Genomic DNA, 121,896 nt, shown 5'->3' with positions numbered 1-121,896 from the left:
AACCAAAGTGTCCGTGTGCCAACAACTCCGCCTGAAAACAGATGCCCACCATAGGTAGGCAAGTCACAGGTTTCTTCCTCGAGTGGTGTCATGTGACACCACCAGATTATGCTTTACTTAAATTGATGACAAACTTCTAAATAGAAGTAATGTCACTAATCCAGATATTTCTCCCCTTCAGCCGTGGGCTCGTCTTCCTGGGCCACTAACCAGCCACGAGGCTCCAGGCGTCCACAAGCACTCTGGGCCCCAAGAAGTAAGACTGCGAGCGTGAGTGAGGGTCCCTGCGGAGCCGCCCTGCTGTATCAGTGAAGCTCAATTTTAATGGAGCATTAAGATCCCCTTGTCTTTTGACTACATATAAACCACCTCTCAAAACGCCCAGGAGAAAGAGGCCTTGAAAGCGCTGCTGAATCTTCACTGGTCACCACCACGACCTTACTGCTGTTCTGACGTCCACCTCTGCAAGGGCCCTGTGGCAAAGAGCTCCTGTGTCAACACTTGTCACTCTGATGTCACCACAGATCCCATCACTAGGACAAGGTTCACGTCAGCTTTGCAAGTCTCACTGCTACTTACAGCGAGAGCCACAGCCATCAGAACTACCTGGAAGATTTGGCTCCCGGCATGAACAACTAAAACCGTGACCAGACTGCTTTTTCTGCAAACGCTGAAAGAGGAAGTAAAGTGCAGGGAGGGGAGGGCTGATGAGAAAAAGTACGAAACCAAAGTTCTTAAACACGCATTGTAGTGGTTTGTTAAACAGTTACCTTGTTCCACAAGTGTTCTGTTTACGAGGGCCGTGAAAGTGCTTTCTCGGAGGGAATGAAAGGGTTCATTTTAGTGCCATATTCACATAAGGCTGATTTGTAAAAGCTCAGTCCAGCTGAATATATTTACAGCCACCACTGGTCCACAAAACCTCAGTTGAGAAGCCTAATTGAGATTCTCCAGGGGAAGGCCCCGTCTTTCTCGTTGCAGGACGTCTCATTAGGACTCCGCGCCGCCCGCTTCTCTAGCACGCGGGGAGTCCGACTGCGCTTGGCCGGGGCTCACGCCTTGTGAATTGCCAGCAGACTCTCATCACCATCTCTGTAAGGTCGCTGATTTTGTCTCGCAGGCCCTTTGCTTTTTGTTTTGTTTTTTGTTTTGTTTCAGACTAAAGTTGCATTTAACAGGGCTCTATTAGTTATACTGGGATACTGCTAAAAACAAAAATAAAAACAGCAAGGTGCCCCGCCTCCAGGATTGTAACATACAGGCTGAACTTGGGACTCAAAACACCTTCTGTCTCAAACAAGAGCCTGCTTCCTGTAGGAGGGTTGTCAGAGCTGATGGCTGGAGTTCAGACACCAGAAAACTCAGTAAAATCTTACTTTCTACACATTTTCCACGTCTATAGACACGCAGTATTTGAGCGGTTGGCTTTTATTAGACCAGTGAGAGTGTGACGCCCATCTCACTATTTTTATTTCCTTTATTAAGTGACATGTTGTAGGCTTCGCTGTGTATTTTTTTTTTTAATGCCTGAAGATGTTGGAGAAATTAGTGTCGTGGGAAACTACATGTTTACTTTAAACATTTAATTAGAAGCTTCTCCCATGAGCTGGGAAAAAAATCTCCTGGCACAATTATGAAATAACTTTTTTCCTCTCCCTGCTATCTTAATAGCTGGTATTACAGGCTTACTTACAAAAGACCGTGGGATAAAATCAAAGTAGTAAGCAGGTCCCCGGGTATCTGCTATTATTGTTTTATTGATGAGTTTTCATTTGTATGTAAGCAGTGACACACACATTCACACACACACACGTGTGTGTACATGTACATAACACAACTGCAAGGCCCACAGTTTGGCTGAATTATTCCATTCATGCTTTTCACATAAGAAAAAAAAAACCCTACAGATTTGCCTCTAACTAAAAGGTAATACTGGGTTTTTTCTTTTCCAGAGATACTTCATAATTAACTTTTTCTACAGTAAAAGGTAAAATTTCTTACTGCTGTGAAATTTAAACAGTATTTTCCTTCCATTGGAATATAATAACATACTTGAATATATTTTTTTCTTTGAATTTCTAATGACTTTTTTTATGACATTCTGAAGGAAGGCCTATTTAGTAAATAAAATTCCACTGACAATTTATTTCAGCCTTTAATATATTTTCTACTAAAAACCAAGCTGTCAAGACAGGAAAATATGACTGGTTTTGTTATTACAAAACAACAAGTAAGAATGTGTAATTCACAAAGGATGGAAACACAAGACACTGATCTCACTGTACGCAAAGTATTACAGCAAGCTGATCAGCTGTGGACTAATAAAACGTTTAAGACTTCACATACACGTATGCATACTTTGAAACAAGAAATACAGGACAGTTTTCATCTTTGATACGTCCGTAACTACCAAGAGAAAGGACGTCACTGATGTGAGTCTAGCGTTTGCTGGCACACAACCGCTGCAGGGCCAGGTCCAAAGCACACTGTCACGTTGTCAAGGGCACCTTGAGGCAGACACAGACATTCTCGCTTGGGGGCTTTTTCCCCCTGCCCCAAACAATCTGCTTCCCCATAGCGGTCGAGTAGCTTGGTTTGTTATCAATTAGACAAGATCACAACAACAAACAATACTTTCACCACAAAACTCAGGTGAGAGGTTTTCATACAAAAAATATTTGTTCCCAAAGAAGGCAATCTGCAAATTATAAATGCAATCCTAAGAAAAAGAGTCTTGGTTACAAATCATTCATGTTCACAAATTGATGAAGAAATGAGAAGTGAAGGGGTGGGGAGGGGGGTGGGTGGAGGAGGTACTGGCTTGGCAGGGAGCAGAAATGCTATGAAATGAGGAAAACATATTTGCCACAGGAAATAATGGGTTCAGTTGATTTTTTTTTAAATGAGGTATTGTAATTGTGTGCCAGTAAATGCAAAAACAAAACAAAACTAAAAACCAAAATGCACATTCCCAATGGAAAAATCTCTAAACCTCTTATAGTTCTTTATTCAGATTAGACATTGCATATACAGCAGTTAACCTAGAAAAATACATTTTAAAAAATCTTCAGCAGACCATGCTCTCTGTAACAAAACCTTTCAAAACCCTGTTTTATTATACAAACCAATCTACATTAGTAATGTAAAAAGAAATTCCCAAATTTAGTAATGTCATCTTTCCATCTGACATCCATCTAATTTACATCTGGGTTTCCACTATTCATACTGCAGAGTTAGAATTCTGTAATAAATTTTTTCTAAGGTATTCTGTACATATTAAATAATCTAAAAGGCTCCTCTTGTAGTGCATTTGCCATTTAGCAAGTTTACTCAGTATTTTTCCAGTACCATTTGGATTACAGTGATTTGCCTGTAAATGTAATTAAAATCTAAAAGTGCACACAGTTAACTTTCTCAAATAACGGCCTATTTCTGGAGGAAACCTAATATTCACGGAGAAGATTACCGATACCGTGATTAGAAACGTAGGGTTAGAATGTTCTCTGAGACTATACAACACAGGTATGTACAAAAGCTGAGGACAGCAGTCTTCAGCCGGTATTTACATCGAACAATGTTTGTTTCCACAGGGTCATACCAAGAACGCAGCATGGTACTGGACAGTTAGGGTTGTTAGCTGCAAGTCAGTGTAGCCCAGACAGCCCCCAAGCCCCTGCCCAGGCGTGTGCTAAGCTAAACTCCAGTACGTCACAGTGTTGTAAGTACTATTAGTGTGCTGACCAAACAAGCACCCAGGACGCCCCACAAGGCTGCTGCGCTCCAGGGGAGCAGGCAGCGAGCCTCCGGCGGGGTGGGGGGGCCTGGGCTGTGAGATTCCAGCGCTTAGGGCCCAGGGCGCATGGGGACCCGGCGAGACAAACGCATGGGTGTCGGGACAGATATGCTCCATTTCGTCTGAAACGCCCAGGCGCGCTTCCAGTATAAGACAGTAGGTCTTGCTCTGTCGGGCGATGAACCTATCGAATCATGAGAAGAAATTCTACATTATCCAGTTTGAGGGGGAAAAATGTAGTATTCTCACCAAATTATCCAGTGTATATGACTGGTCAGAAATGCAAGTTTTGATTTTTGCTGAAATTCAGAGTAGGAAATGCAAACATTCGGGATAAAGTTATTTCAAAATCACACACAGCTCTCTCAACTTGCAACAAGGCAGCAAATGCGAGAGCCTAACACACATCCGGACGCTCCCCTTCCCTTCTGATCCCTCAAAAAAGTGCAAAATCAACGAGTCACTGCTTGGTCCAAAAATAAAACACATCAGGTATAAGGATCTGAAATCTGAAGCAATCTGGCTTCTGTTCCACAGGTCATCCTCAATAAGGATCAGCGTCCGAAGATGGAACCTACTTCCAGGAGAATGAGCTCTACGATCTGATTCTGGTAGACGGTGTGGACTGCGATGTTACCAGTCTCCTTCTCTGGCTTTAACAGAGTGGGGCCAAAAACAATCGCTATACTTTGATAGGTCATTCGGTTTTTTTCTCCGTTTTCTATAACCCTAAGGGGGAAAAAATTGTTAAAAGAGAAAATAAAAAATACAGAAAAATCCTTCAAACAGTGCTATAAAGCTTACATTTAGAAAAGAGAAATAATGCTCATTTTCCTAAGGTTCTCCTGAACCAAGGAGAACCAAGTGTGAGTGTCATGTGAAGCTGCCTTTGGATAAGCGCAGCTGAAAGGCATAATCATACAGAGTCTAACACACTTTGGATGTGCGATATTTCAGCTTCGTGTTTAAAATGAGATGTAGACTTGAATACGAGTTACAATTCAGGAAATAGTGACTCCTCCACTAGGCAGACGGGGAAAATCTCATGAGGGCACAGAGATGAAACTTTCAGTTTTACTCGTTTTATGCTTTTTTTAAAAAATCTCTCTTGCTGTGATCATTTACTTTAGCGTTCTTTCTGTCAGAGGCTTTTAGTGAATCTGTAGTAACTTACGCCAATCACGGCTTTACTTTAACTGAATATTCCTCACTTAGTAACCAACCGCATCTTCCTATAATTAACTTTAGGAACAATGTCTGAACACTCACTGTGCGCTAGGCAGTCTATAAACGTGCTTCACATGTAAAGTCTACTTGAATGTATTCTTCATACCAAACCATTTTCCCCACGAGGAACTGGGTGCACAGAGACGTTCTCTCTCACGTTACAGAGGCAAAGAGACTCGGGTCTGTGCGGCCCTGGCCCTGGGGGCCCACAGCACCTCTCATATCCGTGCAGTCCTGTCCCCCCCGCCCCCAACTATTCCCTCCTCTGTGGTGACTGACCTTTTGAGATGTCTGAACAGAACCTGCATCGTGTCCTGGTTTGGCTTTGGCAACTGTCTGATTAGGTCCTTCACAGCAGAGACGCGCTGTCTTGGTTCTTGTTCTGAAAAAAAGACAATAACTGGAGATTTTGCGTGGAACTGTCATTAGTTTGGAACCTGGCATTTGGTGATGCACAGTGACATCTGGTGGTCACATTTAAAATTTCTGGAGTAAAACAATCTGGAAAAAGCTTGTTTAAAGTATGTTCAAACAGAATTTGTAGCAGCTTAATCTGCACAGATTTCAACATCTAGGGGAAAAACTGAGTGGAATTACATACTTACTAATCGCATTAACAAAATCATTAAAATGATTAAATGTAAAGAGAGGTTCCGGTAATTCTCGGAAAAACATTTTGAGTGCTCCAGTGATGACGTGAATATCTTCCCATTTGCTATCCCTCAAGTCCAGCTTCTCATCTGGAAAACAGTAGGAACAGGACATTTTCTGAAGTTGTTTTAAATCAGTTCTAACAGGATGAGTGCTTCTTTTGCACGTAACTATGGGGAATGTGATCTCACCATGGTTGACGGCGAATCTCAGCTTCTGGATCACTGCCAGGTTGCCACTAACTCTGTAAATCCCGTCAACATCCAAACCTAGGCGACAAATAATAATTTTATGTTTAAAGTGCTTGCTGGGACCTATGGTGAAAAAGAACATGAAAATAACATGAGTATACGTATGTTCACGTGTGGCTGAAGCATTGTGCTGTAACCAGAAACTGACACAACGCTGTAAACTGACTGTACTTCCATAAAAATATACATATATAAAAAAAAAAGCATTCGTTGGCCTCTTCTAAAGAATATTTCCTGTTTTAGAATTTTTATTTATTAACATTAGCCTAAAGTCAAATGGCACTCTTTTCCCCTAAATGGCTTTTTATGGGCGCTTGGCAGGAAGAGATGGGTGGAGGCGCACCCTCAACTGTTTAATAAACAGCAACAAGCCTGCTGCGTTTACCAGGCACACCGGCGGCCATCTTGAGGAAACCGTCTTCAACTTGAAATACTAGCAACTTAAGATAAACTTTGGCAAACGCCTGGGGGTAAGTCAAAAAGGAAAGGAAAGGGGCGAGGGTAGAGCTGAGGGGCAGAGCGCGTGCCTAGCACGCACGAGGACCTGGGTTCAATCCCCAGTGCCTCCATTACAAAATAAATAAATAAACCTAACTGCCTCCCCTTGCCAAAACTACAACAACAATAACAAAGTAAAGGAACCAGTAGATAAAATCAGCCCCATTTCTTTGCACATCACTTGGTAATGTGAATGCACATATTAATGCACTCTGGAAAGTGTGTGTCCTATTAAGTGCTTGTAATAAACAAACCTAATACAAGCAGGCAACTAAAATAACGGTTCTATAAAAACTGATACTTTGATAGTTATTCATTTCTTTTATATATAGAAGAGACTCATCTGAAATTCACACAAAGAAGCCTAAAAAATTCAAATATTCATTAAATGATAGTGATGCACACACTTAACACTAGCTAATGTGCTGTTCACTTAACTTCCGAAAAAGGCAGGTAGCCTGGTGTCTCTGCGTCTTGCTGACAAGAGTCAGACAAGAGATCTGTGACTGGCAGGAATTAAATATGATGCAAATGTATTAATTACACAAGGCGTTCTTGATGATGTATTGATGTAAGATAATGTTATTACAGGCAAGATACTATTATATTATAAACATGTTTAAAGTTAACCAAAATAGAAATTAGTTCCAGACTTCTCTTATAGGAAATGACATTCAAAGGATTTGTCTATTTAGACACTTAATAGTTGGCTTCAAAATGTCACCTCCTTTTTACTATATACACAAGAAACTTTCTCTTAGTAAATAAATACTATCTCCTTACATCTTCTATTCTGCCCATCACTCCTCAATAAAGTCAGTTTCACAATCACCACCTTCTTCATTTTAAGCAAATGCCAACTCCAAACAGCTTCCAGAAATACCATACGTTGAATCAAACATAAGTACACTCAACAGATGCCTGCAGAGGTCTTAATTTGAAACTGTACAAAATGCAAGGCTTTTTTTTTTTCTTTTGCAAAAAAGATGCTTTTCTTAACAACTTACGACTATAAAGAACTTCCAGTTGCAACACACAAAATCATAAAAATCCTAGGGATTTTTGATGCCAAAACAATGGGTTGGTGTGCTGAACATTAAAAAAAAGTCATTTTCTTACCATATTCTTCAACATGTTCAATGCATAATTTCACAAATTTTGGCACGGTACCATTCTCCCTCTGACACAGATTAGCAAGATTGGCTCCAAATACCTGATCTGAAAGAGATTTTTAAAGATGAATCATCTGTTTAAAATTTAGTTCACAAAACAGCTAAACCATTCACAGTGCAACAGAAGGACACCCCTTCACGCAGCCACTGGTCACCATGACGCACGCCCGTGTGCCCTGCAGCCTGCTTACCCCTTCCAGCTCCATGTCGCACGAGTTCCTGCTGCACTGAGCTCCGTGACACCCCCACTCCAGCCTGACCCCCTTCTCACTTCCTACTCCTTGTGCAGAGATCAGTCTTCCATGGGGAAGCTCTGTCTCATCACTCCTGGTCTCGGCTAACATGTCCCCTCCTTAGAGAAGCCCTCTGACCGTCCTGCCTAAGGTAACCCAACCTCACTCACTCTCCATCTTATTATTACACCAGATTCTTCAGAGCAGTCATCCCTATTCTAGATTATCTGTCCATCTCTTATCTTTGGAGAAGGTTCACAGGGACAGGGACCTTGTAACTCCTGAATGCCACCGGGAATTCATGCCTACCACTTAGTAAGTACTGAAGAGTGAGTGAGTGAGTGAGTGAGTGAGTGAGTGAGTGTGTGTGAGTGTGTGTGTGTGTGTGTGTGTGTGTGTGTGTGTGTGTGTGTGTGTGTGTGTGTGTGTGTGTGTGTGTGTGTCGTGCTCTACCAGTGAGCTAAAATATTTTTTTAAGCTATTAAAGCATGCCCATCGTGTGCCAACATCTGATTTCACAAAATATATCAAAGTCTGTTCTAGTCATCTCTCAACTCAACAGTTTTGAAATTCCACATTAGTGCTAAATATTCAGGAAAACAAACAAAACACAGGATTGAAGTGGGTGACCACCACCAGAAAGTGACAACTCTATTTCTCACTGAAAAGGCCTGGTTGTTTGTCAGGCTTTTTTTTTTCTTAAGCTTCTAAGCTCAATATGCTAAATTCACACGGATTACCTGGGAGTACCTATTTATCCTTAACTCTTTAAGGCTGCTAATTTGAATCACTTAATTAGCTGAACTCTCCCTAGAAGTTTTAAATATCTTTTTAACGAAACTCATTTGTGTACTTTACTCAGATGCTCTGCGAGCAGGTGCCCGGCGGTGGTCTCTGTCAGATGCTCCACAACCAGAGACAGGTATGATACGTGGTGTGCCCTGTGCCACCTGCATCTTTATTTATTAACAAATGCCTCTGTTTTGAGTCACATATTGGAAATTTTATCTTTGAGATTAAACGTGCTTGTAAGAATTAAACGCAATATATACAAGTATATGTGATTCTAAAGAATTCTTTCCTATTAAGAAAAGATCCTGTTAGTGCGTATGTTTCTTATTCATGAAAAACAGATGTAAAAATTAATTAGGAAAAAAATCTCCTTCTAATTTTAAAATTACCTTAAATGAGCACTGAAGGCAAATGATCCAGAATAAAATTGTCCATGATTTTCCTTCTTTTTTCCTACTGTTAGTGATTATTTATTAAAAATTCCTTCTGACCTGTGCCTCTCAAAACTAAGAATCTTTACTGTCACGTCTTCCACAATTCTGCCGCACAGCCCACCCCATCTGTGCAGTCCCTCTGCTGCAGGGTTTCTAAAAACCTCATTTTGTGCTGATGTCTGTTCAATGCTTTAGTGAAAATACATTCTTCCTGCACATCAAAAAATCAATTTTAGGGGGGGAGGGTATAGCTCAAGCGGTAGAGTGCATGCCTAGCATGCACAAGGTCCTGGGTTCAATCCCCAGTACCTCCTCCAAAAATAAATAAACCTAATTATCTCCCTCCCCCCACCAAAAAAATTAAAATCAAATTAAAAGAAAAAAAATACTGGAAAGAAATCAGTTTTAATTACTCAAATGTATTTTAATCACTGAACCTGGTAACTTTATGCATAAAGAATGAGAACATTTTTATTGTTTAGAAATTTTTTCAGCTTTTAACTTAAAATGTCTTATTTCTGATTTTGGCCAAAGTTCATTATTATGAACACCACTTCTACCTACCTTTAATATAACCTTTTTCACGAACAGCTTGCAAAGTGGGGCGTCGCATAAGAAACTTCTTTAAGTTTTTCTTGGTTTTCTTCTGTTCTGAAGAATCTATGCTAGATACTTTTGTGGCTTAAGACAGACAGATATTAAGCACTTCATAAAATAAAATTTTTGATAAAAAGCTTTTCCACCTAGCTCTCAAAACATATTAATCTCATATATAAAAACCACAGTATGTAAATTCAGTTATTCTAACTTTAATACAGCTTAAGGGTAACACACGAAGAATCAAACTAACACAGACCCAATTTCCAAGTGATAAACCAGACACTTCATTTTTATCACTAAACACTGACCACAAACTGCGTCTTTGGTACATATGCCAAGACTTCTCTAAGTTGCTCTAATTTATATTCATTGTTTCATTAATGACATTACTTATAACCTTGGACCCTCCATCAGTTTTTAGAAGGTAAAATGATCAGGAAGAAGATAAACGCATAAACATAAACAAAACCCTACCCCTTCTCCATCTTTGCTGAACCAGGGGTCAGGGGACTTAAGTGCACACACCCCCATCCGCAGTATCTGTACTTGCAGCTAACCACACCCACCATCGTCACTCTACTCTGAGCTAAGGATGGGGTCCCCTGGAAAATGTTCTACATCGCCTGCACACACGAGGTTTTCTTTTTGTTATAATCACAAAAATCTGAAAAGTAAATTTCAACATACTGAAAAAAGCTGAGAGCACAATCTATTAGTAAAGAACTGAAATAATAAAAATTTCACGCGCTTGTACTGTTATATGGTGACAGTGTCGGTAACAGGCTAAACTTCTTTCGAATGTGGAAGAAGAAAAGGAGAACTGATTTTCTAATCATTCAGTTAATATGAAGACCAAAAATTCTTAGTTACATGTGGACTTGTCCAGATAGATTTAACAAAGTTCAGGGTCACAGCTAATGGCCCATTTAAACAATGTAATTCACAAGAGGCCTGTGTTAGCAAACGCTATCCTTAAAACTGCTGGTGCTCGCTCTGGTCCTGTGCGTGTCTGCGATCTGGAGATTACATGTGGGCAGCGACATCTCACAGACACATCCAGTCAGGGGCGGCGGCCTGGTGCCCAGTATGTAGCTACATATACGTCCCCTGACTTCTGAGCATGTGAGAGTCTATCCAGGGTCTTAAATAGTAATTATGTATTTTTCAATCAGTAAAGTTCAGCTTCCTAGAGACCTCAATAGAAGTACGTTCTGTTGTCTGCATTTTTTTCTGTTTTAAGTATCACAGTATCTTAGAGTTAATACGATGCCATGGGGGTGCACACGGTGAGGCTGACAGATGACAAGGAGGTAACGAGGAGAGAGAATGAAACACTGAGACCACACTGCTGCACCTTCCAAACCCCGCAGTGTGGAGACCCCACTCGGCTCCTGCACTTTAAATCTCTGAAGAGCTAAGGGACAAGCCCTCTCACATCACTAGCAAAACAGGAAAGAGAAACTTACAACGGGATTTTTTCAGATCCTTGTGGTCTTTTTCTTTATCGTGCTTTTCCACTCCCGGTGAATCTGGCGTCTCCTCTTCAAGGGTTTCATCGGGTTCTATTGTCTGTCGGTGAGAGATTTTCCAGGCACATTACTTTTGATACCACTTTGGATGCAGTTCTCAGAATGATCAGCAATCCACTCTTCCGAATGGTTTTAGGGAACCAATCAGTATGCAGGGTGCGTGATTAGATATCTGATACATCTTTAAAAATACCTCCCCCCTCCCCCAACATTAATTGTGAATTTCAATAAAGAAACAATTGCTGATAATTCACAGGATAATGGGCTTGTCCTGCGGATGAGGCTGTCCTGCCTCATTCTGACCGACTGCACTGAGTGACAGCATGTTATAACGGGTAAAAGGTCAGGCTATAATCTATGGTGACAGAACAGGACAATGTCACATTCTCGGTAACAGTACATGACAAAGCTAACTAGCAGCAGCACATTGACTGTTTCACACAGACAGTCTTTTAAAGTTGCGCTGGGTGTCAACAGTTACTCATTACTCACAGACCCACGGTGTCAGGAATGGAAAGAAATCCTAGAACTTACGTACAGCCTAACTGTAACAGTCACTTTTACAAGCTAAGAACATTGCTGTCTTTCACGCTGAGCACCTTACTCCACCCAGAGCTTATTTCTGTGTGCAGGGCAGGGAAGGCTCCAGTGTCGCCCTGGACATCTACTGGCCGCAGAGTGTCCACAGGTAAGTGGGTCTGTTTCCAGGCTCTTTTTTCTGCCACAGGCCTGTACGTCTACCCCAGTAAGGATACCACCTTGCAGGAGCTAACACGGCTTCATAAGGTCCCGACATCTGATTCAGCAAGTCTTATTCACAGGTGTCTTAGATGTTCTCAGTCCTCTGCATTTCCATATGAATTCTAGAAACTTGCCAGGTTCCACCAAAAGACCTACTGGGATTTTGAATGAGGTTCAAAACTCTCAGATCTACAAATTTATAACTCATTTGGAAGAATACTGTAACTTTACATAATTGAATCTTTTAATCCATGAACAGGGCATACTTCTCATGTAACTAAGTTTTCTTCAATGTCTCTCAGTAAAGTTTTGTAATTTTCCTGGAAGAAGTCTTGCCCATCTCTTGTCATACAGTGTACAATTTGAAATTTTTATAGTCAGTAATATGTTTCTCTCTTTTCAGTTGGCTTACTCCCTGATCCTTTAGGCCTTCATTTAAAAAACCACTTCCTCTGCAAGGCGTCCTTTGACCCCTATACTAGGTCAGCCCTACTTCATCAGCATATGTTAACAGTGTGCTGTACATCGCTGACCATCGAACCTCATCCCGCTTCATTATGCAGACCGTGCAGCGGTCCGTCCTCAGCCATCTTCTCTTCGACTGCAGGCTCCATGCACAAGGCGCGGTGCAGCTGTACCCCGGTGCCTGAGGTGCTCACACGTCTGTTAAGTGAATGTGGCATCCCTGCTCTCAAGGGCACTGAGATGCTGAAAGCCCATATTGGGTGGGGGAGAAGGTACATTTGTAAAGACACACTGGGTTCAGGCTGTTGAATTTTAATGGGAATCACATAAGGTTTCTGAGCAGGAGAGGATTATAAACGTGACACAAGGAAGTTTCATACAGCAGAGGCGTTAAGGATGGATTGGTGGGGGATGAGATGGAATGAGGAGAACTGTTTAGGAGGCTACTTTTACTGTAAACATCCAAAGGCCTGTCTGTGGATTCAGGAACAAATGGAAAGAAAGGGACAAGGTTCAGAAATGTCATAAGATACAACGTTACAAATGGTGAAGGAAGAATTCACATCTAGACTGGTGAACAGTCTGCTAGAAGAGGCAAAAGCTGGAGGCGGAAGAGGTGAAGAAAACTCAGATTCCAATCCGGATGCCTTGAACTGGGTGAATCGTAAAGCTTTGGCGCTTACAAGGCTCCGTGGAGACATTCCGGTCCAACCTCTCTGTGATGAGTAGAAAAGCTGAGGCCCACAGAGGGAGGACGCCTCGAGAAGACCTCAAGCCTTATTAACGATGAGGCACCACCCACAAAGTCCGTGAAAGACACCCCCTCCTGTCCTGAAGCCAGTGACCCCCCAGCTCTGTTTCTATCTCCGGCTGGTTTAGACTAGATCACGCCCTCCCATAAGCATTCGCTTCATCTCACTTCTGTCACTGACATGTGATGCTCAGACAGGAGCCGCGTCCCCACGTGGAGAGGGAGCGAGGACACACGCACCGTCTAAGGAGGCGCAGCCCCTACTTGCTGCTGCTTCAGAATACACACTTGGGCTTCTTTTTGGCTGTAATACACACAAGAAGAAACTTACCAGGAACATGAGGGCACTGTGAACAGAAAGGTCACGAGGAAAGAAAAGAGACGGCAGCTTCAGTCCTTTCAGCATTTTGCTCGGGACCTGTTTCTACCAAATAGTACTATTTCCAACTCATTCACGCCATGAACACCACGCCCGAGGCACAGTGTGACTGTCCCTGCCTCCTGAGCTACTTTCTTTTTGAACCAATGCCTCATGCGAAAACCCACGGGTGGCAAACACTCTATAAATGAGAATGTGAAATCACTCATTAGCCCCTGGGAATTGCTAAACGGACCACTGCTTTTCCCACCTCTGTCAAAATACGTATTTTTAGAAAGTGTTTTTTCACATATATTGCAAACTAGACACACGATAACCAGATAGAAAGCCAAAAAAGAAAACCAGGTCTGCAGTGAAAACAGTTACCTAAGGCGAACACACACCTGACTGCTGATGGTACCACTAAGAACTTTAAACCAGTCGTTAATAACACTGTCGTTATCAGACTGAATCAGCAGCTCTGTTCCTTGACGGGTTTTCAGCTTTAAAGACAAGAAGGGAGGGGAAAAGTATGGTTAGTGCTTTCAACCAAATAAATAAATACATTTAATTCAAAGCCTACAAAACCACCAGGAGACAATTAGATGCCATATATTACATGAATAGTGATGAAAGGCTACTGTACTACACAGCGATGAAGTATCTTTTGTTTTAGTATAAAGCAACACCAGCTGACTTATTTTACAAAACATGACTTTTTCTCACAACAGATTCTCAATGAAAGTCTAGTAAGTTAGGAACCCAAACTCTATGACACAAATGCTATAAAACTTGCTGAAATCTACTATACTTTATCATTAAAAAAATAAGTTCAGGGGAGGGTAGAGCTCAGTGGTAGAGCGCATGCCTAACACGCACAAGGTTCAGTCCCCAGCACCTCAATTAACAAAGAAATAACCCTAATTACCTACTCCCCGCCAAACAACAAAAAAACCCAATTTTTTTAAAAGTTCAAGTTTCCAAACATTACATTTTAAATTAGAATTGAAACATAATTTGTAAAGAAATAAAATCTGTGGTATTTTCACACAAATCTGAGAAATTTTTTTCTCTCTAGTTAAAAAAATAAATGTAGAAAGAAAATATATGAGTTAGACTTTCATCATTTCCACTTTAACAGGGAATTGTAATGAAGTGGTACAAAGATGTAATAAACATCATACCCACTTTGGACAGAAACATTACCAAACTGTTAAACAAGAATGAAGTCAAGTAAGGATACTGTGTGTGACTCCATCTGAAGGCAACAACCACTTCATGTGTAATCTCTCTGGCTCAAGCTCCCCACACCTGGCTGGGGAAGAACGCTGAGGCAGTCGTAGAAAGCACTGCTTCTCCTTTCTGGTTGGTAAATGTTTGATTTCTTTTTTCCCAGAGGAACATATGGCAATGTTTTCCAAACAACATTCTGAGACATATCCCTCAACTAGTTCCTGAAGTCATGTTTAAAACGTATTCCTCAAAAAAAAAAAAGAAAAAAGAAAAAAGAAAAACTCCACTAGGTGATATTAACTTGGGAAATACTGGACTGAAGAGAGTTAAACCAAATTCTGTCCTTCAAGACTTAAGAGTTTTGATACTCCAGGGTGCACTGTGACTTTCTAACAGAGGATTAAAATATACACTATTTCCCAAATTTATCTGACCACGGGAGGGATCCTTTTCATTCGGGAACGGAACAAGGCCGGCTCAGGAAACAGGGACCTCCTTTCCTGCGTGACTTTTCTAGGGAGTGGGCCAAGCCAATCAGCCAATGTTGACTATTCACTGCATGTCAGATATTCTGTTAGAGGTTCTTACTTAAATAAAAGGGAAAATGCAGTCTCTGCTTCAAAAAATCTTTTTGATCATCTAGTGGGGGGAATAATTTACAGAGGATGATAACTCAGGGTACACAGAAATAAATGCTGTTTTAAAAGCATAAAGCAGCAGCCTCAGTGTTGCAGTAATGTTTCTCGTGGGTCTTGGGAGATAGGAAACATCTGACGAGCAGAGACTAGCAGGTGATGCTTGAGGCAGATTAATCAAGAGTAAACACCATTGAGACAGGAAAACTTGGGTTCTACTCGGGAAACACCAACCGTTCCAGTCTGCCCAGACAACAAGCAGGAAAGGCCTGAGACAGGAGGCTACCAAGGAAGGTTGGGGTCTGGAAGATTATTTGCAAAGACTGTCTCAAAAAGCCCTCTGCACCCAGCACACCCCTCTACAGTGGGACTCGCTGCTCCTCCACCACCCTGCACCGCTGGCTGCCTCTGACTTGCTTTCGCCAGCAGAATACACTGCCCTCTGGCTCTTAAACCCAGGTCTCAAGAAGCCCTGCAGCTCTTACTCCGGCCCTTCTGGGACCCTGATGTGTGAAGCAGCCTGGGTGGCCCCCCGGGTGAGAAAAAGCCCAGCCAACAGCTGGCACCGAGCCTGGGACGTGGGGTCTGAGCACCCAGCCCCTCAAGACCCTGGTGCCTGGAGCCCCGGGGGGGAGCAGAAGAATCACGCAGCCCGGCACAGGCCGCGTCCAGCGAACAAAGTGGTTTTTCTCTTAAGCTACTAAGTTTTGGGGTGGCCTGTTATGCAGCAATAAGTAACTGATACAGAGTCACATATTGCTGTGCAGGGCTTTGAATGACAAGTGGAAAGGTTTTAATTTATTTTTTAATTTTAGATTTGGCAGGTAAAGGAAACCACACCCTTGTACTGTTGCTGGGGAAAGGCAAGACTCGTGGAACAAAGGCTTGTAACCGTAGTCTGAGATCCAGTGATTTGTGCAAATGAAGCCACATCTCTACATCAGCTTTTTTCCCTTAAATTATGATATAAAACTGACTTAATGACTAACTTTGCCCTAACTAGTCACACTGAAAGACTATTTCCCAAAATAGCTCAGAACATAAAATTACTATGGTTAAGAATGAGAATTATACTTAGAAAAAAAAGCATTACCTCAAATACATTCTTCTTACTGGATTTATCCTTTGAAGCCATCTCAATCGTCGCTCCCTTAAGGTCCACTGTGAACTCTGGTTTGGACTGGTTACTCCCAAACTTTGTTTTAGAAAAAAGGAAAAACCTTTATGTGATATTCATGTCCGTATGTGTATCCAAAAAGAATCAAGACCAATTTTATATTATTAACAATAAATCAAACAGATGATTACCTCAAATTCTTCTCTTTTTATATTATAAATCCTATTTTAAATTAAAATTGAAAACTGTCTATAAGACATGAATATATAGTTCATAGAAAAGGAAACAAAATGGCTCAACTACCATCATTATAAGAAAAATACAAAATAAAGCCACACTAAACTCCTTTTTCACCCATTAGTGTAACAACAACAGAAAAATTTGATGAAAAACTGCTGGCGAGGCTGTAGAGTGTTAGGCCCTTGTTTGCAAGTGGGGTGTAAACCGAACCACCAGGGAGGAGAAACTGGTGACACTGCATCTGCAAATTTATGAACACATGCAGACCTTGGCTTGGCAATTCTGTTTTTTGGAATTTATCCTAGACTACCCATGACTAACATAAAATGATGTGTTCAAAAGGCAATATTCTTCACGTGGCAGACAATCAAATTCTTCTCCACCTAATAAACATTCTCTAAACCTCATTTTGTGCTTTCAAGAGGTATTTCCTTATCGACTATGTATGTTGTCAATGACTAACAGTAACCTGTGAAAACAAAACTCTGAGCTGCATGTTCTTTCATTCAGTCTTTGTCAGAAAGGAAAACAAGAGCCAGACGGTCTAAAAGCCTCGGCAACTTCATGAGGAACCGCGAAAACAAGGGGAAGACAGCCGACAAGGGTGGTTTGAGAGGAAAAGCACTTAGCTACTACACTTTGTTAGCCAGATAAGGAAAAGATTAGCAAACGGCAGAAAATTTATGTTTAATACAGACTTACTCTATATCTTGCCATCACTAACTTAAATTTTTGTTTAATCTGTTAACTGAGACTAGAAAACAGCATTCCTGTGTCACTGTTAAGGTCTGGAGGTTTTAAAATCGCTAAAGGCTGGGGAGCTGTCACCTCTAAAGTCATGAAGACTTGTCACAGGAAATTTCACTTGCTAAAATACTTCAGGTCAAATTATGTCTGTCACTGGAAACGGATCTCCCCCACCAACCTGTGATAGCTCTCTCTCTATTCATAACGTCAGTGACTGCCTGCAGGTTCACACTGAGTAAGTGGTCCAACTTCACCTGTTCCCTTTCACTTCATCTTTTCAGCTAGCAGTGTGGACTTAAATACTATACTTAATAGAACTGAACAAAACTTAGGATATTATATGGAATTTATTAGTGGAACCAAAACAAAATTTAGGGTATTTCATGGAATTTAATTAGTGGAATCATAATAAAAATCACAACAAAAATTTTAACAATTCAGCAAAGCCTTTGCCTTCTTTACTACATTTGTCATTCAAAAAAAATAACAACATGTAATTAATCTTAAAGCTGTTATGGGAATAACTTTCTGAGCAAATCTGATATATCCCAAAAGTTATAAAACTTAACTGTATACATTTAACAAAATGATAGAAATCAATTTAATTTAACTTGTCATGACATGCTCTGTAGACAGATGGTTAGCTATAAGCTAAGGTATAAATAACCAACCCAATAAGATACGGTGACCAAACATAAATACAATGATGTGACTTGGAATTTTAGTTAAAATGCTTCAATACAGTTGGCCAAATTTTGTGTTCATTATCCATTATTTCTCAAAATCTAGTCCTGCTTTTCTCTACTGTAATTATTGCTCAAACATATCCACAGCAAAGAAAACAGAATTACTGTGGCAAGGGACATGCAACAAACACATACAGTGACAGCTGAGACGGGAGCAGACTTTACACATGCGACAGCAGGCCGGCGGCGGACAGAGTCTTTCCAGGAAGAAAGCAGCGAAAGCAAGAGCTCGGAGGCTGAGCCCTGGCGGCAGAGCGACTTGATGGGGAAGGGAGAGAATGATGGTGTCATTACGATGCACAATGGCAAGATGGCACACAGGACAAAACCACGGTGGAAACGACAGGACAAAATACCACTCCACAGGCAGACACAATAGAGTGAAGCTAGACTTCCAAAATGTTTTCGAAGGCCCTAGAATTCATCGTAGAATATTTCCTGACTTTGTTATTTTTAAGATGAATGTTTTATGCAACTTAAACAGACTTGTTTCCCTTATGCTCACAGCGGAGACCTGAGGGCTGGCGCAGAGAAGTCACAGGCCCCCCGCCCTCGGACCCAGCCCCTGCTCAGAATACCTGAGCTTCCTCCACGTGGCCGGCAGGGCTGTGTCCCCTGCCTGCCTGCGTCCTCTCTCGGGAAGGGCCCTACCATCCAGCTGGCCTTCCCCTTCCTCCAGGACAGCTCTCAACCAGAGGTGACTATGTCGCCCAGGGGACATCTGGCAATGTATGGACACGTTTGCAGTTGTCACAATGGGAGGTGGGGATGCTACTGTCATCTGAACAATCCACAATGCATAAGACAGCCCCACAACAAAGTATTACTTGGTCCAAAGAAGTGACTACTTTTAGAAATTTGAAAGCTTGTATAAATGAACCTGAACAAGTACCAGTATTTGTGGGGTGACTCTGACATACTCAGGGCACAGGATGACGGATCCTCGAGAGGGAGCACAGTGCTGTGTCGTACTGAGGCTGTGCCTGGCTGGTCCCCCGTTACAGCGTAAGCTCTAAGACAGGGGTTGCGTTATTTCCTCCTGAGGCCCCAAACTTAACACCAGGCCCAGAACACAGCAGGCTTTTATGTCTGCTGAACAAATGATGTGAAAGGAGGTAAGAAAAAGGCCAGTGTACTTTAAGTAACTGACAAGAAAACCCAGTGGAAACCACTATTTTCCCAAAAACAGGTGGCAAGTACCAATCCTGAAGGAGAAGGCAAGGCTCACTGGATTTCTGGATGACAGAGCTTCGATGTGATTTATCTCACGGTGGAGCTGGTGCAGCGTACGTACAATGAGCACTCAATCTTAACCATCCGTGAAACCCCAAATAAACACAAAGCATGGATGTTTTTTAAAACAGAGCTTCAAACAGCAGAGATGATTTTGCTCAGTGTCCCATCGGTAAACAGGTACCCTGGAGTAGGTGTAAGGTTTGAACTGGCCATTTCTTCCAGTGGGTCTCAGTACAGGTTCCTGCGCCAAGTGGGGAACGACTCCATCAAGAACCAGCCTTCTAAGCTGTAGCCCCTTAACATGACGTCCAAGCCAAACTGAAGGAAAAGCAATCTCTTCCAACATCAAAGGGAAAACTGCTCTGACTTCTGACAGCATCTTCCTGAGAGACACTCAGGGGAGTTTTCACTACAGCTGATTTTTGTCTTTTGGCTTAACTATTAGCCTCAGGTAAGATGGGATTTCACTGTATAAACAGGATACATTTTACCTACGATGGATCTAGTTGGTGACTTAGCAGAGAAAAAGTGAGGATTCTTTCAAATCCTTTCTGAACAATCCTAATTACAGAGTTACTTGGGGAGCATCTTGTATATTTCACCAATTTAAAATATTTATGAATGTTACATGTCAGAATATATTATACATACTCACACAATTTTATTTGAATAATCTTACTTGTTTTTACTTAGTCCACTTAAATTAGTTTTTATTCCCTTAATATGTATTACATGTGGGAAGAAAAAGGCAGCCTGAGAATTTTTAATTAGCTGTAAAATAAAAATTAAGACGACTATATAACCAAGTATCTTATCATCTGTTTAGTTTCCAAGATTATAAAACAGTGTGACTACATTTTATTTAATGACACCAATCTGAAGTGACTTATATTATTAATAATGCATTAATAAATTTTCATTTTAAGGCAAAAATTCGAACAGTGAATCCTTAAGTTAAAACTTCATTAAGAATTCTAGAATTTCAAAGTTGGCTAGCTCAGTGAATTTTAAACTATGCTTCTGCTATTACCACATGGAAACCCAGCAACACAATTTTAGCTGATGAACAAAAATACCTCACACCCTCTGTCAGCATTAGTTTTAATGATGAGTTCTGAAGTATGTAAGGTCTTCAAGAGGACTTCATAAAATGCCACCAGCCTGTACTAATGGTTCTGCGCCGGCATATTCACTTAACATCTTCAAATTTAAAAAGAAATGTTTGTTTTCTTTAAGTCACATACAAATCTGCCTACCTCAGTGATGCCTCACTGACCACAATGGTCTGTCTACCTGCCTTATCTGTATATATCACAACCTTCAATCTTTAAGGATCAATAATTACCAAATAAATGACCTATTATCCTGCTTTCTTCAGGAACTTTCTTACTTATTAGTCTCTAATTGCTTCTCCATTTCTTTTCTTTCATCCATTTCCTTTACTCAATTTCAAATAAAAGCTGAGCCACAAGCAGGCACAGTCTTTTAGTCTTCAGTCTTCTAAAAATGCATTATTACAAACCCAAAAAGTGCCCTGCTTTACCTTAGGAGAAAAAGGAGAAATAATTACCAATTTCCCTTAAGATTAAGTCAAAACAAAATTTCATTCTTTTAACACAGAAAGCACATCACGGGTCAGTTCCACTGCACTGGCTGTCCAGAGAACAAACCAAAGGATGAGTGCAGCTAAAGTGAAATGTTCCAGAACGTTCACACTCAAGCTCAATCCAGCAGATATGGGGGTCGCTGTATCAGCGTATCTGAGGACTAGTGTGCTCTGTGGCTCTCCTGGTTCAGAACAATGTTACACGGCTGCATTATAAATGAAGACACCGAAAATTTGCCTGAGTTTTATAAGTGAATTTCTCTTTCATCAAACGTAAGGTCAACACGTCCTGTTAATTTTAAAGCAACTCAGTAATGATAAGAAATACTGGTTTAAAGTAAGATATAAAGCAGAAATTAGATTAATTTCATTTTAAAATTTTATTTAAGTATCGACACTTTAAACTTAATTACCAAACCTATTTTGGAAACATCCAGAGCATGGACTCTGGAGCCAGAATGGTACCCAGATCTGCTGCTTAGCAGTTATAAGACCTTCAGGGAGTTATTTAACTGTTTTACACCTCATTTTCTCATCTCTGAGGGGGTGTGGGGGTGATGAACAGCTGATCTCCCAGAGGTAAGAGGATAATACATACACCATCCTCCACATTCAGAACAGTACCTAATACATTTTAAGCATTCAAAAAGTGTTAGCTATTATGATGTGTCACAAATCGTAATTTTTGGTATTTGTATTACAAATAACCAAGGAGCAATGATAGTAAACACTCAAAATCCCACAAGTAATGGTGACATTTCATTCTTCTAAAAGCTGGCTGACGTCCTATGGAGACATGGACACGCGACCAGTGTCCAAGGGGCAGATTCATGGGGCGTGCCACTTGGCTGTTTATTTTCTGACTAAATATCTGAAAGAGCAAAGTCACAAATACAGGAAAGCTTTCTCGTCCTGAAGATGAACCAAGGAACGCATTCGCTCTCTAACGCCAAGCAGTAAGGCCACCTTTCAGTTCAACGGAGAAAACAGATTTTAACAATACAATGAATCAGACTTTTCTTAAGTAGCCATCTTCTATCTCTTAAGAGTCAAAACACATCTTTGACTAAGAAACCTCCACTTACTCTTATTTGCACTTGAGCTGTAGCAAGAACTCTGGAACACTCTGCGAAGTTCTGCTACACCACCACCCACATGATCTGAATGCATGGAGCCTCCAAAGGAAAGAAATACTCACCCAGCTTGTGCTACTTCCTTGAGTTTTGGTAAAGAGCAAAGAGGAACCCTGCAACACGGCCCATGACGACAGCCAGTTCTTTCTGCAATTATAAAGATGCCCAATTAAAACTCTGCTATCCAGTTTTTCCAGCCAAATTTAAAAAATTAAAACCTCCTTAGCTACTCCCAATGTTGTCTACAACTTACAGTCATTACTGACACTCTAATTGCTGTTATTGGGGATATAATTCTAGTGGAAATCACAATCACTCTATGGTCCCAACTGACCATAAAGGCCCCAACACAAATGAAATTAATTACAGATATAAGTCATTGGAATAACACCTAATTGCTGAAAGTGCGTAAAAGTAACCCAGCACATCTGTGCTCAAGGGCACTAGTGTAAAGTCACGTGAACACTGCATTTGGGAAGAATTCTTATCCACAATTAAAAATTAGACGAACATGCGTATCTCGCCTAATTCTCTGCAGATACAGATTGTGTTACATTTCTCAGTCATCTCCCTTCCCCTAACAAGGCTGCGCTAGGGAAGCGGCAGACAGCAGGCACACTCTAATTGTACGATAAATTACACACTGATCACTGAGGTTACTACTACTAAAATGAGGCTTTTAAAAAAGTATTTTTTCCTAAATTACAAAACCAACACATACACTATCTCAAAACTCTGAACACAGAAATGTACAGAGGAAAAGGCCCCCACTTCTCCTCCTCACCCCACACTCCAGAGGTAACCAATGTTTACCTTACAAGGCCATTCTACTGCTGGCAGGCTAAAATGAACAGCTGAACATACGGCCAGTTTTGAGAAAACTCAAAGCAGCACATTTTCAGAATGTAGAATCTAACACCTATCATTTAGACTCACTTTATTATTTTACTACTTTTTACGTCTACTTGAAAAGTGGAGCAAAGTTTGCTGCTACTGAGTTTCTATCCGTTCTTCCTTTTACTTCCTGCGGTGTTGCTTATAGGGCCTTACTGCTGCTGACTCAATGAACGGCTGTCCCTGACGGCCTGACCCACGGGGCTTTATTGTTTTAAAGATGCTGAAGGCTTCTCCCCTGAATCGGACCTGTCTGCTCTGAAGATCCCTATTCCTGCTCTACTTTTTACACCTTTGATTTGCCTGTTTGTTTGTTTTCTTCTCTGAACCATTTTTCAGATGTCTCTACTAGATACAAGAGAGTTAGGTTTTGTTTTGTGTTTCAGTCTGAGCACCGTTTTTCTTTCAATAGATGAGTACCTATTGATGATACTGACTCATTGATATTGATATGATAGATGTATTTGGTACTTGTTCTGTCATCATTTTGTTGTATTTTCATTTTATTTTATTATTTTGTTTTGTGTGGATCTCCAGATATTTTGGAAGATTAATTTTTTATATGCAAACTTACTTTATATTCAATATTTTACTTCTTTAGATCTATTAAGTCTCTCCTCTGAAAAATACTAAAATATATTCTCACTTTAAATATATTTCGACTGGTAAATAAACTTTTTGAGTTTAATTTTCAAAATCAGAAAAACTGTAGAATATTTATATGAGAACAAATATTGAATATTTGAATACTGAACAAGTGACAGTTGCCTCAAGGACTGTGTGACTGAGTTAAAAGCAGAATTAGTCACTTTTTTTCATGGAACCCAATTTTTTTCCTGAAAAAACAACTGATGGATACACTATGGTTATTTAGATTTGAGTATCTGACAGGTAGACATTATCTCAAAAATAAATAAAGCAAGCCTGTCATTTCAAGGAAAATAAATGATAGCACTTGTTGACAATAACAAATTAAAGCTTTCAAACATAAAGCAGAATTTTGGAAAACTTGGCACATCTACCACTATGAGGCTGACAATTTCCCAATATGTAGTGAGTCTGATGATGATATTACTGATTTGTGATTCTATGATATTATAAAATAAAATGTGACAACATTTGAAAATTCAGCAAACTTAGTAAACCAGTATTTTCCAAATGACATACAAGATGCTACAAAGTTATATATGGGTAAAGAGTCATTCAAAGTGCAACACAGATCTCTGGATTTTAATGTAACTGAATATGAAAAGTTCAGTGACAGTTTTTCAGACCCGTCACTGCAACTAACATTTATGGAATTCTGGTGGAGCAGCAAAATATGCACAATGATCTGAGAAGGCTATTAAAATACTCTTCCCTTTTTCAACTTTATCTACGCAAAGAATTTTCTTCATATCCTTCAACCAAAATAGTATGTCACAAAAGACTGCAGAGATGAGAATCCAGCTGTACTCCATTAAGGCAAATAATAAAGGTTTCTGAAAACAAAACAATGCCACGCTTCTGCTGGAAATTTTTACACTAGAAAACACGGGGGTTTGTCTTCAAAAAAATGTTATTCATGTTAACATTTATTAGTTATTAGTTTTATTAGTTATTATTTTAAAAGAGTTAAGACTCTTAAAATGTCTCAATTTTAATTTCTTATAATAAATAATTAGATATAAACTATATAGACAAAAGTTCTTTGCAGTAATCAATAATTTTCAAGAGTTTAAAGGGGTCCTCAGAGTAAAATGTTTGATAACCACTAAAAATACAGGAAATTAAAACACCATTTTGCTCAACTCTATATAAATAAATCTAAAGATAATAAAGTGGATGATAGTCTTAGGAAAACATAAATCACCAAAAGTATTCCAAAGGAAGCAGAAAACCTAAAAGACTGAATTGTCACAGGAAAAATGAAAACAGAAAGTGGCCAAAGACCTATCCGCACTGCCTACGTCCAAAAGGGAGAAAGAGGAACATAAAGACCCAGCTCTCACGGCCTCCGCCGAGGACAGACGACCGCGGGGTCTGCAAAGCGACCTCAGAGCACTCGAGAGAACAGCTTCCTTGTGCCAGAGTCTGACACAGACAGTTCAGTAAAGCACCTCTGAAAACTCAACCACATGTAAATTTTAAACTCTTTCTTACACAACAGATTGATCTCATCTTGGCTATAAAACCACAGCATTTCAGCAGTTTTTAAAAGCTGAGAGAAATGCAACTTATTTTACAAAGAACTTATTTCTTTAACTCAGTAGGAAGTACTACTCATTAACCAAAAAACCAACAACCCAAGAGAAAAACTGAATTTAACAACAACAAAAAAGAAAAGCAAATGGCTTATGATACTCTCTCATTAAGAAGAAATTCAGATAAAAAATTCCATTTTTCCTCTAATGTCTATTAGCAAAGATCAACGAATTTGACAACATACTGAACGGGCAAAAGTGTGGAGAAACTGAGGCGACTGGACAGTGGAAGTGACTCAGCGTGTTGGGACACAGTCTGGAATTCTATCGAAATGACCACTGCAGGTGGCCCAGCAATCCCACTGCTGTAAAATTTACTCTACAGGCGGATCTACAACTCGCAAAATGTACTGTGCAAGACACTGACTGTGATACCGTTTGTAACAGCAAAAAAAATGTACACACCCTAAATGTCTACCGACAGACAGGCAGAGTGACATACTTGCAAGTAAGTAAGGTAAATAAACTGTGACACAGCCGTGCGACACATGACTGTGCAGCAGTTAGAAACAGTGCAGCTGCTCCACAGGCAATGGGACAGAACCACCTCCAAGACAAACTGTTAGAAGACTGTGTTAAAACAGTTAATCTATGTGCATACAAATATATGTATCTTCTATCTCTGGAGGAAACCAGTACATCTCACTAGACGTAACTGGTTGCCCCTGGGGAGGGAAACTGATGTACCTTTGTGTTTTGCCATGTGCATTCTTACTTACTAAAAAAAAATTTAATAAAGCTAATGCTTGCTCAGAATCCTCTGCCTTATCACCTTAAGAAATATGTCACAACAAAAAACTTTTCCTGCACTTCATGACAATTCTATATACATCACATTAGAAAATACATTATTTGAAATTCTTTGAACCTTTCAATCATTTCTACTAGAATTATAGTTTTTATTGATTTCAATCAGATGAAGCATGTAAGAACATTAATGATTTGTGGACTTACCGAACCTTTTTCCCATTTTCAGTAATTTTTGTTACATTTAATAATCCGTACTTCTCTTGACCCTATGGTATGGAACAGAGGCAATACTGTTTATACGTCATTCATATAGACAAGGAGGTCCAAATTCTTACATGTGACTGAACCAAACTGATGTGGTACTCTAAAAATCAGCTTCAAAGAAAAGATTGGTCAGTATATAATATGCTTAGTTCCAGGTACATTAAGAATATAATTTTCTAATACTTCTGTAAAGTTATTTTCAGTTATTTGATAATTAAACACTTGGTCTTCTCAAGTAATAGCAGCCATAAGGTTAAAAAAAATCAAATTAGATTTCCATATGAACACTGGAAAAATGATTTATGACTTCCTGTTCAAAGAAAGTGATACAAGGCTATAAAAATAAATACAGTGCTGTAACAATAAATATTACAAAAAAGGAATTATTTACTTTGCTGTTATTTTACAACAGTATAGTCTGAAATTAACTAGATGGAGCAAATGCAGTGACTGTATTTAATAAATTACTTAACAGTAGGCAGTACTCTGCATAGAACTGGCCTAAATGTGGCACAAAGAATCCAATATATGCTCCACTGGTCACATTATCAGACGGTGAACTGGGCTCTGGGCAAACCAGACAGATTAGTGAGCTGATGGGAAAACACTGACACAGCTTTATCATCAAATTCTGGGAAGGCAAAGCCACTGTGCTCAAGCTGAAGGTTATCTTAACACTTTTCCAGGTGGAGGTGAGGCAGGACCTTCTCACTGCTTTAGCTTCTTACATTCAAATGAATTTAATCAAAGTGAATGGGTGCCCAGAGCAACCATCAGCATTAGTGAGTGAGTACAGGACAGAGCAGTCAATTTCACTTCAACTACAACACACACGCACGATACACACATATACAGGAAAAAATATTCCCAGCTCAGAATTTATTCCTAGCTATCTAACTCACACCTCAGCTATTTTTCCCAATGTAATCCGACCAAATCTTTCTCGTATGGGAGATAACCATAATATTGAGTATTTTCTCAATAATGTCTAGAACATAATGTTTGAAGGTTTTGCCTGGTCTGATAAAAACTCACATCTACAGACAAAGTGGACAAACTGCTACGCTATTCGTTTTTGGAATACTGGGAGCCTGGGAAATAGCCATGTTACTGCAATTTTTTCAGAAAGCATAGGCTGGATCTCCTTAGACATGCAAGTCTGAGACTTTCTTAGAGTTCTCTGTTGTCTCTCGTGGCTGCAAGTGCGCACAGGAGGTTAAGTAAGAATACTCCCAATTTACTACCAGAAGTGGGGAGGGAAAAAAACCCCAGAGACTGAGGAACCAAGTAACACTCGTCTGAGGGATGGGCACTGGTTATGTGCGCACAGGAAGTGGAAGGGCAGAGGTGGGAACCTGCCTTTTGAAAACCGCTGCAGCTAGAAGTGTGCAGGGTGAAAAAGCAGAGATGGGAAGGGAATGCAAGCATCAAAGCAGGAAGGAAACTTAAGGGAGAGCAGAGATGAAAGATGGCCTGAGCCTCAGGGGAGAGACACCCTTGGCCAGGGATTCTCACCCAGGCCACGGAGGGACTGAAACCGTGCAAGACTGGGTGTGTACATGTGTCATTCAAGGAAACGGTCCAGAACGCTCCTGGAATCCTCACAGGGACCAGGACTCAAGTACTAACACTCTAAGTAGTAAGCACTCTAACTTGAACATAAAATAAGAACAAAACTGGCCACATCCAAAACACACAAATACAAAAACAACTACCACGCAACCTGATAAGTCTCAGGTACCTCCCCCACACACACACACACCCGGGAGGGAGCGGAGGGAGGAGGAGCAGGCTTCCCGGGGACAGGACCCAGGGGCGAGGAGCGAGGAACCGGTGTTGGCCAGGGAACAGCAGCAGATGAAAAGGACAGACAGTTGAAGGCGCAGAAGCTCACAGCGCATCACATCTAAGGCCCTTCCTGCTCCTTTAACCTACTGGGTGAGGCGGGGATACAGCAAGAAACCAGCAGAGGAGAGAATGAACCGGGGGAGGGTGAGGCAGGACCAACCTATTCCATCCAACCAGCACACTCTGACCCTAAGAGATGCTGAAGGCCTGATGTGATCGGTTCAGGAGCCAGAACTGATGGGGATGCCCCGTGAGGGTGGGAGGGAGGGCCTGGGGAGGCTCCCAAGCTTGCGTGACTGGGCACACGGGGGCATCTCGGCTGAGCTGACGCTCAAGAGAGGCCTTCCCTGGCCCCTCAGGTAGGAGTCCTCCGCCCTCCAGTGACTCACTAGGGCCCCCACTCTTTTTCCTTCATAGCACCTGATGCAGAGCGCGGTGCCGTATCATTCATTCACCGTCTACGCCATCAGGCTGTACGCGGTGCCCAGCCAGGTGTGGCGGCGCCCAGCACAGTGCCCAGCATGTAGCTGGTGCTCAATTCACATTGGCTGAGGTAATTAGCCAACAAAGTCGCTTTGCTATGACAGCAAAGAAACACAAGGAGAGAAGGTCAGTGAAGGACAAAACAAAGCTTCAACACTGCAGTTTCTGATTTTGACGCAAAAGTGATGAGCAGGCAGACAGGTTTGGCGATACAAGTGTGAGATCTGGGGGAAATTAGGACATATTATTATTTCATACCATTCGGTATACATTTGCTACTTAATATCATTCAAAAATCAACCAGTGTTTTTGTGCAGCTTACTAAAATAACCCCATAAAAATACCTTGTTAAGTCTTGTAAAAATTACCCATATTCACCAATGAATATTTCTTAATCTAAATACAGCTGATACTCCAAAGGACATAACATGTTGAAAAGGCAGGATATTTTAATAAGAACTAGCAAAACATAAAAAAAAAAAAAACTAGCAAAATATGGTTACATTTTAACCAGAGAGATTGTAGTAAGATTATCCTATTCTAGTAAGGTAAGAAAACAACGAAATGTCAGTTCTATTAAGTAACCTGGGAAAACTTCCATAGGCTCATCATCACTTTGAAGGGCCCAGATTTTTCATCGATTTTGCATTCATTTAGTAAAACAGACTTTCCCAATTTTGGCTAATAGTTATTACATGCCAAAATTAATACTGCCCATTAAAATCTTTACCTCCAGTTAATCATGTCATAACTATGTAATAAAAAGATTATTCTATACTGAGTAAATAACCTTGCACAATGATACAGTGCTGAGAGAGAACCAGGGAGATCAAATGCCCAGAGCAGGTAAATCTACACACACCCTTGAACTGTGGCTGCTCCGGGGGGCGGGGGAGGTGTGTGCAGCAGAGAGGTATGAGTCTCCTTTGAACGTAATGAAAACATCCTGAAACCAGGTAGAAGTGACCGCTGCACACACTGTAAATACACTAAATGCAACTGAATGATCTACCTTAAAATGGTTAATGGCTACTTTTATGTTATGAGAATTTTACCTCAAAAAAAAAAAAAGTTTAAAGAACCAGAGTTACAAAAAAAAATTTGTTTAAATCATGTTTTTTAAAAAGGCTTTAGAATAGACTATCCAATGGGGAAAAAAATCAGCCAATTTGTCCGCTAATACTTTTGTTAAAGAACGTGCTGAAATGTCTTTTTCTGCAAAATGAGTAATGCATTTGAATACCATAATTAGAAATATAAGGTCAAAAGCTCAGGTTTCCAAATTGTGTGTTTTAAAATTTTATTCAGGATTAGGTCATTGGGAACTTTCAAATGCATATTCTCATACGCACACTAGGACAAAAAGCGATTAGGTTCTTAGATCAGCCTACAAAATCCTTTTAATCCATACTGTAGTCATATTATAGAGAAATATATTACTGATTTTTTAAAAAATGTATACACAATATTTCAAAAAAGGACTTGAAGTGACTATAGAAAATAACAATGCATTTTAAAACTGGAAATGAAACAAGAAAAAAGGAAATGTTTAAAATTTATATTGAGATGAAATTTTAATCCGATTTGATTAGAAGAGATTGAATGAAAACATTATCTTAAGTGAACAAGCCTGTCAAAAAAGACCACATACTATATGATTCTATTCATATGAGATGTCCAGAATAGGGCAATCTAGTGAGACGAAATACATTACTGGCTGCTTAGGGCCTGATGGGAGGGGAGGCAGAGGAGGAGACAGCAAATCACTTATTTTCAGAGGTGATGAAAATATCCTTAAATGGCTGTAATGATGGTTGCATAGATCTGAATATACTAAACACCACTGAATGGTGCATTTTAAGTGCGTGAATTGTATAGGATGTTACATTTCAATACGGGTTTAATAAAAACAAAACAAAAAAGATGAGATGGAAGAGGTAGCTAGCAATTTGCAGAGATTTAAAGATGACATCAGGTAACTAACACTGATCACAATGTCATTTCCATTTCTACATCTGTAGTGTCCTTTTTCTTACCACTAAGACTTTATACCAATCAGATGTGAACTCACAAAGAACTAAAAATTACCTGTTTGTATTAAGTGGGTAAGAGTGGGAAAGACAGGCAAGACTCAGTGGGAACAGGGCAAGTGGGGAGGAGGCAGCAGAGGCTGAGGAGAAGTTCAGGGAGAGCAGCAGCCTCCGGAGGGGGGCCAGGCAGCAGGAGGGGAACAGACCGGCCTCCGGGAGGAAGAAACAGAGCTGCACCTCCAGAAAGAAGGAAAGAGGACGCTGGAGAGGCGGTTACCGGCGACCCTGACCGAGTCCAGCCTTGTCAGGTCACTGCCAAACTGCTGAGTCCTTTGTAACTCCACGTGGAACATTTATTAGTTCGTGTTTCTAGAATTACCCTTTTACCAAGAAGCAAATAATTTTAAAAGGTCTTCTTAGAAGTTAAATATTACCTATATTTTAAAGGAAGTTAAAAGGGGTTTCTGCTTTCTTCCAGGGTGGGCTGAAAGGTTAGGAGAGTTGCAGTAACAGCACCTTACAGTCATACAGGAATTCTCAGCAAAACCACTAAAATCATGCTCACTTTTATCTTTCTTTAATGCTTATGGACCCAGGTATGTGTTAAATTACGTGAAAGACAAAAAGCAGAAAGCAGTCCCTGTGGTGCTCATGCCCTCCGCAGGGAGCCAGGGCCACACGGGGGCCTGGGCCACCACCTGCGGAGTGGGTGACAGGGAGTTCAGGGAAGGCGGGACCAACGTCACGCTGTGGTCAGTCTGGCCGGGCCCCAAAGAGTCACCTCACAAGTCAGCACAGGATTTAACTAAGCGCAGAGAAGTGAGGATGGGCAGCCAGGGAAACAGCCTGAGTACCATCAGAAGGACCCACGGACAACGCAGGATGTGACTCGAAAGACAGATGGGATAGGGAAGAGCCAGACAGGGAAATGGCATCTGTGGAGTCTCTGTCCCTGAAAAGTCAGAGGAGCCCTAGTAAATACCCGTGTCCAGTCTCCTCCAGCTCCACAGAGACAGGAAGTATCAACAGTAGCCTGTCTTTTCAAAGCTTTAGAAGTTTGTCTCATTTTTTCCTTCGGCCAACATCTAGGGACCGGCTACGCTATGCACGCACAGGCTCCCTGACCAGCTGTAAGGCAACGTCGCTCTGTCAGGTGGGGAGATGTGACCAGAGGGTGGGAAGCTCCGAGGAAAAAACCAGAAATGAAGAGTTAGTCATTTTATGGAATCAAATACAATATAAGTAAACACTATGAAGAGCATCACAGGGAAACTGGACCAAACCCAGAGGACCGGACAGAACTCCGAGGGGGGAGTGAGGACGGAGCGCAGGGGATGAGGGGGCCAGAGCGGGCAGAGGCCGGGGGCACAGGTCTCAGTGGCCAGGGAACATGTCTCAGTGGCCGGGGGCATAGGTCTCAGAGGGTGGGGGACACAGGTCTCAGAGAGTGGGGGACACAGGTCTCAGTGGCCGGGGAGGGATACAGGTCTCAGTGGCCAGGGGCACACAAGGAGCCCCGACTGAGGAGCAGGCCCCTGGGGGAGGGGGACAACAAGGAGGGGCGAGGACACAAGAGGTGGGGGCAAGAGCCAAGAGTGCCCGGCCCACAGCCTCACTGCCCGTCCAGTCTTCACTCTTACGGCTGGGCAGGAGCACAGGCTGCAAATCACAGGGAAGCCTGGGAGGCCTGCAAGTACCGGGATGGAGTAAAATCCCTTCAAAGGTAAGACAGTGAAAGGTAAGGCAGCCCCCCAGTCCAGGCGAGCCTGACGCTGGGTCATGGATCTCCCGTACTCTCCGGCACAGGCCGGGCAACGCATTCTACAGCTTAGGGGAAAACGGCCTCTAAGCTCTAAGAAGGAGGGAAATGCTTCTTACCTTTGGACTGCTGGCCTGAAGGAAAAAAAGGTGAAGTGTAATCTGATCGTATACTCCAGAGATTTTTGCGTTTATTTTTAAAAAACAAAGATAAATTCATCACCTACAAATATGTATATAGCTTAATCAAGAAGATATCATATTTGCATAAAAGGGGAATTTTGAATCAACAAAATATAATTTTTAAAAAATTTAAACCTATTATCTGATTTTTAAAAGACCAATGAAATTGAATAGAAGCCCCAAAGAGATTTAAACATTGCACTTAGAGAAAATTAATTTACTGAAATTGATTGAAATAATTGGACTATATTATCTATATGTTGCTATCATACTAACTGTATCTTGGTGCTTTGGTGAAGAGGGAGAAGGCTCATTTTCAGGAGAGCAGGGTTTTGAGGCAGGTGGAGAGTCCTACAAGAAATAAGTAATGAAAAGCGTTACTCTATTTCATATGATTATATTCCTCCCTCCACTCACAGTGGGAGAGCTTAGGAAGGGAGGCTAAGAAAACTTTTTCCTAGTTATTTCCCTTCTCTGTTCAGCTCTGAAGCTAACATGGTACAGATGTGAAAACTCAGATGTCATAAAGTTTATAAAATACGGCATAATTTACACCAATTACAGGTAAATTTAAAATCTGCACATGGAATTACTGAAAAGAAATGATGCATGTTCCCTTAAAAGCACGATGCTGCATCAGTATGAACTAACCGTATCTAAAACAGGTGAAAACCAAACACTTGTCGATAAAAATGCAACAGTCAGCACGCTAACGTGCTCCTGGCACAGCGGGTATGAATACCAGGACTAGACGAGGAACAGCCACAGGAACTAACTGGCGACTGCCAGAAAGAGACTTTTATTTTAGTCAACCGCTATGTAAGAAATTAAACTATTAATATTTAATGTAACTTATACCTAACTTTTCAATTTCAGAAATAAGCAAGATTTTTTTAAACGCAAAGAAGAATTCTCAGATTTACACATTAATAATTCACCAGGAAAAAAAAAAGAACTACTTTAATGTCTAAGCGTAAAAGAATATAATGGGGCAAACCAATAATGTGCATTTTAAAGCAATTCTGCTTTGTCAGTATTAAAACACAGTGCGTGATTCCCACCACAGATGTTTGTGAGACTATTCATGGAGGATAAGACTGAGAAAAACATTTATTTGGTTAGCAACAGCCAAGTTCCATTTCACTTTTCTCCATTCTCTTAGATACTTTGAATAATTTCAGGAAAAGAAAATGAGAAAAACCATATGCTAATAACTGTTATTAATTTTCCTATAAAGTCAAGTAATTTCGTTGAAACTTCATCTTCACATCTGTATCATCTACTTCCCCACACGTATGGAACTGACACGGCACTGCTGACAAGCCTGAGAACTATGTTAAATCACAATACAAAAACCAGTACTCAATATCCATTTACTTAAAAAACAAGTCTTCAGGTTTGTACCTTGTACAATTTTAAATACAGAAACTAGGTAGCAGTGAAAGTTCACAGGGAAAATCCTTAAAGGCACTACCTTAAAATCAAACATCCAAGGCCAACACTATAAATGGAGAAAACATTAAAATCGTATCAAATATACCTTTATAAAAAGAAATTACACTTAACGTCCAAATCTCAGTTTAGCCTCATTTAAATATTTTTTTCTGATAGCATCAGATGTTTCACTTTTCAATTTTTGCCTTCTAAGGAGTGTCTAATATTGAAAGTCTGATAAAAAGAGGAAAGATTTGATGACACATATACTAGAAAATAAGTAGCTGAATAAAATGAATGGCAATTATGATTTATTTTTCATAGCACTATTGGACCTACAGAAATAAAACCCACAACAAATGGAGTAATAATGTAAATATAACAATTATGATTAGAAACAAATTTACATGTATATATTTATGTATATTTATAAATGTATATGCATATATAAATACATCTTAAATGTCTACAAGTAGCAGGAGTTAGTAAAAACCATACACAGGCAGAAACAGATGTACCCACACCCACACACAAACCCCTACACACACCTACCTCCTCCAAGGTCATCTGGCAATTGAATTAGAACCTGCGTCATCATGGCAACGTTTGCTACAACACATAGTATCAGGTTTCTGTGATTACGTTTCAGGGTATATATACGTGACCCCTTAATCTTAGTCAGCTGGTCTATTCTGGCAAAGACCCTCTTCTGTAACCTCCAGTCTTAAACATGTATATACTCAGTGATGATGGTAAACAGAGGAGTTTACTTGGTGAAGCAATCACCTGTGATTCATCATCTATGATTCCTTTTATAAAGGGTAGGGGGAAAAAGATATTCCTCCCCAAAGTAAGTAAATCTCTAGTCTCAAGAAAATCATGTTATCACAACTCTGAAACAATTAGATGAAAAAGGATATGTAACAGGAACGTCAAACAAGTTATTCTAACAATAGACTGAAAATGAATCTCAAGAAAGATTAAAAAGGAGTAAGAAATTCTGAGTCTACATCACCAAAATAGCCATCCTTTTGTTCTGGTACCAAGAGTCAGCGGAGCTGGTTCAGGAACGGCTTTTGCATTAGAGCATTCATTCCGTACGGTATAGGAGCCTCTGTAGACACTGAACTGTAATCTGGCTCTCGGAGTTAAATGAATTTTTTCTTTAAAATCTCTAGGACTGTTACCTACACAGGTTAATCTCAATGTTAATGCAGTCTCAGGGATTCTTCAACAGCAGTCTCCAGAATTTCTTTCCTTTAATATGCCCTCTCTATTCCACCATGTAACATCCTTACAAACAGAAATCAGAAGTACTTGTTTTGCTTATTGATCGAGATAATTTAGAAAGGAATTTAAGACTGAAAGTATCCAAACACAGAGAAATATGCGGCAGAAGAGTTCATCTTGTTTCATTAACATACCTAAGAATGCAGGAACCAATTAATTACACGAAAAGAGAAGCCTGATGGTAAAATAAAAAAAGAGACTCCAATGACCAGTATTTGAGTTTCAGGGTGTTACTGCCACCCTCCCATTTTAACATTAGTGTGTCTGTTGTTCAGTAAATTCGTCCTAATTTCCTAGTCTAACCACAAAATGAAGCCACAATGTAAAGATGTAACTCACAAGAAAAGTTAAAAACTTTATGGCTTTTCCAGTCTCATGTTTGCAACAAAATTCCTCCCGTTTGAAGCAGAGAACATTGCGTCTCAGGTAAAAGCAGCACTTTGTGCAGAGAGCACTTAGGGACTCAGAGGGAGCAGGAATCCACCCTGCCCTGCGAGGGGAGAAGGTAAAGACACGTCTACTGTTGAACCTCCCAGAGACTGGAGACCAACAGTAACAGGCGCGTGACTTTAAAATAAGACTATCAAATGCCCTGTGACCTACTAGGCCCAAATGTGTAACGTCAGACATCATCACGCCACACGTCAGTCAGCCCATTGTGCAAAAATCAAAAAACTTCAAAACCAAACCCCACGCAGGAGTAAAGTGACGCGACATACAACACTGGTCACCTAGGTATCAGATTCGACTAAGGAGAAAATGAAATGATAAAGGATAAAGAACGTGCAAGAACACTGCACAGATGCCCTCGGGAAGTCCTACCTTGTCGTTGGTGTCCAACACAATGGTGCTGTGTCTCCACTTTGTTAACACTATTGGTTCTTGCAGCCGCCTGTCCAGACTCCGACTTTTAATTATTTCTCTTTGCTGCTGAGATGAAGCATTATACTAAAGAAAACAAAAGTATACCTCGTAAATAATAGGAACAAAAGAGGAATCCAAACATGCTGGCTCCAAATGACACGTGGTGTTAGGCAAAGCTCACCACATGACACCAACTTAAGTGTTCTCATCTCTGACCAGCACTGTAGCTCAATCAAGATCACAGATTTATATGGTGGACAGGCCACATTAATGTCATCGTTTGGCAAAACACTTAATCTCCCAAAGTCTAAGTTTCATCAACTATAAAACAGATACAACAGAAATTTTACCTCATTCACAGTTATAGGATTGAACAGTGTAAGGATTGCCAAATGTTACCCTGATAGGTTCTCAATGACATTAATTATTACAATTTATAAAATGAGGTCACTGAACAAATTAATTTTCGAAGGTTCCTTCTACTTTGAAAATCCACAGGAATTCAATTTTTGGTTTAGGTTTTAAAGTGATGCTTTCATACACAACAGTATTCTCACATTTAAAGGAGTTTTTGTTTGTTTTTACTCTTTCACTTGCAGGCCAAACACACTATTATTTGTTTCTCACAACATAACCTGGTCAAAAGGGAGAGATGGTACTAGTGCCAAAGACCAACCCTGAATATTATCAGCTGTGTACAAAGGATGGGAAATGACTGCCAAGCGAAAATTACATATAAATAAGGTATCAAGTCCTGTGCTTGAAATGTCAAGTAGATCACCAAGCATAAGCATTGATAATGGTGAGGTTTTTAAGAGTTATGCTGTTCTATGCAGGCAATCTGAATAAATTATAAATAATAACTTACAATAAAATGACAAAATCCATCTACTTTTTAAGAGATCCATTCTTCTCCTAAAACCAAAGGATACCTAATATCTACTTCTCTAAAAAACCCCAGTAAATCTTAAATTTTAATGATTCATTGTAATTTCAGTAAAATTATATTATATACTATACTAATAAATTTCTTTTATTCCCCACAATACGCCATTTCTGCCCTTAGCAAAATGAGTCCATACAGGTCTCCCAAACTGTATCCCAAAGCTGTTACTTCATCTTCCACATTAAAATCTGCCAAAGCTAAGCCATCACATACAGATGTGTGCTTTTCATTCACTGTCGCTCAACAAACAGCAACCTTAAAATCTGTTGGAGAAGTTCACAAAGGGATCATTTCTAGAACAAAGAAAGATGGAGCTTAAAGGCTTCCCCCAAAAATTCTGTGCCATAAATCTCTAAGTGAAGAGAGACCAGCGATTAAGCAGAGCTACATTTTCCCTTCAATACAACCATCGTTAGCAACAATCAGAACGTGTGGTCGCTGTGTGTAAGCTCAGGTAGCTTCTGAGATTTATAATTACCACAGCTGTTTAGAAATCCTTTCCATGGGGCAGCAAAAACAATGTAAAATTAAACTGGGTAATAATCACAATTCTAAAGGTGCTGTGTTCATAACAATGTCCATAAATGCAAATAAAGCATAAATAAACTGCCCGATACAAAATCTAGTATAGACAGAAGGAAAAAATAAAGTGTCACATAGAGAAAAGTAAGAGGATACCACGCTTAACACACACAGTCTAGTTACACAAGATGGCTAAAACTTTTAACATTTTTAAAATCCTTTTTAAAAACACCTTTTCTCTTTTAAGAATTTTTAATTGCTTTTTCATTTCAATTATTTCAAACACACAATAAAACAGCAATTATAATGAAAACCCCCCATCGAACTTGAGCACATCTAACATAACACAGGCACCTTGTTTTCTTTTTAAGAAATGAAACGTCAGAGTCCTCTGAATACATCTTCCAGATTCTACCCTCCTCCCCAGTACCACCTAATTCAGTGTTCATCGTTCTCACGCGTCTCACACTTTAGGATATATGTATGCGTCCATAAATACTTACTACCTGTGGGGTGTTAAATTTTAAATAAATGGAATCATATCACATGCATCAATCTTCAACTTGCTTTTTCACTCAATATGTTTTTATTAAAAAAAAATAATGCCACTGTATTCATGTTGGTGAGTGTCCAGCCCTAACTCACATGCTTCACTTCTACATACCACCACATTATATGCAGGCACCACAACTTAGCCACTCTGTTGTACGTGAACATGTCCAAGGTGGTGGCACTAATCACACTCCTACGGCAGAACATAACGCTCTGCACTGTCCGACTTGATGCCACCGAATTTACATGCATTTGTGTATATAAAACAAACGTATGTACATACACACAAATTTTAAAAAACCTATCTGAAAAGTGAAATGCTAACTCACTGTTTTCATTTACATTTTCCTGATTATTTATAAATTTGAACACCTTATCAAATACTTAATGTAATTCCTCTCCTCTGTATCGCTTAATATTTCTGCCTATTTTCAACTAGGTTCTCTCTCTCCCCTGCTGGTCCGTACAGAGGAACCAGGAAGCTCTGTCTGTATTTTGGCTCCTAAGCCTTTGTTCGCTATGCGAGTTGAATGTATCTTTTCCCAACCGCAGCGGGCATCCTCCCCCCCTCGTCAAAGGTGTTCTGTTTAACTTCATGTACCCACATCTGTCGACCTTTCCTTTTATGCTTTTTCCTTATACAGCCTTGTTTAAGAAATCCTTCCCACTCTGCAGTCAAATACCCTTCTACAGCCTGTTAGGTTTTGCTCATTACACTTACAACTGTCACCTACCTGGAATTAACCATTAAGTGTGAAGTGAGGTCAAGTACTACTTTTATTTCATTTTTCTCATGTGAGTAACCAAGTCTTAGCAGCATTTACCACACAGTCCATGCTTCTCCCCGATCTGTGCGGCCACATCTGAGCCTCCACTCTGCCCTCCTGGTCTGCCTCTCCACACCTGGCCCTCGAGACCACAGCTCCATCACTGCAGCCGGAACCCCAGCCCTCACAGGCCCCCTCCCCACCTTCTCTCTACTCAGGGATGTTTCGGTTCTTCACAGACCTTTGTTTGTGAATAAAACTTAGCATCAGTCCTTCCCCTTGTGGGGAGGGGGACAGTAAATAGAAATGCAGTGAATTTATAGATCAATGTAGACACTGCTATAAAATTAAGCCTCTCAATCCAGAATCATAATGGTACACTGCACCCTTTCAGGTTATCCGTTATACCCCTACATTCTCACTTTTCTTCATTAAGATTTTACAAACCTTTAATAGGTGTATTCTTAGACTCCTCTTGGTTTTGCTGCTGCTGCTCATGTAAAAAGGATCTTTATTCCTATCTCATTTTCAAGCTGACTTTTCACTAGAGAAATGGGTAGTTTTTAGGTTGATTTTATGTCCAGCAACCTTGCTGAACTATCATCAGTTTTGAGTTTGCAGAGTCTCTTGATTTTCTAATAATCAAAAGAAAAAACTGTATCCCTTCCTTTTCAGTTCTATTTTTCTCTCTTTTCTTATTTTATAGCTGAGTAGAAGCAGTGACAGGAGAGCTACAGTCGAGGTCCTAACTATTGGGACAGCTTCTGTAACTGCACCACGAAGTACGGGATGTACTGCAGATGACTTGATAAACACCCTTCAGCACGCTGTGATGTATCATTACATCCGAAGTGATTCTTTTGTAGAAACATACAGTTGCGTCATGGTTTATCATGTCTGAAAATCTTTCAACAGCCGTGTTTAGACCATTTACATTTAATGTAATTATTTATATACTAAGACTTAAGTCTATTTTATTTCTTTTCTGTTCTGTTTATCATTCCTGTTTTCTCCTTTCCTGCCTTCTTGTGGACTACTTGACGAGATTTTACTATTATAGTTTGATTTGTCTACAGTTTTCTTGAGTCTATCTCTTGTTAAAGTTTTGTAGTGATTGCTCAAGGGATTACAATTTACATACTTGATTTCTCAGTCTACCAATATCAACATTTCACCATTTCAAGTGAAATGTGGAAACCTTACCAATAATTACATCACATTACTCTCCCCCTTTTATGATACAATTGTCTTAAATATAATCTCCACCTACAATGAGTACTTCTTCAGAAATGTAATTTTTGTTTTAAATGTCAAACATAATTTTAAAAACTCAGGACAAAAGTCTCCTCAGATATTCACCCTTTCCACTGTACTTTCTTCATTCTTAATGTTCCAAGTTTCATTTATCATTTCCCTTCTGTTGGAAGGACTTCCTATAGCAATTTTTTGGGAACAAGAGCTGCTGGTAATAAATCTCTTAGTTTAATTTCATCTGAAAATATCTTTATTTCACTTTCATTCCTGAAGGATATTTTTGCTGGATGTGCAATTATGGGTTGACAGTTTTTTCTTTCAGCATTTGAAAAATGCTACACCACCTCCTTCTGGCTTCATGGTTTCAGATACGACATCTGCTGCCATTCAAATCATTATTACCCTATAGGTACTGTGTTGTTTCACTGTGCTGCTTTCAAGATTTTCTTTGGAAGGAGAAAGCAAGAAAGTCTTAGTTTTGAGAAATTTGATTACAATGTGTCTGGATGTGGATTTCTTCAGGTCTGTCCTGTTTAGTGTTTACTCAGCTTCTTGAATCTGCTTTTTTGTGTTTTGCCAAATTTGTAATGTTTTCAAACATTGCTTCTGCAAATATTTCTCGGGCTCACACTTTTTCCATTCCTTCTGAAACTCTGAAGAAATGAATGTTAGATCTTCTGTTTTCCCACAGACCTCTCAGGCTCTGTTTACTTTCTTAACATGCATCTACTTTTCCTGGGACCAATGCACTAGCCTGGCCTGTTCTTGTCACAGCAGAGGTGGACGACCCAGACCTGGTACACAAGCCCATTTCGATACCATGTGACACGTGCTCACATCCCATCAGTGGAAGAAAGTCACACGACTGAACTGGATTCAGTACATCCCCACCTACAGCAGGAGGCTGTACACAGGTACACGGCAAAGAGCACTGATACAGGAGTGGGTAAGGAATAGGTTCAACGATGCAATCTGCCACTGTATGTAACCTGGGCTTTTTACCCTTTTATGGCTTTTAAGATTGTCTCCCTTTACTGAAGTTCTGCAAACAGTAAAATCTGTCAACATATGGATTTAGTTTTCTCTATTCTTATCAGTACTGAAGACATATTTTCCAATAAAACACTCATGCCTTCCTTCAGTTTTAGAAAATTCCCAGAAATTATATTTTCTTTTTTCTTTTTTTTTAATATCCCCAAAGTAGCATTTATTTACCCACTGAATTCCAAAACATTTAATTTAGAAGTCTGGCATTTCATAGTCACCCATCTTGATTGACATGGGCTAACGCATGTGGCACTGTCAGGTTACATGAGGACAACAGCCAAAGAGTTACAAAAAATAAATCCATGATTCTTAAACAATCGCAACCAAAAAAAAAAAAAAAAAAAAGTTACAGGTATCAAAACTTTAGATGCATTGCATTGAAAAGAAGGTTTGTGCACATCATAATTTAAAGAGGCAAAACAAGGCGCTACGGAAACCTCACATTAAATAGTTTATTATTAAGCCGATGGACAGGAGCAAGTGGTCTCTTTGTCTCAGCTTCCCTTGTATTCCATGAGCTGAGGGAAGAGGTGGGAAGGGTGGATTCATTTTCGCATGCACAAGATGAACTGCTTAACAAAACACTATCAGCTTGTTTAAATGGACCTTTTAAATACCGACTGTAGCCTGTGTTGGCTAATTCTCCTTTCTAACTTCCCCCAGTGCTTTCGCCTGCATTTCACCTATATCGGCAGACGGAGCAGAATGCCTCCTTCAGAATGCACCTGTCTGCACAATTCAAAAAGGGATAGTGGGGAGGAGGGGTGGGTGTTGGGTTCAAAGCAACCGTCAGTCCAGCAATGCCCATGAGTTTATCTGGAACTGCTTCCGGGGGCGGAGAACAGATCTGAGTAGCTGTGCTGCCGCCCGGGTGGGTTTAGCACTAGGTATCTGGTGACTGTGGCGCGGAGGGGCCGGTGTGACGGGGTGGGGGCGGGGCGGGCCGAGGCTGCTCAGTTGCCTTCTCCGGCCTCCTCGTCCTGCTGGTCGCTGGACCAGAGGGTGAGGTTGTCTCGCAGCAGCTGCATGATGAACGTGGAGTCCTTATAGGAATCCTCGTTTAGTGTGTCCAGCTCGGCTATGGCGTCGTCGAAGGCTTGTTTGGCCAAGAGGCAGGCCTGCTCAGGCGCGTTCTGGATCTCGTAGTTGAACACGGAGAAGCTGAGGGCCAGGCCCAGCCGGATGGGGTGCGTCGGCTGCATGTGCTCTTTGCTGATCTTGAAGGCTTCCCTGTAGGCAGCCTCCGAAGCTTCCACCACACTGTTCTCGCCGGAAGCCACCTCGGCCAGGTAGCGGTAGTAGTCGCCCTTCATCTTCAGGTAGAAGACCTTGCTCTTGTACTGGAAGTCGTTGCAGTTCTTGATGAGGAACTTGTCCAGCGGGGCCAGCATGTCGTTGCACACCGACTCCAGCTCCTTCTCGATCTTCTCCCGGTAAGCCTTAACCTTCTCCAGCTTCTTCTCGTTTCCATCGGCCATGGTCTTCCGCTCGAGGCTGCTGATGACCCGCCAGGATGACCGCCGGGCCCCGACCACGTTCTTGCAGGCCACGGACAGAAGGTTGAGGTATTTGTTGGAGAGAGGCTCGTTGAGCTCGGTCACCGCCTTCATGGCGGAGGCCATGTCGTCGTAGCGCTCCGCCTGCTCGGCCAGCCGCGCCCGCTGCAACAGCTGCTCGCGGTCCGCATGTCGCTGTAGCCCGGCCTCGCTTCGCGCCCCACTCGCTTGCTCGCCCGCCCGTCCGCTCCGGGTCGCCGTGGAGGCCGCCGCCCCGCGCACTGTGGCTCGCCCCGCGGACGCCACCAAGCCCAGAAATTATATTTTCAAATATTATTTCTCTACCCTTTCTTCCATTCTCTTCTTCTAGAATTCCTGCTATGTGAATATAGGAAACTTTCCACCCATCTTCCATTTCTCTTAACTATTATGCTTTAATATTTGTTATCTTCCTGTCCCTCTGTCTATAGGTTACACTATCCACTGCACTTTGTATTTCAATGATTTTTTTCTATACCCAAGAATCTTTAATACTAATAATATTTTCTTTAAATTGACTTACTTTGGGAAAAAGAAAAATTTCTTTTAGAACTAGTCTATCTGATAATTACCACTACAGATATGTCTGCTATTTACAGCTGTGATATAAAACATTAAAGTAATGTACCAATTAAAATTTAAATGTCTGCTCAGATATCATTTAAAATTATCTTAAGTGTATGACCTCTTTGAAACCTGCTGCCTTAGATAAACTTGGCCCTGGTGCACTTATCAGAAGAGAGATATCCCACAAGACCATAGAGGATCTTAACGCTCCACGCTACTAATGACTGACTCAATTACAACACATCAACATACAATGAATCTGAATATTGAATTGCTTTTCTTTCTTTAAAAAAATAAATATAAGACTAACTTCATGTAGAGAACTCAATACGTTCCAGACGACTACAGGCATTATTGGCACTGAAAGGGATCTTGTAAACCAGGAAAAATAAAAAAACAATTTCAAGTTAAACCAAAACAATTTTTGCATAGGGATTACTAGTATTACGCAGCAATAAGATAATGCACATCTTAGAAAAAGGATTCTCAATGAATTCTGAAGAAACTGGTCTTGCTGCTTTTTAAAAGTTGAATAAAAATTTAAAAATAAATCTGCTGAAACCATTTTCAGATATTAGCTCATCGACGACTTAAATAGGAATTCAGTGTTCAGGTTTATTACCTTTGGCAATTCCCATTCTGACCGAGATCCATCTGCACTGTAGTAATATTGTCTACCTTGATCGTCAACATGCTTGAGCCACTATAAAAACAAAACAAGTGTTTTTTTTTAATTTAAGTAAACTTGAGTTTAAGCCTATACAACCAGAGATACTAGATGATATTCTTATGAATTCTGTTCTACTTGCTCAAGAACATTGTAAAAAAAAAAAATAACAAATTTATACTAACAGACTTGCATTTTAAGTTTGGTAAAAATAAGTAAACTATAAACATTAAAATGTGAATCTATCTTTTATCCAATGCCAATGTCAAGCTAGTGATTCAAGCACCACTTAACAACATAACAAAAAATATACAACATAAAGATACACAGATGTATGTGCACTGGACACAGGTTGAGAAATTAACAAAAAAAATTTTTCAATCTTTAAGGATAAAATTACTAAACAATTTAACCCAAGCCATGCAAACCCTTAGGAACTCCCTCCTGTAGCCAACACATCTTACTCAATACAATTTAAATGACACCAACAACAAAACCTCATACAATACAGGGAATATGAGAAGACGACGAAGATACAAACATATGATCTTGACTGTGAAATGAATGAAAATCATTGTTTCCTTATGTTCTAGAGCCAAGTAAAGCAGGAATGAGGGGTAAAAACCTGTCTCTATTTATTCCCAAGGGTCTTAAATTCTTTATGTTAGCACAACCAACCAGTCACCTTCTCAGATGATAAACATGTAAAATTTCAGCATGCATTCCCAAACTAGGTCATTAATGATAAAAATACTCGATTCATGGTTTTTGTTTTACACAACTTGGTTATAAAAGAAAAGGGAGTACAGAAAGTGAGACAGGATATCATAATGCTGGCATGTTGAGAAAACCATTCCCAAAAAACTATTCCTCAAGAAAAATACAAAGAAATATGTTTGCTCAAGAAGTCTAAACAGAATGACACTCAAAAGGTCTGCTCTTAAACAGGTCTGTCTTAAATAGGTCGACACCACAAAAATCACTGCAATTACAAGCACTTTAAAACCATGAACCAGTAGTGACACTGAGTTTTCGTACTGTCAGTTGACATGATTACAGAATTACAGTAAGATATTTTCATGAGTTCTTAAAATACTACTAAAACTTTAGGACACACTATTTTACGTGCGGATTCTACCAAAAAAAAAAAAAAAACCAGATGAGAAAAAAAAGAATGTACCTTCTCCTTGGTAAAGTCACTGGTATATAAGGTATGCCCACGTTCATCCAACTCTTCTGACCAACCCCTTGGAGGAGAACCACACTGACTATCTGACTGGCTGTGACAACTGCTGTGGTAGTTCTCTTCTGATGAAAGAAGCTATAAATAGTCAGAAACATAAGGATTTTTCTTCTTTGAATACATATATATGCAGATATGCAGCAGTTGAAACTAAGCAATTGACGTTGGCTATAATGTACTAAGATCTTGAACATATTTAAATATTTTAATTTTCAAAACAAATTGTTTAGTCTTTTAAATGGTACATTGTAAGTGGTGAGGTTTAAATGGTACGTTGTAAGTGGTGAGGTGAAATTAATAATAGTTATTTTATCACATTAATGCAACCCTAGAAAAATTCACTATAATGAGACTGGAAACAATGTTTTCAGACTGGGAAAGGCTACCTTCTATTTAATGCTGCTTTTGAACTGAAACCAGGTTTAAAGTGGCAGGGGTGTGTATGTGTAAGCAAAGCGGGGAGGTGAGGGCCCTTCATCAGACTGAGATTGTTGAAAGTTCTCAGCTATTTATCACAAGTTCCCAACCAAAAGCCTGGCAAAGAGTGCTCAAATATATCTTCAACTATTTTTTTAAAGTGTGTGGGATGGAGAGAGGGGAGGGAAGACACTAGGTTTGTAACACTATATTTTATGTTCTAATTTAATGGCAAGTTGTCTTAATCCACTCAACCGAATGCTTATTTAAAACTATTAGAAACTGAACTTTGAAACAAGAAAAAATATTGAGAAAATTCAAACACGATACAGAAAGATGAAGAAATTCCGTACAGTTTAGGTGTGCTTTACTTTAAACTCCAAACATACAGGAAGACTGAGAACAGCTAACAATTTCTGTTTTCTTTAACTAGAGGCACCGTAATATGAGCAGCGGCAATCCGCTTACTGCACTTAAACTTTGTTCATTCAACAAATGTGCACCAGGCTAACTCTCGCGTGCAAATGACCCTTCCAGGGTCACTTTCAGGTAAAACAGATTTTGCAATTAAATCCTACTCAACTGGACTGTATTTTCTACCATAAGTTGGTCTGAAACACTAAGATGTGTAGATTCTCAATGTTATAGGAGTAACTTAGACATAAACATCCTAACATTAGTAATATGTTCACAAAAACTGACCTAGACTACTTTACAGAAGCCTTGCATAAAGTGAGCTGTATGTTTTGTAACTAATGCTTTTAAAAAATGGAAAATCTAACTCAAAAATCAAGATTCATTTTTATTTGAGACCACTTATAAAAATGTGTGCTCACATGGGAAAAGAAGTGCAATAAAACCTTTCAGAAACAGAATAAAAGAAGGCAATCTATACAGTGGAATATTATTCAGTCATTAAGAACGAACTTTTGCTATTTGTGACAACAGGGATGGATCTTGAGGGCACTATGTTAAGTGAAATAACTCACAGAAGAAAGACAAATATGATCTCACTTATATGTGGGATCATAAAAAACAAAACACACAAAACCAAGCTCACAGATACAGAGAACAGACTGGTGGTTGCCAGGGAGGTAGGCAGTGGGTGAAAAGTCAAAGGGCACAGAATTCCAGTTATAAAATAAGTCACTCAAGAGGACGTAAGGTGCAGCACGGTTACATAGTTAATAATACTGTATCGCACATTTGAGAGATACCTAAAGAGCAGATCTTTAAAGTCTTCAGAAAAACTATTCTGTTAACTACGTATGGTGACAGATGTTACCTATACCTACTACGGTGATCATTTTGCAATATATACAAATATCAAACCATCATGTTGTACACCTAAAATTAATATAATGCTATATGTCAATTATATCTCAATAAGATTTTTTTATAAAGAAGGCAATCTAATTAGTAAAAATTAAGAAAAAAAATCACTAAATCAGTTTTTGTCATAAACATGACTTTTTAGTTGCCACAATGCTCACATAATTTCCAAATTTTTGTGCAGTCAGCTGTTCCCTTCTGCCATGAAAAGTAACCTCCATTATCTCAACATGTTTTATTACATTATAAAACCAGGAGTTGCTTTATGATTTTGAAAATTATTGCCAGAAAAGAGCTGTTTAATGAAAATTAAATAAAAGGTAGCCTAGAAGAAACACAGGGGGCTCTACACATGTTCCATTTCTAGGAGAGTGACAGGCAGCCACCCAACTAGTCACCTGGATGAAAACAGTGTAAAACAGTACATAACTTTTTCTTTTCTTTTTAATTACCAAGGAGCAAGAGGAATACTCAGGAACAAAAACTAACTGGAAGCAAGAATCCAGAAAAGTCAGTAGAATAAAAAGGCAGCTTTCTCCTCGAAGGCATCTGCCAAACCCTGACCAAAACATCAGTTTTCAAGGCCACGTACAAGTGTTGAGGAACAGGACTCAGGACAACCTAAGGCAAGGAGCCTAAGAGGATGCCCCATAATAAGGAATGGGCACTCCAAAGAATTAAACCTGCAGATTATGGGGTGAACCAGAAACAAATCTTGTCCCTTTATTCCACACTAGGAAAAACATAGGGATCTTCCCAGATAATTGGGGGAACCTGGGGGAGTCCCCAGCCACAAGCGAGCCTTCACGCAATCCAAATTACTACTAGTCGGGTGGCCTATAAACACGAAAGCTGAAAATTTAGTTTCAAATGCTCACAGGATACTAGCTTCCCCAGGCACCTGACAGAAACAAAAGCAAACCCTCTGAAGGAACAAATTTTCAATCCCAGCATTAAAGACTTGCTATATGTATGAATTTCCAAAAACTATAAGCTCACATCAAAACACACACAAGACACGAAACAAAACACTATGAGTGAGAGTCAGCAGAAAAACGTAATCAGACTCTCAAAGACTATATACTGGAACTATCAAAAACAAAGTAAAAAATAAGACTTAAGAAAGCTATGACAAATACATGTGATGTATGATCCTTCACTGCAAGAAAAAAAAAAACTATAAGGAATATAAGTTGCCAAGTGAGAAACATAGATATTAACTAGATATTAAATAATAATACCAATATTAAATTTTGGGGGTGCGATAAATGTATTTTTCACCAAAAAAAAATATTTTTTTTGCTGGAAAATGTCCTTATACTCAGAGAATAAATTATTATGTTATCTGGTCCAAATGATTCAGAAAAAAAATCACTGGAGAGCAGAGGAGGAAAGCAAACACAGTGAGGCTCCGTGAGGACCCGGCTTACAGACGCTCACTGTACTATTCTTTCCACTTTCCTGCAGGTTTCAAACTTTTCATAGTAGTAAGAGGGGGAAGCTCCCCCAACAAATTAAAAAAAAAACACATTTTTTAAATTCAAAGGTAGGTTTAATATCAAATAAAGATGCAGATAAGGAGAAAAAGGGCAGACAGGAGCTTGACCTGGAAGTGACCGCAAAGGAAGCACAGAGACACAGCAAAAAAACACCCAAGCGGAGAGGAAACCAAGAGACCACGATGAGCGGAGTAAGCAGAGTAAACGTTCACGTAACCAGAGCTCCAGAACAAGAGGGAACAGAAAATGGGGTAGGAGCTATGCATACATGACGACTAACACTTCCCAGAACTGATCAAAGACAGGACTCCCCAAATTCAAGATTCCAACAAAGCCCCAGCAGGAAATAAAAAAGACACCTTCACCTGATCACATCACAGTGAAATTACAGATATGAGATCTTAAAAGCTGCCCGCAGGAGGAGAGCGGCAAGTTGAATTCCCAACATGGACAAAGGAAGCCCGAGGACATGAGAATAAAGCCTTCAATGGACAAGGGAAAAACAAAAACCAAACAGTCTGCTTAGAACTGTGTACCAGGTAAGGGTAGTCTTCAAAAATAAGGACAAAAAAGAAAATTTCCAGACAAACAACACTAAAATGTTATCACTAACAGACGCTCACTAAGGAAATAAAAACGTATGTACTTAAGACAGTAGAAGTTATCCAAGATAACCTAATTTGCATAAAGAAATGTGAGAAAACACAACGGGAAATGTGAGGATTAAATTTAAGTATCACATGGACAATGACAGTTAGGGGAGGGTAAAAATAAAAACAAAACATCAGACAACAGCAGCACAACAGCATGGACAGTTCCTGCGCGGTTCTGAAGGAGCAAGAAGACACCGACGAGCCGCGGGCCACGCTGAGTGCACGCGCTCTGGTGTCTGGGGCGCGTTTGTCAACAGCAGCTAGATGTTCAACAGCATCTCTGGCCTCTACCCCCGAAATGCCAGCAGCCCTCCCTGAGACGTAACAACCCGAAACATCCCCAGACACTGTCTAATGTCCCCCAGGAGGCAAAATTGTCCCCAGTTGAGAACCACCGTTCTAGGGCAACTACTAAAATAAGCTTCTGACTGAGGATGAAAGACAACACTTGTTCCCCGTCAAGCCCCACTAAAATAAAAGTACTGAAATAAGCTTGAAAAAAACCTGGCCCCCAAGAACAGAGGGGGAACACAAGAAGACACGTCAGCCACAAAACTCTGCAAGCTGAGAAGCAGATGAACAAAAATCTCAATTATCCACAAAGACAGCAGAATCTAAACCAGTGGGGGCAGGGGTGGTGCTGGGAAGGGAAGATGAAATCCAACAAATTCTTCAAAAGGCTCCAGGACTAAGATGAGGACTGAAATCACCAGAGTCCCCTTCCTCAGGCCTGGCCACTAGCTGTGCACCCTCTGCTCCAGCAGAAGGATGGATTCACTCCCTGGTTGGGGGGAGGGGGGGTGACACCAACATTCCGAGTTGGAAGACAACAGGCACTATCAGGACCCAGGTACCAAACCAAAGAGGGGAGGCTGAGGGGGATAGGCTCAGTGGTAGAGCATGAGGCCCTGGGTTCAGCCCCCAACACCTCCATTAAAAAAAAAAGTATTTAATTAAAAAAAGAAAAAGAGGGGAGACCAAGGGACTGGATGCAAACTGGATGCAAACGCCAGCACCAAGACCCTGGCAGCTCTTACCTTCCAGGTTTTAAGATGTCTGCAGACACTGCTTAGTCTAAAAGGAAAGACCTAAAGTTCTAACACTGGAGACGCCAACAAGCAGCTGACCCAGATGAAGTGAAGTTCGATGCCTGGCAATTGTGAGGGAGAGTGATTTCCAACCAAGAATACTATACTCGGGCAAACTATCAATTAAATACAAAGGCAGAACATAGACATTTTCACGCACACAGTCTCAATTTTACCTCCCAGATACAGTCTTTCTCAAGAAATTACTGGAAGGTGTGCTCCAGCCACATTGGAAATACCTATTTCTGTCTAATATGTGCAGTAGCAGTGTGAGCTGAGGCTCTGATGTACAAATCACTCTCATCTATCCACTGAAACAGGAAGCTGAGAAATGTTAAAAAGTTCCTGTGTGTACTTTAAATTCCTTTAAATTATTCTATCATTTAGCCCTTTCCCTAATTCTTCCAAATTATAAGATTTGACTTTATTATTGACACACAGGACAACTTATTTTCAAATGTTCCTATTTTTTAAATTTTTTCCTGTGTGGGGGGAGGGTAACTAGGTTTACTTATTTATTTGGTTTTTCAGTGGAGGTGCTGGGGATTGAACCCAGGACCTTGTGCGTGCTAAGGACCCGCTCAACCACTGAGCTATAAACCCTCTCCCCTTAAATCTTTCTAAATACACAATTCAAATCACTTCTGAACACTCCCTACTGCAGTAACACGTGATCGACTTCTCTCACTATTCTCCATCTCATTCTTGAAACTCAAAGCACAAGTCACCACCAGACCAGAGCTATAAATAACCAACTGAAAAATAGGACAAGAAGAAGGGTTATCAACTATAAAAAGCTTTTAGACTCTGCTAAACACAGGATGCGTTCCCTGACTCTCCAGCCTCTACCCACCTAGGGTTCTGTTTTTATCGTACAAGCCAGCTGCCTTCTCTAAGAGCAGGGTGTCCCGGGCAGGTGCCGGGGCCGCAGTCATCCACACTCCAGGACTTAACTCCATTCTGCCAATCCTACCCTTAGCTTCTCCTGCGTATTTCAACAGCCCCGAGGAATCTCTCCAGACCTCGGAGATGAGTATTTCTCAAAACATTGTTGGCCAGTTCACGGCACCACCCTGAGAGGTGTGGGGAAGGTGAAACCAAGGCGGGGTGGGGATACAGTACGGGCACTTATTAGAGAAAACAATGATTTTAGAGTAAATTGTCAGACTTAGAGGACAGTCCATTTGTAGCAAAGGAATTATATTTACTTCCCCTGCATATAAATAAAAAGTGATCTTGTATCTCTGACTGACAAAAACTGAGAAGTATCTTGCTATTGTTAGCCCTACCAAAACACAGTGAAAATTATCAGTCAAATAATTTTGTTCTTATTTGTTTGACTAAATCATCTATTTTCTTTCCTTCTTTTTCTAAAAAATGTCTCTGCTTGGGCAATGGCAATGATTGAATTAGTACCTCCTAGCACGTGAGGGGAACCACTGGCACTAGGCAACATTAATCCAGCTAACTCTGGAACTAGTAAGCATGCTACAAGGTTAGCTACTGTCTACTAGTTAGAGATTAGGAAGAAGCAAGCATTAATATAACAGAATGTGGAAAGAACATTTAGTGCCTTAGAGATTTCAAGGGTTCTACCATTTCAGTGCCTAGAAACAAATCTACTGACGTCTTTCGTCTCTGAATAACAAGAAGGAAGTCTGGTAACTCACGGTGATTTTCTACTGCTCATACCTCCTGCTCTCCTGGACTCTGGGAATCTCCTTTGCTTGTGTTTGTATCTCGAGTCCAGCGAGGGGGCTTCCACGTTCTTTCCTGTGTCCCTCTGTTATAGTAGTAACAACGCCCCGAACTATCCTTGTGAGTTTCCCATTCTCCATTGATCTGAATGGCGGGGCTTCCGGGGAGCGGCGGGAGCGCGGACTGGGATATTTTCAGTTCCTGCAGGTTAGCGTACACAGGAGAGTCTGGCCGTCCTTGATTTGGGGGTGTTGTCGCCTGTGAAAAACGTGAAATAGCCGTGTTTAAGCTGGCGTAACACTTATAAATTAAAATTAAATGAAACACGAGATTTATAAACATAAATACTAATTCACTTAAAAATGTATGTATAGGGGTACAAATTCTTTCTAAGGAAATAACAATTGAACAGTTTTAATATTCACAGTTTGGAAAATACACAAAAGCTTCAACTAGAATTCAAAGTTTGCTTAACAACTGCCCCTCACCCTGAAAGAACACTTGCCAAGAAGTCAGGAGCTGGGGGTCCTCGTTCAAGACCTGGCCTAACAAGAGGCTTGACACTGGAATAGACCACTTCATCTCTCTGAAACTGAATTTTTTAAATCTCTATAAATGAAGGAATTTGGATTAAACCACCTAGGTCTCCATTAGCTCTAAAAGTTTATGATTTTAGGCAAGTTTTAAAATATAAAGTCTTATACATGGGTAGGTCAGCATTTATTCAGAAAACTGTCGAAAGAAGGATTTTATATTCTAAGCTCTAATGTTAAATCAGGACTCCAAGTGAAAGAAAAAGGAGATGTAGTACTTCAGCTCAGAATTTATTACATCCTATTCCTTCTTAGTGATAATTTCTCAACAGCCATAAACAAACCTTTAATTTCTTCCTAATTTCTGTATCTGTGATTTTCCTAAGAGTGGAAAAGACAAGAATTAGCAATGGCTCTATGATTTACATGCTTAACCTCAACCTTCAGTTTACTTTTTATTTTTAAACGTCACTAGATGTCAGTCAAGAGCAGAACGCCCTTCCTACGCTTTGCCTAAGGACACTGTCCACTGTGTTAAGTTAGAATTCTAGATGCTGAAAGAATACTTTTTTATATTGTGTTTGTATTTGTGTAAACACCTCTCCTTTTACAACAGGGCTTCTCAACCTTGACACGACTAACATTTAGGAACAGATTATTCTCTGTGGTGGGGGCCACCCTGCTCACTGTGAACTGTTCAGTAGCATTTCTGGCCTCGACCCACTAGATGAGGGCGGTACCCCTCACCATGACAACTAAAGAGAAAGAGTCTCTGGGCATTGCCCAATGTCCCCTGGGGACAAAACTGCCCCTGGTCGACAACCACTGCTGCACCATGTTAACCGTAGAATTATTCAGATGTGTGATTACTTTTATAATGTACCCATAGTTTAATGAATGTTTAAAAACACTGAATTACAAAAAAGAGAAATGTGGATGGATACATTAAATCAGTTTATTAAAAATTAAAGTACTTTAAATTCTAAAATATGATTTGCCTACAAAATAATCATAATGAATCTAAATCACAGAATAAGTTTTAAAAAAGAAAACAGCAAAAATAACCCAAAACATGAATATATTTGTAAACTAGTTACCTTTGGTATTTATGCAAATACTGTACTCAGTCATACAAATTAGACCATTTTCCTATAAATGTTAGCTTTGAATTTAGACTACCACCAAACTTCATCTTTCTAAGAAAATCTATCCATGAAGACAGATTTCCATGTATTTCTCTTCTAGGCTAATTCCATATTCTGGGGAATCAGCCAAGACAACAATGCTCCTCTGACTAAAATGTACTCTGCTAATTAACAAACAATTCTATACAGTAAATCATCTCCCAGGACCTTATCTAGAGAGCATTTATTCAGCAAGTGTTGCAGAAGTTCTCAGTCTGCTCCTGATACTTAACTCATCTTGGGGAAATAAAGATGCCAACAAACAGCCACTGTCTCAACGATTTTATGGACGCATGTCACCACAGCTTTAAGAAATAGCTCATTCCTGTTGCTTAAACAGTTCAAATTTAAACAGGTTTTCAATTTAAAAAAACTGAAATGCTTTAACACAGTTTATAAGACTAGCATAATTCCGAAACAAATGTACAGAAAAATTAAATGGAAGAAAATTACAAACCAATCTCACTTATAAATTTAAATGAAAATATATTAAATAAAACATTAGCAATCAAATCCAGGGCTCCATTAAATAAGTCAGGGAAAAGCAGAAATGCTGAGAGTCTACCTTCAGGAAATCCTTTACTGCAATACTTTACATTAACAGATTAACATAATCACCTCCACAAACACCAACAAAGCACATGATAAAATTCAACATGGATTCAGGATAAAAAGTGAGGAAAAGGTGATGCCTCCTTAATTTGACACTTTTAAATTATTATTTAAAATAAACATCATACCAAACAAGACACTGATAAGAAGCATTTTCATTAAAGTCAAGAGTAATTCCAGGATGCCATGGATCACTGCTTTTATTCAACATGGTACTGGAGAGCCTAAACAATGTACTAAGGTAAGAAAAATGGGCATAAATACCCAGGAGGGAGAAAACTCTTGATATTTGTCACTGACATAACCAGTATCTGAAAACCTCAGCCCATGAAAACTACTAAGAAGTTCAAATAAGTTGGCCCATCTAAACAGTCTCCAATACATGAGTAATGACAAACTGGAAAATGTAGCAGAATTTTTAAAATCTCATTTACACTATGAAAAGAACTGTTAAGACACTTATAAATAAGTTTCAAAAGAAACCAAATGAAGAATACTTATATATAGAATAGACAGACAAGTTTATATTGTACAACATAGGGAAATATATACAAGGTCTTGTAGTAGCTCACTGTGAAAAAGAATATGAAAATGGATATTTGTATATTCATGTATGACTGAAAAAATGTGTTATACACCAGAAATTGACACAACATTGTAAACTGACTATAACTCAATAAAAAATTAAAAAATACCTATAAAAATTTCCTCAGATTCCTAAAATTATACCTGAATAGATAAACCTTTGTTCCTAAATGGAAAAGTATAATTTTGTAAACACGTTACTTCTCCAAAAACTAATCTATAAATTCTACAAATTCAATGCAATCTTTGGCATGCAGCTGAGTTAGCTCACTGCCTAGCATACAGTGGCACTTAAGGAAATTTGCTGAGTGAATGAACAAACAGAAGACTGCAAACACACAGAGCCAAGTAAAAGCAAAACTGAAGGACTGAGAACTGGTCACACGTGATAAAGGAAACTCAGAAACATCCACATTCCTAGTTTGGGGACAAGGATGGACAACTGTGTCACCACAGAAGAAACTGAGATAAATAGAAACTGATAGAAACTGAGCACCGAGCACTTAGCTAGGTGCTGAGGTTACACATGTAAATTTTAAAATTTAAAATTCTAGGACCTTGTAATACAGAAGAAAGAGAAACAAAGATCATTTAAATGCATAATAAACACAACACTAGAGCCACACGTGGGCCAGTGTGGGCACAAAAAGGAAAAGACCTGGAATCAACAGAATAAGCCTCAGAAACAGGTAAAAAACGACAACAAACTAGTGAATGTAACAGAAAAGAAACAGACTCACAGATGCAGAGAAGGAACCAGTGGTCACCAGTGGGAAGAGGAAAGGGGAGGGGCAAGATGGAGGTGGAGGATGAAGAGGCAGAAACTATTAGGTATAAAACAAGCTACAAGGATGTACAACACAGGGAATATAGCCGGTATTTTATAATAACTATAAATGGAGTATAACCTTTAAAAATTGTGAATTACTATATTGTATAGCTATAACATATAATATTGTATATTAACTATACTTCAATCAAAAAGTATGACATTGTAAAATAAATATACAAATAAAGTTTAAAAACATATATATAAAGACCAAAAAAAAAAAAAAAAAAAGAAATGAGTAAGAAAGGACCAGCCAGGTCAACGCTGAGGATACAGGAGCAACAAGAACAAATGTCTGGGAAACCCGTGGTGCAGCCCAGGAAGGATGCTGACTCAGGGAGCAGGGAGAGGAGCAGCCACGGAAAGGTCTACGGAGCAGCAGGGGCAAAACAGGGGAGTTGTGCGTCATGTCAGAAAGCAGGCGTCATCCAGCAGCACTGAGGGGACCGCTGGAGAAGACAGGCCAGGAAGCCCCTTCTGACTCACGATTCAGAAACACTGCAGATTCTACATGGACACAGCTAGAGGCAGATCAGTGGGGAGGCTGTGCAGACAGAACACAGAGCTGCAACAGGACAAGGAGGGCCGGAGCAGCAGGACCGGAATCAAGACATAAGTAGAAAGTTCAATTAACACTTGGATGGTATGTTTGTCTGGGTGAAGCATATTTTGGGAGAGGAGGGTTGTTTAAGCACAGACTAAATAATGTCAAGATAAAGACTAGGATAAAGAGAGGAACAAAGAGGAGTGCCATTTCAATCGTATGAGGCTGATACATCTTCTGGAAATCCAGGTGGAAAGGCTCAGACTGTTAGATGTACACACTGGGAGCTCAGTACAGAAATCAGAGCTAAAAATATAAAAGTCATCAGCACACAGGTGGGGCCAGTAACTTCAGACAGTACATAGAGGGAGAGAAGGGGGAACGCAGACCCCTGGAGAATACTGAGCAGTTGCTTTATGAACTAAAATGAGAATACAAGCACAAAGTTAGCACAGGGCATGGCATGGTGCCCGCTGGCAGTGGCATTATACTTATTGTTGCAACTGACATAATTAAGGTACCAGGCAAAGTGAGAGGATCCAGTAAAGAAAACAGAAAGTCAGAAGCAGACAGTCTAACAGGAAAGGGTAGTATTTAAAAGTAACAAGGAAAATTTTGAAAGGGGAACTTGGTTTAATCTGAAGACTTCAAAATGTAAGGGCCCTGAAATAATCACTAGATTCAGCAATTAAAATTAGATTCATTAAAAGACTCCAGTTTCCTGCCATTAAGGATCTGAAATTACGTTCCTGCCATAAACTAGAAAAGTAAATACAATTTAAGGAATGAGTATTTTCAGGCCTTGTACAACAAAACAAATAGCTCAGAACTATGATCCCTGGAGAAGAAACAAAAGGCAGGCCACCCACCACCTCCCTGCCTGGAACCAGCTTCCAGAAATCAGCAGTGCGAGGGGGACCAGAGTCTGCGACCTTGGTGAGTGAACACCAGAGACATGACTTACAGCAACCAAGGAAATAATATAAGAAATGAAAACAAATATATATAAATATCAAACACTGGGAAGAGGTGAAAAGGAGAAAGGAATGGCTCCTGATTTTTATTTAAATTAGGGAACCTTCAAAACTGAAAAAAAGGAGAAATAGAGGCTGAAATGCCTGAAATCAAAGGAGACAACAGTGATTCTAAGCAGAACGTCTATTTAGAGCAGATTTACTGCCAACAGACGAATGGTAAAGCTTCAGTATTTCACACTCTGACTTAACACTAAATCCTCTGACAGAAGTTCATTTGAAATGTTGCTCATTTGCTGTTACAAATAGTTTCCAGTAGAAATAAGAACCTTGTTTCCTCAATGAATTAACTCCAAACTTAAGATCAGCTTAAAACTTTCAATTTCCAAAGTGTGTGGAAAGAGAACAGAAGGCGACTCAGTATTTTTAATATTCTGATCTCTGGTGAAAAGACACTGTCCATGTTTCATATCAACTGCTCAAACCACTGAGAAAAAGTCAAGGGAATTGTCACTGACTGACCACTAACAACCTTCCTCAAGAACTCTTGAAAATACAAATTCTTGGTGAAAAAATATTAAGTATAAAATAGCAAACTAACTTTTACATATACACAATACTAACTACAACAAAGGATAGTGAGTAATTACATACCATTTTGCCTATTGAACCAAAAATGCAGGTTTTTTAAATGAACACAATGCTAGTTAAGATGAAATGTAACAACTCTAGTTTACTGTTGGTAAGTTTAATTAACTGAACCTTTTCGGAAAACAGTTCAGTAGCACGTTTCAAAAGCTTTGAAAAATATTCTTAGGGGGAAAATTCTATAGATTAAAAAAAATCCCACAAATACGTGCATTCCAATGTTACTTATCAGAAATAAATTAAATACAAGCTAAACATCCAACAACAGAAGAATGGCTAAGTAAATAATGATCCAACATAAGAGGAAATACAAGCAATGAAAATGTTAATCATTTCTTAACATGATAAAAAAATTTTACGAGCTTAATAAGAAAAGCAAGATATAAAAATGCTTCTAGCTCCCAACTTAAAAATTTTTAAGTATGAAGATAAATCAGCTAAACCATGATCAGTACCCAGCAAGGCTTTCACTCAGGTCTGATGGAGACCAAAATTTTTACACATAAGCAAAAGCTAAGAGTTCAGCACCACCAGACCAGCTTTACAAGAAATGTTAAAGGCACCTCTCTAAGCGAAAAAGAAGAGACCACAACCAGAAACATGAAAACCACAAAAGGAAAAATCTCATTTTTTCGCAAATATACATACAGTAAAGGTAGTAAGCCAACCACATGTGAAAAGCTAGCGGGAAGGTTAAAAGACAAAGGAGTAAAATTATCTACATCCTACAGTAAGTAGTTAAAGGATACATAAAACAAAAATATGAACGATGTCAAAAACAGTAAACGTGGGGGGAGCAGAACAAAAACGCAGGGCTGTTAAAATGTGTTTGAGCTTAAGAGATCAGTAACAAAATAATCGTGTGTGTATATACACACACATAGCTATATATAAAGCTCATGGTAACCACAAACCAAAAACCTACAACAGATGCACAAGAAAGAGAAAGGAATCCAAACACAGTAGTAAAGACAGTCATGAAGTCACAGGGAAGAGACAACTATCGAGTCACTAAGCTGTGTAACAGGAACTAATGCAGTACTGTAGGTCAGTTACATACACTGCGAAACAGACAAACTCATAGGAAAAAAGATCAGATTTGAGGTTGCCAGAGGCAGGGGGAATTGGATAAAGGTGGTCAAAAGAAACATCCAGTTATAAGATAAACAAGTACTAGCAATGGAAGGTACACCATGATAAATGTAATTAGCACTGCTGTATGCTACGTATGAAAGCTGAGAGAGTAAATCCTAAGAGTTCACATCACAAAATTTTTTTTCTATGTAAAAATATTCTATCTATATGAGAAGGATGTTTACTAAATTTATTGTGATAATCACTTCCTGATGTACGTAAGTCAAATCCTATGCATACACCATAAACTTACACAGTGCTATAGGTCAATTACATCTCAGTAAAACTGGAAGAAGAAAAATTAAAGAATAAAAATTAAATTTTTTAAAAATCAGTTTTCTCTGGATAATGGGATTAGATTTTTTTTTCTATGTGCTTTATTTCCCAATTTTATTACAATGAGAATTATGACCTTTAGCATTTGATTAGGACAAGAATCCGGGGCCCTTGCCCTGTCCATTGGATTCGTAGCAATGACAGCCACAGTACTGATGCTGTACAAGCTAGTGTTTCTAAGGGATGGCCATCATCTATAACAAATCCATCGAGGGGCGCTGATCAAAGTTCTTGTTACTGGGAGTGAAGAGTAACGTCGGGGTGGGGTGGGGGTAGTAATCGATAATCTGCATGTTTAAGCGCCCTGTGTGACTTTTCTGTACACTATTGTTCAGGTGATACTGATGAAATGCAATCTTCCTGAATGCACTTAGGGCAAGCTGGTTCCCCAGTCCAATACATTTGTATTATTATAAAAAACACAAAAAACTCAAAAAGACAATTATGAAGTCCCTACCACCAGTTGCTTCTTTCTCTGCAGATAAGTCAAAGGAAGAAGACTAAAAATAAAATAATAAGCAACAAGAAGTACTTCTAATATATGGATCAAATAAAAATTGGTATTCAAATATTTGTAAGACTTAAGTACTGGGCATTCAAACTGAACAAACAGCCTTGTTCATGAAGAGTCACCAACAAAAATAAGTGGATTTTTCATACCAAAAAAAAAGAAAGTCTTTAAAAGGAGAACAAAGAAACAAAGCTAATTTTATGGGTCATATGTGTCATTAATTAACAACTAAATTGGGACCAGTGCCTCTGCCCATGACCCAGTTTTATATTTAAAAAAAGACTTGGCCTGTTCCACTTTTACCTTTACATAGACTAAAATAATCCTCCCACTGTCCACAGACAGGAAAAACTGGGGAGCCATACAGAAAGAAAGTAACTTTAAACTCAGATTGTACCTGAATCCTTACTTTAATATCAAAAATATTGGTACCTGTCCCTTCTACTTTTGACATTAGTTCAATAATTGTTCCTAAAATAAACTTAAGAGAACGACAGAAGACACATTAGCTACATCTCGTTTCTTAATCAGCATACATTGCCAGTACTAACACTTAAGTACCTCCCTTACACAAATGGAAAATTGTATTTCTGTTACCGAATAATCAGTTTAAGTCCCTGCAGCCTACAGTCATATCTTTGATTTAGATTTATGGGGAAAAAAATTACCAAAGGATCAGACTCCAAAACAGAATTTTAATTGCTTCTTGGATTCCAGTTTGGGTGGGGAGGATGTAGCTCAGGGGCGAGGTCCTGGTTCAATCCCCAGAACCTCCACTAAAAAATAAAATAAACAAATAACCCTAATCACCTCCCCCCAAAAGTAAAAAATAATAATAATAATAAAATTTAAAAATTTTCTAAATTCTATTTTAATTCATGAGGGAAAAGGACATTTACATGCTTTCGGTAATTCACCTGCTTAAACTCTGCTTTACCTCAATTGCTAATTATAATTACATTGGGCTAGTTAGCAGAATGAGGACAAAAAAGAAAAGAACTGTCAACAAGCCAATACTCAGTTAAAATGGGAGTGAAATGTGTTTTAGTTTCACAACTAAGAATTGCACATCAATTTTAAACTGGAAAATGTAACTTTCCAAAAGACAATCTTCTCACTTAAAGTCAAATTTCAGTGGGGGCGGGGGGGAGAATATAGATTATCCTTTGTCTAATAATTAATAAATACAAAAACTACAAGCTCCAGTGTTCCTATTATAAAGCGTGACTGCACTGAGATCTCCAGCTAACTTAACAATTAGCTAAGAACTAACTGCGAGCCAGGAGGGAGGTGAACATAAGACAATCCCTGATCTGCAGGGCCAGCAGCCTAGTAACTAGGAAGAGGCAGGTAAAACGCGACTCCAGGGGCAGAAGCCCCGCGCTGCAGGGAGAGGCAGCACTGAATAGAGAGGAGGGTGGGATGTGGTGGGGAGAGGGCTCCCAGCAGAGGTTTAACTGCCCCTTTCAGGAAAGCACGAGGAAGCCGAGGGGGTCAGAGAAGTGGTGAGGGACACTCCAGTCACCCCCAGCCGACATGGCACAAGCAGATGGCAAGCACTCTTTCAATAATGAAACATCCCTGGTAGCTAAGTGAGCTCAGAACTTAAAATAACAGACTATTAAAAATATTATTAAGAATAGATAAACTTTATGATAAATAAACTTTTTCTTACTGGTTTTCTGGTTACTGCAGCTCCTGTAGGGCTTGATGTCTTATATTCTTTCGTGCCCCACCTCGCACCTGGTTTCTGACCTCTCCCTGCTCTGACCACCTTGGCCAACAACCCAAACGACCCCTTCACACCATCACAGGTCAAGCGCCATTTCTGCCCCCTTCCCCTCCCCGATGCAGACACAAACAAAGCTGGTCCCAGGGAGGGAAGCAGGGAGGCCGCACAGATGCTCATTTCTGGGAACCGGACACAAATATCCTGAGGACGTCATTCCTGGGCCACCAACCTGCAGCACCAGCTGCCAGCTGACAAAGAGCAATCGGGCCAGGCTGTCAACCCAAATCACTGGGGGTAACGGCTCTGTACCTGCAGGGCGGGGAGACAGGAGCTGACGGACACCACAGCGAAGAGCCCTGGGCCCCAGGGGCCAGCACATGTGCAGTCATGAGGGTGTGTGTGCACAGTCAGGGGTGTATCATAAGTAAAAGACTCGCCAAAAAGGAACAAATGACAAAACTTCCCTTCCAGATCAAGCCCACACCTCTCCACTGTCACTGTCTGCTGTCCTCACATGCATCCTTCCTCCAGCCTCCCTGCTCTATGGCTTATCACGGAACTTGCAACACTGCACTGTCACCCTAGATTTAGCGCCCGCCTTCCCTCCAGAGCCTGATCACCTCCAAGGCAGAAATGCCTGCCCCATCTCTCCCCGCATCTCTGGGGCCCTGAGAAGCACCTTTGGTGTGCGCCTGAATGCAAGTGACTTCCAGATAACTAACGAAGCTGTGATGAAACCCACACACTAAAATTAATTCCCTACTCCTGGCTTTACAGTCTCCTTGGGAATCTTAACTGATTTCATTGCTTCAATAAAATCAAATTCTCTCTAACATCCACCTCCCTCCCCTGAACGACAAGCATGTTGTGAAAGACCTACCTGCAAGGACCCTCCACAGGGTCCGCAGACTCATCCCCTCCTCGGCCTCAGCCTCCTCCCACAGCACACTCTCCTGGCACAGCCACCGGTTCAGATAGCAGCACAGCGAGCTCCCCAGTCGGAAATCACCAAGTCACCCTGTGTCTCTTCGCTTCACCCCAGTGAGGTTCTACGAACTCTTCTATTCCATCTTGAATTCCTTCCTCTCCAATCCCAAGATAATCTCCTTAGCCCAGGTCCTCTTCATCTTTCTTCTGAATGATTACAAGCCCCACCTCTGCACCTTGTCCAGCTGACCCTCCACAGTCCCAAGAGTTATTCTCTGAAAACAAATCTGATCTCATTACTCACCTGCTTTAAAAACATCAGTGACTATTTCGTTGACTGTAGAAGTTCAAATATCACAGCAGAGATTTAAGGCTTCTGAAAATGTCAGTCCCAGACAGTCTTTTCTGCCTTTTACTGTCATACTTTTTACATTCTTTGCTCCAAAACCCCCATGCTACTCATAATTCTACAATTAATGTCATGCTATTTCTCCTTTTTTACCTTCAAATCATTTACCCCTCTATCTGGGATATACTGTCCCCAGTCACCTGCTTGTAAGCCACATATAAACCATAAAGAGCTGGTTCCAGGGTCACTTTCCCTCTGAGATGCCCCTCCATTCCTCAACGGCAGAAGTCATAGATTTCCTGCACATCTGGAGCAGCGCTAACACTAATATAACATGAGCCAGATAATTTAAATTTTTCTAAAAGCCATATCTAAAAAGGCAAAAATAAAGAGGTGAAATGAATTCCAATAATACATCCATTTAACCCAATATTCAAAATACTAGCATTTTACTATATATAACCAATAACAAAATTATTGAGGTTTCTTTTTTGAATTAAGTCTTCAAAACCCAGTATTTTTTTTTTTAATGGAGGTACCTGGGATTGAACCTGGGACCTCTTGCATGCTAAGCACACACTCTACCACTGAGCTGTACCACCCACAGCATGTATTTTACAAGTCTCAATTCAGATCCTAAATTTTCATAAAAAATACTTGATCCTTATTTAGGTTTCATAAAATTTACAGTTGAAAAGTAGATTCAGAAAAAGAAGAGATATATCTGTAACTGAATCATTTTGCTGTACACCTGAAACATTATAAATCAACTATACTTCAATTAAAAAAAAAAAAAAGAAGGTAGGGGAGGGTACAGCTCGGTGCTAGAGTGAATGCCTAGCATGCACAAGGTCCTGGGTTCAATCCCCAGTGCATCCATCAAATAAATAAACGAATAAATGAATAAATAAGCCTAATTTCCTCCCCCCACAAAAAAAGAAAGAAGAAAGAAAGAAAGAAAGAAAGAAAGAAAGAAAGAAAGAGAGAAAGGAAGGAAGAAAGAAAGAGACAAAGGAAGGAAGGAAGAAAGAAAACAGATTCACATACTCGAATTATTCCAGTCTTAAAAGTTTTCCAACAAGTGAGTCAAATACTAGTTTTAAATTTTAACTTGTAATAACTGAAATAAAATAAAATAAATTCAGTTTGTCGGTCTCACGGGCCACATTCGAAGTGTTCAGTAACCACACTTGTCTGGTGGCTGCTGTACTGAACTGCGCCAACCTACAGCACTCTGCATTCACCCATACTGACCACCCCATCACACCAGAAACGAATATCTATTGATGAGCCCTCATTATTAATCCGTGTTAAAAGTGTTTAACCAGAGATGCTCGTCCTTGGTCAGTTAAGCAAACAAAATTCCTCCACAGGACGTTATGCTGAGACAACAAGACTCAGCTACTCTTTTATGCTGAAGAAGCAACGGTGCAATGGTCTGGTCCACTGCCATTCACTTCTGCAAATCTCCCTCCCAGGCCCTGAATGGTAACTCTATGATCAGCAGCAGGGGATGACAAAGAATACTCTGTTGCTGAAATTTCTAGAGGGTAAAAGTTTATGGCACAATTACAAAGGGAAAAATGCATCTGTGTTTAGTTGTTGAAAGCATATCCTAAATGTAAAAATCCAAGCTTAGAAGCTGAGGCTTCTCACAATAGCAAATAATAAGAATAACAATTTCAAAAAGATATAAAATTAATCCATAGTTACAGGGTACACATTTAAAGGGTTACTATCCTTTCTCTCATTTTCTGATAAATGACTATTCCTTTTTGCTTTTTCAAAAATAAGATTCTGAAAAAAAATCTGAAACCAAATATTTTGAAAAAATTTCATTATTTAAGGGAAGAATTTATAAGTTGTTACTTCAAATAAACACAACTAAATAAATAGGTTTCTAATATAGCACATGTCCCAATTCATTAACAAGTCATGATACAGCTGCTTGGATAATCCATTATATTAACTTCAAACTGAGGGTGTAGACATAAGTTTTAAAGCATTACTTCCTTAAAGTTATATTGAAAGCCTTATACATGTACAAACTGAATAAAAAGTAGATGATTTTCCACCACTTTGAACAGCAAAAAATATCTAAGTCTTGAATTCCTTAAAAGATACTCAAAATAGGTAATTTAAATATAGTATAAATCTATAAATATAAAAACATATGCATGCATTTACACACATACATGTATGCATGAAAAAGATCAAAAGAGTACATAAGCGTTTGCAATTTATTTCACGGCATTATGACTTGTTTTGTTTTGGTTTTTTGCATATCTGTATTTTCTAACTTACATAATCTTGAAATTTGTAATCTTCAAGGAGTACGTTTATTTTGAAATAAGATTACAAATTTGTGGAAGGAAACAGGCCTTTAGTTTTAAACCCACATCACAATTCTCGAACGACCTCCAGGAAGTTCTACAGCCTAAGCTACAAAGGCAAGAAACTCCTGAGATCCATGGAGGTCAGCGCTCCAAACTTCAGGTTCACCCAGAGAATTCAGAGCAGACGAGGAGGAAGGGCTTGTTCGTGGTCACTGATACACACGCTGCGTTCATTCTAAGCCAGAAATGTAGTCACTGAGCTTAAAATTATAGTCCTCATAATAAGTCACTGTGAGAATACAGCTCCATTAGCAAGTTCTCCAAGCAACCACTGGACAAAGCAGGGTGGGTCAGGCAAGGAGGAAGGTGGGGTACAGTGGGACTGTTCTACAATGACCCCCTCTCTGAGCCGTTCATCCTGAGGTTTCACAAGCTGAAGACTCTGGACATTAGGTCATCATTCCCAGCCTTTCTCTCTTTGCAACCATCACAACCAACCATCTCCAGAACTTTTTTAACCGTGCAAAACTGAAACTCTGTACTCATTACACAAAAGCTCTCCCCTCTCCCCCAGCCCCCAGCAACCAGCATTCCATTTTCTATTTCTATGAATCTGACAACTTTAGTGCCTCATACAAGTGGAATCATACAGTATTTCTCCTTTTGTGACTGGCTTATTTCATTTAACGTAACAGTCTAAAGATTCACCCATGTTGTAGCAAGTGTCAGAATTTACTTCTTTTTAAGGCTGAATAAACATCCTGTTGTACATGCCACATTTTGTTTATCTATTCATCTGTTGATGGAACTTGGGTTGCTTCCACCTTTTGGCTACCATGAATAATGCTGCTATGAATGTGGACATACAAGTTCCATGAATAATGCTGCTATGAATGTGGACATACAAGTTATCTCTGGGATTCCCTGCTTTCAATTCTTCTGGGTATTGTGATGATTAACTTCATGTATCAACTTGACTGGGCTAAGGGGGTGCCCAGATGGTAAGACATCTTCTGGGTGTCCGTGAGGCTGTCTCCAGAAGAGACGAGCCTCTGAATCAGCAGACTGTGTAAAGACTGTCCTCCCTAGTTGGGGCTGAGCATCACCAAGAGGTCCTCGACAGAACAGAAAGGCAGAGGAAGAGCAAATTCACTCTCAGCTGGAGCTGAGACACCCGTCTCCCACCCCAGGGCGATAGCTCTCCTGGTTCTTGGGCTTTATACCATCAGACTCCCCAGTTCTCAGGCCTCTGACCTGGACTGAACCACGCTATCGGCTTTCCTGGTGTCCAGCTTGCAGAAGGCAGATCGTGGGACAGCTCAGCCTCCGGGACTACAGGGGCCAGTTCCTACAGCAAACCTCCTCTGACAGAAATCCACATGTATACTATGGGTTCTGCTTCTTTGGAGAACCCTACCTGGTGGAGATTTATACCCAGAGCCCTTTTCTCTTCAAGCTCCTTAAATAAGACTTACTGTTGCCTTTAGAGGTCACACTGATGCTTCACCTGCTCTCCACTTCCCAACACCTTGCACACTCACTGAAGACCACTGATCCAAAAATGCGGGGGGGGGGGGGTTGTATTAATCCGCTTGCCAAATTTAAAAGCAATTTCTTTTTGCTCCTCTTGACCTCCTCATATATCCCCATTCCCAGGGAGAAAAATATAAAACATTCTATTTATATTTCAAGTGCAGGAAACAAGATCCATCTAGTAACTATCCTGTAGTTCTACAGAGAGTTGATGCTGGTCAAAACCGCAGTTTGTTTTCCAAGATCCTTGGTTCACAATTTTTAGAAAAGATTCTTAAATACAAAAGAACTGTTTCCCATAAGCCAGACTAACCCCAATCCCCATCCAAAGACTCACAATCCCTCTACCCTGCTCCAAGGCTCACTTGACACACAGCAGGTCGCCTTGTTCCAAATCCATGATTTATATGCCTGTTCCTTTTCATTATGTGTCTGGACATTCACAGGAGAAATAAAGGTTTTCATTCAGGGTTCAGAAGTCTCTACGCATAAAACCCGACAAGTGAGAAAATCTGCGGCAGAGGTCTGAATTCTGGTAAGACTTATGAACTGCTGGCCCAGTGTGTCCTTTTGGGATACCACTGCTCCCCAGAATGAGACATACTGAAAGTGGCATGAAGACGCCTGGTTCCTTTTCACAGAAGAAAAGACCAGACAGAGGAAGAAACAAGTCCGGTTATCAGAGATTTCAGGCTTCGTACTCTATTTTGGTGAATGCACTAACAGAATCTATGACACAGACGGCTCAGAGTGAGGAACTATCATGAGGCTATCCATACCATTCTTCTAATTACAGGGCACTGAGTTATTACAGGGACACTGAAATTCATTAATTCCCTTTTAACTCTTTGAAGCTGTAGCTGAAAAGTTAAAAAGATCACATTCCTCCCCCATTTGATTACATCAAGTGTTCTTTAACAGCTGGCTATTAAGTTATTGTAACTGATGAATAAACAGATTGTTTTTCTCCATAAACACATTTAGATTATAGTCACAAAACTGTGGATGAAAAAAATTACTTCAACTGAAATATGAAATAGATGGTTTTTCTATAAAAACAAAGTTTTAAATCTGTACATACATTACATTACCTATTTAGCAATGCCACCACATGACGTGGGTCCTTCACAATGATCTGCTATAGTAAACATAGTAAATCAAGTAAAGGAAAATCTGACATACTCAAGGGAGATATTTAGCAGATAACTGACAAAGTTTTAAAACAACACTTTGCTGGCTAGGGAGGTGATACATTAATAAGCTGCATAAAATGTTAGATTTTAATTATAAAATAGATACAAAAGGCAAAAAAGAAATCTATCTTCCTTTAAAAAAAATAAAAATAGAAAATAGAATTAAAAAGAAAAAAAAAAAAAAGACTCCAGAAATCTACTCCTCAAGTATAACCTACTGATGTCCTGATGATGTCGTGATGAAGCCATAATCTTAAGTGCAGGTTGTGACCCTTTTCTTAGTTATCTTTCAAACATCTTGCACTTCTGTAATTTCATAATGAAATTCCTAAGCTTCATTTAATACATAAAATCTGAACTGTCTTATACCAGCTGGTGAACTTTTTTGAGCAATCAAATAATGACAACAGTTTCGTGTCAGAAGCTTCAGATGTTATCCATACAGCAATGCTTCTGCCATTTTGTATTTGAGTAATTTATTGTATTTTATGCTTTTTAAAATGAGATAAGAATATGAAAATTGGAAAAAAAAATACTGCAGCATTTCCCTATTTCCTTATAGTATGGGGATGCGCAAACATGGTCCACATCCAGTGTGTTGTCTGCTTTTGTAAATGAAGTTTTACTGAAACACATCCTTTGTGTTTGTCTCCATACTCAGTATGACTGCTTTATGCCACAAGGGCAGAGTTCAGTACTTGTGACGGAGAACGTACAGCTCACAAAACCTAAAATATTTGCTATCTGGTTCTTTACAGAAACAGTTTGCCAACTCTTGTGATAATGCCCTCCCCACTTTAAGCTAGATTTTATTAAAACCAAGTACACAAAAATTAAGTCAATATGCATTGTACTGCATTCTGCCAAAGTAACTACTTCAAATAATTACAAAATTTAGATTCCTTCAACATTGACATTCCTCCTTCCATAAACACCTCTGAAGGGATGAACAGAAAATGCAACCTTCACCTATGTGACAGTGTCACTTTTATGTTAAGTGAGTTTCAACTGATTTTCTTAATTTGCATGTTAGTTTTAATACTTATTTCAAAGACAAGAATATTTCTCTTGCTTAACTACAGAAATATACAGTTATCACAAAGAACTTTAGTAGTTTCCTTTGAAAAAGGAAAATTTTATTTAAAAAATATAACTTTATTTGAAAAAGAAAAATACCGTATGATACCGCTTATATGTGGAATCTAAAAAAAAGACACGCATGAACTTATTTACAAAACAGAAACAGACTCACAGACATAGAAAACAAACTTACGGTTACCAGGGGGTGAAGGAGGTGTGAAGAGATAAATTACAAGTTTGAGATTTGCAGATACTAACTACTATATATAAAATAAACAACAAGTTTCTACTGGATAGCACAGGGAACTATATTCAATACCTTGCAGTAACCTATAATGGAAAAAAATACGAAAATGAATATATATGTATATGTATGACTGAAGCATTATGCTGTACACCAGAAATTAACTGAACATTGTAAACTGACTATATTTCAGTTAAAAAAAATAGAACTTTGAAAAAATAACTTTACTGGAACCTAGCCTAAGTCAAATAGTCACAAAAATTAAATGCAGACTCTCTAGCTTTCCTATTTACTGATTAACTTATTTAACTTATTCATCCCCATGTATTTTCCCCTCTGACCTTATATCTTACATTATTACCCTATTTATTGCCTCATCCTACTGATTGCCTGCATCCCAACAAATCACCTAGCATGCTCACACTGGCTCTCGTTTTAAAAAAAAAGTCAATGTAGACTAACAAGCTGACACTAGGCCGGCAGCTTTTACATCAAATAAATCCCGTAACTAAAATCATCCCCGCCTACACTACGCTGCCACATTAGAGTCTCCTATAGAGTTTAGTGACAGTACGCCCCTACACACCTCGACAAGGTTCCTGGCAACTCTGTGCAGGTACTTTTAACAACCCCCGGAGGTTAGGGAACGTCCAATTAAAATTCCTCTTATGGGAGATAATAGGGAAGCAACAGAAATAATCCACCGTGCCACAGAGGTATCTAGCATCCATTCATGAAATGCAGCTCTGTTATAAAACTTGCTCCCCGGAACCTTGCACAATACAAGACACACAGCTGGTGCTCAACGAATAGCTAATACATGCATGAATGATTTAATTATTCCAATGAATCTAAAGTCATGATTTTTGTTTTATTCTGTTCCATCGGTGTTTTCCTTTCCAAATAAAAAATGATTACAATATTTAACAAATAGGTATGAAAAAATCTAATAGTTCCATTAAAACCTACAGTTCACAGTGGGTATTAAAAAACTACTGTTTACAGGAAGAGAAAGAAAAATACCATATAATATCACTCATATGTGGAATCTAACAACAAAAAAAAGAGGACACTAATGAACTCATTTACAAAACAGAAACAGACTTGCAGACATAGTAAACAATCTTATAGTTACCTGGAGAAAGGGGATGGGAAGGGATAAATTTGGGAGTTTGAGATCTATAAATGTTAACCACTGTTATAAAAATAGATAAAAAACAAACTTCTTCTATATAGCACAGGGAACTATATTCAACATCTTGTAATAACCTTTAGTGAACAAATATGAAAATGACTGTGTGTATATATATATACATATATATATAGATGCATGACTGGGACATTATGCTGTATATCAAAAATTGACACATTATAACTGACTATACTTCAATAAAAAACAAACAAAAAAAAACTACTGTTTAGTGGTGATCATTTTGTAACACATAGAAATGTCAAACCACTAAGTTGTGCACCAGGAACCAACATAGTGTTGCAGGTCTATTATCCTTCAAAAAACAAACAAACCCACAGGAAAAGAGATCAGACCTGTGGTTACCAAAGTGGGAAGGGGGGGTCTGGGAGGAGAAGGAATTGGATGGAGGTGGTCAAAGGTACAAACTTCCAGGTATATTGTAAGTAAGTACTGAGGATGTAATGTACAACATGATTAACATAATTAATGCTGCTGTGTCACATGCAAAACTAAGAGCGTGAATCCTAAGAGTTCTTATCCCAACTCTTGTGTTTTCTTTTGTATCTACATGATGATGGTTGTTCACTAACCTTACCACGGTCATCGTTTCATTATGCACGTGAGTCCAGTCACTACGCTGCACACAAACTTCTACGGAGCTGTATGTCAATTATATCTCAACATAACTGAAAGAGTTTGAAAAAAAGCTGTTTTTTAATTTGATGTGTTCAAACTTCTCTGAACTTTGATGTGTTCAGACTTCTTACAGGGAGGATGCTGCAGATGCCATTTTCAAATACCTGTCTTTTCATGGTCTCAGAAAAGTGCTTATCTAGAAAACATGGCCTTAGATCACTTCACGGAAAATAACCAAATGTAGATACATACATACAAGTATCTACATTAAATTACCCCCAGTAAGTTCCATCTTTGATATTTCTATCAGATAGATAATTGTATTTCTATGACTTTTATATTCATACTCACTTAAGTAAATTTTATTTCCTATGTAATTAAAACGGGCTTTTGCTATTTTCCTTTCTTCTATTTTTAATTAAAACGTCAAAAATACAGTAGTTCTATCTGTATGTTTAAGATCCAAGTAAAGAGTGTATCTATGCAAAGTGAAAGAAAGCACTTACACAGCGTAGTTTGTGGACCAGGCACTATTCTAAGAACTTATTTAAAGTCATCTGATCTTCATAAAAACCCCATGACATAGGTACTACTATCATACCCATTTTACAGATGGGGAAAAAAATTTGGGTACGTGTCGAGGTTCAGACAATCGGAAGTGATGGAGCTGCACTCCGAGCCCAGGCAGGCTGACTCTCGGCCTCCCTTACACTAAGCTGCCACTATACTTTACTAATGAGTGAAGTTTTTATTAAAGTTATAAATGTAATGTCGAATTTTTAGAAAGGGTTAACAGTTATATAAGGTATAAAAAGTAAACCATACCAAAATTCAAGTCTTCTTTGGAAGGACATTACAGACTAAATTGGAAAAACAAGAAAAGGACTTGTGCCAGTGAATAAAGTAAGGTCTCTGTTTGACGATGCATATGCTAATCAGGGAACAGAAGATATGCGAAGTCATACTGTTCAGCATCTTCTGACTTAACGAGAGCCTTTTCTGCTCTCCTTCATTCACTTATTCCTTCAAGATCCGTTCAATACATCCTGACTGACGGAACAGAAAAATGTAACAGACAGATCTCTGTCAATGAAAAGCCAGACTCACAGCAGTAAAGTGCATTTCTCAGACTTTACATCATAAGCTCTCCCCTCAAAACTCTATCATATCAGTTTTCCATAAGAATATTAAAATTGACAAAGGGTTACCAAATATAATATAAATGTGGTGAGCAATGTCATATTTAAAAAAATTAAAAACTTGCCTAGGGAAGTAACATTATCCCTACAGACTGTGAAATAGTAATAAATGCATGTGCTGGGGCCCCAGACACATCCCAGGAGGCCCTACACAACATACGAAATGCACCGAGTACACACCCCAGCACAGATTGTACACCAACACACCAACTGTGCGTTTGTAAAGAACTTTTGTTTGCCTCCTCAGAAGTTGGAAAATCTCTTTTGACGGGTCTCAAACAGAAATCTAGAGTTTAGAACTGTCGGTTTTTCAGTAACATTTTTCTTCAGCAATAACAAAAGCGAATGAATATTTACTGAGCACACACTGTTCGAGGCACTTGACTGACTCATGGAGTTTCATTATTCCTCCTCATGAGGAAGTTGCTGAACCAAAATGCAAAATCAGGTCTACTGATTTCAAAGTCCAGGCTATTACTCACCACCCGCACTGTCTCCACCAAGTAGATGCAGGAACAATCACTTCTCAGAGCTGTGTTTAATGAATACTTTTGTTACCACAGTGAAAAATATTTTCAAATTTAAGAACTGGCACATTCTCTCTCCCTAACATTACGAACAGAAAAACACTAATGAAATATTAAGTGCTAAGTTACTCCACTTCAATTTCATTTTGCCTATCTTTTAGTAAAAGACTTGAGAACATTGCTCTATACTTTCTAAAACATGCCTGGCACAGCAAAAGTAGCCATTAAGTATTCTGGCTCATAAAATAATGCCCTCCTCTCTCCGAGCACGGCAACCACACAGCTCAGTGCAGATTTCAAGTATTCCTCCCACTGTCTCCAGAAGTACATTCTCACTTCTCAGACTCATCAGAACAGATGTTCTGATTTGGGGTTTGGAAAGTACGGCTGCCACACCATGACACCACCAAAAATCCAACCTCAACATGTTGGTAACTCTCCAGCCAATCTCACTATGCAAAATAAAAACAGGATGATTAACAGTGGGAAAGAGTGTTCCACTAGGAAACTGGTTACTTGATTCAACACTGCAAATCACTGAGTGCCTGTAAGTAGGGGGCACTAGGTAATTTTAAGCAAAGAAGAAATTCTCAAGATTAATTTTCATGGTTCTTCACAATTTCGAAGTAATAAAAAAAAATTACTTGGAAATTACAAAATAACTGCCAAGACACATCCAACCAAGTTCTTTTTAAAATGAGCTTCAAATACATTTCTGACTACAGCAGTATACCTGTCTACTCTCCCAAAGCGACGGATGGGACACCCTCCCACTCAATGAGTTTCTCAAGGAGACAGAACAACTTCCACTAAGAACCTACAGCTGAATTATGTGCTAAGGTACTCAAGTAACATCACTATGGTCTTCATCTGTGGAGAAGCTACTCCATAGACAAGGCCAGATGCCTGGGGTTCTAATTAAGAGGCCAAGAATGGTAAGTAAAATTCAGAGTCACCAAAATAAGATTAAGTCCACATCTATAGGATTTTAAATTAATGTCACAATAAACAACACAGAAATAAAGAGCTCACAGAGTAGGAGAAACAAATCTTTCGGTTTAGATGTATTTTTAATATGACAAAGAGAAAAGTGAGCATCTACAAAAAAAAAAATTATAGTCAGAACCTATCTAACCAAAACTGTTACCTGGGATTTTTCCACATTTTCACTTTAGCAGAATTAGACAGATGACACTTGATAGCACAATTTTTTTTTCCTCCAAAGGTAACACTGACTATGCCTCGGAGAAACTACAAACAAACAAATACACTAATACAAAGACAAGTAAAAGTCATAATGATGACAACTACGGAAGTCTGACTCCTTAAAGATTCAACAATCCTTCACATGCTACTTCTGCTATCGCTGGAGACTGGACTAAAAGGCACAGAACTGTGAGTTCCTCAGGGGCAGAGACCAGACTAGACTTGGCATCAGCTCCAGCACAAGGAAAGCCTTTAATGGGCGGTGAATTCAACACAGACATTGGATACTCAATTAGGCAGAAATGTCTGCCCCCCAGAAAAACTGATTGATGCTTCACTGCATTAAGAAGTACATATTTATTTATTCCCTAAGATTTATATCAACTATCTCCTTGCCTGAACTTGCTTCAAATTTTAGTTCGACAAGCTAAACAGAGAAGAGAATGGCGCTGATTCATCTTCCAGGGAAGTACTGAGAACAGCGCCAGCGCTAACTGAGGGGACGCTCCCACTGCGGACCGAGCCCAGGGAAGACCCCAGGGAAGACAGATACAGAGGGGCAGCGCGCCCCTCGCACCTTCGGCAAGCTTTGCATTTTCTAACTTCAGCTTTGCATTTTCTAACTATTTTAAATGGTCTGAATACAGGAAATCCTTCCTTCCTCTTTTCCATCCTTACTGGAGACACAAGTCTTTCACTTCTTGTCATTTCTATTTCTGCAGAATCAAGGTTTTCAGATCTTGAAACTGACTGTTTTCACACTGTGCCCTCCTTGTGGGGATGTGACTTTATAATAATTTTTATATAAGTATGAACTATTTCTAAAGCAAGAAATTTTCAACATTTTAATATTACTATAGTTCTTAAAATTGCGTATGTTTACAACAAAAAGATTCAATTTAATTCACTGTATTGTTTAAAGACCACTGACAATATGCTTACCAAACTAAATGGTAATAGATTTTAACAAAGAATTCATCTCTCTAACTGAAAAAGAGTTTAGACAAAATGCATTTAGCCAAATTTTAAAACATATTATCAAAAAATTTTATCATCATCAAACCCTAAACCACTAACATCCATCCTGTACCTAGACATAAAGGCATCGGATTCTAAGGAGAAAAATTTTGCAAGGCCTCAAACACCACTTTCTCTTAGCCAAATGCAGATTATTTCACCAAATTCTCAAATTGTTTTTATCTCAGAGCCCCTTTACACACTTAAAAATTACTTGGAATACCAAAGAACTTTTGCTCATGTACGTGATATATACTGATATTTAGTATTAGAAATTAAAACTAGGAAATTTTTACATTGTTTGCTAAATTCATTTAAAAATAATAAATCTTACATAGCAACATAAATATATATTTAGAAAAAAAATGATAGTCTCTCAAAAAACATTAGTGAGGAAAATGGCACTGTATTATATTTACAAATCTCTTCATTATCTGGATTCTCATAACTGCTTCTACATTAAATCTGTTGCAATATGTTGTTTTGGTTGAAATACATAACGAAAAAATGACCTTATTCAGATATATAGATGAGTAAGGCTTTCTATTTTATTTGTATTTTATTTTAGTAGGCTTTTCAGATAATTGTGGACATTCTCTGACATTCCTCCAAAACTCAACGAGTAGTAGTTTCTTCAAGATTAGTTACAATGTGGAATCTAAAGTCACATTAATTAACTATTTTGCACTTTGTCACATTAAAATCCATTGGTCTATCTTGCCTTTGAATGACTCTTGTATACACCATGCATTGCTCATTTGAAAAACATTAATTCACTGAGTATGCTTATTTTCCACATGCTGAAACATTTCATTTTACAGTATCAAAACAAACACAAAATCTTTAATATCACCACTGCTTTCATCAAGAAAAATCTTGAGACTGAAGCTATAAGCTATCATGGCAGATACAAGTCTTCAAGATTCTAATCTTCACTTGAAAGCTTGAATTTTATCATTTGCAACAAAAAACAATTATTTTTTTTAAAGTGATGGGCTTACTTTGTTCATTTCTGAGAAAATGTCTAACAAATGCCCTACTGTGAATAACCAGTCTGTCCGTCATTCTTTCAAGCAGAATTGGTGCTCCAATTTTTAAAAAGTGACTGGTTAAACTTACACCTCAATCAAACAAGGTCAAAATTCTGATATAATTATTTTTAAGTATCTTAAGGTACATATACTGCCTTGACTTCATCACACACTGAGAACATGCAATTGCTTCTTCAATGTAAAAAGAAAGTTACCCAGGGGAAGGGTATAGCTCAAGTGGTAGAGCGCATGCTCAGCACCCAAGAGGTCAGGGGTTCAAACCCCAGTACCTCCACCAAGCGGAAATCAATTCCTCCCCCTAATAAAACAAACAACACAAGAAAGTTATCCCTGCCCACCTTACAAAGCAGCTGTAAAGCAACCACATGTGGAAGCACCTATCCCAGGGCTTGACACAGTACAGATGCTCAACAGGCAGTGGTGGGTTCCTTCCACCATCCTCTCACTGTAATATTGGTTATTCTCATGAATCCTCTCTAGTTTTTATTTTTCTGTTTCTCATTTAAAACCAAGTAGTCACCTGCCTACTTTCCAACTACTTACAAGTTACTGAATTCCACTCTGTAAGACAGAAAAACAGACAAGTAGTATTCAACCACAGGTTTCAAAAAGAGGGCTTCAGAAGTCAAGCATCCTGTAGGAAGGCTGCAAGAAATAAATTTCTCTGGCTGAGAAGCCTATTCCTGCTCCTCTTCCTTTGATGTACCAAGTTACATTCATGATTTTCCAGAAATTTGAGCTCAAGTGTAACCACAACACACTTCAAAATAACTGTTGTGATAAAACTGTTTGAGTCGTCATTCTGAGTTTAAACCATTTGTCTGGCATTTACTGAAGCAATTGCTAAAGATATTCTATGCATACAGATGAGATTTTTCTCAAGAAAAATGCAAAAATGTCTCCACATCTGTTGTTTTTGTTGATATGTCACCTAGATTAGCAAATTCTTTCCTACAAAGAAAACAGGGTGAAAACACAGAACATTTTAAATATACACATTTTTTAATGACTCTATTAAAATTATGTCATCTTTCAACCATCTTTTTCTGTTACTCTACTACAATCAGACTAAAATTATACGTGTGTACAACATACATACATATATATATATCGAAAGAGACAGAAAAATGCCCAATATCGCAAGTCAACTGACACTGTGACTTTAATCTTTAAACATAATGTCTAAGAGCTTAAAATCACGGACTGGAAAACTCAGGCATTAAAGTCTATCAGAATTGGTCTACAGACATGAAGAATTTTATATCCAATTGACTTTACACAGTATCCAAGAACTCTACAACACGAGGCACACATCCATTCCATATTCCAAAGGACAGGTACAGCCCAATGCACAGCAGATACTCGTGCCACATCAGCACCAGTTCTGACTGCCTCCCATGCCCCTTTCCAGGTGCCAGCACCACTACTGTGCCTTTCTCTGGTTACCATCCTCTAAATGATGCGATTCTGATGGGATTGCCAATCACGCTCCCCTGCACACCTCACACCTTCTTTATGAAGGGACTGGCAGTAAGCGCAGTTCTGACGAAGCAGAGTGCTCAATCTACCTGCTGGAGACGAGCAGCAGACTTCATTCAGCTAGGATGAGCTGTCCCTGCAAAGGCTTTTACATGGGAACTTCCTGGCCTTTCTTTTGGCTCTAATTGTGATGATAAAAGCCTGGAGCAGTCAGTAGCTATAACCTGTGTTCTGGGTTCTCCAGGGAAACAGATATAAGATGTATAAATAAAGAGATTTATTTCAAGGAACTGACTCATGCAATTGTGAAGGCTTGGCCAGTCCAAAATCTGCAGGGCAGACTAGCTGGCTGGAGACCAAGAGAAAAACAGCAGTCTGCTGGCAGAATTCCTTCTTACTGAGGGGAGATTCTAGTCTCTGTCCCAGCAAGGCCTTCCACTGATCGGACGAGGCCCACCACATAAGGGAGGGTAATCTGCTTTATTCAATTTACATGTTAATCTCATCCAAAAAACACCCTCACAGAAGCATGCAGAATAATGTCTGGCCAAATATCTGGGCACCATGGTCAAACCAAGTTGACACATAAAACTAACCATCAAAAGTTCACATCAACTGTAGACGTATCATATAAAGTTTTTTTTTCCTAATCAGTATTGCCTTTACTATACAGATTATTCACTACATTATTTGTTGTCAAAAGTTTGCTGGAAGAAATAGACAGGATACAATCCTTGGCTTTAAAGACTGCAATCTGAAGAGAGTAGGAAATGCCAAAGGAAATTTTGTTTTGCTATTCCTATTTTATAACACGCAGAACTCCTTTCTACTTGAAGTCTAATCTTCAGAACTTCCTACACTGAATTAGCATCAGTCTGGGAACTCCATCCCGGCCAGCCCTCCCCGTCTTTCAGGGCAGTTGGTGTCAAGGACTGACCTGGCACAGAGTGGGTGTGATTTGTGACCACCCAGAGACTCTGTCTCAGAAGAAAAGGGTATGTCAGACAGCTATTATCTGTCTGCCTGGCACCTCTCCCTTATTCTGGGAGCAGCATATCTTTTGAGGAACTGTTTCTCCTCAGATTCCAACCATAAAGTTTGGGTATGGTCCAACCATGGCCCTGGCCATAAATACAAGCATATCTGAAGCCAAGGCAATTCCTTCTCCAAGATTTTCTGCATTAGAACTAGGGAAGAAAAAGAGATACACTAATAGAAAAACTAAGGATGTGACCCTAGCACTTGTCAGCAACTTGTCCACAGCCAGGTGGAAGAATTCTGTCTAGAAGAATGACAGAATCCAGGAGAGAGAATCAGACATGACAGACAGAGAGGATAAAAGGAATCCAGACAGGAAGAAGACCCTAGTTCCAATCACCCCAATGCCCAGGTGAATAAACCCTTCCTGCAGTTTGGTTACACGAGCCAATGAATTCCCTTTGGCCTAAACTAGTCACAGTTGGGTTCCTACCATTTACAACTAAGTTCTGACTAATACATAGGAATCAAAGCAGCAAAGGTAAATAAAGCCAAATTCATCTAGGAGTAATGAGGGAGAAGGGCAGGTGAATTTAGAAGAAAGGTAAAAAAGAGACTAACTTGCCTTAGAAAAGGAAAAGGTGAGAAAAGGGTCAGGAAAAGAGGTGAAAGGGAAGGAGCCTTCCGCAGTCTGTGGCCCAAGGGCACCGTCCGCACGAATACACATGCAGGCACTTTTTGGAAAGACGGTTTACGGCTTTCACTAGATCCTCAGACAGGTAACAACCAGACAAAGAGGAAAGGGCCTGATAAACAGATCGATGCTAAAGTAAAGCAGGCCCTATGTTCCAGAAGGAAGCTAGGGATAGGTAATGAAGCATTTCCTTTCTATTATCAGCAGTTTCTGAGAAAAGACCCCTGGCAGTTAGAACCAGGAGTTCTTTTCCTGGGAGAAGGCATGGTCAAAGGAAGTAAGAGCTGTCATCCGAGAAATCTCAGTTAATTTTGCCTTCACGTTTGACCCAAATGTAACTCCAAGCTTACCTAGCTCCTCTCCCAAATTTCCATCTAATTAGACATTTATGCCTAAATTTCCTTAAAGAAGATTTATCAGTTTTCACTTTATAATTACTTTGCCCAAAACTTTCACTTTAAGAATCTGGGCTTGAAGGACACCTTGAAATGAGAGCAAAATCTGGTCACTCTAGTCTCCAGGACTGGCCATACCTACGTCAGCAAGACGGGAGAGAGCTGAGACCATGTGAGGGGGCTCTCTGGCGCCAGGTACACACAGCAATTTCACACAGAGGATTTCATTTAACTATAACAACAATTCTTAGTTCTATTTTTAGAGGTGAGAAAATCATGGCTCAGAGATTAAGGGACTGGCCCATGTACCTACAACTAAGCAGCAGCAGATTTCAAATCTCAAAGACACACTGGTCCTGACTCAAGTTCAGACACCGCACTGCCCTAAGCGGAAAAAAAAGAAAAAAAAGAGAGAGAGAGAGAAACTGCTACTGCTTCCTAAGTAAGATGCCAAACTTGACCCACATTTTACTGAAGAAAATTTTATGTTACAAATACTGAGGATTAGTTTTACAGAGAAATTCACCAAAACACATTCAAGCCATTATACAGCAGAAATCATCAGCCCCCAAATCTCCCAAGAGTCCTAATTTTGGAACTGCTCTAGCAATAAAGGAACCAAATAGGAAGTTTGTGGTGAATCTGAGCAGGTGACAAAGCAGAGCTTCAGAGAATTTAAGGAAGCTCAGTAATGGCCCCACTGGTTCCAGCAGCACGGCGGGGTGGGGTGGGGCGTGGGGGCTACTTAACAAAAAGATCCATCAACAGCGAGCATGGATTTGGATGAGAGGGGACGTTGTTAGCTGTTGCTGCACAAAGCTAAATCATATCTGCTTTTAGATTCGGCACCATCTTTGTGGAAACAGACTTGGGAAAATCTCTAACAAATCTCTAACAAACACAAACCTTTTATACCTAATCCTGAATTAACCAGAAAATCCAATTAGCCTGAAAAATTATGTCTCTTGCCATTCTCCTTTGTATAATAAATACTGCTTGTATAATAGATTATTCTTTTAAATATTCAGAATCATACTGTGTGAATTGCACACACAGTATGATTCTTACTTTATAAAACTACAGATAAATATATGCATGTATAATTAAAATCGATACTTAATTTTTTTAAATCTGTATTTTTAAATACAATAAACATCTTGTATTAACAGTCCACATAATTTGGGAACAAAGACTAAAAGGAAATATTTAAATACCTTTCAATCAGAAACAAAGCTTAAAACTACAATTAGAGAATTGATTTTGTGAACTCAGTATAACCCAATATAACACCTCAAAATGTTGATGAATTGTTCCATATAAAAAATTTTCCAGATTAATTTCAGATCAGATGTCAAATGCCAGAAACACATTAGTCCAGCACTGTCAATGAAGAAATTCTTTCTATAAACACATCTGCCAACATAGAAGGCTAATAGAAAACATAATTTAAACATTTCTAGATTTATAGTCATCATAAATATTCACACTGTATTTAATAAAATGACTCTGAGCCTTACAGAACTTTGGCCTTCTTCTCAAAGCCATCTCTTCTCCTCGCACCTTGTCAGCCTCAGAGACAAAGGTCTACCATTTCAACTCCCGGGTTTTAGACCATACTTTCTAACAATGGGAAACTTGATACCCAAGGCTGGTAAGACACATATATTAAAGGAATATTCATGAGATCATTAGAGAAAAACAGGGTTATCAGGAGCAAAGTGTACAGTTTTGAAGGCTGTTCTAAGGTTTGGAGCTCCAAACCAACACTGATTTTCAAAGTTTCATCTTCAAATCAACTATTAGTATGACCTTTGAAAAGATCTAAAAATTTGCCCTGAGGAAGATACTGCATATGATGTGTCCATTTTACTGGGGAAGGTGGGGGGGTGCAAATTGAATTTTATGGTTTTTGACTCAAATTTTGGAATCTCTCTATTGCATTACAACTTTTTACCCCCAACTCCATCTCTCTGGTAACTTTATTCATAAAGCCTATGCTGTGTCAAGGTCACAGCACTTCCAGATGACTGTATTTAAACAGAAACACATATCTTTGATGGGACATTAATCTAGGTTTCCCCTTCCCTCCCATGTATCTGTGGCTAAACACTGGTGGTCGTTACAGAAGCACTGGGCATACCTACGATGTACCAGGGTCCTATATACTAGGCATCTGACACACAGAAATAAACAAGATATGGTTAACAACTTGGCCTGGAGAGCGCAGACTGACAAGTGAGAAGAAAGAAAACCATCATGAATGTGATGAGGACAACAAAGGAACAGCACAGGGCGCAATGGAAGCTTCTGATGAGAGGACACCCCCCACCCCTAGAAGTAGAGCTGACGAGACCGTTAAGAGGTCAAGACAATGAATACCTAAAAACTACCATTAAAAACTTACCAATCACATCCAACTCTGGGAAAAGGGAGTAAACGTACTTTATCTTATTCCTCACACTAGGTATAAACAAAAACACTGGACATAATACATGAAATAAACAGAAGACAGCTCTGAAAGGCAGAGAGAAGGGAAACCAACTGTGACCTCAGGACCCAATGAGCAACATGCTGGTGAGTTTCTGTGTTTGCTTTTTGTTTGTTTTGATTTTTTTTTTTTTTTTTAGTATTTGTTTTGTTTTGTTTTTCTGCCCTGGGTTTACTTTTGGCTTCATACATCCCAGATTTAAAGAAGGAAGTCAGCAACCCAGAAACACCAACAGGCACAGACCAAAAAACCCCAACAAATCCCTGCCCGAAAGCCAGCAGAAGGGCCAGAAAAGGAGAAGACTAGCAAGACTGAAACGGTCAGACATTACCGCTCTACTGCAGCCAAACACCACAGAACACACCCACAGCCCCACCCGCAGGCCACCAGCAGGGGCCAGCAGGGCTGCAACACAGCACCCAACCCCTGCCAGGGTGGAATCAGAGGAAGCAGGGGAAGGAAGCAGGGTGACCACTGCGGTCGGGAACAAGAGCCCACACACACAGAAGAGGCTGAGTGGAGTCAGACTCACCACTGCCAGGGCAATGGGTCATCCTCTGACCCCGGACATCAGTGCAGGCTGTCAGGGCCAAGCAGAGAGGCACTTCGACCCCTCCCAGCCAGGAAGTAGCAGGGAGACTGACTGCGGAGCCAGACACTAATGAGGAAATTCTTCAGACACAGATCCTTGAGGAATTTAAAGCCTCTGGTACCTACAACTACAGCAGACACTAAACACAGTCCAATTTCTAGCCAGATTAACGGAACACTGCACATGAGAGGCCTGTTTACTTCCATCCCTACCAACCAATAAAACTTGTCTAACTCTCACCAGAAATTACAAGGCATGGCTAAAGGGAAGAAGGAATCACGTAAAGAGATAACGTGAGCATCTGAGTCAAACTCAGACACGGCACAGATATTGGCATTATCAGACAGGGAATTTAAATAACTTCTAGTGGTATCTTAAGGACTATAAGGGGAAAAGACAACACACAACAACAAATGAGCAATGCCAGCAGAGAGATGGCAAAATCTAACAAGAGAATCAAAAAGAAATGCCACCAGTTAAAACACTGTTTAACAGAAAGAGAAAATGCCTTTGATGTAATGATCAGCAGACTGGACATGGCTGGAAAAAGAATCAATGAGCTTAAAGATGTCAACATAAATTTCCCAGTCTCAAAGCAGGACAAATACCAGAGATCCACGAATACCAAAATGTAAACAACAATACAACAATGAAAAAAACATACACATATAGCATACGTCCCACCAGAAACCATGTAAACAAAAAGAGAGTGGGTAAAATATTTAAAGTGTTGAAAGAAAAAAAAACCACCAACAAGAACTCTACACAGCTAAAGAAATTACACATCAACATGAAGCAGAAATAAGTACTTTCTTGAACAAACAAAACAGGGAATTCAGCACCACCAGACCGGCTCTGCAGGAAATGCTAATACTGTTACCACGGCATCACTCCCCACATCAATCCACAGACTTAAGACAATCCCTATTAGAATCCCAGCTGGTTTCTTTGCAGAAATTGATGAGCTGATTAAAAACTTCACATGGAACTGCAAAGGAGCCAGAATAGACCAAACACTCTTGAAAAAGTACAATGAAGCAGGAGTAACACATTCCGATTTCAAAACTTACTACAATGTAACAGTAACCAAGTGCAGGCTGAAGGACAGAGGGACAGACCAATGGAACAGACTGAGGATCCAGAAATAAACTCACATGTCTATGGTCAACTGATCTTCAACACTACTTTGGTGTACATCTAGCAAAACTGTACAGGACTTAACACTAAAAACTACAAAATGCTGTTGAAAAAAATTAAAAAAGATCTAAACAAATGGGGAAATGTACAATATACGTGGACTGGAAGACTCAACATAGTAAGATGTCCATTTCCTCTGAAATGACACACAGGTTAATGCAATTCCTACCAAAATTCCAGTAAAATGTTTCACAGATACGATTTAAATCATGAGGCAATTTAAAACTTCAATTCCTCTAAAATGTATAAGAAGAAGGAAAGGAACTAGAGGAGCTGTGTTAGTTCCCTGTGGCTGCGGTAACAACTTAGTGCCAACAGAGGCTTAAAGCAACAAACCCTTATACCCTCACAGCTCTGGAAGCCAGAGGTCCAGACACAGCACCCCAGGACTGAAATCAAGGTGCTGGCAGGGCTGCACTCCCTCCAGCGGCTCGAGAGAGTCCTCTGCCTGCAGCCGCATCCTTCCTGACATCAGTGCCACCACCCTCACATCTCCCTTCACTCCAGCTTCACGTGGCTGCCTTCTCTGTGTGCGGTGCCCCTCTGCCTCTCTGCCGACTAAAGAGCTCTCCAAACTCAACAGTACAAAAGCAAAGTGACCAATCAGAGAATGGGCCGAAGTCGTCAAGAGACATTTCAATGAAAAGGATCTACTGATGGCAAATGAGCACGTGAAAGATGTTCAACATCACTAGCTATCAGGGAAATGCAAATTAAAATCAGGAGATACTATTACACACCTATCAGAATGGCTAAAATAAAAACAGTGACGATACCAGATGCTGGTGAGCACGCAGAGACCCTGGATCACAAGCGCTGCTGGTATAAATGTAAATGAACAGCTAGTCTGGAAAAACGGGTTGGCAGTTTCTTGAAAAATTAAACATGCAACTACCATATCATATAATTAGCAATTATACTCGTGGGCATTTAGGCCAGAGAAATAAAAAGGTGTGTTCACACAAAATCCTGGGCAGAAATGTTTAAATGCAACAGCCCCTGGAAACCCAGATGTTCTGCACTAGCACAGCCCATCCAAACCACAGAACACGAGTCAGCGACAAAGGGGGCCTGGATCAGTCTCTGGAGAACTGTGCCGAATGAAAACAGCCAATCCCAAAAGGTTCAAGAGCCTATGAGACCACTTATATGACATTCTTGAAACAACAAAATTATAAAAGTGGAGAACAGATTAGTGGTGGCCGGGGCTAAGGAGGGATGGGGTTGGGGGGGTGGCTACAAACAGGCCACACGAAGGACCCTTGTGTTGACAGAAATGCTCAGCATCTCGACTGTATGATGCCCACGTGCTGACTGGGACACCACAGTAGCTCTGCAAGACGTCAGCACTAGAGGTCACCTGACAGGGGCACGGGGGCTCTCTCTACATGATTTCTTTTGTTGTTGTTTTTTGGGGGTTTTTTGGTCTCCACATGATTTCTTACAACTGCTTATGAAACTACAATTATCTCAAAACGTTTAATTAAAGAAGACTGATCACAGAGTTTGAAACGTGGCAGACGACGCGGACCAGCAACAAACCATCAACACCGCAGAAGAGCCCCTGGTCCTCATCAGGTTCAGCCTGGATGAGCAGATCCATGTGACAATGGGAAGTGACGCAACGCTTTGAGGCAGGCTGCAGGGTATGACCTACATCTAAACATGACGCTGGGAGATGTGGAAGGAACTGTTAACAACTACAGAAACTGATGAAGAAACGTACAAAGAGATACATCAATCAACAAAACGGATTATTTCAATGCTCTTTGTCCGGGGAGATGGTGGTGTGCTAGCTGGCCTGCCGTTAAGAGTTGGCTGAAACAAAGGATTTACCCTGTGAGGAAAATAGGAGACTTTGTATGACTGACTCTTCAGATGCAAAAGACACTCAAAAGAGAAACCTGCATAATTTTGATATTAAGAAATGACCAAGACTTCTTCCACTACTGAAATAAGTTGATTTGCAGACAACTCACAAATCCTTCCGCTCAATGGCATTTTACTGTTTCTATAACCTTTTCAGTAAATGTGATCACCAAGATGCAGAACTCTTTTTTTCAGCGGCTGATTTGCTCCATTGTTTTTTCAGACAATTCTGGGTTTTTTCCGTTAAATTAAATTTTTATTCCTTTTTTTGACTTAAAAAAGAGAAGACTGATGAATGGTAATACGTCAGAAAAATGAAAATCTCCCAGCAGAGACAAGGGGGGAGGGTGTGAGTGCTGACTGGGAAGGGGCTCACAGCTGTACGTAAGCACTAAGCCATACGCTTAAGATTAGTACAATTTACACATATGAATATATGCTATGCCTCAATGAAAAATTATTTTAAATTGACATTTGATTATTAATCTTGCTCACTGTAATAATGGTAACGTATAAAAATATTTTTAATTGTCTGGAAATTTATCCACAATGAAAGGTACCTTGCAGCAGAAGCTGTTTAGGGGAGCGCGGAGGTCCCACTATGACAGGCTAGGGAAGGAGTGGGAAGTGAGCACGTATGTGCAGCTCCTTCCAAAGCCGCCAGTAGGGAGTGGTGAGGCGGCACTCGGAGGGGACAGTGCTGTGGAAGAGCTTTACTAACACAGGAAAACACGAGCAAATTCACATGCTGAAGGAAAACACCTGGTAAATACCGAGTCTAAAGCCATGAGCGCAACACTACACAATCTTTAGCAAAGGTCTGTGGAAAGGAGGGCAAAGCAAACATGAAGAGCCTGTCCCCGTAGGAGAGGCAGCCCCGCACTGCCGGAACCAGGGAGGATGCCTGCTCCATTCCTAGGTCTGATGGTGGAAATGACAGTAGCAGACATGCCAGCAACACGACATCTGAACGGTACTGATGTGCTCTGTGACAGCCAGCCCCCACGGTGGCCCCCACGGCCCCTATCCTGATACCCACACCTGTGCTGGCTCCCCCGACACAGAGAAGGGCTGAACTGCACCATCAGGAAGGTGTGACAGTGTGCCACTGCCAGCTCCCACCCTGTCCTCTCAGGACGGCTCCTTTCGGGGGAAAGCTGCTCACGACATTCAAGTATCTGAAAAGAGGCCAACCACACCACGTGAGCGAGCCACCAAGAGGCAGCCGCCTGGCCCTGGCCAAGCCTTCATAAGATGGCAACATAATGAGAGACCTGAAGCCTTTAAAACCTCTAACCAAGCTGCTTCTTAATGACTGACCCGCAGAAACTGTGATGTAATGGATGTCTGTCTGCTGTGTTAAACCACCAGAACTGGGAGTCATTTATTCAGCAGCAGCAGGTACCCAGCCAGGTAAGCATATGAGATACACAACAGCCCACTGCATCCTCAGCAACTCTGACCCCCACGTTAGGAGGACGAAACTGAGACACACCAAAGTCAAGTCATTTGCCCCAATTACCTGACAACTGGTGTGATTTGGAGCCAGATTCAAATCTAAAGCCTGCATGATGAACTGCCAGGCAGGACATCCTCCCCAAAGCAGATGCAGACTCCCTCCCGTGGCTTTTACTTCAGCATGAAACAGAAGGGGAGAACTGAAGGACACAGAAAAGGTCTGAAACCAATAATCATGACGAGGTCTGGCGAGAGAAATCTAACAAGATTTCCCAGCAGCCCAGGAGAGGTTAGGAGCCACGAGTGTCCCAGTGTGAACTGAAGATGACCACGACGAAGAGGACACAGGCTGCCGGTGTCCCCACACGGAACACGGAAGGAACTTCAAGTGCGGAACAGCAGTGAGGGCCAGACAGCAAAGGAAACACACGTCTCCCAAGTCCAGTAAGTCCAACAGGGAGCCACCAACAGAAAAATTCCAGACACACTATATGTTCTTCGTCAAAGTATCGCAAAGACTAAAGACTAAGACAAGAGATGACTAACAGACAGTGCTCTTCACCCTAACTGCCTTCATCTCAAGCATCAGAAGTTTTTCTAGAGAACCTTCCCCTTTTCCTATATTCGTTCAAAACGTCTCAAGAAAAACTGAAACTCGCGAAAGGAAAAGAACAAACTAGTTCCATTACAATCCGACCACAAGTAAGGGCAGCTTCACACCTACTGACTCATTTATATTGATGACTCAATCTTACAACATAGCTTTAGGCCAAAAGTTTATCAACTTACAAATTCACCTAAAATGAAACTTTTCTAATACACTCAAGTTTCAATTTCATTAGTGTGCTTTTGTCACTTTACTTGAAAAACTGGCACAAACGAATCCCAAAATAAAGTTAGGTAAGAAGGGGGAAAAAGAATCAAACTACAGATACAAAATTTTATTCAGGCTAATGTTCAATGCAAGACACTTAAAACACAAAAGTGCATGAAAAGAACTAAAGGTTGGTGAGCTCTCTTTATATATATATATAAATATATATATTTAACATGCAAAGTTCATGAAAAAGTTTCAAAGAACAAGAGTTAGTCATTAACATTCCTGTGACATCTTTCCTCATATATCCATTATTACCTGAAGACTTAGTGGAAACAAGTCAAAGTGAGTGCAGCTGGAAAACAAACTTTTTCTAGTAAAAGAAGTATCATCATTGGGTACACTACACAAATCCTTTGTACTTTATGCATAATCAATAGAAAGAAAAAAAAAAAGAAACTTGTCCACACTTCAAGTGGCTCTAGTCCTGCCAAGGAACAAGACTTAAGAAAACCTGAAAGGGAGCCTCCATCAATCCTACAAGGTTTTTCATATATTCTCTCTCTTTAACTTTGGATAAAACCCATGTATTCTGAAAACATAAGGCAGAACAACCAGTTCTTAAGTCTGACAAATATTTTAATTACAATCTATAATTCAGCTTTTCTGAAGGTGGCCCAAGTGTCTCCTCGTCCACTTTCGATCTTACCCTGATCTGCTCCGTGGAGCTGCTGCTGAGCTCGTCGCCGGACTCGGAGTCCTGGCGTAGCCTTTCTGAGCCTTCTCCGGTCGAGTCCCAGGACTGCTCCTGGGAGAAGCTCGCTTTCTCTGCGTCCAGGAACTCGGGACCGGGAAAGTGACCAAAGAAGCGCGTCCTATTCTGGCCAGAAACTTTCGGAGAATGTGAGTCACTGGTGAACTTCCCGTTATTATGGGTCAGGTCCAGGCTGAGAGTCTGACCTGGGCTGTAACTGGGTCCAAAATTCTGATTGGCATCACGAAGCAGACCTGATCCTTGAACAGATGACGATGGCTTTCCGAAACTTGAGAGCTCAGGCGGCTTGCTCACATTTTCTGCCGCTCTCTGGAGGTGGAGGCTCTGCACGGCTTTCACAGAATTATTTGGCAGCCCCCCTGCCTGTTTCACGGGCGGCATCAGAGCTTTGCGGCCGACCTCCTTCACGTACTGGGCGGGCACGTAGAACGCTTTGGAGTTCTCGTCTGGCTTGACCTGCCACCAGTCGTCATTGGTCTTCTTCACCAAGAGGTACCGCTCCCCTTGCTTTATGACAATCTTTCTGTCCTTGGCCTCATATTCGTAGTCATACTCCACCTCAATGTACACCTGTCCTGGGACAATCTTCCCTCCTCTGTCAGCCATTTTCACCAGTAACATTCACCTCTCAAAAAGGACGCTTTGCCACATTATGGCTCCGTGGTTTCTGGGATTAATACAGCTATTTTTATTTAAATGCAGGAAGAGAATGGAGGAAAAAAGTTAACAGTTTGGATTTTTAATAGTCATTCACAAGCACCATATAATAAAGAACATTACCTTCAAACCTCAAACCCGGAAAGTAAACATGTGTCTACTACTGTACGTACTGTCCTGCTTTAAACACACTCTCATCCTAACTGTAATCCACATTTTTCAATCATTTATGACCAAAACCAAACCAGTGACTGGAACAGTAAACATGCTGACCAGCCAGACACACAACTATCAAAAATAAGAGAGAAGAACTTCCCTTCTTTTCACGACTACCTCAAACCTCCTTCACATTCTTAGAAAGACTCCCTAATAGTAACTGACACACTCACCAAGGGCCAGGCATGGAGCTAGGTTCACTGTTTGCATTCCTAAAACCGTCTTTGAAGTTAAAGCTGAATTTCAATGACTCTGAATTTCATTCAACGACCTTGTAGTTCTTTACTTTCTAAAATGATCAAGTGCATTAATGAGTTTTTTTAAAGAAGAAAGATATCCAAATATAGGTTTCATGTTCTAATACAAATGGATTAAAAAAGCACTGGTATTTTTAGGCAAAATACACACACAGATACAGCAAAGAAACTGCTGGTTTACTTTTGTTTCCTCTTATATCCACCCCAAGAGGACCACAGTCCTGTTAAGCTGAATCCCACAAATGCCAACAAATAACAGTCTCTTTACTTGTAAATGTTAAAAATGCACACACACATACTGTATGTACACATATTGTACGTAAGACACAAAGTCTACTAGAAATACCCCTAAATTGGCTTGAGAAATTTAGGGGTCAGTTTTTCTTCTATACCAATTTCAAACACTTTAGTACCTCATAAAACACAGCATTCAAGCTTCAAAATGATCCAGCATCTTGATTTTGCTACAATTCAAGTCACACCCCAACCACTGAGGGATGAATTATGTTCCCCAAAAAGGTATGTCTAAGTGCTAACACCAGGACTTGTGAATATGACCTTATTTAGAAACAGGGTCTTAGCAAATAGAATCAATTTGAGAGTAGTTCACCCTTGACTAGAGTGGGCCTGAAATCCAATGACTGGTGTCTTTATAAGGAGAGGGGGATTTGGAGACAAGGAGGGGAGACACACTGGGAAGACCACTGAAGACAGAGGCAGAAACTGGCAGTGAAGCAGCGACAAGCCAAGGAGCTGGAGCCCTGCCAGCAACCAGCAGGCGCCGGAATGGGGCGGGCAAGGCAGGACTGTCCCCTGGAGCCCTGGAGGGAAGCACAGAGGACGTCTGGTGCCAGAACAGTGAGAGAATGAGTTTCTGCAGTTTTAAGTCACTCCGTTTGCAGCACCATGCCACACACTCAACCTAACACTCCAGGAGCCTCAGGCAGACCCAAGGAACTCAGGATGCTGCGACGCACCAGAAATGTGCATGCAGGGTCCCGAATCCACCTACCAGCACCCGGGTACCGCGTGTGATGTTATTCACACTGCACGTGCAGTAAGCCCCACACCCCTCCCGACAGCATCCTCTGGGACAGATAAAGCCCAGGGGATAACTAGTTAGTCATACAATTTCAGCAACTAAAGTTTACTTTCTAGACAAACTACCTGAATAAGTTTAACATAGTAGTGTTGTTTCAAAAAATAATAAAAATTAAAAACTTACCTTAGAAGGAGAACTAACCATCCAGTATCACATTTAAACCTATAAAAAAAAAATGAAGTTCATTAACTTTGACCAAGATAATTTACAGAAGGCTAGGCACCTAGCGTTGCTCATGGTTTCAGAACGGCCACAAGGAGCACAGTGCAGCTTGACGCATCACGCCTGTGCCCAGCACCACCCTCCAAACACGCACAAACACACAGTGCGCTGGGCCCCTGCCCCTCCTGCTTCATTTCTACCTTGCTTCAAGATCATTTCCGCCCTTATTTTCTGTTCTGACACAAACATCTTTTTAAACTTCTAGGAGAAATATCTTTTGTAAAGTCGTTAAAATGACAGAGCTGTTTCCCAAGTTTATGATACTGAGGAGGTTCAAGAGAATGAAAACAAATGTTAAAAGCTGTTGGGAGTCACTGCGTCATTCCCTGCAGATCATTCACAAGCAAGTACACCTTTGCAGCAATACACCTGGGGGTCATCAGCCTAAGCCAGTGCTCAAACTCAGAACCACCAAGAGCGGGCGACCAGATCAGATTCGGTGAGACACACAATGCCACCTGTTGTGCTCTCGCCAAAAACATGTTTAAGCTTAAGCTAATTATCAAGAAACAAACCCAGAATGTGAGACATTTGGTTAGAAACAGACTTGAACTCTTCAAAAAAAAAAAAAATCAATTTCACACTGAATGAAAAATGGAGGGAGAGTCTTCTAGATTCAAAGGAGACTGACACACGACACCCAAATCCACCTGGTGATCTAACAGGTACCTAAGACTCAACCACATCCAAAATCTACTTCCTCTCTCTACCCCACCCCCGCCCTGCAAAACCTGCCTGGTCTTTCCTGACACAGTAAATAGAAATTCTAATCTTCCAAGTGTGCAGCCTTTATTTTCGTGCATTACCAGGACATTAGTCACCAGGAGTTTTAATCCGTTTACCTACATAAAAGTTTTTCACGACAACTTTTCAAAATTCCACACTGAAATACTTATCCTGGGGTGATGTGGTTTTTTTCCTTTTACTTTCCAGGAAGTAATAAAATCAGAAACATCCCTGAAGAAACTGAAACGGGTGAAGGAATATGCGGAAGGTCACAGGGGCTCAAGCATCCCCTAACTGGTCAAACATTGACCCGCAGGCATGGAAAAAAGGGAAACACAGAGGAGAACGAGTAACCTTCACGGTTTCATGGGGGCAGCAGAGGGGCTGTGGGCTGGAGACCACCACCGCTGGGGGCAGCCTCGCACTGCCAGGCTTCACGACTGCGCCTTCCCCACCGACTACAGAGGTGGGGAGGAGTTAGGGAGAAAGGTAAGCCAGTTTCACTATGTTCAACACCCAAACTACAGTTTTAGTTAAAGGAAATGAGAACTGGGGGAGCACTGAAGATGGAGAAGTAGTCAGAAGACGTCTAGCTGGAACAGGCGGTCAGACACAAGGCAGGGGACAGGAGCAAGGGCTAGCACATGGAGACAAAGGGACTGGGACAGATTTCTAGTTACCACAGGGATGGAGGGGTGAAAGAGGGGACTCCCCTACAGAGAGATGATTAACATAATAAACTTCTAGCAAGTCGTGGAGCAGAAATTATGGATTACAAGCCAAGGTCTAGGAAAAGTTGGATAAAATAAATATGAAGAGAAAAGCCCCACTGTAAACTATAGATTCAAATACAATTAAAATAATTGTGGGGTAGCTCTAAAAACTTAGACCCAAGCGAAATTGACCTGCAAACGTGTGAGCAACCTATGGGGCCTATTTTCATTTAAAAACATAAGCTGTATTTAGGGCAGTGGGTACGTCTCACTGGTAGAGCACGTACTTAGCACCCATGAGGTCCTGGGTTCAATCACCGGTACCTCCATTAAAAAATAATAATAAGCAGCTGTATTTTTTTTAAATGTTTGTGGTTTTAATTTTGGTTTGTTTCTTCCTCTAGTCCCCAGTTCTTCTCTTTAGATTACATTGAGCACTCTTTACCCTGGTATCTTAAACCCCTCAAGAGTTTCAATTAGAATCTCTCTGAATCTCACTCATTCAACTACGACACCCTCTGAGCGCAACACCTAACTGAACCGCATGCTCCACTCACCGTCCACTCAGCCTTACTCACCACACACACAACTAAGGACCCAGCCTCCAGTACAGAGTGTGCCTGTCTACTGCCCAGTAACAACCACTGCTTTTCTCTGCAGTTTCAAGAACATCCACGTGGGCTCTTCATGCCTCCTACCAGTGGTCTTCTTCCTCACGGTTCACCACGACAACATCCACACATCCCCACACACACACACCCCTGCGCACATCCTTTACTTCTTTCCCCCCACCAGTCAGATTCACCTCCACCACGCTACTTTGAAACTAATGATCTCTTCCTTTCAGTCTGCCAATTTTCCTCATTTTCTTTCTGCACAAAGTACGCAGCTCAGCAACTGTGATCTTCCTTCCCCAGGACATCTGTTTTAATCAACTACTTCTCTCAGCGTGATATCCTTACAAGGTATATCAAAGAAGTCAACAAGGAAAAAAAAATCCTAAGAGAAATATGGTAGACATATCCAAAATTGATGAGCTTACAATTTATAATGATACATATATGTACAAAGTACTGAGGAATTCTAATACCATGAATGACAAAAATGTTAATAGAGCCTCACACACATATTAACCCACTTAAAAACACCACAATTGCAGGACTGATTCTTGACAGGAAGTCCTCCAGTAGCTTTTACAAGTGCTTGTTGGAAATTAACACTCCCTAAACAGACCTCTACTAAAGAAATCAATTAAATTTAAAGAGCACAACAAAAAAGTTAAAAATAATTCCAGCGTAAGTTCCAGAATAAGAAACTATTCTACCAAATAATTTTGCAGACTGTGACTTAACAAGAAATCAAAGGCCATAACAGGGCACTTAAGGTGTTTTCTCAATGCACAGTCCCTGTTTCTTAAGAGTAAAAATAATAGAGAATGTATGACATTTCTCTAGGCCTGAAGAAGAGAAGGAAAATATAGTGATTACTATTACAAACTATTTTGGCCATAAAGAAATAGCAAAAACAGGAACAGCAGAAAGGATATAGGAATAAACCAGGTAACTGGAAAGCACCAGAAAACACAGTCAAGCATAAACTGGTAAAAGAAATTCAAAATCATATTTAAATATGCAACAAAAATGAGGAAACAAAAGAAATGCTTGGGAAAGTATGTATATTTTAATAAAAATGCCATTTGCATGGGGTATTTCAGAAAGGTTTGTGCCACGAAGTGTTTCTTAGAAATGAAGTGGACATAACTTTTTCTTGGATTGTTACAAGAGGGAGAAAATATTCCAATTTAAAAAGGAAGAAATATGACCTTGGGTTTGGCAAAGAGTTTTAGATATATCACCAAATGCAAAATCCATAAAAGAAATAAAATAATAGGGCTTTATTAAAATTAAAAACTTGTGGAAGATACTGATGAGAGAATGAAAACACAAACTACAGACAAGAAAATATTTGTAAAATACATATCAGATGAGATGATTTTTGTATCAAAAATACACAAAAAACTCTTAAAACTCAACAAAAAGAATCAAAATTTTTAATGGAAAAAGGATCTGAAAAAGACACATCATAAAAAAACATGCAGATGGCAAATAAGCACATAAAAAATGCTCAACATCGCATCATTAGAGAATTGCAAATTAAAACGAGAGACCATTGTACATCTATTAGAATAGCTAAAATCCAAACAATCTGACACCACCAAAAGCTGATGAGGACGTAAAGCAACACAAACTCTCGTTCACCGCTATTGGGACTGTAAAATGGTATAGCCACTTTGGAAGACAGTGTAATAGTTTCTCACAAAGCTAAACATGGTCTTACCACACAATCTAGCCATCACACTCCTAGGTATTTATCCAAATGAGTTGAAACTTTATTTCTACAAAAAATCCTGTATACAAATGTTCATAGCGGCTTTATTTATAACAACTACCCAAAACTGGAAGCAACCAAAATGCCCTTCAATAGGAGAAAGGATAAACTGAAACAGCCATACAACAGAATATTATTCAGTGATAAAAGCTATGAAAAGTTGTAAACGAATCCTAGATATGTTTTGCTAAGGGAAAGAGGTCAGTCTCAAAAAGCCACATACTGAATGATTTAACTCATATAACATTCTGAAAACAGAAACAGACTCACAGACATAGAATACAGACTTGTGGTTGCCAGGCGGGAGTGGGGTGGGAAGAGATAAACTGGGAGTTCGACATCTGCAGATACTGACTGGTATATATAACATAGATAAACATGTTTATACTGTACAGCACATGGAGTATATTCAATATCTTACAGTAGCTTACAGTGAACAAGAACATGAAAATGAATATATGTACATCCATGTATGACTGAAGCATTGTGCTGTACACCAGAAATTGACACAGCATTGTAAACTGACCATACCTCAATAAAAACAAAACAGAACAAAACAAAACTCATACGACATTCTGGAAAAGTCAAAACAACAGAGACAGTGATTGCTAAGGGCAGAACAAAGGGGTGGAGGGTTCCATAGGTGAAGCACAGGAGATTCGTTTAGGTCAATAAAACTATTTTGTGTGATACTGCAATGGTCGATATATGATATTCTGCATATGTCAAAACCCATCAGTCTTTACAACGTAAGTGAGAACCTCAATGTATGCAAATTCTAGAAAGTCATTTAAGAGTTCAGGGGAATCCCAGGATGGATAGCAGATGTGACAAGACAATCTAACAGTATTACAAACACACAGAATGACCTCACTGAGTGGAGAGGGGATGAAGGGAGATGCAGACCCCACTTATGTTGTATGTAAGTGAGGTTTATAAGGATATAGGCAAAGGAACTGCCTACTGTATTTTTTTAATGTTTTTTTTGTTTGTTTGCTTGTTTGGGGGGGAGGTAATTAGGTTTATTTATTTATTTGTTTATTTAATGGAGGTACTGGGGATGGAACCCAGGACCTCGTGCATGCTAAGCACGCGCTCTACCACTGAGCTATACCCTCCCCGTAAGTGCTGTATTCTGAGAGCTACAGACGTTTCCAATAGGGGTATGAGTTAAAAATTCTGATACTGCTATACATGTATGCACCCTAGAACTGATAATTAAGTAAACGGCATCTAGACGGTGGGCACCACCTATCCCAATGTTGACCTGGGAATTTATAGACATGCAAGGGAGAAGGCTAGAATGATACTGTGATACAGATTTGACTTGGAGACATCAGTATGAACTCACTTTTAGCTCACCACGGATCACAGACAATTACAAAAAGAATTATTACAGATGTATGTCTACAGGCTGCTTCCACATATTTCCTCGCTGTCAGTAAAAATGACCCCTGGCAGCAACAAGTACTCCAAGCACCCAGACTTGGTTTCTAATACCATTCTCCAAATAAAGGAATCAAGGCTCTTTGGAGAAATGGCTGATTCAAGCCCTCAGACAGGAAATACACAGGACAAGCCTACAGCTTCCTGTAGTGCCATACTGACACACTCTCCCATCTTGTTTTCAAGCACTTGATTTAAATGCTGCCTATCACTAGACAACTGTCTTCTTAAACTGACACTCAAATTAAAAGTGGTATCAAGCATATTTGATATTCACATTAACATATCTTAGGGATTTCCAGTCAAGATGGCAGAGTGGCAGGACCACAAGCTCAACTCTCCCCATGACTAACAAATCCACAACTGAATGCTAAACAACCATTGAACAAAAAGCCCAGAACCTAGCAAAAAAGATCTTCTGCAACTAGAAATATAAAGAGGGAACCACAGCAGGACGGTAGGAAGAACGAGCTTGCATTATAATTGAGCCCCATTCCCCCTGGGTGGGTGACCCACAAGCTGAAGATCTGTGAAGTCGCAGAGACCCTCCCAAAGGAGTGACAGCTCTGAGCCCCACGTCAGGTTCCCCAGCCCAGAATCCGGCACTGAGAAGAGAAGGAGACCCCAGGACATCTTGTTTTGAAGGCCAGAGGAGCTTGGTGCTGGGAGCCCCACGGGACTGGGGGAAACGGAGACTCCATTTGCTTGGGAAGCGTACATGGAATCTCGTGTGAGCCAGGTCCAAGGGCAGAGGCAGTGATTTCATAGGAACCTGGGCCAGACCTGCCTGCTGGTTTTGGAGGGTCTCCTGGGAAGGGAGGGGACGGCTGCGGTTCACTTAGGGGACATAAAAGTTGGTGGTGACATTCCGGGAGTGTTCATCTACATGAGCTTTCCTGGAGGCTGACATCTTGATTGCATCATTAGCACCAAGACCTAGCCCCACCCAACAGCCTGTAGGGAAGCCTCAGGCCAAAAAACATACAGGGTGCGAACACAGCCCCACTCATCTGCAGACTTCCTAAGCCACAAAGGCCTCTGGACGCAGCCCTACCCACTAGAGATCCAGGACCAAGCTGCACCCAGCAGTGGGCAGGCACCGGCTCCTCCTGCCAGGAACCCTGCATAAGCCTCTAGTCCAGCCTCACCCACCAGGGGCAGATACTAGAAACAAGAAAACAATAATCCTAAAGCCTGTGGAAGGAATCCACAAACACATAGAGAGATAGATGATATGAGGCAACAAAGGATGATCTCCCAGGCCAAGGCACAAGATAAAATCCCAGAAGAAGAAGTAGGTGATGAGGAGATAAGCAATTTATCTGAGAAAGAGTTTAGAGTAATGATGGTGAAGATGTTCAGGGAACTCAAGAGGAATATAGATGCAAAGACCGAAGTCTTTAGCAAAGAGTCAGAAAATATAAAGAATACCCAAACAGAACTGAAGAAATCACTGAAATGAGTAACACACTAGAAGGAATCAAGAATAGACTAAATGAGGCAGAAGAACAGATCAGTGAGCTAGAAGACAGATTAGTGGAAATCACTACTTCAGAACAGAAAACAGAAAAATGAATAAAAAGGGATGAGGATAGTTTAAGAGATCTCGGGGACAACATGAAGCACTCTAACGTTCGCATTATAGGGGTCCCAGGAAGAGAAGAGACAGAGAAAGCACCTGAGAAAATTTTTGGAGAGATGATCACTGAAAACTTCCCCACCTTGGGAAAGGAAACAGTCACCCAAGTCCTGCGAGCGCAGAGTACCACACAGGATCAACCCAAAGAGGAACACACAGTCATCAAACTGCCAACAATTAAGGATAAGGAGAAAATATTAAAATTAGCAAGAGAAAAGCAACAAATAACATACAAAGGAACTCCCCTAAGGTTATCAGCTGATTTTTCAGCAGAAACTCTACAGGCCAGAGGGGAGTGGCATGATATATTTGAAGTGATGCAAGGGGGAAACTTACAAGCAGGAATACTCTGTCCAGCAAGGCTCTCTCTCGTTCAGACCTGATGGAGAAATCGAAAGCTTCAGAGATAAACAAAAGCTAAAAGATTTCAGCACCACCAAACCAGCTTTACAACAAATGTTAAAGGACCTTCTCTAGTCATGAAACCATAAGAAAAGAGAACAAAAAGAAGAAAGAGAAAAACAAAGACCTACAAAAGATTGCTTTGGCTATTCGGGGTCTTTCGTGGTTCCTTATAAATTTTGGAATTGCTTTATTCTACTTCTGTAAGGAATGTCGTGAGTATTTTCATGGAGGATGTGCTGGATCTGTGGATTGCTTTGGGTAGTGTGGCCATTTTGATAGTGTTGATTCTTCCAGTCCAAGAGCACAAGAAATCTCTCCATTTCTTTGTGTCATTTCAGCTTTCAGAGGACAGGTAAAACCTCTTTGGTTAAGTTTACTTCTAGGTATTTTGCTGTTTTTGATGTAATGGAAATGTGTCTTCCAGTTATAAAATTCTGGTTTTTGAAATGGAAAAAAAAAACTGAATGAAAGGCCTCAAATGGCAAAATATCTTCCATTTTATGGTTGGGTTTTATTTCATTTTATATATATATATATATATATATATATATACTGCATCTCCATTATCTGTTCAACTATTGATGTGCACTTAGGATGCTTCCATGTCTTGGCAATTATAAATAATGTTGCTGTTAATAGCAGGGTGTATGTACCTTTTTGAGTTAATTCCTATTTTGTGGTTGGTTTTATTCCTTTGGTAACTGTCAGTTTAAAAAGCTAAAGCTCTAAACGTTCTTAGAAACAATGAACAATACATACATGTAAATTTAAAAATACATGTGCAGTGAAAAAAAATGAGCTATCAAGCCATTTTGACATGGAAGAAACTTAAAAGACATATTACTAAATGAAAGAAGCCAGTCTGAAAAGGCTACAAGCTGCACAATTCCAACCAAATGACATTCTAGAAAAGGCACAGCTACAGAAACAATAAAAAGATCATGGTTTCCAGGGATTTGGGGAGAGGAAGGGAAGGAGGGATGGATAGATGGAGCACAAGGGATTTTTAGGGCAATGAAATTATTCTGTATGGTACTATAGTGATGGCTACATGTCGTTATGCATTTGTCAAAACCCATAGAATGTACAACATCAAGAGTAAACCCTAATGTGAACTATGGACTTTGGTTGCTAATAATGTGCCCATTATTTGATTGTACCAAATATGCCACACTGATGAGGGATGTTGAGGGTAGGGGAGTATATACGTGTGGGTGGGGAGGGCTATGTGGGAACTCTGTATTTTCTGCTCAATTCTGCTGTAAACCTGAAATTGCTCTAAAAAAATAAGGTCTATTAAAATATTAAAAAAAGCAACAAAAAAAAATCTTACATTACAAATAATGAAATACCCTTCAAATAATTTAAATAAACTTACATTTCTTTTGTACTTTACATTTATACACTGCATTTATGGAGAATCACAGTGCCTGTCTCATCAAAATACAAATCACATTTATTTAACAGGTAACAGGGCTCTCCACTATCAGTGGATGTTATAGCTTCAAAATCATTCTAAAATGATTTCTTACACAAGGAGATGTAAATACTGACCCAACTAATAATACGACAGAGCGGAAAGTGAGGAGTCCACTGTATTCCAGAAAATTTTGTAAAACTCAGTACTTTCATAAACAGGTCTGATCAAGCCCTTTCTGACCAAAAAACATTAAACTGGGTTTTAATCCCTTGGGAATCACTTGCACACACTAAGAGTTTTACGGTGATGCTGGATACCAGGAAGAGTCTAAAGGTAAAAAACTCCTAATTAGTAAAAAGTCTAAGGAACAAAAAGAATTTTTTCTTGAGCCAATAGATTAACTTCTTATTCCTTCAAATTCTATTTCATCAAAAGCTGCCTGTATCAATAATAGCTCCCCATCAACCTTTACAATCACCCTATGAAAATCTTTCTACTTCTACATTTTTCAGATCTTTACTCCTTTCTCTGTGCACTCGAATCAGTGGATTCTTCTTTCTGTACCACCCTCAACACCTGAGTCCCACGTTTTAATTTCTTACTAAGAACTTTCTAAAATAATCAGTTAAAAACACACACACAAGGAGAAAGAACTTGACATTTTTACAGTTCCCACAATTTTCATCTTGCCTCTGTGGCATCTCACACACCCTGCTTGGAGTAACACCACCTTGATTTTCCCTTGGAGAAGCAGCCATGCCCATGGTCTTAGTCCAAAAAAATAAGATATAGCCCACAAAGCAAAGATACATTCATCTACAAATATATATAGTGATGATTAAGGTCTGGCCATTGCAAAGTTCTAGTCAGACATCAGTAACTTAAAAAAAGAAAAAATACTCATTATAATGCTTAAATTATGCTAATCTACTTCAAATTAACATTCTGATAAGAAGAGTCAAGGTGGGCAAAGGACTTGAATAGACATTTTTTCAAAGAACATATACAAATGGCCAATAAGCAAATCAAATGCAAATCACAACCACAATGAGATACCACTGCATACCCATTAGGATGGCTACTGTAAAAACAACACCACAGAAAAAGCAAGTGCTGGTGAGGATGTGGAGAAACTGGAATTCCTGTCCATTGCTGGTGGGAATGTAAAATGGTGCAGCCAGCAGAGAAAACAGTATGGTGGTTTTTCAAAACATTAAAAATAAAATTACCACATGATCCAGCAATCCTATTTCTGGGTATACATCCAAAAGAATTGAAAAAAGGGACTCAAACAGATATATGTACACCCATGTTCATAGCAGCATTATTCACAGTAGCCAAGAGGCAGAAGCAAACCAAATGTCCATAGATGGACGGATGAACAGCTAAACAAAATGTGGTATACACATATAATGAAACATTATATTGCATATATCACCACAATAAAGAGTCACTGGAGAATAAAATCCTCACACAGCTTTTACAGATCCTCCGTGATTCTTCATTTTTATTCAAATTTAAATTTTTTTACAAAACATTAAAAATCCAATAATGCGAATTAAAACCAAAATAAGATATCACTACACACCAACTCCAATAAATGTATTTTTTAAAAACAAAGACAATGTAAAGTGCTGACAAGGATTACCAACAACTGGACACAGTACAGTGCTAGTGGGGATGCTAAATGGCATAGCCAGTTCAATAGTTTCCTAAACATACATTCTCTGTAGACTATATTCTGGGCCATAAAATTAATAAAAATAAATCTAAAAGGACTGAAATAATACAAATAATGTTCTCTGACAATTGAATTAAATTATAAATTAATAAAAAGATATCTTAAAACCCACAAATTTGTTGTTGGAATCTGAACAATGTATTTCTAAATCACCCAGTAGTCAAAGAAGAAATCAAACAAGAAATCTGAACTGGATGAAAATGAAAACATGACATCTCAAAATTTGTGGGGTGCAGCGTAAGTAGTGCTTACAGATAATTTATATACTAAATGCCCATAATTAGAAAAAAAAAAAAGGTCTAAAATCAATGATGTAAGTTTATGCCCTAAGAAACTAGAAGAAAAACAAATTAAACCCAAAGTAAGAAGAAAGAACTTGATCAAGATCAGAACAGAAGTCAGTAAAAGAGAAAACAGAAAAATGTTATGAGAAATCAATGAAACCAGAAGCTGGTTCTCTGAGAAAATCAGTAATACTAATAAACTGCTAGCCAAACTGACCAAGAACTAAAGAGAAAACATGAAATATCAGTATCAGGAATGAGACAAGAGACATAACTGCAGATCCTAAAAACAATAAAAAGAAGGTAAGAGAATATTATGAACAACTTTATGCTGATAAATTCAACAACTTAGACAAACTGGACAAGTTTTCTGTAAGATACATTACCAAAACTTGTTTAAGAAGAAACAGATAACTTAAATAGTCCTGTATCTATTAAATAAATTAAATCAGTCTTTTAAAATCTTCCCCCAGAGAAAATTCCTGGCCAATATGGCTCCACAGGTGAGTTGTACCAAAATGTAAGGAAGGCAATACCAATTCTACACAAGTCTCTTAGAGAAAACTGAAATGGAGGGAAAACACCCTGGCTCATTCTATCAGGTCAGTATTATTCTCATACCAAAACCAGACAAAAACGTTATAAAAAAGGAAAACTACAGATCAATATCCCTCATGAACATAGACACAAATGTCTCAGACACAAACTTATCTCCAACAGAGAACTCATATCTGGAATATACAAAAACTGTACAAGTCAGTAAGAAGACAATAACCCAATAAAAAAAAGGACAAGAGATACGAACAGACAAGTGTTCATATCCAAGGAAGATCGACAGACAGTGAACAAGCCCATGAAAGGATGCCCAACATCTTTAGCCGTTAGGGAAATGCAAACCATAACCACAAAGAAATAACAGCACACATGTACTAGAGTGATTAAAATTTGAAAGACTGACCATACCAGTATTTCTCAAAATGTGGAGCAACCAGAACTCTCACATACTGCTGGTGGGGATGTAAAATGGTACCACCACTTCGGGAAAAATTGGGCAGGTTCTTAAAAACTTAAAATATACGTATACCATGTGGCCCAGGGACTCTACTCCTAGGTATTCACCAAAGAAAATGGAAGCATGTGTCCACACAAAGACCTGTAGGTGAGTATTCACAGTAGCTCTATTTGTAATAGTCCCTAATGGAAACAACCCTATGTCCACCAACAGGAGAATGGATAAATGAATTATGTAATGTCCACACAACAGGATAACATTCCGCAATAAAAAGAAATGAACTACTATGAAAAAGAAAAAGAAAAAAGAAACAAACTACTGAAACAATAAAGTGAATACATTTCAAAATAATGTTGTTGAGTGAAACAAATCCAGATAAGAAAGGCCACATACGATATGATTCCACCTACATAAAACTCTAGAAAATGCTAACGAATCTGTAGTGACAGCAGATCAACAAGGGGAATGAGTTTACCTTTCCGCTCAAGGAAATTAGGAGGCGGGTGATAGACATGTTTGTTATCTGAAAATGGTGTTGATTTCACAGGTCTATTCATATGTCAAAACTCACCGAATTGCACACGTAAAGTATGTCCAGCTAATTTGACAGCAAATCAGACCTCAATAAAACAAATTAATCCTAATAATGCAAATTAAAACCACCAGATATCACTAACCCTCCTACCAGAACGGCTGTAAATACATAAAGGATACTTTGTAGGGTAAGGAAACCCGCAAACGGAATTCTCATTCATTGTTGGCAGTAATGCAGGTGGTGCAGCTACTCCGGAAAGCATGCTGGCAGTTTCTTACAAAGTCAAGTAAGATCTAGCAATTCTTCCTCTAGGTTTTTACCCAAGGAAAATGAAAGCATAAGTCCAAGCAAAGGCCTTACATGAGCACCCATAACAACTATTCATAAAAGCCAGAAATTGGAAATGACCCAAAGGCCTATCAACTGATGAATACCTCAACTAATTATGGTACGCTCATCTGTAAAACAGGAAACAATATAAACCTCAGAAGATCCTGGGGAGAATGAGTAGTGAAAACATGAAAAAGTACTTAGTAAACTACAAAGCATGACACAGAGCACCCCATTAATCACAGCTTACTCAAGGAAGCCAAGTGGACCCAGAAAAGCACAGAACACACAGTACGTAGCCTTCTGTGTCTGGCCTGCTTCACTTAGCGTAATGCTGCTCAGATTCAGCATGCTGCTGTATGTATCTATAGTTCAGTCCTTTTTATTGAGTGTTGTGTTTTATGTTAGTGTATGTACATTATAACTCAACAAAACTAATTTAAAAAAAAAACAAACCAGTAATACACAGCAAACTACAGGTAATTTCCAGCCAACTTTTAAAGATATCACTCAAAATTCAAAATGTATTCTAAATTCTCCTGTGGTAAAGGAGCGCAAAACTTGGGCTCAGAGGACTGAAATTTAAATTAGGATTTGCCCTTATCAGCTCCCAGGCCCTCAGAACCTTAACTATCTATAAAACAAAGAAAACAATACCAACCTCAAAAGATTCTTGTGAAAATGGAAAGAGAAAACGTATTTTGAAAACTAAAAGTCTTGATACAGAATCTCAACATTAATCAATGCTTACTCAAAGAAACAAAAGCTGTGAGAACAGGAAAACACTCACAAATGACCTGATGGCTTATAAAGTTAGCCCCTCCTCAGATGTCCCTGTTCCTGACTCCTGCTAGCTATGTGACCTAAGGCAAGTCACCTAATCTCTCTGAGCCTCAGCATTTTTCCCATTTGGAGCTTATTAACAGTCCACATCACATCCTGGGAGAATTAAATGAGTAAAACGTGTAAAGCACTAGATACGCCTGGCACATGGCAAGTGCTTTCTAAGTTTTAGCTCGTCACAAAAATACTATTAATTACCCCACCAGACCTAGTACTGGCCTCCATCCTGCCCCCTCATGCCGCAGCAGTGCAGATCACCCTAGTGATCTAGGTCACTGCTTCTCATTTTTAGTGAATGACAAAAGCACCTGGAGAGCCTCTAAAAAAAACAAAAACAAAAACGTTTTCTCTTAGATGAGTTTCAGATGTAAACAGTTACTGCAATGTTAAGCTCGTACAGAGTTCCCGTACGTCCCATTCACAGCTTCCCCTACTTGCGTTTAGTACATTTGTCATATTCGACGAAACAATACCGATCCCTCACCATGTCAATATTCCTTAGTTCTTCCCTGATGAACTTCTTTTCTGGAATCCCATCCGAAACACCACATATACATTCTGCAGTCCATATATATATCCTGCAGCTTTTAAAACCAAGTTACTGAAACACCAGATATTTTAATGACAGTAGGTTTGAGGTGGGGCCCCAAAATTTACATTTCTAACATTGCTGATAGGGCCAATGTAAAAACATGCTTAAAACAGCTCTGATCTAGATTCTAGACTCCAGAACCATGCTGTTCAACACAGTGGCCACTACTAGCCAAATGCGGGTACTGAGCATGGGACGTGTGCATGGACAGTCTAACTGAGATGTGCTGTGAAATACATGTGAAATTTTGAAGACAAAGTGTAGATAAAATGATAATAAAATGTATTTCATGGCTTCTTTTTCACTTTTTATCACATGAGTACTGAAGACTTTAGAGTTACCCAGGTGACCGGCATTCTACTTCTACTGAACAGCAGTAGTCTGCGGTCCAGGCAGCATCACCATTCTCTGGGCACTTGTTCCAAGTTGAGGTGATTCCCATGCACATTAAAGTTTGAGAAGCACTGGGTTATGGACAGGGGAGGGGCGCTTAGAGAGGTCAGCAACTGGCAGTTCAGTTCAAGTAAAAAGCTAGTCAACTGCAAACTGACACTGCAAGATATTAAGTCTATAACGTCAATAAAACTGATAGGAAAATGGCTGAATCACAGCAAAGCCATCCACAAATGAGGATGTGGCACAATGAGAACAGTCAGCAATTGAAGAAAAGAAAAACCACAAAGACAGCAGCCCAAAGGGTTCCTCAAAAGACGGTAATTGGAAAAGCATGATGTGAAGTACAATGGTGCCATGTGGTACCACAATACCTTTTCACATCTGATTCACTCTACAAAACAGTGCATGTTTGCAATTACGACTAGAACTGTTAAACATAAGATAAAATAAAAGTTTAATTTCACTTCTCTCGTCTGCTATTTATCATAAAACTGTCATGTCCATTTTAGGCAGATTCAGTTGCTTTTTCCTAGCACCAGCTTTCTCAGACTAAGCAAAAATAAGGCTACTATTTAATAATTTTACACATCACCATATTAGCTGTTTTATTTTAGTTAATTTAAAAATTTTACCAGGCTTTTATTTTCAGAAATAAACCGCATTAAAGTACTTACATTTTTAAGGCCCACTTCCTAATGACCCATTTAAAAAAAAACTCACTACACATACTTTCTAATTAAAAAAAAGCCAAATCATTGACAAGTAATACACTGCTTTCCTACAGCATTTACATGTTTCCACTTGTGCCTCACAACAACTGGTGCAGGTGTAAAACACTACTGTGTACGGACAACTACGGATACCGTCATATTAAGAATTAATGAAAATTGACACAACATTGTAAAGCGACTATACTTCAAAAAAAAAAAATCAATGAGTTAGCAATCTCCAACTTCTGGTGGTTGATAAAGCAGGAATAGAAATCTATCACCGAACACTGGGGCGTACACATGGAATCTGTTACTTTACACCTTTAATTCGTTTTTCTCCTCAGAGAGACCCCAGTGGAACACCTGCAACCATGGGTCCCACCCACGTGCCCAGCTTCCCTGGGGTGCAGGCTGCCAGGCTCAGGGTCAAGTCTTCAGAGCCTGCTCTGGGTCACCACTCTGGGTTCCCACATCCCTGCTCAGAAACTTCTCCAAGAATTTTTAAAACAAGAAATAGAAAGAGAAAAATCCTGGCACCAGCAGCCAGACCGTGTAGTCAGAGCAAGAGACACAGAAAGATCCCATTCCGTCACACGCCTTCGAGTGGATCAGATAAGGGCACTGGATATCGACAAATACATCTCCAGGCCACCGATTCCCAACTTTTAGGTACGGAAGAGGCGTGGCTAGGAGCTACATACTTTTTAACAACCTGTGACGGCAACATTCAGTCCTCCAAGGTCTCACCTTTAGAAGCTGGTGGCGGAATCTGAACCAGACCCGAGGGACTCGTCGTCAATGCCCCCTCCCCAACATCACCTCCCCTTCCGACTAAGTGCACACACGGCCCGTGAACCCTCCCTCCACATGGCACAACGACCCGGAAAGCAACAGAGGGTTAACAGCCTGGACCCACAACAAACACCTCCCTGGAATGACAGGAGAACTTTCACAAGGCTACGCTTGGAAGCTTCTGCTTCTGTCTTTCTGCAAGCGCGCTTAGAACTGCGGCTCGGCGGTCAGAGGGAACACATCACAAGCCTCGGACACGCAAGGCCCTGCCTTCTTCTCCACTGGGGACCCTGCGGCCGGTTCTTCTCAAAGGGTCTGCATAACTGAAGATACGACACGTTAAGGACAGTCATTCTCAGAGGACAACCCACCACCCCGAGATGAGCTTGCAGAGAATTCCTTTAAAGTTAAGGACTAGGAGGCGATGCCTCGCAGGAGGGCCGGGTTGCAGCAAGTGCCCCCGGGCAGGGGCGGGGAACCCCTGAAGGCGGCAGAGCCCCGAGTGGCCAGGGAGGCCGGCAGCCCCGAGGGCGCAGGCCGGCTCCGTGTGGGGGGCGGAGGGCACCCCCTCCAGCTCCAGGGAGCGGGCACGCGCGGCGGCGGCAGGCGAGGAGGGCGGGAGCCCCGCCAGCCCTTACACACACACACACACACGCACACAGGCACACACCGACACCTCCTTCCTGGGGGCGGGGCGGCGGGCACTGCCCTCTCACAGGAAGTCAGGGAACCCGGGGGGCAGATGCGCCGCAACTTCCAGCCATTTAAACCCCGTCGCCCCCCGTCGCCCCCCGTCGCCCCTCGCCAGCCGGCCGGCCCCCGCGCCCCGGCCCCGCAGGCCGCACCTCGGCGCCGCCGCGCGCCAGCACACGCCTCCCCGGCCCCGCCGCCCTCGGCGGGCACAGCCCTGGCCCCGGGCGCCTTTGTGCAGCGCCGCCCGACCTGGACCCCGTCAGTGGGTCCCCCCACCTCACCGAGGGCCCGGCGGTCTCGCGGGACGCGACTCCCGGCGGCCCAGCGCGGCGGCGGCGCGGCGCCTAGACGAGCCCGAAGGGCACTCACTCGGCGGCGGCCGCGCCGGCGCGTCCCCGCAGGCGGCTCTCCGGGAGGCTAAGTTCCAGGGCACGTCGGAGCGCGCCGGCGCGGGGGCGGGGCGCGGCCACGTGATGGGGGCGTGGTATGGTCACGTGACGGGGGCGCGGCGCACGTGACGGCCCGGCGGGCGCGGGGAGGAGAGGGGAGGGGAGGGGAGGGGAGGGGCGGGGAGGGGCGGTGGCGGCGGCGGCGGGTCCGGGAGGAGGAGGAGGGGTGGCCGGGTGCGGGGCGCAGGGGCGTGGGCGCTTTGTGAGCGCGGAGTGGGAGACGTGGAGGGGACACTACTGGGGAGAACCGGCAACGGTCGGACGGGACACGGCCCGAGCGCTGGGGCGGCAAGCGGGTGACCCCAGGAGGAGGGGCGGTGGGCCTGCCCGCCTCCTGGGAGCGCGGCCGGATGTCGGTCGGCTGTTCCTGGGCCCAGAAATCCCGCAGGGAGATTCGGCAAAGGGCGCTGACTAAGGGGGACGAAATGGAGCCCTGGAGACCCTGATCCCTGAAGGGGTCCTTGCGGACCTCCCTTCGCCGCGACTACAGAGCAGAGCGCGGGCCCCGCGGCCCGCACGCAGCATTCAGCCGCCCACGCGCCTGCTGTGTGCAAGCCCCGTGGGGCCACAGTGTCATTGCCCGAAGTCACCCCAGTTTGCAGCGTCTGCAGGATGGCAGCGTAGAATCCGGAAGCCAGAGACATAGAAGGTTTCTCCTGGTTATCAAGAGATCTGCTGGACTGGGAATCTGGAAAGAGACCTGACTTCTGCCATTGTTATTTCCCCCTTGTCCACCTCAGCTGTCAGAGGAACTTGTTGACAGCTCCACAGGCCTCTTCTAAGTGCTAAAATTCAGTAACTGAGAAAAATAACCAGTATGTGTTAGGCCTGCAGAAACTACTCATTCAGTAACCAATTGTTGACTGTCTACTATGGTGCTGGGGTGAAATTTTATGTAATACCAGAAAAAAGAAAAAGAAAAACAGAAAAGGCCAGGATATGACTCAAGACCACTCTCTGGAATTGGCTCTTTTCTGTCGTTCACCTCATGCTTGAAGATGCCATCGTGTCTGGCTTCCTTATCACACGCCGAATTCCCAGTTGTCCTTTAGAGACGGCAAAGAAACCACTGGGACATTGGCAGGACTTTAACAAGTGTAGTGCACTACCTTCTTATTGAGTCTAATGGGAGGGGGACAGCTAAAGTTTTAAGATACCCTTCTTTTACAAAGGAAAGATACTTAAAATATGCTTGAGACCGTGCTCTCTCAATACGCTCGATACCCGCTTTCCTTGGCATCAGTGGTCTTTTCTGGCTCTCTCTGTTTCTAACAAATTCCCTTTTCCATGCCCCTGTTCAGCAGAGTATTGCTGCCGTATTCTTTTGAAACTATTTTCCGTAGATTCCCTCGTAATCTCTTTTTAGAACCAAAACAAGGACAGACTGCAGAAAGGAAGCTATGCCCTGATGGGGATGTGCTAATCACTTTATCTTCCCTACTCCCCAAACCAGAATTGGGCGCCGTTGGTTTCAGCAAGAGGCAGAACCAGTGTGTGTATACTTGCTGGTCTGCTGGTAACACCACTTCCTATTTCCCAATCTCGTCTCAGATGATACCGCAGAGGCCACAGTCTGCTGATCACTACCAACAGCAGATGGAGTCAGATAAAAAGAGCTCTCGCCCAAGTGTGTTGTTTGAAAAGACCTGATGGAAACTATGAAATCATACGCAACATTGCCTCTAGTTAGTTTTTAAATAACACTGGTAGCATATGTGCTCCGGATCTCAATAGATCACTCTCAGGATATTGACATTTAACTCGCTTCCTAAGAAGCAGCATGGAGTTCCAGAATGTAGGCCACAGAGGCAGAGATTTGAGTTTGATTTGTTTAGATACATATGTCCCAACTTCCTGAAAGCACTTGGCATGCGGTAGGTGTACAATAAATTCCTGTTGAATGCATTTTTGAGTAAAAGTACTCTGTAAAGTGCTGAATAAACTTGTCCTGCCCTGTTCTTTATTCTTTAATAGGTAACCCATTTTTCACTGTGCATTTCTAAGTGGGAAGTATAAAATTGTATCTGGCATCACTACTTTGGTTAAGATACGTACAGGAATTTGGCAGTCTCTGTCAAAATTATAGATGCGTGCATACTCTGAACCTCCAGGTTACTTCTAGGAATCTAGCCCACAGATGTAGTTCCACCCATGAGAAATGAGAAGGTATTTCTTATCCTATCACTGAGAATAGCCAATGATTGGGAACAACCTAAATATGTCCATCAGCAAGCCACCAGTTAAATTATGATATACCCAGACATTTTAACACTGTGTAGCTGTTAACAGCAAGAAAAGACTAGGTTCTTCATGTTTTAATATTAAGATTGCCAAAAATTTTTTGTTGAATGAAAAAAGCAGAAAAATGGAACAGAATAATGTATTGGCTTGTATAGACATTAAATTGGGAAAAACTAACTGTTGAGGTATGAGAAATCCATGGAGGGAGGGCATAGGAAGATTTTTCACTGTATTCATGTTTAAACTTTTTGATATTCAAACCATAAGAAGGATTTATCTGTTCAATGTTTAATTAAAAAATTTTCCAGTATCTTTATTTTGTTACTCAAACATTCAGGCTTCATCTGTTTTATCAAAGTTTACCTGATTAGAACATCAGGTAAACTAGTACACATATCAGGCAAACTTTTTAAAAATTTAGAGTTATTTTCATTAAGTTCAAAAGTCTGTTTAAGATCCAGTTACTACGTATAGTTTGAGGCTGAATATACATCCTATCAAGTATATGTACATTTTCAACAGTGCTTTGTTTTTCTTAAAGTAGAGCCTTGCTTAAGTTTTAATGACTTGGATCCTCTGTTTTAAACAATAAAATTAGAATTTCATGGACCATTTGTTTGTCTCCTAATTAAGGTCAAGAAAAAAATATTTGGGAAAAAACACTGAAGGCATGTGTTTCTGTGTTTGTTCACTCGCCCACTTTGTAATGTCAACTGCATCCTGTTTCCATGGGTTACACAGATGCCCTGCAAATTATTTTGCCTAATATTTTTCAGTATTTGATTATATTTATTTGTGGGCTTAATTTCCAGAAATACCAACGGGAATTATAATCATAGACTATAATGACATTCAAATTTACATAACATCATCTCTAAGGATTTTTTTGGATGCTCATTCGGTTTACTAAATCAATTTAAAATACAGGAAAAGAGGAAAAGAGTGGTAAGTTAACCCATTAAGTATAATTGCAAGCGGAGCAAGTTTTCTTTTTTCTTTCAGGATTTTAAGAGCTGTATTAGTACTGTCTTGTGAAACCTCCCCATTTTCACTATATAAATTTACATGATCAGTTTTTTTACACCCATTAAAAACAAGTGCAGGCATGAATAATTAGAACTTACAGGGCAAATTGCCACCTGGACCTTTTTTTTTTTTTCAAAATTATATAGGCAGAGCTTTTCAACACAAGAAAATTAATAGTTGGCCTTAAAATTTAAACTATGTTATCAGCCAGTCAGTAACTCAGATAAATTTATACTGATAATTTTTCTGCTTACAGCCTTTGTATAAAATACACATTTATTTCACTTTTTTGGGGGTGGGGATAATTAGGTTTATTTCTTTATTTTTAAATGGACGTACTGGGGATTGAACTCAGGACCTTGTGCATGCTAAGCATGCGCTCTGCCACTGAGCTGTTCCCCCTCCCCATTCATTTCACTGTCCTGTATAACTCCAACTTAGATAAAGGTAGTAAGGAAATGACCCTAATATTAATAAAAATCAGTCATCAATAATTTGTGATTTAAGCCTATTTGCATTGCAGGAGTATTTGCCACAAGTAGGCAGCAATGCAGTGTTTCAGTGTGAAACACAGCTACAACAGAAATAATATTTGTTGATTTAAAAATAATACTGTGTCCCTAACTTTGGGAACCAGGCAAGGATATCTGCCTTCACCACTCCTAGTCAACATTATACTGGTGTTTCTAGCAAGTAACTGGAGATAAGTAAATTTGTAGATAAAACTGTGTATAAATTTATGTAATTGGGTACAGTAGATAAAACATCCAAACAAACACATTGCTAAAATCCGTATGATTGGTATATCAGGGTGGGTGGGAGGATTAAATGAGATAAAAGAACCAAGCTCCTTTGGTACCACCTGACTTTTGGGAAGTGGTCAGTAAATGATAAAACTGAAGTTCTCTGGAGTTTTTTCAACTCTTAGTAAAAGAGTAATTTGTTACAAAATCGTAGAAGACAGACCTTTACAGATTTACGTAGGTAGGAGATAAAAATACACCTCTTTCTTAGCTTGGGTTCCTCTGGAAGGTGATGGAAGTACCAGTAAGGGGAGTGAGGAAGTGAGACAGGGAAAAAAGCAATCAATCAGGAGCACCGAAACAAGCCTACGGCAACTGGAGGTTAATCCCACTAGGGAGATTCTGGGAGCAGAGCAAGAATGGCCTCCCTTTTGTTTCCAAATAAAATTGAGCAGCCCTAAACTCAAATACAAACTTGATTTTGTGGGATTTTCAAAACACATGTGCAGAATGGAGCTGGCTGTCATTGTCACATTTTCCTGAAGATGCTGGATGAGTCTTCCTTGACAGGAGCTGGGGCACAAGCCCTATTAGCTGAGCATGTGAAATTTACCTTGCTTGGGGTGTATATACTTACAAAATCATGTAAAATATTGACTTAAGGAACCAACCCTGGAGTTTTCTCTGTTCCACATTCAGGAGGTAACATTAGTTTTTGTGCACTCAGAATTATATTAAATTATTATGATATTAAAATGCACATTATCATGTTTCTTGCTGGAATGGAGGAAGGAGAGGAACAGAACATCTTCCTGCCAAAAACACAGTCTCCACCACCAGGTCCTTCCAGACGATCGTTGACATCAGCCCTGGCACAGGTTAACACAGCCCATGACCACAAGACGTCAGCGAAAGCTCCAGGGATTCAGATTTCTGTTTTCTCAAATTTGAGTTTCTATAACTTTAAGAAAATTGATTCAACTTTTCATTTTTATTTCTACTTGGATATGACTCATTTTAATTTCAGAAAACACAATAAGCAATATCATAAGCAGTGAGCAAAATCACCCTTCTGTAGAAGGAATAAATTTTAAGTAAAGAGATGAGTTGTATCTTCATATGGCAATCTAGCTAGTTAACAAAAGGACAAAGGCGGTAGAGAGGGATAAATTAGGCGCTCGGGATTTGCAGATACACACTACTATATATAAAATAGATGGAAAACAAGGTCCTACTGTACAGCACAGGGACCTACACTCAATAGCTTGCAATGGCCTATAATAAAAAAGAATATGAAAAAGAATATATATGTATATATTAATGAATCACTATGCTGTACACCAGAAATTAACACAACATTGTAAACTGACTATACTGCAATAAAAAAAAAAAAGGACATTACCAGTTCTTTAGATCAACTTTGCCTAGTTATTAAAGACCTTCAGTGATCGAAATGATTGTGGTTTTGAAAGGGAAGAAAAATTCAATTTTCAGGGAACACTGCACTGCATCTGTTGATGTTATCATGACAGTATTTAGGTAGCTGTCATGGTAACCATAATTTAATTGTCCGCTAGTGACTTGGAACACCCAGGCACCCCAGGAAGCAAGGATGATTCAGCAGGCGGCACACTCCTGTCCTTGTGAGCCAGAAAGATACCAAAGCTCTCACTCAGTGTTGCAGACACCCTTATATGAAACAGAAAATGTGGCCACTATGTAATCTGCAGCACTTTGCACAGAAGCAAGGTGCTGACTTCCTTCAATATTCCTGGGAAGCCTATTTTCACTGATTTTGAGGCAGATTTTTTCTTTGTGCTAATGTGCAGCTTTTATTTCTCTTCTTTTTGTCTTTTAAGGCAAACATTCTTTTTTTTTCCACTAATTTACAACATATTCTTCACTTTAGTCTTTGGGGTACAAGGTCAAGGAGAAAGTAAAACAGTTCTTTCTGCTGCCTTACCAGTTTTGTTTGAAAGCGAGAGAAGAGATTGAAATCAATTGCTAAAAAGAGATCTTTTCTCTCTCTCTATTCATTTCCTGGTGTAATATCACAGAGTCTAAAATTGTCAGGATGACCAAATTTCAAATCCAGAGCTGTGCTAAAGTTTCCACTCTTTGCATGCTATTCTGGAAGACCTGTGGGATTGGGGTGAGCTGGCTAATGAAGCTGAAACATCAGGTACCCGCAGTGTGCAAAAGTCAAAAAGATTTATTGTATTTATTTATTTGGGTTTTTTTTTTTTTGGTAATACCATGTATAGGTCATTGTTCTGCAGCTGTCCTAGAAAAAGCCTCCTTCATTTTCTTCTTTTTCCTTTCTTTTAATTGAAGTACAGCTGATTTACAGTGTTGTGTTAGTTTCTGGTATACAGCATGGTGATTCTGTTATACGTGTATATATTATTTTTTATATTCTTTTTCATTACATTTTACCATAAGCCATTGAATATAGTCCCCTGTGCTATACAGTAGGACCCTGTTGTTTATTTATTTTGTACAGAGTAGTTTGTATCTGCTAATCCCAAACTCCTAATTTATCCCTCCCCCCACCCCCCACCGTAACCATAAATTTGTTTTCTATGAGTCTCTTTCTGTTTTGCAAATAAGTTCATTTGTGTCATTTTTCTAGATTCCACATATAGTTAATATCAAAAGATTTATTTTCACAAAAGTAATAAAAATAGGCGAATAATATGGCTACTTTGAAAAGGCACCAGAAAAGTTCTTGCCACTCTCTTACCATTTTTTCCTATTTGGTTGGCACATTCATACTATTGTACATGTGTGTATGCACATCCAGACTAGAAGAGAGAATTTTGTATATATAAATATTTATTAAATCATACTTATGACGGGTGGAAATACATGATAGAAAGCAAAAATTCTTTCATAGTTAAATAAATTGGAAGAGAAAAAGAAAAAAAAAAACCCTCCCTTGGTTTGACAGATTGGTCTCAGCTCTCCATCTGAGCATATGGCTTCACCGGCCCCACCTGTAATTATGTGTTTGAACTCCTGACCATTTCAAAGAATCTACTAATTCAACTTCCCATAGCTTCACACAAATAAACCAATTTGCTGCCTGTTCACCGAGTCTCTGATGAAGAAGATTCTCTGATGTACTGATGTTCAATTTCCTTTACACAAGCCACTTTATTCCTGTAAAATTGTTCCTGAGTTCACACACTTTTACTTAAACAATCAGCCCAAAAGAAGGATGTATTTCCTTAAATCACGAAGACTCCAGAGGCCTCTTCCTTAGCCGCTCACACATTTATTTCTTCTCGTACTAATCAATATGTCGAAGCAAGATTGCGTGCTTTCTGTCAAACTGGTTCCACTTCATTTCGGTGACCTTTGTTCCCCTGGGTGTTTGCAGTCCTGCACAGGCTGACAGACAGTGGTATTATTGCCTTGCAAGTATGAGTCTCAACTGAGGCTTCCGTTTGATTCAGATCTGCTCTTTGATGCTTGTTTCTTGAACTGTTCGACGCGTAATGTTTTGCGTTTAAATAAATTCACATTCTGTTGTCAGAAAACTTCGTATACAGATTTTAGCCTATTTGAAGTCATTATTTCTACTATAAACAAAAATTTAGTTCTCACAGACCAAAGAGGGAGTTTGGAAACAGTTTCTAGTAAAGATGATAAGGAAATAAAATTGAATTCTTTACTTGATGGTGCTCAGTAACTTTCTACCCACTGGAGCGGGGAAGGAAGGCAGTAGAAAGATTTCTTGAGGGAATTTAGAAGTCCTAGATTAGCATTCCAGCTGCATCACTAATTAGCAGTGTCATTTTGTACATGTGTCATCTTGGAGGATGCCTCTCAGAGCCTCGGTTTTCTTCCTCAAATGAGAGGTTGGCTTGGATGATTCGAAGGTCCTATCTATTCCCAGTTTTCCTTGATTCTCTTTATGACCTCAAGATATTTGACAAAGGAAACCATTTTGGGGTCTTAAGTTTTAAAGTAACATTTCCTACAATATCATAATACTTAACACTCTTCCTTTCAACCTTGAAATATTTTTCTCCTATGATGTAATCTTTTTACATTATTTATTTAAATTTTTTATTGATGTGTATTTGATTTACAACATTAGTTTCAGGTGTACAGCAAAGTGATTCAGTTATACATATGCATACATATGTATTTTCTTTTCAGATTCTTTTCTACTATATGTTATTACAAGAAATTGACTATAGTTCCCTGGTTGCTACACAGGAGATCATTGTTGTTTATGTATTTTATATATACTAATGTATGTCTGTTAAAATTTTTATTGAATTTTTTTATGTTTAATGGAGCCACTAGGGAATTGAACCCAGGACCTCATGCATGCTAAGCATGCGCTCTGCCACGGAGCTACACCCCACCCCCACCATGATGCAGTCTTTAAAATATCCCTTGGGTAAGAAGAGGAACTATTATTATCCCCACTTTTTTCAGTTGGGGAAATTTAGGGAGTTTAGCGTCATTATCAGCATTTGTGTCCCAATTACTGGTCGTAAGCTCCGCCGGGGCCAGGGGGATGCGCTCTGAGCCTGGCCCCCAGCAGGCACCAGCGCAGGGGAGAATGAATAGCCCAGCTCCTGCACGTCACTTCAAAGCCCGGGAGTCTGAATTTATGCCCCCTTCTTGTACTTACTCTATTGCATCAGGTAAGAAAAGTCATCCACAGAAGTATGTGTCAGCCTTTCAGGAAGTGGTGACAAAATAAAGGATGACACTCCAAGTTACATTAAATTACATAACATCTAATTAAATCGTTTAAAAACCTACCTGAAATGGCGATGCTCTGGGGAGCCACCTTCACAGTGACTCAAGCTGAGACCTATTCCTGGTGTTGGATAATGTATACACACTGTGATATCTGAAGAGCGGGCAGAATACCTAGAATGCAGTATTAAGACGAGAACTGGGTTCAGAAAAGGCACAGAGACACTTTACCACGGTAGCGCGAACTCTGCTTTCCCTCGGACAGCAGAGAGAAACCTGTCCCTCACCTCTCCTGCTCTTCCTGGCTCCCCCTTCAGCCTGCCTGTCCTGATGCTGAAAAGACTTAAAAGGGGAAGAATTCACAGTGTTGCAGACAGAAGGCCTTTCTTTGGGCTGTGCTGGTTCATCCTCTTTGTAAATGGGGACAACAAAGACCCCAAGAGAGGAACAGACAAAGGACAGAAGTAAACAATTCACAAAAGAGGAAATTCAGCGGTTTGACACACAGTGGGAAAAAGGTTCCATCTCACTAGTCATCAAAGATATGCAAATTAAAACACTAATGAGAGACCTTTTAGCAAAGTGTCTGGTGGTTTGGTTTTTATGGTAACTCTCAGTGGCATCAGCATGAAAGCTGTTTTCTGCACGTCGCTGGCAGCGGTGTAAACCCATTTAGCTCTGTTAAAAAGAAAATTGTCAGTGATGCAAATCAAAACTTAAAGCATTAAAATATTTTATGCTTTTTAAACTAGTCATTTCACTCATGGGAATCTGTTCTAAGAAAGTCTAAATATGGAAACCCCTTTGTATACGCCAGTGTGTGTACAAATAGGGCTATTTGTAAACCAAAGAGGAGAAACTAAATAAATTGTCCAATAATAGGTTAATTATGTATGGCTCGTCCTTCTAATCACCTAGGAAAATACATACGTTATCATGTACAGTGAGAAATCAGGTCATAAAAACCACGAAACAATCATTAAAAAAAACCCATATTTTTTTTTAAAGATGAGAAAATCTTATTTCTAGGGAAAAAAAAGCTTATGGAAGAGAAGACACTAAAATGTTCCTAGTGGTTGTCTTCAGATTGGTACTCGTCTTTTAACTTTTCTGTTTTTTCAATATTTTTATGTTGATCACTTAGGACTTTTTATAACAACAAAAATGTTAAAGGAAAAAATGATAAAAGCTTAACATTTTTCATTATAGTCCTCTTTTAAAAAATATTGTCTAATGGAAAAACGTAATTCCCTGGATTCCATCTCTCATAACTGTTATTTTGTCTTTTTGGTTTCTATACTGTCCTCACCTATATTAAGTAGATAATTGACCTATTTACCAAAACAAATGGAAATGTTCCTAACAGTTTCCTTAGAAGTTTTGTATGAATGTGCCCTAAAAAACAACTTTATTTAAATTCATGCCAGTTTACTCTGAACTCTATTTAAAATTCTCATCTCTCTCACAAGCTAGAACGTCTTTTTAGAGTTTAATTGTGACCATGTTGTTATTGTTCAAAAAGAAAAAAAGGAAAATGGTAAAAACAATGTTAAAAGTTGGTACTATTTAGTCTTCAAAAAGAACAGCATGACCTTTATCGGAGGAATATCCAGTACTGAGAGACAAAGAGCCCAGAGGAGAAAATGACAGGTACTCAGTGGGGTGAAGTCCTTCCACATAAGACCCGTCAAGGAGAGAACTGTAAGCTGATTGGGGGCGACAGTGCACGATGGATGATTTGCACGAGATAGTGTGTTGGGCTGGACTTGTGCGAAGCCACCGAAACTCGAAACCAAGTAGTTATACTCCACTAACCAGATTTTGAAAGACCAGTGGAGAAGTGTCAGCAGGACTGAGAAATGCCTCTAGATTTCATCAGCAGTTTCTGCAAATCCCTTTCCCCTTCCTTTTTCTTAAAATACCCTCCCTGAATTTGTGGTTTCTGTTAGGAACATGCACTGTCCTTTTGGCCCTGAATTTGATGAATTCTCCTTAAATAGTAGCAGTTTCACTCTATCAGCTGTTCTTTATTTTATTATTATTTTTTAAGTTTGTTTATTTGTTTGGGGGGGAGGTAATTAGATTTATTATTTATTTTTTAAATTATTTTTTTGATAGAGGGACTGGGGATTGAACCCAGGACCCCCGTGCATGCTAGGCCCATGCTCTACCAGTGAGCTACACCCTCCCCCCATCAGCTGTTCTGTAATGTGTGACTGGGAAAACCAAACCAACAAACAAAAAAGTAACAAGTGGTGCAGACTGTTTCGTTCTATAATTTTACACTAGTAAATTAAAGACGGATGGCATGATCCCTTGTATAATGGCTGTTGTTATACCCCAGCGGGGCAGATTTTGCAACCATTACTCATCCTGTTCTCCAGGGACTGACCATTTTTCTTACATTACCCAGCGAGGGCTCACAGCCCTTTTACTGCTCACGCCCTCGGGAGCATTCCATTCCCCGTGCTCACCCATTATGGGTTATTGCCATCTGGTGGAAAAACAGGGCTGCCTACCAGATGGTGGTTTTGAAACTTCCGGAAGTAAAGTGAAGTCATTTTCATCGGGATAAAAATGCAGGCTCGGGGTTCGGAAACGAGCAGCATCCCCTGCTCCACGTCCGGCTGCAGGACCACCAGAGAGCTCACTTTCTATGATGGTCACACAAAGCCGGTGCTCGTGAAAACAGCTGTGCCGCATTTCTAAGGAACCCTATGTCAGCAAAGCAACAGTGACAAAACAAAACAGAGCGCGGATGTCCCCACCGCCTCTCCCTTCACCAGGGAGAGATGCGTTAGATTACCTCCCACCTCTGTCACAGCACACTGGGGTCGCTGAGCAGTTTTCTGATATGTTAGTTCTTAAAAGGAGGTTTATTCAAATTCAAGATTTAACATCGTCTTCAAAGTGACAGGATGAATATCAATTCCAAAATAACAAGGCATTTCTTTTCCCTGGATTGCCATAAAATTTACTAACACCATCAATTTTTAAAAAAATCTAAATTAAAAAAGATAGCAGGCCTGAGCTCCTCAAAACTGTCAACATTATAAAAGACAAAAATGAAACAAGTTTCTGCTGCACAGCATAGGGAACTATATTCAATATCTTGTAGTAACTTATGGTGAAAAAATATGAAAATGAATATATGTATATTCATGGCAGGGCACAGCTCAGTGATAGAGCACATGCTTAACATGCACAAGGTCCTGGGTTCAGTTCCCAGTACCTCCACTAAAAAAAAAAATTAATTAATTAATTAAAAAATTAATAAGTAAACCTAATTACCCCCCAAAAAGTGAATATATGTATATTCATGTATGACTGAAGCATTGTGCTGTACACCAGAAGTTGACACATTGTAAACTGACTATAGTTCAATTAAAATATATATATATGTATATAAAATAAATTTAAAAATAAATAAAAGACAAAAATGGCAGAGGGACTGTTTCAACTGAAAAGAGATTAATGAGACATAATCATCAGATGAAGTGAATGGTTCTTGACTGGACTGTGATTCTGGAAAAAGCAAAGGGTAATTAGAGAAATTTGAACATGTGCTATACATTGGCTAATGTTATTGTATCAGTGTCAAATGTCTTAGGTAGGATAACGCTATTGTGGTTATGCAAGAGAACGTCCTTTTCATGGAAAATGCAGGATAAATATTTAGGTATGAAACTTTTAATTGGTTGAAAAATACAGAGAGAGAAATAAAGCATGTGGAACAAAATAATAATTTGTGAATCTTATGAATTTTCATTGCTCCATTTTTTCAAATGTTCCATAGGCTTCACATTTTTCAAAATAAAAAACTGGGACAAAAACAACAACAACAACAACAACAACAACAACAACAACAACAACAACAAAACCACTGGAGACTCATCTTTTAAAAAACTTTAAAGGGAGCGTCTTTGTCAGCCCATAATAAAAAATGTCACTGCTGCGCAGCAGGTAACTGACTGGGTGTATCACTCTAGTTATAGGCCTGTTTGTCTAGTTACTAGATGTCAGTAAGCTCATTTAGTGGAATCAAAAAGCGTCAAGTGGTTTCTACTTCCAGCCACGATGGAACAGGAGTTGGATTTCCCTTCTTACCATAACTAAAAAATCGGACAAGATATATGAAATACTGGTTCACAGATACTGGCCAAGAAAGCTTAAGACAGTTGCCCTCAGAGAAGGGAAGCACATCCAGGGAGCTCCCTGCCTCTGTTCCAGCTCACTGCCTGCACTTTCCAGGCTGCTGCTCCACGAAGGAGAAACTCAAATGGAGCCCAAGGGATTCTTTGAATTAAGGAAACAGAGTTGAAAATGACAGGATTGAGGTGAAAGCGGTTAGAATTTGCAGGGCCAAGTGCTGGAGAGGAGAGGGCCCTGGAGAACCAGAGCTTCCGGGCACTGCAGAGGGCTCCCTCCAGGTCTTCTGAGCAGTGATCAGCACATTCCTGCCAGGAGACTCCCTGAGGCTAGAGAAAGTACTGGAGGCGGAGGCAGATCGGAGATCAGACAGGGCCAGGAACAGCCTGCATCCCCACCAGGAAGAATGAAAAACCTCTTAACTAGAAACACTAACCACAGTGCTCAGACTAGAGCTGCTTCAGGAGAGGGCAAGATTCCCTGTGGACTGAGGGCTGTTTCGGCTCCACAAAGTGTAAACGTAAGCCTTGAAAGGATTAAGTCGTTGTTTAATTGCATCTCAGGATGAAGCTCAAA

General features: G+C 40.1%; 2 protein-coding genes and 1 pseudogene across 8 annotated transcripts; 1 reads left to right on the top strand and 2 right to left on the bottom strand.

Moving 5' to 3' along the window:
* Positions 1-1,739: 1,739 nt before the first annotated feature.
* ARHGAP12 (Rho GTPase activating protein 12) lies at positions 1,740-108,436 on the bottom strand. Of its 7 annotated transcripts, XM_074358377.1 has the most exons (20): positions 108,272-108,436; positions 91,227-91,265; positions 89,918-90,033; positions 88,806-89,553; positions 52,011-52,274; positions 45,267-45,407; positions 44,042-44,122; positions 36,188-36,313; positions 32,918-32,992; positions 26,280-26,341; positions 22,254-22,335; positions 16,457-16,558; positions 13,900-13,998; positions 11,118-11,220; positions 9,616-9,732; positions 7,540-7,638; positions 5,863-5,940; positions 5,626-5,760; positions 5,300-5,402; positions 1,740-4,522 (listed from the first exon to the last, which is right to left on the bottom strand). In XM_074358377.1, exons 4-20 carry the CDS (start codon positions 89,490-89,492, stop codon positions 4,348-4,350), a joined length of 2,529 nt encoding a protein of 842 aa, XP_074214478.1. In that variant the 5' UTR covers positions 89,493-89,553; positions 89,918-90,033; positions 91,227-91,265; positions 108,272-108,436; the 3' UTR covers positions 1,740-4,347. The 7 variants fall into 7 exon arrangements, with proteins under 7 accessions (XP_074214478.1, XP_074214477.1, XP_074214479.1 ...); XM_074358376.1 differs by lacking the exon at positions 89,918-90,033; XM_074358378.1 differs by lacking the exon at positions 89,918-90,033 and having other exon boundaries at positions 108,360-108,379.
* On the bottom strand, positions 36,330-44,035 carry LOC123617940 (14-3-3 protein eta-like). The gene has a single exon (XM_074358383.1). The coding sequence runs from the start codon at positions 42,937-42,939 to the stop codon at positions 42,271-42,273; it is 669 nt and encodes a 222-aa protein (XP_074214484.1). The 5' UTR covers positions 42,940-44,035; the 3' UTR covers positions 36,330-42,270.
* On the top strand, positions 85,463-86,171 carry LOC105071829 (U6 snRNA-associated Sm-like protein LSm3 pseudogene; annotated as a pseudogene).
* Positions 108,437-121,896: the final 13,460 nt, after the last annotated feature.

This window comes from Camelus bactrianus, chromosome 35 (genome assembly GCF_048773025.1).
Source record: "Camelus bactrianus isolate YW-2024 breed Bactrian camel chromosome 35, ASM4877302v1, whole genome shotgun sequence".
NCBI lineage: Eukaryota > Metazoa > Chordata > Mammalia > Artiodactyla > Camelidae > Camelus > Camelus bactrianus.
Note: the sequence above shows the minus strand (reverse complement) of the source record. Positions and strands in the feature narration are given on the sequence as shown.

Excerpts from the sequence above, each read along its gene's own strand:
- LOC123617940 (XM_074358383.1), bottom strand. The coding sequence starts at position 42,939 with ATGGCCTCCGCCATGAAGGCGGTGACCGAGCTCAACGAGCCTCTCTCC.
- ARHGAP12 (XM_074358377.1), bottom strand. The coding sequence starts at position 89,492 with ATGTTACTGGTGAAAATGGCTGACAGAGGAGGGAAGATTGTCCCAGGA. Across the intron at positions 7,639-9,615 it reads TGAAAAAGGTTATATTAAAG|ATCAGGTATTTGGAGCCAAT; the intron begins GTAGGTAGAAGT and ends AATCTCTTTCAG. Across the intron at positions 5,941-7,539 it reads TGAACATGTTGAAGAATATG|GTTTGGATGTTGACGGGATT; the intron begins GTAAGAAAATGA and ends TTTGTCGCCTAG.